The sequence below is a fragment of the Mixophyes fleayi genome, chromosome 8, assembly GCF_038048845.1.
Source record: "Mixophyes fleayi isolate aMixFle1 chromosome 8, aMixFle1.hap1, whole genome shotgun sequence".
NCBI classification, from domain to species: domain Eukaryota; kingdom Metazoa; phylum Chordata; class Amphibia; order Anura; family Limnodynastidae; genus Mixophyes; species Mixophyes fleayi.
In genome coordinates this window covers 53390895-53535073 of record NC_134409.1, presented here as the reverse complement: position 1 = coordinate 53535073, position 144179 = coordinate 53390895, and the positions used below count along the sequence as shown (strand labels likewise).

At 41.2% G+C, this 144179-nt stretch overlaps 1 long non-coding RNA gene across 1 annotated transcript; it reads right to left on the bottom strand.

Moving 5' to 3' along the window:
* Positions 1–58596: 58596 nt before the first annotated feature.
* Positions 58597–134589, bottom strand: LOC142100075 (uncharacterized). The gene is made up of 5 exons (XR_012678686.1): positions 134561–134589; positions 101393–101476; positions 92528–92631; positions 79454–79526; positions 58597–59212 (listed from the first exon to the last, which is right to left on the bottom strand). It is a non-coding gene; the product is annotated as an uncharacterized LOC142100075 (long non-coding RNA).
* Between the last annotated feature and the right edge of the window lie 9590 nt (positions 134590–144179).

Sequence of the window (144179 nt, the reverse complement as noted above, 5' to 3'; positions counted from 1 at the left end):
GACGAGTTGAGGGGTCAAACTCATTTTCGTGAGGTAATTTTACCTCATGAACACACATGTGTACAGTTGCGGATCCAGGGGGGTGCGATCGGGGCAATCGCCCCCCCCCCCCTAGCAGGGGTTTGCTGCCGACGGCTGTGTGCAGGTCCGTTTGGCAGTGACAGTGTGCTGCCCGGCTGCTCTGATTGTGTCTTAAACACAATCAGAGCGGCCGGGCAGCACACTGTACCTGCCTGTCACTGCCGAGCGGACCTGCACATACTGTGCAGCCCCCGGCAGCCTCAGAAGTTGGAAAGGGGGCGGGGCCTAAATCGCCCCTCCCTAAAATCCCCCCGGGGAACAAACATTTTCTAGAATGCATGAGTATCATGCACGGGTTAACTTGTATAGATTTATTAGCCATGTGGTAATGCCAACTAAATGCATAGCAATGAGCCATTGGGGCCCTAGTATACTCCCCTCTCCTGACTCAATTATATACTCCTCATCTGTTCTTTCTTCCCTTCCGGTTCACTCCACCCCTCGCTCCCTTCCTCTAGTACTCTATTTACTGTTTTTACTGTCTCCTCTCTAGTGGCGCCATCCATGAATGAATGCAACATACTCTTTTTCTGTGTTTCACCTCCTCTCAGCTCATAGTACATGCTGTAATGGCGCAGCACCATTAAGGGAGCCAGAAGGAAATGAAAGAAGGAGTGTCAGGCCGCAGGCCTACTGAGGAGTATAATGGAGGAAACACTAACCGGTATTAGCGCTACTGAACTAGCAGGTGCGGAGTCTAACATACCCCTGGTGTTCGCCAGGGACCCCCGCAAGGAGGTTTGGACTTCGCTGCACAGGGTACGCAGGTTGCGGTCCTACTAGCCAGTTGCCAGTGTAGTGTAGAAGGGTCAGACGGTCCGGGTCGAGCCAATCAGGAATATACGGTACCAAGGAGAATGCGAAGGAATAGCCAGTCAAGCCGAGGTCGTAGTACAATATGGGTCACACAGATAACGGGATAGTCGCCAAGCCGGGTCACAAGGGAGAGCAGGAACATTAGAAGCTCACTCAGGGAGAACAAGAGCAGGGGAACCAGGAACACTAGTCAGGAAACCTGTTACTCTGGCACCCTAATGGTGCCAGAGCCAGGTTTAAATAGTGGCAGAGCAGCAGCTGATTGGGAGGCTCAGGAGGCGGCCCGCTGTGAAAAGGTAGCGCATGCGCCCAACGGCAGGAAAACAGGAAGCCGCAGCGCGTCTGTTGCTAGGCAACAGAGCACTCGGCGGAAGTCAGGCGTCCGTCCCAGACTGACAGGGGATCAGCGGGGACAGCGCCTGACAAGGAGAAGACAAAAAAATAATAATGCACCTCTGGAGTATGACTCCAGAATGAGTTACATTCTAGGGGAGCCAGTCGCCTTGATCACCCCATCCACTAGTGCTCATTTCCCACAGCTAGTGCCAGGAGTACATGCTCCAATTGCTTCTTCTCACGCTGCACCCCTGATAATAACCAATAGTTATGTTCATACACTATTCAGGCCAAGAAAATATGTAACACTTATCACTTACTTGCATTTGTTTGGCTATATTGAATGGTTGTATGTTAAGAGGGTATAAAAAATTTAACACCAAATGCCCCTTATTCCTCTCTTGGCTGATTGCGTTTCTGTGCCTGGACTACCCCTCATGTCTGCTTCATTAGTTCTCAGCCATATATGTTGAATGGGATCTCACCTGGGAACAGATGCTGGATGATGTTGCTCATACCTTTTAATTAATACGTTAAATATCAATGTTCACAAATTCATTCTGATTTACTTCTTCTCTTCTTGAACTGTTATTTCTAATAATACACCAGCTGTAAAACTGCCAAGATGTGTTTTTGTCTCTGAATGTTGAAAGTAAAGTACATAAAATCTTTAAAAGAACATCAAATGTGTGGAGATATTATTCTACATTGTTACAACCACCTTGGTATAGCTACTCATATCTGGCATCGACTAAACCCCCAAGACAGACTTGTGGGAACTCAGTCTTTAGTGACTGTGTATCAACATTGATTATATTTTTAACATCTTTCTATGTTTTTAACTATGACATTGTAACTGACGTTTGTTTTGAGCACAGACGTTTTTGGGTTGTTATTATATATTGTCTCAAAAATTGTGCTAGAATAGACCTTATTTGCATTGATGGATGATGGACAGGAATTAATCTTTGTATTATAACATACAGTACTGGATGAGCATGTCCTATTGCTTAGACGGTTGCATAATGAGATTCTGTAGCTCTGCCTCTGATCTCCTATTGAGATCTAATTGCTCTGATTCTCACCCATCTTCCCTGTCTCTTGAGTGTAATATAGGAAGCTCCTTCTTGTGAATCCCGTGACAGGTTTGCCAGGGACACCTTTTGCTGGTAAAATCTCACAGGAAATGCTAAATTCCCACTTAAGAACTATGCTTCCAAAAATATGAATTTTAGAAGATTTAAAATTACCTTGATATATTTGCACAATTTACAACTGGGAAATATGATGAAAGTGAAGGACATTTGTGGCCAACTCTATGAAAATAATTACTTGTTGAAAACATTAAGAAGGTACTTGGATCAAACATGTTCACACAAGAAAGTATTAGAGCTTATTTTGTCTGGAATTGTTAATGAATGAATGAATCTCCATGTGAAATGACTATCATTTATATACTATAATTTATTTATGTATGCCTACATACTATTTTTTGTTACTGCCCAAGAAAATCAATACACCTGTACTTTTGAGATATTGTGAATCTCATTGAAAATGCACATGTAATGTAAAATGCAATGGTCGAAAGAACCATTCATTAATTTCAACCTTACTTATTTTCTCCTCAAATGCTGCTTAGCTTAGCCACATTTATATCTTAAATTATCCATAAGTGCAAGAGGCATCATTACTTTTTATTACATGTGTCACTTTCTGTGCTTCAATGTTTTTATTACATTAGTGAAATGCGCTTAAAAATGCACAGCCCCTAAAAGTGCACCTAGTATGTGCAAAAGCATTCTATTTAAAGTATAGGACAACTCCCAATTACTGATTCCTTTTGAGTATCACAAACCATGACAGCAGTAACCCTAACTGGGGCACAGAAGTCCAGAACGACATATGACATAAATAAATCTCTAAATAAGAGGCTTCAAAGATGCTTTAATTTTTTTACTTTTGGCTGTTAGTCTGGAGAAAGGGAAGCAATTGAGTGTTATGGGGTTGATGCAGAGTTGGCCACAAAATGGGAATAACTTTCTCTTTAAAAAAAAAGAAGCATTGATAATTATCATATTTTTGACCATATGCAAAGCCATAGACCTCTTGAGATTAGTCTGCCTCTGCATCAGTAGCCTAAGCGCCTGGTTTATGATAAGACATCATCGTCAGCGAATATTTGCACCTGTCCTCTAGCAGGTGCAAAAGATACACATTCTAAAAGACATATTTGTCTATTTCGCCAGGTCTGCATGAGCCAAATTTGCATAAACACTCCTGCCTTCCCTTTCCAACCCGTCCTATATCTCCAGGCACCGGCAGGCATAAATGTTAGAACCGCGCAGGTCTGAATGGGCGCATATGTCTGTGCCAACATTGCTTATCTGCTGCCTGCCATGCCATGCTGACCTGTCTCACTAACTGCCTCACTACCTGCCTGTGTGTGTATATTGTATATATATATATATATATATATATATATATATATATATATATAGTGAAAAAAGCAAGGTAGGCGCTTAGTGACATGTGATAACAGCCTAATAAATTCAAAACCCAATGTGTAGAAAAGTAAACACCATCAAAGTGTAAAAAATAGTTATAACATACAGCATACTTGCCAACTCTTCCGGAATGTCCGGGAGACTCCCGCATTTTGCGAGAGTCTCCCGGACTCCAGGGCGAGTGTGGAAATCTCCCAAATTCTGCCCACTTCACTAGGAAGTGCCCCACTTCCTAGTGAAGTGGGCAGAATTAGATCCCAAACACAGCGATTCCCGGTGAATCGCGGCATTTAGCCCCCCCCCACTGTCAAATGACGCGATTTGCATCATTACGTCGCGGGGGCGGGCCAAAATGGCGCAATTTCGGCGCCCCGCCCCCCACACGCCCACCTGCTACAGAGAGTCTCCCGGACACCAACTTAAAAAAGTTGGTAAGTATGACATACAGTCTTATACAGCAGACAGCTTCTTAGTTTTTAGCACTTATTTGCAAGTGCCCAAATAGATCTAAAAAATAAAAATAGAAGCACAACACAGTATTTCACAAATAAACCATTCTTCAAAAGAACAAGTGTAATGTCCTCATACCAAAGGTAAAATAATATGCAGCTTATCTGTTGTAGTCACTCCAAAGGTAGATAATACGATAAGAGTCCTCTTGTGTATATTCCTTATACCATCAGATAATTAGAACTGGAAACTCAGAAAGAGAGTATTATAGTGTAGTAAGTCTATAATAACTAGTATCAGACCGCTACAAATAGGATAAAATATCCAAATTAACTCATAATCTCCACAGTAAAAAGATTTAATAATAAAAATGTGCCCGTAAAATAAAACAGAAACAATGAGGCTTATCTGTTCAACTCATGGATAGAAAAATAAGGATTCCAAAGTTCCACCTGGCCAGGGTAGCTCAAGAAAACCAAGGGAGAGAACAGGGAGCCTCCTCCACCTCGACGCGTTTCGCCGTTAGACTTTATCAAGAGGTCAGCAATGGTGTTTATATATATATATATATATATATATATATATATATATATATATATATGTATATGTGTATATATAAATATATATATATATATATATGTGTATATATATATATATATATATATATATATATAGTGTAACAAAGGGAGGCATTTTTCTGACAAGAGGCAGAGAAAGTATACAAACAGAATAAAACATTGGCACAGTTATGCACCTAGGTTGAGATTAAACCAGGTAAAAACGTATGTATAGTTTAAAGTTTGTTAACTTACATGATTTCCTCTCAGCAAACATACAGGGTGTGTCTGGGCAAACAGAGCCACTGATGGGTGTTTTCTTTTAAAGAGAAAGGGGGTGTGTCACCTGTCCATCAAGCTAAGGCTGGGGGAGAAGTAACATGTATAAAAGCTTGTTTGTGCCATTTGTTCAGGGAGATCAACGCTGGGTAAGCTGGCTGGTCTTGAGAGAGCTGAGCTATGTCTAGCTAGCGTTTAGGGTCTCCAAGTATTGCTGTGAAATCTGTACGGTGTCAAAACATTTACCATCCTGACAATAAAACTACATAAAAAGGAAGAAGTTGTTCGCGTGTGCTTCAGCAGTAGCGGGCTCTTGCCACAATATATATATGTATATATATACATATATATATATATATATATATATGTGTGTATATATATTGTAACAAAACCGCTCCTTTCTCATGGCACTTTTGTCACCTTCATTTGCAAGAACACCCAGCAGATATCAGCAACACGAAATCTTCTTGTTTTAAATCAAATATATTTATTGTTTGCATCACAATAAATGGCAATACTTCTGTCAGGATGACACCAGCAAGCAAAACCCTTTGCTTGCACCTCCTGGTGACCTTAATGCTTACTAGACACAGACCAGCTCACTACTGACTGGCCAACTAGTTCAGCATCAGTCACCTCTAACAAGAGCACAACTCAAAACAAGTCTCCTCCCACAGGCTTGGGTGACTGACAGGCGACCCTCCCACCTTGTCTTTAAAGGTGCTCTGTAACACCTATTCAGTACAGCCACCCTATCAGCTCTGCTGCTAGCTGTGTATACAAACACGTTAAAGCATGTAATTAAATCACATTTTACATTTACTTTATCACACGTCTCAGACCTGTACATAACTGAACCTAAGCACAGTGCTATACTTGTATATAACTTGGTTTGCAACCTTTTACCTGCAGACTGTTAGCTCCATAGCTAATTCCACTCTGAGAGGCCTGTGGCAAACCACTCCCATTGCCACTATATATATATATATATATATATATATATATATATATATATATATATATATATGTGTATATATATATATATATATATATATATATATGTATATATATATATATATATATATATATATGCATGTGTATGTATATACAAGTATATATAATGTGTCCTGCCTGTAGTACCACTGTTCTAACAAAAAGACCCCTGACCTGGCTTGTCTTTGACTCTGTACCTGCTTGCAGCCCTCCAGTGTTTCAGTTTTATCCTGCTGCAGTGTATTACCACCAGAGCCGGATTTAGACCTCAAGGGGCTCTGGGCAAGATAATGGTTTGTAACCCCCTTCGTGAAACAATCCATGGCTCTACTTGTTGTTTTTTCTCAAGCATAGATTATATTAACTTAAAACACCTAGTAGAAAAGATATAGAGATAATTAAATGTTAATATTAGGAGTTTTTTCCAGTAATCTTTTATAATGATTGCTTTTCATTACTCACGTTTGCTGATGAAACAAAAGGTTATTTCACTCCCTGCTGGTTGCTATTCTTGGTCCAGCTCTGCTCAGTCTACCTTTTTCGTATGATGTAACTTCATTCCCTGCATTCCCAGTCCAAGCACACTGAGCCTCTCACAGCTCCACCCCCTACTAAAAATGTATTTTGGCAAATTAGTTGGAGAAGTAAAGAAGAGAAAAAAATGTCCCCACCTTCATCACGCTGTGCCCTACTTTTATCACTTTTATCACTTTTGGTCATCCTTCACACTGTTACCTCCTTAGTACACTGTGCCCTCCATATTTTTGCTCCCCTTGTTTATTGCCCTTTACACTGTGGGCTCTATATTTTTGTTCTCCTTTCTCTTATTTCCCTCACCCTATGTGCCCTCCATGCTTTAGTTTCTCATTTCTCTCACACTATGTGCCCTCCATGCTTTAGTTTCTCATTTCTCTCACACTATGTGCCCTCCATGCTTTAGTTTTTAATTTCTCTCACCCTATGTGCTCTCCATGCTTTAGTTTTTAATTTCTCTCACCCTATGTGCTCTCCATGCTTTTTCCACATTTCTCTCATTCCTCCATGCGCTCAATGCTTTTTCCACATTTTCCTCACCCTTGTATGTGCCCTTAATTCTTTTTCCACATTTTCCTCACCCTTGTATGTGCCCTCAATTCTTTTTCCACATTTTTCTCATTCCTCCATGCTTTTTCCACACTTCTCATTCCTCCATTCTTTGTCCTCATTTCCCTCACCCTAGTATGTGCATTGTGCCCTCCTTGCTTTTTCAGCATATCTCACATTTGCCTCCGTTATTTTACTTACCTTTCTAGTGCCTTTTTCTCTTCTGTTCTGTTCTTTTCTTCCTGTCTTGCTTTATTCTATGTTACACTGCCGCTGCTCCTCAGCGAACCCTCTCGGATGTGATGACATCACGCCGAGAGGAGACTGTCGGGAGCCGCTGTCAGGTGTCCTTTTTTTTTTTTTTGTTTTTATATCGCGGCCGCAATTTTCATCACCATGCTGGTGGACAGAGGGGAATGGCTGCCCCGCTCGCCATCGAGTCTGGGGGGACTCTCTGGGGACCGCTAGGCCCTAGGCAGTTGCCCAGGTTGCCTAATGGTAAATCCGAACCTGATTACCACCAATACCTGCTTTCTGCTCTCCTGTGTTACAGATGCAGATTGTTACTAGGGTCTTCGCTACTTTGTGGTAAAGTCCTGAAGATCATTGCATCCTGTGTCTGTTACCTTTAGTGCCTTGCTCCACAGATTGTTGCACTTTGTGTGTCATCTCTACTACTTCCTGGTAAAGTCCTGCAGACCATTGCATTCTGCATCTGTTGTTTACTGAGTTCTCTTGCTATTTCTGCCATACCCTACCATACTGCATCCTGAAACCTGTGTAACCGGTGTTTAATAAAAATTACTTCATTCACTATGCTCTCCCTGTGGTCTTATATTGGGAATTCTGACAGACTGGAGTTTATGAGTTTGTCTATGCTCATGCTTGGAATGATTACTGCTGCTACAAATCAAGTAAACTTGCCAATTTATTTTCTTTTAAGAACACTGATGTCTTTCTAACTACTATTACCAGAAGTGTGGAGAGGGTGGGCGGGGGGACTGTTGTAAAGTACAGGGGCCTGGGCCTTACTGGGTGGCCTGGACCTCCACTGGTAACAGATAAGAGTGCATTTTAGAAAAAAAATCCTTCTTTTTTTTTAAATTATATTTTTTTTCTCCCTCTGGTGTTAGGGTTGGGGGGAGTGTTGGTGTGATGGGTTTGGGGGGGGGGGGTGGAGCTGCTAGCGAGTCTAAGAGCATCCCTGCTCACTCTGCAGGAAGTTTCCACCCTGGATGTTAGCAGCACTAGCACAGCATAAGTAAGTACAGCCAGTGGTTTGTGAGTGTCATAATGTGTCCTTGGATGGAGTCATGATGTGTCTGGGTGAGTGTGATTATGTATCTGGGGGAGTGTGATTATGTATCTGGGGGTGTCTGATTAGGAGAGGACTGGGAAATATCAGCCCGGGGGGCAAGACTCAACTAAGCAGCATATGTTAAAGGAAAAAAATTGCATGTGGCCCAGTGACCCAGCACAAGGTAGCCCATTATGGGACTGTCCTGGGGGCCAAATGCCCCCCCGTTCCCCAGTCCAGCCTACCCCTGTATCTGATGTGTCTAGAGGTGTGTGATAATGTGGCAAGGAAGTGTAATGATGTAATGATGTCCTTTGGGTGTGAAATGCTTGGCAGGTGGTATGATGTGGCTAGGGGGTGGCTGGGGGTGGCATGATAAATGTCCCAACATTCCAGAATACAGATTGTGGAAGCTGAAATAACAGTAAAGAGCAACACAGTTTTAATACATAATACATCATGTTCAAAGAGGTGCAGCCACGCCCCATATTGGCCACACCAATAACACTACGTGGTCATGCCCCCTTCACCGACAGGCCACTTCTGTGTGGTAGTATAGAACCCTTGCTGTAGCAGGGCCCCAAATTTCTCTTGGCAGCACTGGCTATTACTATTGGAATATTGTGGCTGCTACTCTGGCTTACATACTGGTCCACAGATTAGAGTTTATCCCAGAGTCCTTTGGGAACTATGTTTGAAAGTTGCTGTGCTACTTATTATCAGAAAGCTTCAACCTTTTCATTATTCTTGAAGATTATTTTGCAGACTATCTGGATGCAACATTGCCATTGATACAGACCAACTTTAATCTTTCAATCAGGTCTTCATTTATTTTGCACTTACTACATTTTGTGCTATCCTAAGACTGGTTATGGGACATCAAGAGGTTACCAACCATCGGGGTCTAATCTTGGTAAACAAGAAATTTAGCACAAAATAATCCGGCCGTACAATTTGAATCCCGCTGGGTAATCTGCATTCCCTAAAGATTGACCTCTGGTACAAGTTATTCAAACCTTGCAAGCTCAAACGTCTGTTATGCATGTTTTGAAGACGGGGTCTAATCTTAGAGAACAAGTAATTTACAACATTTTTACACTGAGTACCCATGTAATTAGAGTCATTTATGGTGATGAAACTGCTATATGGTACGCCGCAAAACAGGGAATATTCCCACTAAATGCGCCTACTCAGACCATTGGATCTTATTTAAATAATCTCTTCCACCAAATTAAATATTATTTTATGCTTGTGTGTACATAAGTAGGTGGCACTCTGCAGTACCTATAAAAACTGGTGCATTAGAGCAAAAATAGGTGCATGACATCATTTTTATCAATGACCTTTACTGACTGCCATCTGAGAACTGTAGTGCTGTAGCACTATACCAAGATGCTGGTGTGATACCTACAGATAAATAAATACCCCTTGAAGGTACAACCTATCACATATGGTTTATACAAAAATGAATATAAATGGATCTCTGCTTAAAATATATTTATTGTCTGTTAACAATAACATAAGTCATGGGGGTATATTTGCTAAACTGTGAGTTTAAAAATGTGGAGATGTTGCCTATAGCATTCTAGCTGTCATTTTGTAGAATATACTAAATAAATGATAACTAGAATCTGATTGGTTGCTATAGACAACATCTCCACTTTTTCCAACTCGCAGTTTAGTAAATATACCCAATAATGTTTTTTGTTTTTTTTATCTTGCCAAATGCTTTCAGTTTAATCCAGTTTAATTGAAATGTCCAAAAGTATTTGTAATTCCAAAGTCCGGCTTGTAAATGTCCCAAATAAATTTGTATTCCAAAGTCCATGCTTGGAACCATGCCGCGTGTCCCCCATCTGGTTTGCCTACTGCTGGTTATGTGAAAATCGGGGGTACCCCAAGCAAATTGTTTTCATGATTTTCATGTAACCAGCAGTAGGCTGGCAGCTCTAGGGTTAATAGTGGCTGGGCGGGGGGACCCCACACTTTTTTTAAAAACTTTTAACTATTTTTACTAGAGATGGGCGGGCTCGGTTCCCCGAGAACCGAACCCACCCGAACTTAGGCTATCCGAGTACCGAGCCGAGCAGGCTCGGTACTCTCCTGCCCGCTAGGAATCCAAATCGAGGCCGAACGTCATCGTGAGGTCATCGGATCTCGGGGCTCGGTTCTCGCGATACTTGCAAATTATAAATACCTGCCTCCACAGCAATCCATCGCCATTTGACAGAGGGAGAGAGCAGGGTGTAGTCACACGCTGATTAGAGCAGGGACAGACAATACAATTCTGATTCCAATTCTGCTAACAATCGATAGAGAAGAGAGGAGGATAAGAGGATTTGCATTAATATTTCTGGCTGTCAAAAGTAGTATCTGTCAGTAGATTGAAAAAATAATTTGTAGCACTCCAAAGTGCTTTTGGGGTGTCCCCCATTCTTTTGCATTAATATTTCTGACTGTCAAAAGTAGTATCTGTCTGCAGATTGAAAAAATAATTTGTAGCACTCCAAAGTGCTTTTGGGGTGTCCCCCATTCGTTTGCATTACTATTTCTGGCTGTCAAATGTAGTATCTGTCTGCAGATTGAAAAAATAATTTGTAGCACAACAAAGTGCTTTTGGGGTGTCCCCCATTCTTTTGCATTAATATTTCTGGCTGTCAAAAGTCCTGATTGTCAGCAATATTCCAAATAATTTTTAGCACTCCCAAGTGCTTTTGGGGTGTCCCCCAATCTTTTGCATTAATATTTCTGGCTGTCAAAAGTCATATTTGTCAGCATTATCTCAAACAATTTGTAGCATTACAAGTGCGTTGGTCTCATAATGGATTCTAATCAGTCCACATATGAGCAGGATCAGCAACCAGGTTCTGTCACCAGTCCTGATGGTAGTGTTCCCAGTATGTCATCTCGAAAAGGCGATGTCAAACTACACAGTCTTTTGAAATCAGTCAAAAAACACACACCCCAAAAAAAATTACCGTATTGAAGCGCAAAAGAGGTGTAACTGAGGAAAAGTTAAGTGCCTATGAAAGAAACAATTCAAACATGCCATTCTACACACGCAGTGGCAAAGAGATAATGAGGCCTTCACCTTTGTCTATTAGTGACAGATCCAAAAATGTTACCGAGCCTAGAAGTGGTGCACAACTACTCTTACGCTTCAAAGCCAAGCTGCAAGATAACAGTAAGGCATTAGAGGATAATGTTTGCTCTGAATCACAAATGACACCAATCCCTGTGGAGAGTCCATCCAACAGTGGGATGTCTAATCGTGAGCATTCTGTTAGTGTACCCATAAGAGGGACCATTTCAGCAGTTCTGCTGATGTGTGCCTGAACAGCCCGAGTGTAGCCGGTGATATACAAATTGAGGATGCCAATTTGGAATTAGAAGAGGATGAGGGGGAGATTTGTGTAGGCGACGAGGGCGCTAATGAGGATGTTGATGATTATGATGCAGACAGATACCAAATTGCCTTTCTCAATTTCTATTTATATTCTAGATTATATAACGGCTGAATAGTTTTCTATTTTACTCCTAGCGGAGAAGGGATCTGATACAGACAGATTCCAAACTGCCTTTGTCCATTTCTTTGTATATTCGAATTTCTAGTTCTACAATCTATGCAGGCTGCTTTTGTTCTATTTTACTACAAGTGGATGGGGGGGGGCTGATGCAGACAGAAACCAAACTACCTTTGTCCATTTCTTTGTATATTCGAATTTCTAGTTCTACAGTCTATGCAGGCTGCTTTTTTTCTATTTTACTACAAGTGGATGGGGGGGGGGGAGCTGATGTAGACAGATACCAAACTGCCTTTGTCCATTTCTTTGTGTATTCAAATTTCTAGTTCTACAGTCTATGCAGGCTGCTTTTGTTCTATTTTACTACAAGTGGATGGGGGGGGGTGCTGATGCAGACAGAAACCAAACTGCCTTTGTCCATTTCATTAGATCTTTAACTAGAAGTGTAGGGTGTAATATACACCCAAAGACGATGGCTGTATTGCCAATAGGCTAAGATGGAGAGGAAGACAATCAGGTTCGTGTGCAGAATTATGGGCGGCCTGCCAGGAATTAAACTGTTTTCTTCCAAATTTATTAGCTTTAGAATTACCTTACTTATCCAAGAAACAGGTGGAGCACTAAATTTGGTTACTTTATGCCCAAAAAAAGTGATTTTCCAACAAAATAGCAAAACAAAACCAAACAAAACCAAAACCAAAACACGCAATGGCGGTTTCGCAAAACCAAAACCAAAACATGAAGGTAATCCAGATCCAAAACCAAAAACAAAACCAAAACACGGGGTCAGTGAGCATCTCTAATTTTTACACATTTGACAGCTGCTGGGACCTCCGGTTGTATAGTCTGACAGTGTAAAAGTGATGTGTTTACTAAACACACTGCTAGGATGCAGGGTGTTGTATGTAGCAATTTTTAAAGCAAACTCAGGAGAGTTTGCTTAACCGCAGCTTCATACATTTGAGACTTTTACAGCTAGAGTAGCAAACAGTCTGGACTTTGATCTCTATTGATATTGGAAATAGCAATTTTGACAGAAGCACAACTCTGGCGATTTTACATGAAATCTCAGCTTCATACATCAGCGAGTTTCAACTCTCCTGAGCAGATCGCTGAATTTGCAAAATCGCACCTTGATACATTTACCCCTAACTCTCACTAGAGCAGAGGCAATAATGACTCTCATGCAGCATGCACGAGGAACAGAGGAGAGAGCGACAACAGTAACTTTTTTTGTACTTATTTATTTTTATGTATGCTTGGCTTCTACACATGTTTTGTTAACCCTTATCCAGTGCTGCAACTTTTTGTAGTAGAAATAATGGGGGTGATGATGATAATGATAATGGAAAATATTCCATGGTCAGGAATAGGTCTTAGTAAAAATATTAAGAACACTATGGAAGTCATGCAGGGCACTGAAATAAGTATGAAAGTGAATGCAGGACATAATGCTTTATAGAATTAAGCTGGAGTCAGACAGAACTGAGAGCTAAATAGGTAAGCAACAGAGTACACAACTGACCACTAGATTTTTCTTCATGTAGACCAGAGATACTAAAAATCAGATGATACAGTAAAGATGAGATAGAGTACATTGTCGAAGTCAGCATATTGGATAAAATCATTTCAATTAAAATCGAGCAAACTTTGTTGTCTTTGTTTGAAAAGATGCGTACGGTACGGCGTGGAAGGGCGTACACAGCTGCAACACGTGGCAACAACAGTATTTAGTCTTTTACATACATTCGCACAAACACGCACACTTGTAAAATAGTACACATTAATGGTAGTTGCAACACATAGTCATTTATGTAGAAATATAGTAGTATTTATATGTAATATTATAAGTTATATGCATATCAGTAAAACATATGGTACACGTTGAAGGAATCATATCATGTGTGGTATCATACTAATCCCCTTCACATTTGCGACTGACCGGTTCACTCTGCGAAGAGATAGCAAAGTGCATATGCAAGTTATTGATGTTAAGGAATTATGGACTATTATGATTAGAAATCCTGGCAGGAAGATCAGAGCTCATCCCCTGGAGAGATGACCCCCTCCTTTGTGGATTCCTGAGCTTAAACAAGCCTATGATCTGCAACCCCCTGGACCCTCCTGATGCCTGGACCAATAGAAGCAAGCCATACCTTTGCATTGTTTTACTGTATCTCTGTTTGCATATAAGTAGCAGCTCCTCATCCAGAGCTCAGTCACCTAGACCACAGACTTCAGGACTGAATGACTGTTCACTGGATTCAGAGCGCCTGCGATAAGTAACGGCTGTACTTACTATTATTTTGCTAAGATATATATACTGCTACTTTTTGAGAATAAATCTTTGTGCATTGGAAACACAAATCGAGATTTGACAATCGTTATCGGATAGAGGCAAAATGCTCATAACAATTTGGGGGCTCGCAACGGAGGTTTCGTCACCGGATGATACGCAAGACCAACGGATTTTGGTTCCGCAACAAAGGGTGGAGACGCGTCATATACGGGTAAGAACGCAATGTGTTCAAAACCTAAATTTTACTCTGTGTTGTGAAACCGAATGTCCGTTTTGCATAATCTGAAGGTGCGCTAACAAGAATCTAGGGACAAAAGAGAAAACTGTTTCTTTTTCTGTCATATTGCGTTTTGATATATTGTATTGCATAGCGTATGTGTACTTCCTGCTTTGCTTATGTGAACTTCCGGTAGATTTTCCACGTGGTTAAACAATCGTTTTGATAGTTATACATGCATAATATAAATCACTTGTGAAAGTCTCTGAAACGTTATTACTATTGTTGGGAATATTGTTGATTTTCTGCGCAGAAAAACTAAGGTGTATGTGTTTGTTGATTGTATGATTTTGAAGTGAAAGTTGATTTACTGTTGAAAAGACAGGGATATCGGTTGCCGTCTGACGAGGCGGGCTGGACAACCGAGGTTAAGTATACAAGGCAGGTATACTGGCAGCAAAAGCCCTGTTTGAAAAGAGAACATTTAAAAAGCTTTTGGAACTTTCTCACCAAGAGTAATCGCAAAGTTTAGTGATAGTATCGCTAAGCGGTGCGATCGGACCGCATGGTTTATTGTGCAACCGTGTGACTTGGGTTGAACGGTCGGAGGAATTACGCTGGTACAAACGGGTAAACTCCGGAAATACCAGTTCAGTAATACTCAACAGATTTTTGTGGAGAGCCAGGATATCTAGGAGCTGATATTTCTGTTGTCCATAGTGATATTTCTGTGTTAGGAGGTGTGTGGGCGTAGCCTGTGAAACCGTCCACAGATAAAAATCTCTAGTAGGTTCTGTTTAAAAGGAGAACAGGTAAAAAGTATTTTTGCGTAGCGTTGAAAAATAGGTTGTTTTCACAATGGGTGCAAAGCAAACGCTAGAGATGGTTGATGTTGTGTTGCCTAAGGAAGGGCCGCTGGGGTCAGCGACGTACCTTATGTTTAAGAAATATGGTGCATACGCTACGGCGTATTGCGACACGTGGGTCAAGATGACCAAGGAGTGTGTTAGGCCTTTCCCAACAATAGGAAGTTTTAATTCAGAGGTACTAAATAACATATAAGATAAAGTGTGGTTGATTAAGTCAACAAAAGTGAGAAATAGACATAATGACTGTTTAAAATTGTGGCAAATGGAAGACAACACGTGGCAGAGCAGCGAGTGCACAGCGGAAGTAGGGGTGGCGAAAAGCGCGCGCACAACGGAAGTAGCTGTTGTGAAACGTGGAGAACTCAGCGCAAGCCTGCCCCCGCCACCCTATGTGGCGGGGGGAGTAAGTAGAGCCGTTGTTAAAAATGAAAAAAAGGAAATTGCTAAGTTATATCCTGTTTTAAGTCAGTTTAAAGCAAGTGTTTCTGAAGAAGAGGATGAATCCACGGTAATTTTAGCCATTGCCCATGCTGTTAATATGTTAGAGGTTCAGCGTAAGTATGGAAAGGGGGCAATGGCTGAGATAGGTGAGAGTAGTGTGACCACTAGGAGGGATAACATTCAAAATACTGACACAGCAAATCCTGTAGATACTTCTGAAGACAGTGAACCAGTGGGTACGTATCCAGTCCGCACAATATCAGTTCCCAATGGGAATGCGGACAAGGATGGTGTAGTTCCTTTAAAAAATGTTACAATGCATTGTCCCTGGACTAGATCAGAATTACGTTCCATTATGACCGAATTCCCAGATCCTAGAAAGGAGTTGGCTAAGTGTCAGAAATTTGTTAAAGACTTAGGAAATGCACACGAACCAACTAATAAGGATTGGCGTGTAGTGTTAAGGGGGCGTTTCTTCCTCCCAATACTGACATACAAAAATTTATTAAAGATTGTTTGTTGGATGAAGATGACACCTTGACGGATGAGATTAACCAAGAGAATATAGAACAAATTGTCAAACATTTAGCCATCTATTTTCCAGTAGTGGTAAATTGGAGTAAAATTTTCACCATTAAGCAAAAGGATAGTAAAACGGCAGCGGACTATTTCTCTAGGGCTCTAGCATCGATGACACACTTTACCGGAGTAACTAACATAAGAGAGGATCCACATCACAGGGAAGTAGCTGTAGGGCTGTTAATGGATGGTCTTAGGGAGAATTTAAAAACCAGAGTACAAACCTCATTACCTAATTGGAGAGGTATCACAGTAGACTCTCTTTGGGAGTCTGCTGTGGAACATGACAAAAATATCTTTAGAAAGAAAGAAGAGAAAGGTGATGGGTTGATGACGGTGAGTATTCAGGCTTTAGAGGGAATACGCACACAACCACAAACATACCAAGCATACAACACAAGTAAGAAGGTAATGGTATGTTTTTGCTGTCATAAAGAGGGACACATAAGGAGATTCTGTCCAGAAGCAAGGAAAGAAACATCAAGAGGGGAATCATATAGGTATCCTCCACGGAGAAACACACATAGGCAAGAGAACACACAGCTACCTGCGCATGTTATAGCAGCAAATATTGCGTGGGAAAATGATAGTCAGCGCTAGGGGTCAGGTCATACCTGTAGTCTACAGCCAGTGAGGTTAACTGAGAGTCAGAGAGAAGAACCAACAATATTAGTTGACATAGCTGGTAAGAAACAAACTTTTCTCATAGATACAGGGGCGGCCAGATCTGTGATAACCTCTCCTTTTAATCTACAGATGACCAGTAAGACTATTCCAGCTATGGGGGTAACGGGAAGAGTGTTACATTATCCTATAACTAAACCCACAGAAGTTACTATCGGGCCCCTGCATACTAAACATTTGTTTCTTTTAGCTGCAGCGGCTCCTACTAACTTGCTAGGGAGAGACTTGTTATGTAAAATGGGATGTGTCATATACTGTACTTCAGATGGTGTGTTCTTCGATATACCAGAGAAAGTCGCACATGAGGTACAGGATATATTGGACAAGCTTCAAAGGTTAATGTTACACTCTACTGTTATAGAACAAAGTCCATCTCAAGTAAAGGGGATGTTGCTGGAAATACCGGGTTCACTATGGACCAGAGATGGACAGGACACTGGACTGATGGCAAACGTAGCCCCTGTCATGGTAAATCTAAAAAGTGGTAGGATAGCTCCAAAAATCCCACAGTCTCCATTAAAACTGGAGGTGGAATTAGGGGTATATCCTGGTATTGAAAGGCTGTTACAACAAGGGATTTTAATTCGTACATCGAGCACAGCAAATAGTCCCATTTTCACTGTGAAGAAGAGTGGGGGGAGGGGCTATAGATTAGTCCAGGACTTAAGGGGAATTAATAAAGTTGTTGAGAGCCAATTCCCCGTAGTGCCGAATCCAGCTGTCATCCTCATGCAGATTTCACCGTCTGCTAGTCATTTTACTGTCATTAACCTATGTTCTGATTTCTTCTCAGTCCCTCTTCACCCTGACTGTCAATACCTATTTGCATTCTCCTACAGGGGATTGCAATACACATGGACCAGACTGCTCCAGGGGTTCATTGACAGCCCCAGTTTTTCTCCCAAGCCTTACATGACTGTTTGCAATTCTTTCAACCCCGCAATGGGTCTGTTCTAATTCAATATGTGGACGATTTGTTGCTGTGCTCTGATTCTTTTATGTCATATTTACATGATACTAAATTGTTGTTGCTTCATCTCTCACAAACAGGGCACAAGGTGGCAAAGGATAAATTACAGCCATGTCAGACTAAGGTCAAATACTTAGGACACTGCCTCACCAAGGGGCTAAGACACCTGACAACCGACAGGATTGAGGCCATACAACACATGACTCTGCCGCAGAGCCAGAAGCAGATTCGTACTTTCCTGGAGATGTGTGGATACTGTAGATCCTGGATCCCAGGTTTTTCTATTCTGGCATTACCATTGCAGGAGCTAGTCTCTTTCTCAAAACCAGAACATGTTGTACACACAGAAGAGTCAGAGCAAGCGTTCTTTAATCTTAAAGATAGTCTGACAAGAGCACCTGCATTGGGAATACCTGATTATGAAAAGCCTTTTGAGCTATACTGTACGGAAGCTGATGGTTGTGCAGCAGGTGTCCTCACACAGAAACATGGTGACGCTAGCAGACCGGTAGCATACTACAGTGCACAATTGGACACTGTGGCAAGATCACTCCCAACATGTATCAGAAGTGTAGCAGCAACTGCTCTTCTGGTAAGTAAAAGCGAGGACGTAGTATTAGGACATAATTCAACTGTCTATACACCCCATGCTGTATCAGCTTTGTTAAATTCAGCCCAAACCAGACATGTTTCTTCAGCTAGATTCACAAAGTGGGAACTAGCCCTGATGGCACCCTCAAACATCACCATCAAATGATGTAGCACCTTAAATCCAGCTACATACCTTCCATATGTGTCTCTAGAGACACAAAGGGTGGGAGGTGAAGAGACCCTGGTTTATGATGAGTTAGGCAAGAGTACTGACACGCATGATTGTATGGAACACCTGAACCAGACCTTTACTGCAAGGCCCGACATACGTGATACCCCCTTAGAAAATGTAGATTTTACGTTTTATACAGACGGGAGTTGTCATAGACAGACAGAGACGGGAGAGCTATGTACTGGTTACGCTGTGGTAGACGATCAGGATGTGGTAGAAGCTGAACCCCTTGGCCCACCTCACTCAGCCCAAGTGGCGGAACTAGTAGCATTAAGGAGAGCGTGTGAGTTGGCAGAGGGTAAATCAGCCAATATATATACTGACTCTAGGTACGCCTTCGGGGTAGTGCACGATTTTGGGGCCCTTTGGCGTCTTAGAAACTTTACAACAGCAGCAGATACGCCAGTGGCACACTCACAACACATAAAAGGACTTCTGACAGCGATACAATTACCCAGAATGGTAGCCGTCATAAAGTGCAAAGCACATACCTTTGAAGAAGACCCAGTGTCATTGGGCAACAACAGGGCAGACAAAGCTGCTAAATGGGCAGCAGGGCAAGCTATGACTGTATTGACCAAGACTATAATGGTTTTTCAGACATTAGACATGCAGAAATTAATTGAAATGCAAGATTTGTGTTCCCTGCAGGAAAAGGCGGTCTGGAAGGCGAAGGGATGTGGTCAAGAGTCCTCAGGACTCTGGAGGGATGGACAAGGTAAGCCTGTAGCTCCCCAAACATACTAATTAAGCCTGGCTGAAGCAGCACACGGTCTGACTCACCTGGGTAAGTATGTGCAAACTGGTGAGAACATACTGGTGTGCTCCTGGATTTTCCTCTCAGGCTGGTAAGAAAGCAATGTCATGTCTTACTTGTTTGAGGAAAAATGTTGGAAAAACTATTCCAACTGAGCCATCCCACATCCCTCCTACAGACGGACCTTTTCAGGTAATACAAATTGACTATATCCAATTACCACCGTGCAGGAATCTAAAGTATGTGTTAGTATGTATTGATGTGTTTTCCGGTTGGGTAGAAGCATATCCAGCAGCCACTAATACTGCTGTGTTCACTGCAAATAAAATTGTACAAGAACTTGTGTGTAGGTTCTGTATCCCTAGAATCATTGAAAGTGATAGGGGTACCCACTTTGCTGGTGATATCTTCCAGAATATGTGTAAGCTCATGGGAATCAGTAGCAGACTTCACACCCCTTACCGAACACAAGCCAGTGGTAAGGTGGAAAGAGTAAATGGTACTATAAAGAACAAGCTTGGTAAAATAATGTCTGAAACTGGGTTGGCATGGCCTGAAGCTTTGCAACTAGTCCTCCATAGCATTTGAACCACTCCTAGACCTCCTGTTAATCTGTCCCCTTTGAGATACTGTTCGGACGACAACCTCATTTGATCGTGAGTCCGCAAGACGACTTAAAGTGTAATAATGAAGTGACTAATAAAGTGAATAATGTGCAATATCTTATAAAAATGAGCAGACAGCTGAAACAACAACAACGAAAACTCAAAATGCTGTCACCTGGTATGCCAGAAACTAATTGTCATGATGTTGAACCTGGGGACTATGTTATGATCCGCAATTTCTTACGTTCAGGTTGTTTAACAGACCGTGGGGAAGGCCCGTACCAAGTGCTGCTGACCAGTACTACATCACTGAAGGTTGCAGAGAGAGACACTTGGGTCCATTCCACCCAATGCAGGAGAGTCAATAACCCGGAGAAAGTGTCATATAAAACTGAGACCGACGACACAGATATGTCACTCGTAAATCTGTTCCGGGAGACCTAAGGCCTGCAGTCAAGACACCTGAGCCAGAGACGTTGCATCAGAACTATCTTTCCAGCTATGGAGTGGCAGTTTTTGTTTTTCTTTTGTTCCAGGATTTTCCTTGTTTTTACTTTTTCTAGGACATTCTATTTTTGTGAAGGAGGATGGAGGACAGAGGAAGGTTCTGGCAGTGATACGGATGAAATGGAAATCGAGGAAAAGTTATTAGAATACCCAGAGCAGTCCATTATTAAGCTTGGTCCAGGGGTTATGAAAAGGTCTGCTAGCTCGGGAACTCAGAGACAGTGTGAGGGGCTATTGTCTGATGAGTATTGTATCTGCAAGTTCTGTGACTCCCTAGTTGAAGAGAGATGCATCCAGCGATGTCAGTCCACCGGTAATCTGAATGTGGACGGGCATCCTTTGGAGGATTATCACTCCCTGGTGGGTAAGGTGCTAAACCAAACCGAGTGCTGGGTGTGCTCTCACGTGCCGCAGGATAACATAGGACTAGTGCCATTCCCATTAAACATCTCCGAAGTACTCGAATTGAGGGGTGGGAGGCCCATAGAGGGGAGGTACAATAACACTAGGTCCCCTAGTCTAACGCTTCGACAATACTCTGTAGACAGATCTTTGCTGTGTCTAAATATCTCTCATGCAAAGCGTCTAGAGAATTGGGAAGCTGACCTATCAGATCAGACAATGGCTCGCCATGCTTATTTTGGAGGGAGACTGAGGCCACCAATAAGCAGGAATGTTGATGGAAGTCACAAATTAGGGCGTGTAACCAAACATAAGAGAGTATCCATTGGAAAAGTCTCTATAGATAATTGTAAAAATGTCATTCATGCTGACACGTGTCTTGAGCAAATGGAGACACTAGGCATGGGTAGTTTTATTGAAACTCTGTGTGATATAATTAATGAACATACTGTTCCTTATGTTCTCCTTGATGATGTGTACTTTGTTTGTGAGAGGAAAGCTTATTCCTGGGTGACTCCGAATTCCAAGGGCTTGTGTTTCTTAGCTAAACTGGTTCCTGAAGTCATGACTATTACTCATGAAGAAATGGTTGGCATTCACAAGACTACATCACCACCATACATACACACACAGTATGAACACCGTGACAAGAGAAATTTGATTCCTGGTGAGGAACCCATAGCTACAAAATTGATTAGTGAAACCGCGGGTTTCCAAGTTATGGTTGCTCTAGATCTCACCAGGACCGCTCGGGGAACGTTAAACTTTAAATATATCCAAGACCTAGCTAAATTAATAGACAATATCACCAAGATGTATGATGACACTTTCAGGTAGAAAGGGAGCTACAAGCGTGCAAGAAGGAGTTGGTGCAACATAGACTGGTACTAAATTATCTCACCTCTATTACTGGTGGGTACTGTGTGACACTGGCCACCCAGTTCGGTGTAAAATGTTGCACGTACATCACCAATAATACAGATGACCCTAAGGAGGTTATAGACCGGAAGATGGATGAAATTCTGCAACTGAAATGGGAATTTCGAAGGAACCATAATTCTTCATTATATGAGGTCAGTGAAAAGGTGGCAGGTTGGTTCTCATGGTTGAACCCTGTGAAATGGTTCTCTGGTCTGGGGGAGTGGGTACAGGAAATGGTTGCTAGTGTAGGTAAGCTCCTTCTCCTTATACTGGGTGTCATCTTAGCAACTGGTTTATGTGTCAAATGTGTTCCTACTGTGTTGAAGTGTGGGAAACAGTCTTCTAGGAGAAACACTGAGAACGAGACAGAAAGGGTGGTGCAAGACACAGAGATCATGGTATGTGAAGAAGTGTTATATAACCCTGAACTTGAAACGATGATTAGGTGATAGTTTATTATACTATCAAAGGGTGGAGCTGCCGAAGTCAGCATATTGGATAAAGTCATTTCAATTAAAATCGAGAAAACTTGGTTGTCTTTGTTTGAAAAGATGCGTACAGTACGCTACGGCGTGAAAGGGCACGCTACGGTGTGGAAGGGCGTACACAGCTGCAACACGTGGCAACAACAGTATTTAGTCTTTTACATACATTTGCACAAACGCGCACACATGTAAAATAGTACACATTAATGGTAGTGGCAACACATAGTCATTTATGTTGAAATATAGTAGTATTTATATGTAATATTATAAGTTATATGCATATCAGTAAAACATATGGTACACGTTGAAGGAATCATATCATGTGTGGTATCATACTAATCCCCTTCACATTTGCGACTGTCCGGTTCACTCTGCGAATGGATTGCAAAGTGCATACGCAAGTTATTGATGTTAAGGAATTATGGACTATTATGATTAGAAATCTTGGCGGGAAGATCAGAGCTCATCCCCTGGAGAGATGACCCCCTCCTTTGGATTCCTGAGCTTAAACTAGCCTATGATCTGCAACCCCCTGGACCCTCCTGATGCCTGGACCAATAGAAGCAAGCCACACCTTTGCATTGTTTTAATGTATCTCTGTTTGCATATAAGCAGCAGCTCCTCATCCAGAGCTCAGTCACCTAGACCACAGACTTCAGGACTGAATGACTGTTCACTGGATCCAGAGCGCCTGCGATAAGTAACGGCTGTACTTACTATTATTTTGCTAAGATATATATACTGCTACTTTTTGAGAATAAATCTTTGTGTGTTGGAAACACAAATCGAGATTCGACAATCGTTATTGAATAGCGACAAAACGCTCATAACAACATGCAGAGGGATAAGGCAAAGGGCATGGTGTATGGTGTTTAGAATGCAGCTTGGTGACACCAGATGAAAATTAAGTGACTGTGGATGTGAACCAATTTTATGTATGCACCTCCTTTGTTAATCATTTCTGTACTGTTCTGTTTTTAATTTTATGTGCGATTATATTCAATATGATTAGCAATTATAAATCTCTGTCGCTGCAGAGGATTGTGGTGCCTTACAAATAAATGATGATGATCATGCTGACACCACAATTGCAGGCTAATTAGTCTGATTATGAATAATGGATTTGCATGTTACTGTATGTCAGTATACAAGAATTTCCCCCTTACATGGCTATAAATTATCAACTGCTCATTCAAAATGTGTACTACTAGTGATTTTAGTAGAAAGCACAGTATACATCTGTGTATTTGCATATTTCATAAACATGCCATCGATTAGTATTTTTCAAAAGCTGGATGCAGATATAGGTGTAGGAAAATTATGTACATAAGAAAATAGACTGTACCATTGATAATCTTGTCTTTAATAAAATTTGAAATAAAACCATACTACAAAAGAGGTTGTTTTTGAAAGCCAATATAATTAAAAGAAACACTTTGAAGGCAATTCAAAGAGGTTTTCTGATTAAAATTGCAAAGCATAAAGGGGCACATTTATCATTATTCACATAAAGTGAAAAGTAGTTTTCAATCCTTATCGCAATGATAAGGATTGAACTACTTCTCACATTTATGTACAGCCGTGCACAGAAACAGCAGTTCCGAAAAACTGCTGTTTCAGTGATAAAAAAAAACATACTTACCCCCCTCTTCGGAAGCGCTGTCTTCGGGTCTTCTCTTCACTCTGCAAGTGCGCATGTCCAGTTCCAAGAACTGGACATGCGCACACAGATCCCCTCTCTGTCTCTGCAACGATAGTTGCAGAGAGAGCACTGAGTGACAGGGAGGGATCATGTGATCCCTCCACACATGCGCTGTACAGCTCTGCTCTCCGGAGCAGAGCTGACAGCATTAGATTTCCTCAATGCGGATGATGTACGCCAGCTTCAGCTGGCGTACATTAACATGACAAGTTCCCGAAAAAAAAGTTTTTTCGAGACTTGTTAGATTGCGGCCAGGAGCAGTCACCATTCTGTTGAATGGTGACTGCTCCCAAAAACGAAGAGGAGTGCAAAGCAGCAGATATCCATGATATCTGCTGCGATGCCCCCTTAATAAATTTGCGGAGGACACTGTGGGACCTTAATTACCCGTTAAAAGCACTATTGTGCTTTATTAAATATGCCCCAAAGTCTGTTACTTCCAGGAGAGCAGAGGATCAATACATTGCACTAATAAAGATGACTATAGATGGTGATTTTCCATAGGTCCAGAAACTGGATGGAATTGAATTCTGAGAGAGCACACCAGCACATGTCAGGAGAAAGACTTACCTGTCAGAAAATACAAGGACTAGCAGAAGTAATGTAGATATTGGTTAGTATGAAATTGGTATTGAAAGAATTAAAACTAAATAATTTGTTATAAGCCTTGTGTGTTTATATTAGAGATGGTCACTGACCCCCGTGTTTTGGTTTTGGATTCGGTTTTGGATCTGGATTACCGTCGTGTTTTGGTTTTGGTTTTGGTTTTGCAAAACCGCCATTGCGTGTTTTGGTTTTGGTTTTGGTTTTGTTTGGTTTTGTTTTGCTATTTTTTTGGAAAATCCATGTTTTTGGGCCTAAATTAACCCAATTTAGTGCTCCAACTGTTTTAGAGACAAGTAATCTAATTGTTAAAGGTAATAAATCATCCAAAAAAACAGTTTAATTCTTCGTTGGTAGGCCTATTCTACACACAAAACAGATTGTCTTCCTCTCCATCTATGCATATTGGCAATGCAGCCATCGTCTTTGAATGTATATTACACCCTACACTTATAGTTAAATATGTAAAGAAATGGAAAAAGCCAGTTTGGTTTCTGTCTCTCAAGGCCCCCCTCCACTTGTATAAAATACCAAAAAATTCAGCCATTATAGACTGTACAATATTAATTGACATGGAGAAAGCCAGTTTGGTTTCTGTCTCTCTAGGCCCCCCTCCACTTGTATAAAATACTAAAAAATTCAGCCATTATAGACTGTATAATATTAATTGACATGGAGAAAGACAGTTTGGGGTCACTCTGTCTCTCTAGGCCCCCCTCCACTTGTATAAAATACCAAAAAATTCAGCCATTATAGACTGTACAATATTAATTGACATGGAAAAAGCCAGTTTGGTTTCTGTCTCTCTAGGCCCCCCTCCACGTGTATAAAATACCCAAAAATTCAGCCATTATAGACTGTACAATATTATGAAAAATGGACAAAGCCAGTTTAGGGTCACTCTGTCTATGACACCCTACCCTTAAGGATAAATTGCCCTAACAGCAGCCTTTCAAGATGGTATGTGATATGGAAATGCCACAAGTCCCTTTCCTCTTTGGGGGTAGATTGCACCCTACACTTACATAGAAAGTTTTAAAAAGATGTTATCGGCATCATCTTCAGCTTAATCCTCACCCTCATCAGTGTGTACGTCATCATCACAGACTATCAATTCATCGCCGCTTGAATCGGCCATTAGAGAACAGTCAGTGCTTGGATGTCTTGGATGGTGAAGGCCTTCCTCGTGGAAGAAGTAGTTCATTTTTATAAACATCATTTTCTCCACATTTTTGGGAAGTAACCTTCTACGGCGATCACTGACTAAGTTCCCTGCTGGGCTGAACACTCGTTCAGAGTACACACTGGAGGGTGGGCAGCTTAGGTATTGCAAAGCAAGTTTGTACATGGGTTTCCAAATGGCCTGCTTTTCTTCCCAGTAAGGAAAGGGACTGTCTGACATTTCCATATCAACTACCTCTTGAAAGTAATCCTCCACCATCCTTTGCATGTTTATACTCATATTGGATGGAGTTATGGGCAAAGTGACACATTTTTTTGAAAAATCCTTCAAACCAGCCCAGATGTTAAATTGTTCTGGTCTGCCCCCTGTGTCTTCCCTGCTTCTTTTTTGGAAATTTAATTTTTTACGAGCAACAGCTTGAGAAAGTGAAGGAGGACACGTCGTCAAGCCGAGGCCCAGTTCAGCGGCCAACTTGCTGAGCAATAGCTCCTTGCAAAAGTTCACATCTCGCTCATTTACAAGTAAAGACTCAATGTAGGTTTTAAACCTTGGATCAAGCACAGTGGCCAAAACGCACTAATCCGAGTTCAAGATCTTAATAACTCGAGGATCATTGTGAAGCGAATTAAGTACTTGATCGACAAGGCCAACATACTTTGCTGAATTGCTTGCTTTCAGCTCCTCCTTCATTTTCTCAAGCTGCTTTTCCAATAGTCTAATTAAAGGAATGACTTGGCTCAAACTAGCAGAGTCTGCACTGACCTCACATGTCACAACTTCAAATGGTTTCAGCACCTTGCACAGCACTAAGAGGATTCCCCACTGTGCAAGAGTGAAATACATCCCCCCTCCTTTCCCAATGTCATGACTTGTGCAATATGCTTGGATGGCTTTGCGCTGTTCCTCCATCCTCTGAAGCATGTACAGGGTGGAATTCCACCGAGTTACCACCTCTTGCTTAAGTTGGTGGCAGGGCAAGTTAAACTGCTCTTGGAGCTGCTGTAATCTCCTACATGCTGTGGCTGAATGCCTGAAATGGCCTGAAATTTTACGGGCCACCGAAAGCATCTCCTGCACCTCAAGGTTATTTCGTAGGAAGCTCTGCACCACCAAGTTGATGGTGTGAGCAAAACAGGGAATATTTTGGAAATCACCCAGCTGTAATGCTCGCACTATATTGTTGGCGTTATCTGAAATGACATACCCTGGGGAGAGTCCGAGTGGTATAAGCCATGCATCAATCACATCTCTCAGTTTGCGTAACAAATTGTCAGCCGTATGCCTGTTAGTGAAGCCGGTGATACAAAGAGTGGCCTGCCTGTGACAAATGTTACGTAGTGGTGTACATGCTGCTGCTGTTCCTGCTGGTGAAGGTGAATGACCAACCCAGTGGGCTGTCACAGTCATATAGTCTTTGGTTTGGCCACTTCCACTTGTCCACATATCTGTTGTTAAGTGAACAGTGGGCAGAATGGCATTTTTCAGCGCAATCTCTACATTTTTACACACTTTTTGGTATAGTTGTGGAATAGCCTTACGGGAGAAATGGTGTCGCGATGGAATTCTGTAACGCGGACACAAAACCTCAATTAACTGTGAAAAACCAGCTGCGTTTATTGTGGAGATTGGACGCAGATCTAACACTAACATTGCAGCCATGGCGTCTGTGATTCGCTTGGCGACTGGGTGACTGCTGTCATATTTGCTTCCCCTCGCAAATGATTGTTTCACAGTTAATTGCTGAAATGTAGGACTGCTCATTTTATTAACCTGCCTCTGGGATGACGATTCACCCCCAGCAGCAGCAACAGCAGCAGCAGGACTAACGCTTTCTTCAGAGGAATCAATAATAGTGCCGGAGTCATCCAGCCTTAAGTGGGATGCCGGGCTAACTCCGAGCGCTACTGAGGATATTGATGAGGATGGTGTGGTGGGTGTATTTTGTAGCCATCGGTATGTCGGTGAGCGGAGGGTCTTAGCTGATGAGGGAGTGCTTGTATTCTTTTGGGAAGAACTTTTAGCTTTTCCCAACACTTTGCCATGAACTCTCGTTAAATGGCGTAACATAGACGAGGTTCCAAGATGGTTAAGGTCCCTCCCTCGACTGACTGTGGCTTCACTTACACTACAAATGGCTATACAATTGTTGTCTGGATTTGGGTAGAAATAATTCCACACATAAGAAGTGGATTTTTTTGTTTTATGCCCAGGCATGACAATGGCCTTTTTCTTGTCACGTGCCAGAACTGCTGCCACTGGTGCAGGACTTACACAAACAACCTCATCCTCATCAACATCCTCATTAGCGCCCTCGTCGCCTACACAAATCTCCCCCTCATCCTCTTCTAATTCCAAAGTGGCATCCTCAATTTGGGTATCACCGGCTACACTCGGGCTATTAAGGCACACATCAGCAGAATGCTCACGATTAGACATCCCACTGTTGGATGGACTCTCCACAGGGATTGTTGTCATTTGTGAATCAGAGCAAATATTCTCCTGTAATGCCTCACTGTTATCTTGCAGCTCGGCTTTGACGCGTAACAGTAGTTGTGCACCAATTGTAGGCTGGGTAACTTTTTGGGATCTGCCACTAATAGCCAAAGGTGAAGGCCTCATTCTCTCTTTGCCACTGCGTGTGTAGAATGGCATGCTTGCAATTTTTTTTTTATCGTCACTTAACTTTTGCTCAGTTACACTTCTTTTTCGCTTCAATACAGTAAATTTTTTTTTGGTTTTTGTTTTTTGCACTAATTTGAAAACACTCTGTTGTTTGACATCGCCTTGGCCAGATGACGTACTGGGAACACTAACATCAGGACTGGTGACAGAACCTGGTTGCTCATTCAGATCATATGTGGACTGCTTTGAATCCATTCTGAGCGCAAACCACTGGGGAGTGCTAAAAATTATTTAGTAGATACTGCTGACAGTTATGACTTTTGACAGCCAGAAATATTAATGCACAATTAGGGAGGACACCCCAAAAGCACTGAGGAGTGCTAAAAATTATTTAGTAGATACTGCTGACAGATATGACTTTTGACAGCCAGAAATATTAATGCACAATTAGGGAGGACACCCCAAAAGCACTGAGGAGTGCTAAAAATTATTTAGTAGATACTGCTGACAGATATGACTTTTGACAGCCAGAAATATTAATGCACAATTAGGGAGGACACCCCAAAAGCACTGAGGAGTGCTAAAAATTATTTAGTAGATACTGCTGACAGATATGACTTTTGACAGCCAGAAATATTAATGCACAATTATGGAGGACACCCCAAAAGCACTGAGGAGTGCTAAAAATTATTTAGTAGATACTGCTGACAGATATGACTTTTGACAGCCAGAAATATTAATGCACAATTAGGGAGGACACCCCAAAAGCACTGAGGTGTGCTAAAAATTATTTAGTAGATACTGCTGACAGAAATGACTTTTGACAGCCAGAAATATTAATGCACAATTAGGGAGGACACCCCAAAAGCACTGAGGAGTGCTAAAAATTATTTAGTAGATACTGCTGACAGATATGACTTTTGACAGCCAGAAATATTAATGCACAATTAGGGAGGACACCCCAAAAGCACTGAGGAGTGCTAAAAATTATTTAGTAGATACTGCTGACAGATATGACTTTTGACAGCCAGAAATATTTATGCACAATTATGGGGGACACCCCAAAAGCGCTGGGGAGTGCCAAATATGAAGACAAAATAATAAACCTCTATCCTCCTCTCTGCACTAGCGATTTTGGTTAGAGCAATTGCAAGAACAATATTGTATTCTCTGTCCCTGCTCTAATTAGCCTATGACTACACCCTGCTCTCTCCCTCTGTCAAATGGCGATGGATTGCTGTGGAGGCGTGTATTTATAAAGTTGAAGTATCGCGAGAACCGAGCCCCGAGATCCGACGACGTCACAATGACGTTCGGCCTCGATTTGGATTCGGAATGGGCGGGAGAGTACCGAGCTGCTCAGCTCGGTACTCGGATACCCAAAGTTCGGGTGGGTTCGGTTCTCGGAGAACCGGACCCGCCCATCTCTAGTTTATATGGAATTGTGTGTTTCCTATTTTTTATTTATGTGCATAGCGTACCTATCCCTGTAAATATGTGTGAAGAGCTCTGTTTGTGCATTTATTGTTGTGTTTCCATTTAAGTATAATGTTAGTGTTCTACTGTTAAATGTTAATTTATGTTTGGCACATTACCAGGGCCTGATTAAGGGTCACAGCCGCCCTAGGCTACTACACTGGTTGCCGCCCACCACCCCCGCCACCAATGTGTGTGTAAATAAAAAAATTATATATATATATATATATATATATATATATATATATATACTATATATATATATATATATATATATATATATATATATATATAGATAGATAGATAGATAGATAGATAGATAGATATATGTAAATAAAGTTGTAAAACATTAATTAATACTTAATACATAAAACACACTTCATTATGCACTCCCTCTCTTACCTGATCTTGCAGCGTAGACTACCTGGTGTTCTCTTTTGCTTGTTCTTGGAGCCTTGTCCATTGGCTGACTTCTGGAAACTTGGAGTCCTGTATTTAAAATTGCAAAAATTGTATTATAGTGCAAAATTTTAACAAACCCTGAATGATGCAAAACAACCCCCTAGTGCAGACAGACAATAAAATATATGAAAATGATTTACACTCCTATAGTAACATCTACCAGCCCTGTCTATCTAGTATTTAGTATTCTAGTGACCGCTGAAGCCACAGTCAGCATCCACATCACTGCCACACAATACAGAGATCCTGCCCCCTACAAGCTATTTCATCACCTCCCCCACCAGCCAATTCACCCCCCCTGTCATTTTTTATCAGCGCCAGACAGTTTATGACCCCCCTATCCAATTCATTAACCCCCCTGTAGCCAGTTCATTACCTCCCCATTGCTTTATCCTTAATCCCCCCTATCCAATTCATTAACCCCCCCTCTAGCCAGTTCATTAGCTCCCTATTTTCACTTCATTAATCCCCCCCTCTAACCATTTCATTACCCCCCCCCCCATCCAATTCATATGTCCCCCCTAACCAATTCCTAATCTGGACTCTAGCCAGTTCATTAATCCCCATTTTCACTTCATTATTCCCCCCTCTAGCCATTTCATTAATCCCCATTTTCACTCCATTAATCCCCCCTCTAGCCATTTAATTAATCCCCATTTTCACTCCATTAATCCCCCCTATCCAATCCATACTAGCAGGGCCGGACTGGCCATCTGGCACTTCTGGCAAATGCCAGAAGGGCCAATGGCTAGATGGGCCGGCCGACACTTCTTGGATTCCTGCATCTCTGGTGCGCGACGGACGAGGGCTCCTCTGCTCCCTCCCCCTTATCTTGTGCACTGTGCCCTGCAATGTGGACACAGTTTTTACAGTTTTTATTTTTTTTCTGACTAGGGAGGGAATCGCGGGAAAGGGAGGGTGCCGTGATTTTCGCGGGAGGGGGGGTGCCGTGATTTTCGCGGGAGGGGGGTGCCGTGATTTTCGCACGGGCGTCGCATGGGTGCGGTGATTGCCGCGGGGGGTATGCAGATTTTCGCACAGGGGTCGCCTCGATTCTCGCAGGGGGGGGAGGGTTTTCACCAGTGTGGGAGAGCCAGGGGGGAGCGGGTGCTGGAAGAGGGTGAGAACCATGAAGGAAGGGGGTGCTGGAAGAGGGTGAGAGCCAAGGGGGAAAGGAAGAGGGTGAGAACCATGGAGGAAGGGGGTATTGGAAGAGGGTGAGAGCCAGGGGGGAAGGAAGAGGGTGAGAACCATGGAGGAAGGGGGTGCTGGAAGAGGGTGAGAGCCAGGGGGAAAGGAAGAGGGTGAGAACCATGGAGGAAGGGGGTGCTGGAAGAGGGTGAGAGCCAGGGGGGAAAGGAAGAGGGTGAGAACCATGGAGGAAGGGGGTGTTGGAAGAGGGTGAGAGCCGGGGGGAAGGAAGAGGGTGAGAACCATAGTGGAAGGGGGTGCTGGAAGAGGGTGAGAGCCAGCGGGGAAGGAAGAGGGTGAGAACCATGGAAGAAGGGGGTGCTGGAAGAGGGTGAGAGCCAGGGAGGAAGGAAGAGGGTGATAACCAGGGAGGAAGAGGGTGCTGGAAGAGGGTGAGAGCCAGGGGGGAAGGGGGTGCTGGAAGAGGGGTGAGAGAGCCAGGGGGAAGGGGGTGCTGGAATAGGGGTGAGAGAGCCAGGGGGGAAGGGGGTGCAGGAAGAGGGGTGATAGCCAGGGGGGAAGGGGGTGCAGGGAGTAAAGTGAGAGGGACTAAGGAGAAGATGGTGCAGGGGCATAGGTAAAAGAAAGTATAAAGGGAGAGACATCTTAAGAATGGGAATGTCAGACAAGCAGCCATCATAAAACACAAGTAGTAATGAAGAATGGGAATGCACAGAGGGGACAAGTGTTAAAAGAAAATAAAAAAATCAAGCCTTCATACTCCATTCACTTATATTTTCCATACCTCCACTTCTAAATTTCCACTTTGACCACTGCCCTCGGTCCCTGCTCCCGACTGGCTGTGTGAGCTGACAGCTGCAGATCCCTCATTGCCCAGCGCGCCCAGTAGGAATACAGAACACAGGAGGCCATAATCAGGTAAGTTCATATATTTTCTCATGTGCAATGTGTTTTTAACCATCCTTTGTTGAACTGGGGGCACTACTGTGTATCCAATGATGTTTAAAACACTATGCAATGCTCATTATTGCGCTGTAATTTTCTTGCATATTTATCTGTACAGAGACTTTTAATTAAGAGGAAAAAACACTGCTTGTCATAAATTTTATCTGTGATTGTGTCAATGTATTTATTTTTGTTTGCATTGTAAATGGTGTATTAAGCTGCTCCTGGGACTCACACTCTAGTTTATGATATGCTGTACCAATTTTTATTCGTGAATGAGTTTTTTGTCTGGGCACTACTGTATGGCATAATGTTATTTGGAGGTACTACTGTATGGCATAATGTTATTTGGGGGCACTATTGTGGCATAATACTGTATGGTATTTGATTTGTGGGCACTACTGCATGGCCAAATATGAATTGAAGGTAATATTATGTGGCATAATATGACCTGGGGGCACTCCGGTGTAGCATAATATGAACTGGGGGCACTATGGTGTGACATAATATGAACTTCTGCCAAAGGCAAGTCTTTTATTGTTGAATATGATGGGGGCCCAAAGAAGTTGCTGTACCGGGTCCCAAAATTCCTCTTGTCAGCCCTGCCTGTGAGTCAAGGGGGTAGATGTCTCCAGGTAAATAATCTAAATGTTCCCTATCTAATCAAGCTGATTGATCACATCCAATTATCTCTCACCCACCTCCTCTATCCCCCTTAATTAATATACTGTGTTATTTAAAATGAATAGAAAGGACGCATAACCAGTTACTGTAGTATAAAAAAATATTTTTCTCTGACATTTTTCTGTAGATGGAAATACTTTTAATGCGGCCGCGTGGGTTCAAATGATCATTCAATAGTTATGTTTTTTCTGATATATTTGTTAGAGTTTTACTTCATGTGGAATGATTCATAAAAATTCTGCCATTACTATTTAATTTAGGGAAAAGGATACCTGTTACCTATATGTGTGTAAGTACTCTGTTGTTGCTATTTTGTGGGAGATTTGAAAAAAGCAAAACATTGGTTTCCTACAGTTGCGCCTGTATAATTGGTGGTATTGCTGTAGTATGGGGTGGCGTGGTGGTGGCAATGTTGTAGTGTGTTTGGGGCTTAGTATTGCTAATAAGTATGATAGGGTATTGCTGTAATGTGAGGATGATGTCGGTTGCTGTAATGTGGGGGGTGATGCTTGTTGCTGGAATGTGGGGGAGATGCTGGTTGCTGTAATGTGGGGGGGGGGGGAGGTGATGCCGGTTGCTGTAATGTGGGGGTGATGCTGGTTGCTGTAATGTGGGGGGGGGGGGTGATGCCAGTTGCTGTAATGAGGGGGTGATGCTGGTTGCTGTAATGTGGAGGGGGGGTGGGGGGGGGTGATGCCGGTTGCTGTAATGTGGGGGTGATGCTGGTTGCTGGAATGGGGGTGATGCTGGATACTGTAATGTGGGGGAAGATGTTGATTGCTGTAATGTGGGGGTGATGCGGGTTGCTGTAATGTGGGTGGGTATCGATGTAGTAGGAGTGTGTATGGGGGGTTATTTATTGCTGTAATTTGGGTACTAATAATGTATTGTCATGGTATTTATTGATGTAATATGAGTGCTAACAATGTAACATTGAGGGTCATTAGGAGAAATAAATACCCCCCCCCACACACACACACTCATACTACATCATGTTGTACTGCACCAGCAACCCACACTGCGCCAGCATTAGTGTGCAACAATATAGTGCATGGAGCCCACAACACGTGGGCCTGTGTGCTTTAAATGCCAGGGCTGATTTTTAGTCCCAGTCCGACCCTGCATACTAGCCAGATCATTCATCCCCCCATATCCAATTTATAAGCTCCCCCCATTAGCCAGTTCATTAATCCCCCCAAGTCATCATCTCCCCCCCCCCCATATTTAACAAGCTGCACTTACCTTGCTATCTTCTGTTTCTCCTCTGTCCAGATGCCGGCGCTTCTGTCATCATCACACGCAGCTAACAGCATCCAACGCTGTTAGCTGTACTGTCACTGCGGGCGCGCTCTGTGTGATTAGTGTGGTCACTGTTAGCTGTGTGATTGCTTACAGGAACATGCAGTACCGCCCCCTTGAGGCCAGGGGCATCCCCATTAGAGGAGAAAGAAGCCGATCACCGGCACTTAAAAAAAAACAAAAAAAACCCAGCTTGTTATTGTACTGCGCTGCGCCCCCCAGGACTCAGCGCCCCAGGCTGCAGCCTGATCAGCCTAGTGGTTGATCAGGCCATGCACATTGCATACACAAACACAACAGACACCGCCATACTAAATAGTTTTGCCCGTACTGTAAATCATACTTGCCTATTTTTAAATTCTCTCCTCTAGGAGATCCTGGAGGAGAAGTCATGTGACCACTGCAGGAGGGGGGCATAGTGACGCCATTACGTGACCATGGCCCTGACCCCTGCTATGACATTCTAAAATTCACGCAATCACATCACTAAGCCCCGCCTCCTAAAAAATCTGGGATAATGCCTACTCTTCCAGGAGTCAGAGAGAATGCCCCAAAATTTGTGAGGCTCACGGAAATTCCGGGAGAGAATGCAAGTATGCTGTAAATATGAGACAACATGATGTCACTTATCATCATCATCATCATTTATTTATTTATATAGTGCCACTAATTCCGCAGCGCTGTAAAGAGAACTCACTCACATCAGTCTCTGCCCCATTGGGGCTTCCAGTCTAAATTTCCTAACACAAACACAGACTAGGGTCAATTTGTTAGCAGCCAATTAACCTACCAGTATGTTTTTGGAGTGTGGGAGGAAACCGGAGCACCCGGAGGAAATCCTACAAACTCCTCACAGATAAGGCCATGGTTGGGAATCGAACTCATGACCCAGTGCACTTATGAACTGGAAAAGTGCAAAACTCCAGCGCAAATGCAATTTTGTGCTGCTATATGCCTTCTTTTACCCCGAGTTTCACTGGAAGGTGCGTGGATTTGCTGGCAAATATGGTGGCATCTGCGGAGCTGCAAAAGTTTGCACAGGCAGATGGGAAGAATTGGACGCATTGAAGACGTTTTTTCCTGAGTACATATTGGTGCATTAGTATGTCCACTTTTACACCCACGTACAATAATGAGATTTTTGTTTTGCAGGACTAGATTATTTTAGGGAGAGAAAAGGGTGCATTTAACATTTTATCTTTGCAGAGGGCAAAAGGCCTTTGTCTTCCTGCAAAAGGCTTTGATTTTCCTGGAACCTCTGACACTACAGAGACCTTTAATGGGACTTAATTCCTAAGTCCATTTTGATAATGTAATTAAAAAGCATTAAACATACAAAAGTTTCCTGATGTTCCCTCACTCTCATTTAAGCCATACATAAAGCAAAACAGAACAATATTTTAGAATAAACACTGAAAAATAAGATGGTGGTCCTAGGTGTAAAAGGCTGGACTTTGAAATGATGTCAAACTCTTTCCACCATGCACAATTTTATCTTTATTCATAAAGCTAAGCACAGATTGATTTTCCGGGAGAAGTTTGTAGAAGCGCGAGCTGGGTGCGCACCTTGAAATGTGCAAGGCGGACAAGTAAGACCCACGTGTACACATAAAGACAAATTGCACATCTGCACTTTTTCAGTTCCTTAATGAGACTTACTCTTTTATCAGTTCTGGATAAAGATCAAGAAGACATTTTTTCTCATGTTTATAGCGTAAGAAATATTTAATATGTTATTTTGTTTGTCAGTAAACTTTGTATTGTTGATTGATATGAATATTGATAAATGCAAAGAAAAAGTTTCACCTAATATCTGATCATCCACAAAATCATTTTTTTCTTTTATGTAAAATTGTGTTTCTCTTTTAGGGCCTGATTCATTAAGGATCTTAAATGGAGAGGTATCTTATTTCAGTCTCCTGGACAAAACCATGTTACACTGCAAGGGGTGCAAATGAGTGTTCTATTTTGCACATAAGTTAAATACTGACTGTTTTTTCATGTAGCACACAAATACTCAATAGCTTATTTGTACACTGAAATTTAAAGTTGATATTTGTGTGTTACATAAAAAAACAGTCAGTATTTAACTTATGTGCAAAACAGAAAACTAGTTTGCAGCCCTTGCATTGTAACATGGTTTTGTCCAGGAAACTAAAATGTCCTCTAGATTTCTTAAACTCAATCTTGCTAAAACTGAACTCATTGTCTTTCCTCCCTCTCGTACCTCCTTCCCCTCTGACCTCTCCATCACTGTTGACAACTCATCTATCTCCCCTGTTCCCCAACTCCGCTGCCTAGGTGTCATCCTCGACTCCTCTCTCTCCTTTGCCCCTCACATTCACTCTCTTGCCAAATCCTGCCGTTTCCAGCTTCGCAACATTGCCCGCATTCGGCCCTTCCTCTCCCAGGATGCCACCAAATCTCTCGTCCACTCTCTGATTATCTCCCGCTTGGACTACTGCAACCTTCTCCTTATCGGCCTCCCCCTCTCTCATCTTGCTCCCCTTAGATCTGTACTTATCGCCGCTGCTAGGCTTATTTTCCTCTCTCGCCGTTCCACCTCTGTATCCCCACTCTACCAAGCCCTTCACTGGCTCCCCTTCCCCTACAGAATCCTTTTCAAGCTCCTCACTCTGACTTACAAGGCCCTCGCCAACTCCACTGCTCCCTACATCTCTAACCTTATCTCTATTCACACTCCCTCCCGCTCACTGCGATCGTCCAACGATCGTCGCCTCTCTTCCCCTCTGAATACCTCTTCTCACGCACGTATCCAAGACTTCTCCCGCGCCACTCCCCTCCATTGGAACAAGCTCCCCCGCTCCATCAGAACTTCCCCTAATCTGTCCTCTTTCAAACGAACATTAAAAACCCACCTTTTCCTTAAAGCCTTCCAGTCTCATGCCTAAACTCCCACCGGTCGGCTACTTCTCTTTCTCATCCCTTCTTCCCTTCTCCCCCTTCCTCCCGTCTCTCCGTCTCATCCATGTGTCTGTCTGTCTTCCCCTCCCTTTAGATTGTTTGCTCCTTTGAGCAGGGCTCTCCTACCTTCTGTTTCCATCACTTTTAACTGCGCTCTCCAGCTACTCAGCTCACCTCCTCTCAGTCCCTCTGCCCTCTGTCTCCTCTCGCTTCTCTCCGCTCCCCTCAGTGACTCTCAACCTGTCATCCGTGCCCACCCTCTTGGGCCATAGTTACCTGCCTGTACTCACTTTTCCCCTCCCTCTCTTTCATGCTGTGCCTGAGTCCCCAGAGTTATAGTGCTTACTGTTACTTGTACTGTGCTGTTTCACCTTGTACTGTGCCATTGTTTGTCCTTGTACGGCGCTACGGATACTTTGTGCCGCCCTATAAATAAAAATTAATAATAATAATAATAATAATAATAAGATACCTTTTCATTTAAGATCCTTAATGAATCAGGCTCTTAATTATTAACATTTATCAGGGAAGCAAATTTGTGCCTTTTCTGGAAGTTAAATTCATCCAGTTATTGTGCTTTACTTATGACTATTAGAGTTGTTTTCATTATACACTTATTATCATTTACAAAGGGTCCTCGCATTTTACAGTGAATTCCCATTGGGATAAGATCTTTAATCTACCTGTGCATATGTTAAAGTATGTACCTGTGTGGCGAGTGCCGTATCTCTGCATTATACATAAAGATATGTTTGAAACATACAAATATATAACATCAATACCAAATACAAAATAGTAGCTACATTCTTTGCGTACTTTTGGGAATTGGAGTGTGGATTATTTGAATGTGTAATATTAGCTACATGATCAGTGTGAAAAATAACACTAGTGATGCGTATAGCACAATAATGGTATCATCTATCCGGACCCACAGAGGTCTGTGGGGATTTTAAAGAATGATGAGAAAGGTGAGATGCATGTGAACCTTTTATATCAGTTTCATATATAACATCTGGAAGGGAGCTAGGTCTGTCACAGGTACACGTGTCTCATACAACATACTCCTACGGTGCCTGGGGCATTTTCCTATACATTATAATCAGGTGTAAAAACCTGCAATACAGTGGCAGTTAAAACAGTGTTTATGTTTTGGGGTCTTGCTCCTATGAAGACATAAAAAAATGTACCAAAATATAATAAATGCAAATCCCTTCTGGCACTTGATAGGCTGTGAGTCAAAATAAATCACTAGTTGCAGGGGTCTGCAATCCTCTAAAAATTGTCTATAGGAAAAAAAGATAAAATTGCAACAGTGTGCTTTGAACCGCAATAACAGAGCAGTGGACTGCAGATATTCTATAACTATTTATTAGTACCACAAATTCATGTGTAAAAACAATGCACTAATCATGCAGAGTAAATTCAGATGAGATACAACTCAGAGAGGCATATTCAATTAGGGTTCCGGTTCACGGGATCGCGCCGGAACGGGCCGCAAACTTAATCCACGTTACCGCAATAACGTGGATTTTATGTTCGCAGCCCATAGGGTTGCGTACGAAAATCTGCGTTATTGCGGTACCGTAATACCGGCAATAATGCACACTTTTTGCGGTAACGCGCGTTACCGCGAACCGGAACCCTAATTGAATATGCCCCAGAGTTAGAATGAGCCTAAAATAACCGTTTATATAGTATGATCTAGTGCTGACACAGACCGTCAACCTATCCCCCTGCATTTGACACAATATTAAATTCAGTAGATCTACAATGTTATATTTAAATAAAACAAATTTAACAGTCGGTGTCAATCTTATATCTTTCTTATTCAAAACACTGCAGTGATATAGCACAATCCTAAAACAGCACAATAAAGATCTTTCTGCATCTGGATACGAAAATACATTGATACTCTGCACTCACCATGTACATACTGGGGTGGAAGAGGGTTATGCCAACATTGTATAGGCAAAAAAGCATTGATGCTCTGCACTCACCAAATACACAACATCAAACAGAGACAGGGAATGTTAGCTCCACATAATGCAATATATCTTAAGCTGATCAGCTCACGCCAAAGTCTTTCCCTTCTGGGAACATGCTATTTAACAGTTCTCCTCTAACCCCCTCACTTATAAAATAATTTTTCATCTCGCTTTATCTACTTTACTTTTGTATATTTAAATTTCTCTTTTATATCGCACTATTCTTTATAGTTGATATAAATATTTATTTATATATATATATATATATATATATATATATATATATATATATATATATACACATATATATATATGTATATATATGTATATATGTATATATATATATATATATATATATATATATGAATATGTATATATATGTATATATATATATATATATATATATGTATGTATATGTATAAATATCTATATGTGTATATATATATATATATATATATATATATATATATGTATATATATATATATTAGAGATGCTCAGGCTCGGTTCCTTGGGAACGGAATACACCCGAACTAAGGGGATCCGAGTACCGAGCCGAGTCGGCTCGGTACTTTAACGCTTTTTCGGATTCCAAAATGAGGCAAAACGTCATCGTGATGCTATCGGATCTCAGACCTCGCAAATTTAGGAATCTATAAATACTGCCCTCCAGGGCGATCTAGCACCATTCAGAGAGGGATACAGAAGGGGTAGGATAGAGTGTAGAACAGTTGGGCAGGCAAACATACAGAAGTGAAAGAGGAGGGTGGTAGCAGTGTTCAACGTTTTTCTGAATTTGCACTAAAAAGTGTAGGGTGTTATATACACCCAAAGACAAGAGCTGCATTGCTAATTGTCATTGCTGAAATGCAAATATACAAGTCCTTGCAGGCTTTTTTTCTGAATTTGCAGGCAAATTAAGAAGTGTTATATAGGTAACAGACGAAGAGGAGTGCTCCATTGCTAAGAGTCATTATTGAAATACAAATAGGAGGGCTAGCAGGCTTGTCTTCTGAATTTGCAGGCAAATTCTACTGCGTTATATAGGTAACAGGCAAAGAGGAGTGCTCCATTGGTAAGAGTCATTGCTGAAATACAAATAGAAGGGCTGTCTGGCTTGATCTAAATCTGCAGTTACATTTTACTGTACCATAGCTCACTCAGAAACAAGAGAGGTGGCAGGGTTCAGTGCTGAAACAGAAATTGTAATAATAGGGCTGTCAGTGTTCTTCAAAGTCTCCAGTGTCATTGTATTGTTGCATAGCTCATACAGAAACAGCAGGGGTGACATTGTTGTCACTCTCCAGTCTCAGTCATGATGATACTAGTCCCACTACCTCATGTGCTAAAGCCTATGTTCAAGTGCATAGTGGTTTTAAGTCAGGGAAATAAAAATGTAAATAAAAATCTTGTACCTTTTTAAAGAAAAAAAAGCTCTCTAAAAAAGCTGAAAGTTTACTGTAGAAAAACATAAAATTGCCAAGATACCATTCTACTCAAAATATTACCAGGCATACCAGCATAAAGTAGCTCCCTTCTCTTAGCTAGATTTCAGCACCTGCAATCTACACTGTCATCATATTCACCCTCATCATTGTGTACATCTTCCTCAAACAATACGAATTCATCCTCGCTGGAATCCACCATCAAAGAAGTCTCTGTACTTTGATGTAATTGCCGATAATGGCGTTCCTCATGGAATTTGTAGTTCATTTTATGGCAGAGCTGTCACGATTTTTGGGCAATTCTTTTAGTGCAGAGCAAATGTCAATGTGTTGTGCTGACTCATCTGTATCTCCACTGGGTGTCTTGGGAAAGCTAATTTTTTTCCCGAGAAGGAGTTTCCAGAGAAACTGAAGGAGGAGCTTCATTACAAGATGTTGATAGCTCTTGGATCCTGGCGAAGTGAATTAAGTCCTAGATCTACAATTAAAATATAGTTAGCGGATTTGCTTAGTTTTATTTGATCCTTCAATTTCTCTATCTGCTTCTCAAAAAGTATAATTAAGGCAATCACTTGACTCAAGCTAACCGTGCCTGCATTCTCTTCACAGGTGACTATTTTGCTGGATTAAAGTACATTCCCCTCAAATTCTAGTCTTCTTGCAGCTGCTGCATTCTCCTACATGCTGTTACAGAATCCCGAAAATGACCAAAAATTTCTCGGGACACAGACAGCATGTCCTTGTCATTTTTTAAAAGTTCTGTAACACCAAGTTGATTGTGTGAGCAAAACAGGAAATGTGATGGAATTCCCCCCACTGTAATGCTCTAACAATATTGGTGTCGTTATCAGAAATCACATATCCTCAGGAGAGTCCAAGCAGGATTAGCCATGTTGCAATGACATCCCTTACTCTTTGTAACAGATTGTCAGCTGTATGCCTCTTAGTGAAGCCGCTGATAAACAGAGTAGCCTACTTCTGAAAAATGTGATGTTCTTGGGTACAACTGCTGCTGTTCCTGCTGGTGAAGGCAAATCACCAACCCAGTGGGCTGTCACAGTCATATAATCTTTAGTTTGCCCAGATTCGCTTGTCCACAAATCTGTGGTTAAGTGTTCAGTTGGTAGAATGGCATTTTGTAGCCCAAGTATTACGTTTTTATGAACTTTCTGGTAGAGGTAAGGAATAGCTTTTCTAGTAAAATGGTGTTGTGATGGAATTTGGTAATAGGGACAGAAGACCTCAAGTAACTGTCTAAAACCAGCTGCATTAATAGTGGACATTGGACGCAGATCTAATACTTGCATAGTCCCCATGGTGTCTGTGATCCGATTTGCGACTAGGTGACAGCTTTCTTACTTTCTTTCTCTAGCAAAGGATTGTTTAACAGTCAATTGTTCTGGGTTGTAGATCCACCCCCAGCAGCAGCAGCAGCGGGACTAACGCTCAATAATTCTTCAGAGGAATCATGGTTAGTGGAGGAGTCATCTAGCCTTAGCAACTTGGATGCAGGACTAACTCCAATCACTTGTGAAGATATTGATGATAAAGGTTCTGGTGGTGTAGATTGCAGGTGCTGGGATCTAGATGAGAGAAGGGAGGTAGATGATGCTAGACTGCTGTTGTTATTGTTTTAGCATAAGTTTCTCATTTTCCCAACAGCTTTCCATGAACTCGCCTCAAATGCCGTAACATGGATGAGAATCCTAGATGATTAAGGTCCCTGCCTCTACTGAGTGTGGCTTCACAAACACTACAAATGGCTAGACAACTGCTGTCAGGATTTGTGTAAAAATAATTCCACACATAAGAGGATGATTTTTGGTCTTATGTCCAAGAATGACAATGGCCTTTTTCTTATCACTAGCAAGAACTGCTGCAATCTTTGTTTGAAAGTGTATCAAAATAATATTATACCTGTGAGGTGGTCAAAATTGACTGCAAATGACTTGAAATTAGTTTTACTGAGGTCAATAATATTATAGGATCAAAAAAGAGCAAAATTATGTGAATTTAGCATATTTTAGCAATTTGTCTAAAAAACAAACAGATCCAAAACCAAAACCCACTAGGGTGTTGTTGCCAAAACCAGAACCATATATGTATATATGTATATATATATATGTATAAGTGAGGGGGTTAGAGAAGAATTGTTAGATCGCAAGTTAACACAGAACAGTAGTTAAAGAAACAGATACAGTGATAGGAACATACTTATCATTAAAGCCCCAATCCCAGTGATGAGATTTTTTTTTATCAATGCTCATCACGGCGATACATGATCACTATTAAAAAACAAATATCACTAGCAGCGTATCCAGAAACACGGACCCCAGATATATTATTATTATTATTATTATTATTATTATTATAATTATTAATAATCTTCAAAGCTCCCAACATAGCTTACACATTGGGGATAGAGCAGAAGGTACAGAGACAGGAGCGAAGAGGGTCCTGCTTGTAAGAACTTACATCCTAAAGGGAGGGGAAACAGACAGGAGGCACAATGGAGAGATAGAGGGGATCAATTGCAAGAGAAGCGAGTGGCGGGACAGGGGAGGACAGGTGATATAGTCAGGCATGGATAGCAGGTTAGGTGGATGGCTGGTAGGCTAATAGTAAGCTGTAAGGCTAATAGCACGCTCATAGTAAGGGTTATGTTACTGCTTCACAGGGTCAGCTTCTGTAGGTATGCAAGTATATGAGCCAATTGCAAACTCAGGTGTGTGCTGTGGAAGATTTGGCTTCAGTTCCATGATTAACATTTTTTTTTTTAAATAATAGAGAAAAAAATCATTTAAAATATTACTGAATTTCTTTATTTTTTAATAAAAGGCTGTATTCAGAGAATAAAGCATTTTTCAAGGATTTTGGTCTGTTAATAGATGTATTGCGGCAGTACATGTGCAGTTGCGGTATTTGTTAAACAGTCATCCAATTGCAAGGGCCAGTGATAGCCCTTTGTATGGGTGAAAAGAAAAAAAGCCCTATCACAGGCCAATTCCTCCTTTTTTGCAGGCAACAAAACTTTTTGCCATTTGCTAAATCTGCCCCTTAGTAAAGTAACAAAGTAAGAGATTGGTTAAAATAAAGGAAGTGCAGATAAAAAGAATAGTGATGTCACTCCTTCCAATTTAAAAGCAGTTTATTAAAAAAAACATACAGAGGGAAGTAATGATAACTTAAGTGAAGGTTAGTACAAAAGTGAAATACAAGTGGAAAAGGGAATAACACAATAAGTTGCAGTGGCCCCAGTGAACCACCATGTCCACAGAAGGATCGAGTGTTGTTTGAGAAGACAAGGCCACTCACTCGCATCCCTTTTGAGTCAAGGCAGCCAGTATCCTGAAGACTACACACTGAGAGGCCCAAGATCAATTTGGTATTTATAAAGTACAGATAAGAATCACCACTTAATAAACCCTTGATCACACTCATAGTAAAAGTGCACAAGACCCTTAAGTCCTGGCCAAGTGAAATACATAAAAGCTCTCTGATAAAACACTTGCAATACAAAGGAAATTGATACAACCATAGATCAAATGTATTCCGAGCTATCTAGTGGATCTGGCTTATTTTCTTCCCTAAGGATAAAGGACTCTCATGCAATTAGGAAAATAAGAGAAAACTCTAATTGTTACAGAAGAATGGGATTGACTGGTAAGAACCTTTTGAACTATGATTGAACATTGTGGGCGTTATTCAAGTCGGAACCTAACTTGCATACAAGTTGCAGTTTAGAAAAAGAGCGAGGAACTTGAGCACAGTTCCAACCGTATTTGTATCCAAGCAGATCTCAAGATGCATTTCGAATTGAATGAGGTTGTAAGTACGCTCTCTGCCTAAACGTTACTTGCCATTTGTAGATAGACATAACACAGTGCTGGATACTCACAAGCTTCTAGGCAATATAAGGCCACATCAGAACGCATACAAATAAAATTATATTAAAAAATAAATGAACAACTCTAAACAGTATAATCATTAATACAAAAATAACTGGTTTTAAAAAAGATGTTTTATGTACATGCCATGCATTTTTATGGCCAATCTTACTTGCACACACTGTGCTAGCTAGTGGCACGCATACATGTATTTCTCCAAACAAAGGATATGGCATGCGATTCATCACTATCAGTCGGCACTTCAATCTGCACTGTAGCTGGTACAAATAATATGGTTGATTAAGCCTAAATCCTAACATTTGAAAACAAAAACTGACAAAGTAAACCCCACTGCTGATCCACCAAAGTCAATCTAACAATTTTCCAAGTCATGCCACCAATCCATACCATTCACTCATTTTGTTAAAACTACTCTGATAGACCATGCTTCACACTCTTGCTCCAATAGATTATTTTCAGGTTGCAAAATCCTACCAAATATTTTGCTATTGAAAGTTATGTAACTGGAAAAGTGGTTATAATTTATATCAAATGTGTGAACCTTATCAGTTAATCTGAGACTGACATCATATTTGAACTTATTTGTCTCTAGAAGTATCTTTCTAAAGAGGACTTCAGATAACTTTGCCTTAATCAAACAATATCTACCTCATATTATTGTAACACCCCTTGAGACTAGGCACTAGAGTAGGACATGACCATTAGGGGGTTATGAGTAGTATTGTGGAGAGAAAGTGAGAGGAACTTATTGTGTGAACTTCAAAGGAGGAAGATGAGTAATGAAGATTTGTGAATTCTGTTTATGATGTCCCATCTTTCAATTGTTTCAAAATAACCCAAGGCCTGTTGTTCACTATTAAACCACTACACTGATAATGTAATATGCCACTGGATCCAAGAGGGGACAGAGAAAGACAGTTTGCACTGCGCAACTCACCCACCTGTTACCTCCAGGGAATGGAACCCACACTGGTGTGGTTGCTTATTTCAATGTCACCTACTACTTTGAGACACACTGTGAGAAAAATGCTTCACTTCTGAGAACAGGGGAATACAATCTACTGCTAGGGTAGAAAAGGGGAAGGACAATATGTTGAAACAAGTGTTTCTGTATTTTTCTTCACTTCCTCATTCATTTTTTTGGGCAGTCCCAAATGGTAAAGGCAATATGGTGGCACATGTTGCAATTTGGTGCCCTCCCCCTACTCAAAAAAATCCTCAGAAGATTACGTTACCACCAACTCCAGGCTAATGTAAGCTAATGTTACCAAGAGCCCTTATAGTGGTCAAAGTGGAAATTTAGAAGTGGTGGTACGGAAATTGTATGTGGCATCTAGGTGAATAGAATTTGATAGCTAGGAGAAGTGTGGTATACCATCGTATAACAGCCCACTTTGCCCACTGTATCTATCATCTATCTATCTATCTATCTATCTATCTATCTATCTATCTATCTATCTATCTATCTATCTATCTATCTATCTATCTATCTATCTATCTCTCTATCTATCTATCTATCTATCTATCTATCTATCTATCTATCTATCTATCTATATATATATATATATAGAGAGAGAGAGAGAGAGAAAGGGCAATGGCTAACTGTCATATAACATGATTAAAAAAATATCAGTAAGCAAAGAAATCCTTAGAACTCATGAAATTAAATGGAACAGAAAAGAAAAATGAAACACAACTATTATCACTTGTACAAAGCCAATGCTAAATCTGCTTTATAGGAGATGAATGAATGTTACTTTCTGTGATAGCGACATCAAAGCTGTCCATTTCAATTAAAGGAACGGAGATTGCTTTTAATCAAATCTGCTGATCATCACTGTCTTTAGAATTAATTTACTTATTGGAATTCTCTTGAATTTTATTGTCTGCTTACAGAGAATTGTAGTATATATAATAGCCTAGACCAACAGTATATTGGCTTAAATCAGGGGTTCTTAAAATTTGTGTTATGCCTTAAAAGACGGGAACAACTCTACACTCTACCGTCATTTCAGCTGTAGTAGAACTAAATCCCCCTTGATAGTCGGTGCGTTTGTTGCATATAAAATAAATAGTTTAAAAAAAGGCACAAGTGGGATAGTAGTGTATGTAACATATGCCTGGCGTAAATCAGGCAAGATAATCTACTGTTGCCATTTGGCATGCATCTTATGATAATTGCCACTTTGTATTTTGTCACAATTACAGCTTTTTAAATGAATGTAAATTGTGGCTTCATTTTAGGGTACAATTGCAGCCAATTCTACATCAGTCCCATAATTTGCTAACCATTTTACTGTATATTAAGCATTTATGTTTTTAATGTGGAGTTTCAGTTTAGGGTATGGTAAGATAAAATTTGATCGAAAATCCTAAACTAAGAGCTGTTTTTTAATTAGTTTGCTCTGCTTCATCAACACAATTTAATTGCGTGGTTACCTCATTTTAGGCAGCTAAATGCAAAAAGGAAGCATAGTGAAAAAAATCCTATTAATAAAAAGCAAAATGGAAGTAGGAGTCATTCACTTAGTCTCATATACTAAACACAGCCTGATATGCACTGTAACTAGAAAACCCTTTGAAAAACAGAAGCGATATGTTGCCTTGATGAGAGCTGCCTGTGAGCTGGTGCAATGACCTGCTTTTTCATTTATATCTATGGCTACAGTATGTAATCTGTTTGCATTGAACCTAGGTGAAAAATGGTCAGTAAAATGCTTAACGGTTGATATTTAATCATGCTATGAGTCCCTGAAAGCAGAACTAAAACCTTATAATTAAATAAAAGACACAGACACCAGAGTTTGCAAAATATGTGGTCAAGTATATTAACATGAGATAACATATGGTGGAGGGGAAAGCATAAGCAGCTCAGTTTGAACCAATTCCCATCATATCACTTAAACGATCGATATAAATCAACTGGGAAACATTTTCCTCCCAATGGCGCACCCTTATAACAACTGGGTATCCATAAACTCCAAGGACTAGATTTACTAAACTGCGGGTTTCAAAAAGTGGAGATGTTGCCTAAAGCAACCAATCAGATTCTAGCTGTCATTTTGTAGAAGATACTAAATAAATGACAGCTAGAATCTGATTGTTTGCTATAGGCAACATCTCCACTTTTTCAAACCCGCAGTTTAGGAAATATACCCCCAAGCCTTAGAGGACTCGCATCCTCTCTGGGCTGTTGGAATTAAACCAACAAGACTACCCGAGGGGTGCTCCGTGTAACCCAAACCAGAGCCTGGCACTTCAAAGGGATGAGGACAGCTAGATCACGTAACTGTGTGCCCAGCAGGTATTGGCTTCTGGCTGCTACTGTTTTCCAGTCACACCAGGTGCTGTAAGGGACCAAGGCCTACCTTCATACTGACCTAACAAAACCTCTGCAAACTCATATAAACGTGTTCAAAAAAATGCCTAGACCGTCCTCCATCAAGTGCACTTCATCGGTTCTATAAAGATGTGGAAAGCAAAACTTTATCCACATATGCTCCATCAGTATACCACCATATTTACAGCAGAAACCGGAAAACAACTGAATTCACCTTTCTCCGCATCTTTTCCACGACTCTACTGTAAGAAAAATTCCACCAAATCCGCCTACGAATAAAATCATACTAGCAGATAACAAGATGAGGCCACCTGAAAATCACAGCAGCCAAATCTGCTTTAATCCTCAAAATCAGACCAGTACTGGGATCAGTTCACTGGCAATCCCCACACCTCAGACAAAAAAAGGAATGGTTCACCAGGAAAGAATATTATGGAAGTATTGATGAAATCATCCTCTCCTCAAACGACAAAGTTAGTACAGCTGGCTGGAGTTCATTGCCTCTGTTCTGTATAAGTCCATACAATTCTCTTCATCTTAAATTGTTTATTACATGTGTATAGGTTTAATTATGTAGGACCCCAAGATTAGACTGCTGCAGTCTCTGTTCCAGAGCTATCCCTACCAAAACTCATCCCTTCCTCCATCCTTCCATATATCTTACCCCCACTTGTGTATGTCCATCCTTGTAGCCTGTCTGTCTTGGCGCTACTTAGTCCATGGGTGCAGAGTCTAACAAGGCAGATGTTTTTCACCAGGGACCCCTGCAAGAAGGTGTGGACTTTGCGGCCCATGCCCTGCAGGACGTGGTCCTCTGAGTGAGTGTCAGGAAAAAGTGATGATCCAATAGAGATTGAAGAAGGCCTGATCTAGATTTATAATAATTACTTTTTTGCAGCATAAAAATGTAGGCCCAAGAAATCCTTTCTTTACTTGTGTCTTTATCTCGGCCTAGGCAAAATTTGCTATTTCACATCTGTCTGCTTACATGGACCCAGTGCGTTTTTTGTCATAGAACTCACCCTAACTGAGTTCTGACACCTTTCTGAGATGGATTTTCCAAGTTTTAAAAGTAACTTTTGATGTGTGGTCCACGTGACTTGAATCGCCCTGTCGAGTGTAACAGGTCGGCGGAAAAATCATTAAAACAGTGCATGCAGGCTGCTTGTGTGTCGAGTTCGACGCATGCATGCTTCGTCTGCGCTGGTTGTGATGGCACTGCTCGGCTTGTGGTGCTGCTCAGCTTGTGATTTGTCATGTGGTCGTGCGCTGAGCTCTTACTATGGGCGGCGACGGTTATGTTTCATTACACAACTGACCTGTGTGGGAGTGTGTACAGTGATTGACTACATGATGTGAGTTCCGGAACCTTTTTTCTTACAAAAATAGCACCTAAAAAGTTTTACCCTTAAGTAGGGATGTGCACCGGCGACTTTTGAGGTCTCGTGTTTTGTGTTTTGGATCCGGATTTTCTTGATGTTTTGGGTTCGGATTTGTTTTGCAAAACACCTGCCGAAACGTTTTCGTTCGGATTTAAGGTTTTGGATTCAGATTTTTTTTGAAAAAAAACTAAAAAGTGTAAAAATCAAGTTTTGGGCTTATTTTCACTCCTACGCTATTATTAACCTCAATAACATTCAATAACGATAATTTCCACTAATTTAAAGGCTATTCTGAACACCTAACACCTCACAATAATTTTTTTTTTTAGTACAAAACGTTGCAACGAGGTATCTTTCTGGACTGCGTAGAGGAGTGTTCCCCACAATACAATTAAAAACCCATCAACTGGTCTGAATTACACCCAAAAATAGTATCTGGACTGCGTAGAGGACTGGCCACTGGCCACCACAATATAATGTATAGAAAATCTTCAACAGGTCTAAATTACACCCAAAACTAGTATCTGGACTGCGTAGAGGACTGGCCACCACAATATAATATATAGAAAACTTTCAACAGGTCTGCATTACACCCAAAAATAGTATCTGGATTGCGTAGAGGACTGGCCACTGGTCACCACAATATAATATATAGAAAACCTTCAACAGGTCTGAATTACACCCAAAAATAGTATCTGGACTGCGTAGAGGACTGGCCACTGGCCACCACAATATAATATATAGAAAATCTTCAACAGGTCTGAATTACACCCAAAACTAGTATCTGGACTGCGTAGAGGACTGGCCACCACAATATAATAGATAGAAAACATTCAACAGGTCTGCATTACACCCAAAAATAGTATCTGGATTGCGTAGAGGACTGGCCACTGGTCACCACAATATAATATATAGAAAACCTTCAACAGGTCTGAATTACACCCAAAAATAGTATCTGGACTGCGTAGAGGACTGGCCACTGGCCACCACAATATAATATATAGAAAATCTTCAACAGGTCTGAATTACACCCAAAACTAGTATCTGGACTGCGTAGAGGACTGGCCACCACAATATAATATATAGAAAACATTCAACAGGTCTGCATTACACCCAAAAATAGTATCTGGATTGCGTAGAGGACTGGCCACTGGTCACCACAATATAATATATAGAAAACCTTCAACAGGTCTGAATTACACCCAAAAATAGTATCTGGACTGCGTAGAGTAGTGGGCACTGGGCACCACAATAAAAAATATATAGAAAACCTTCAACAGGTCTGAATTACACCCAAAAATAGTATCTGGACTGCGTAGAGTAGTGGGCACTGGGCACCACAATAAAAAATATATAGAAAACCTTCAACAGGTCTGAATAACACCCAAAAATAGTATCTGGACTGCGTAGAGGACTGGCCACTGGCCACCACAATATAATATATAGAAAACCTTCAACAGGTCTGCATTACACCCAAAAATAGTATCTGGACTGCGTAGAGGACTGGCCACTGGCCACCACAATATAATATATAGAAAACCTTCAACAGGTCAGAATTACACTCAAAAAAAGTATCTGGACTGCGTAGAGTAGTGGGCACTGGCCACCACAATATAATATATAGAAAACCTTCAACAGGTCTGCATTACACCCAAAAATAGTATCTGGACTGCGTAGAGGACTGGCCACTGGCCACCACAATATAATATATAGAAAACCTTCAACAGGTCAGAATTACACCCAAAAATAGTATCTGGACTGCGTAGAGTAGTGGGCACTGGGCACCACAATAAAATATATAGAAAACCTTCAACAGGTCTGAATTACACCCAAAAATAGTATCTGGACTGCGTAAAGTAGTGGGCACTGGGCACCACTATAAAAAAATATATAGAAAACCTTCAACAGGTCTGAATTACACCCAAAAATAGTATCTGGACTGCGTAAAGAACTGGCCACTGGCCACCACAATATAATATATAGAAAACCTTCAACAGGTCAGAATTACACCCAAAAATAGTATCTGGACTGCATAGAGTAGTGGGCACTGGGCACCATAATAAAATATATAGAAAACCTTCAACAGGTCTGAATTAAACCCAAAAGTAGTATCTGGACTGCGTAGAGTAGTGGGCACTGGGCACTGCTATAAAAAATATATAGAAAACCTTCAACAGGTCTGAATTACACCCAAAAGTAGTATCTGGACTGCGTAGAGTAGTGGGCACTGGGCACCACAATAAAATATATAAAAAACCTTCAACAGGTCTGCATTACACTGCACATACGGCTGCTCCTCCATCCTCTCCATCATATACATGTTGGAGTTTCAGCGTGTGAAAACCTCTTGTTTTTGATAATGTCAGTGCATTTTGAATATTTTTCAATTTGCCCCACAACACTGAATGTACTTTATCTATGATACGCATCTATCTATCTTGACTGCGTAGTGTGGTGTGCCCGGAACACAATTTTTTACAGCGCCAACAATATAATTAAAAAATTGGGCATCAACTGTCACCGTTGTTTAATATCTGATACACCTAAATATGGACTGCACAGTGGAGTGGCCCCGGTAGTAAATTTGGTGCCGGGGCCACAATACCTCCTCCAACTTCCAAGTGTAGTGTTTATAAAGACAGACAGCGTCGAAGTGTTATTAGTTGACTTTCTTAACCCTAAAATTGTCCCTGTTGCAAATATTCGTGCAATGGACAGTTACTTTTTCATTGAAAGACTCAAGCTTTCAAGTGTAGTGTTTATAAAATATAAACAACAATACAGTAGTTTTAGAGCACGTCAATACCTCTTGTTTTAAATTATGACAGGGCATTTTACTTTTGGTTTAATTTCTTGAATTTGTTTAAATTTGGTTTTACTTTTTGAACATGGCAAACGACTGTTGATTGGTCATATAATGCAAAAAAAAAAAGTTCCAAGATGGAATTGTCCTTGGGCCCTCACACCCACCCTTATGTTGTTGAAATAGGACATGCACACTTTAACAAACCAATCATTTCAGCTACAGGGCCTACCAAACAACTTTGGCTGAAATGATTGGTTTGTTTGGGCCCCCACACCAAAAAAACAATTCATCTCTCCCTGTACAGACTAAACAGGCTCTACTGAGGCAAGATGTCGTCCTCATCCTCAACCTCTGATTCCTCTCCCCCTACAGTGTGTACTTCCTCCTCATCACACATTATCAATTCGTCCCCGCTGGACTCCACAACCACAGGTCCCTCTGTACTATCTGGAGGGCAGTGCTGTACTTCATTGAGGAATTGATTATTCATTTTTATAAACATCATTTTTTCAACGTTATGAGGAAGCAACCTCCTTCACCGCTCACTGACCAGGTTTCCCGCTGCACTAAAAACTCTTTCCGAGTACACACTGGAGGGGGGACAACTCAGGTAAAATAGAGCCAGTTTGTACAGGGGCTTCCAAACTACCTTTTTTTCCTGCCAGTAACAATATGGACTGTCTGACATGTCTACTTGGATGGTGTCAGCAAAGTAATCATCCACAATTTTTTCTATTGTGACAGCATCCAATGCAGCGAGAGTAGACATGTCTGCAATGGTTGGCAGGTCCTTCAGTCCGGACCAGATGTTATCAGCATCCCCGCCAGCGCCTCTTTTGGGAAAATTGAGCTTTTTCCTCGCAGCCATAGATGTGGAAGAAAATGAGGGTGGAGCTGTTGGCATGTCACGGTCCTCTTCAGAGGACAATCTCCTGACCAGCAGGTCTTTGAACCGCTGTAGACTTGTGTCCGCCGGAAACAGAGACACAACATACGCTTTAAACCGAGGATCGAGCACGGTGGCCAGAATGTATTCCTCTCACTTTAAAAGAGTGACCACCCTCTGATCCTGGCAAAGCGTACGAAGGGCTACATCCACAAGAGCTACATGCTTGGTGTAATCGCAATGGCTTACCAGCTCCTCCCTCACTTTCTCCAGCTGCTTCTGCAACAGCCTGATCAGGGGAATGACCTGACTCAAGCTGGCAGTGTCGGAAATGACTTCTCGTGTGGCAAGTTCAAATGGCTGCAGAACCTTCCACAACACGGAAATCAGTCTCCACTGCGCTTGACTGAGGCGCATCCCCACTCCTTTGCCTATGTCGTAGGTGGCTGTGTAGGCCTGAATGGCCTTTTGCTGCTCCTCCATCCTCTGCAGCATATAGAGGGTGGAGTTCCAGCGTGTCACAACCTCTTGTTTGAGGTGATGGCAGGGCAGGTTCATGCTTTTTTGATGTGCCTCTAGTCTGCGGTAGGCACTGGCTGAATGCCGAAAGTGTCTAGCAATTTTGCGGGCCACCGCAAGCATCTCCTGCACACCCCTATCACTCTTGAGGTAATGCTGCACCACCAAATTAATGGTGTGGGCAAAACATGGGACGTGCTGGAAATTGCCCATATTTAATGCCCGCACAATGTTACTGGCATTGTCTGACACCACAAATCCCCATGAGAGTCTAATTGGGGTAAGCCACTGGGAGATAATTTCCCTCAGTTTCTCTAATATGTTGTCAGCATTGTGCCTCTTATTAAAGCCTGTAATACACAATGTTGCCTGCCTTTGCACGAGCAGCCATTTTGAAGATGCTGCTACTGATGCAGCTGTTGCTGTTGCTGCGGAAGGGGATGCATCTACCCAGTGGGCTGTCACAGTCATATAGTCCTTCGTTTGCCCAGAACCACTTGTCCACATGTCCGTGGTTAAGTGGACAGTGGGTACAACCGCATTTTTTAGAGCACTGAGGACACTTGATCGTACTTCTCTGTACATTTTTGGTATCGCCTGCCTAGTGAAGTGGAATCTCGACGGGATTTGGTACCGGGGACACAATACCTCCATCAACCCTCTAAATCCCACTCCACTGATGGCGGACACCGGGCGCACGTCTAACACCAACATTGCAGTTACAGCCGCAGTTATACGCTTTGCAATAGGGTGACTACTATCGTATTTGGTGGTCATGGCAAACGACTGTTGGACGGTCAATTGTTTTGTGAAAGACTTAGTGGTCTTACGACTTCCCCTCTGGGAAGATGACCGACTAACAGCAGCAACAGCAGCAGTGGCAGTAGTAGGCGTACCGCTGCAGGATTCCTCGGAAGAATCCCGTATTGAGGAGGACTCAGTCTGGCTGCTGACTTGGGCTGCAGGACTGAATCTGATGGAGATTGTGGAGGAAGTTAACGAGGAGGGTGTTGCTGGTGTGTATCCAACTGGACCACGGGATTTAGGTGTCCCTGTACCGATGAGGGTTCTAGCCCCAGTTCCTGAACTAACCACTGAACTATGAAGGTTATTCAGGTGACGTATAAGGGAGGATGTTCCTAGGTGGGCAAGATCCTTACCCCTGCTTATTTGAGCTTTACATAAGCTACATATGGCCATACATTGGTTGTCTGGATTTGGATAAAAATAACTCCAGACCGCAGAGGTGCATTTTTTGGTCTTCTGACCAGGCATGACGATGGGCTTTTTCATCCCATGGACATCAGCTGTTTCCCCCCCTGGTGCCTCATTTACAATAACCACATCACCATCCTCATCATCAAGTTCCTCCACAGCGCCAGCTACATCATCAATAGGCTCCTCCCAAGCCACCTCTTCCCGTACAATGATGGGAAGGTCAGGCTTGACAACCACCAACATCCTCGGACTCGCCTTGAGGATTTGTGATAATTTCTCTTTAGAAGGCAGAGTTGTTTGCTGTTTTTGTTGCTGACAGCATAACTCTCTTCAATTTTTTGGAGGGGGGGGAGGAGGAGGAGGGATAAGATCCGTGGGTGAAGCTGAACCACTAGTCATGAACACGGGCCAGGGCCTAATCCGTTCCTTGCCACTCCCTGTCGTAAATGGCATATTGGCAACTTTACGTTTCTCCTCAGATGATTTTAAGTTTCTCTTTTTGCTACTTTTTCTTAACTTGGGCTTTTTGGATTTTACATGCCCGGTACTACGAGATTGGGCATCGGGCTTGGAAGACGACGTTGATGGCATTTCATCGTCTATGTCATGACTAGTGGCAGCAGCTTCAGCATTAGGAGGAAGTGGGTCTTGATCTTTCCCTACTTTATCCTCCAAATTTTTGGTCTCCATTATATGTAGCACAAGATACTGCAGAATGTGTGAACTTGGTAATATTGCAGTACCAATGGACTTATACTGCTGGATTGGTTTTGCAAATTTGGTTATAATTTTTTTTTTTTTTTAATTTTTTATTTTTATTTTTTTTATTATTTTTTTTTCTTTTTTAAAAACTTGGGAATAATGGGGAAATAACTATGCCCTTAGAAGCACAGAGCACAGGACACAGCACCACTGGACTGAACAGGACACAGCACAGGACCCAGCAGCACTACGGAACTCAGCAGGACAGAGCACAGGACACAGCACCACTGGACTGATACTGCAGAATGTGTGAACTTTGTAATATTGCAGTACCACTGGACTTTTACTGCTGAATGTGTGAACTTGGTAATATTGCAGTACCAATGGGCTTATACTGCAGGATTGGTTGTGCAAATTTTGTGGTAATTAAAAAAAAATTAAATTAGTTTTTGGTATTTTTTTAAATAACTTTTTTTTATTTTTTTAAACACAGGGGAATATTGGGGAAATAACTATGCCCTTAGAAGCACAGAGCACAGGACACAGCACCACTGGACTGAACAGGACACAGCACAGGACCCAGCAGCACCACTGACCTCAGAAGGACAGAGCACAGCACACAGCACCACTGGACTGATACTGCAGAACACAGCACAGCACAGCACAGCACAGAACTAAACAGCACAGCACAGAACTAAACAGCACAGCACGAGATCTACCAGGACAGAGGACCACCTAACACACCCTCCCTCTACCCTGATCAATGCCCGAGTGAAGATGGCGGCGACTAGCGGGGAATTTATAGGATCCGAGTATCGCGAGATCCGACAACGGGATTATGAGTCAGAGCCTCAGTTTCAGATTTGAATTTGGCGCCAATACCCGGATCTGTCTCGGATCCGACTCGGATCGGCAACGTTCGGGTGGGCTCGGATTTCAGAAATCCGAGTGCGCTCATCTCTAATTTGAATAAGGTTAGAACTAAGATCAAGTTCCATGCTCTTTCATGCATGCATCCGAACATTAGGACCTATGTTTGTATTTCAAGAAGTAAAGCTGTGTCCTTGTTAGTGAGTGTATGTTTGATTGAGAATGGATGTACTGTACTTTTGTTTTGTGTATACTTAAAAACACTCCCCTTTTATCAATTGTAAAATAGTTGAAGTCATACTTAAAAGTTTTTTCTCTTTTACTTCAGGAGATCCCGGAGGGGAGGGGAAGTGTGAGGATGGAGGTCCCGCCCCATGCTGTAATTAACTTCCATATAAATCATGTCGTGGAAGCTCCAATCCGGGCCACTTAACTAGGTAGTGGGCAGGATGCAGGAGAATGGCCTGCTCTCCTGCGAGACCTACCTGGAATTTGGGAGTCCCCTAGACTTTCCAGAGGGGCCCTTTGCAATTTTACTCAGCAATTTGTAGTAATGTTCCTGTTCCCAGTGCACAGGTACGGAACCTTCTTAACATAATTTTACAAAACACTATATCTGTACTAGAGACAGGCGGGAAGACAGACTGGGGTCCTAATTTCCGAAAGGCAGTGTAAATGCCTCCCTATCTGTGTTTTACTTTTATATCTTCTTATATAATTATGTTTATATAGGAAAAGAAGCACCGGCACAAAATGAATAGGAATATTACAAAACAAAATTAGAATTGGTGATATTCACCTCCATTCCTCTTTTTGTTAGGTATTGGTAGCTACGATATTGCATTGCTCAGAATGAAGTGCAGGTAGATTTAGAACCCTCCAATGCAGTAACACTGTAAGCAGAGAAGCAGGACTCATTAATAATGGAAAAGTTGTACAGGTTAAAGATCGAGCATTACATACAAAGTATATAGTATATCCCCCAGAGAAAATTTCAACGCAGGAGAGGTGAGGGGCATAGCTATGATACTGCATTGCATTAATACACCACCGATGGAGAAACAAGCATGTTTTTTGACACTTAATAAACATATAACAATTATAGAGGGGAGCATGTTTTTTACATTTCATATATATATATATATATATATATATATATATATATAGTGACACAGACACCCTTAGGTGATGCATTCACAAACAAACCAGGACACCTAACACTGACTAGACAGAATTTGTCCTGTCTTGGCATCGGGCATGTTGCATAGTAGCACAATACAGGTTTTTATACTTGAGACTCCTCCCACAGCCTTAGCTTGATGGACATGTGTCACACCTCTCTTGCCTTTAAAAGAGAGTTCTCTGCAGGTGTTCTATAATTGCTCTTCACTGCTGACAAGCATTTTCAACTTTGCTGTTAGCTGTCGAAAAGACACCTTAAAACAATTTTAAAAAAATGTACAGTAAGTTGAATCACACTTTAATCTTTCACTTTGTCACACAAGTCTTATACCTGTATACCTTAACCTAAGGGCAATGCTATACATGTGTGTAACCCTGTCTGCAGCCTTTACCTGCAGACTGTCAGCTGAATAGCTAATTCCTCTCTGTATAATTCCCACGACATGAAACTAGCAATGAAGTCTGTTTGTAGATATAATATTTTTCATGTGGTAAAAATGTCTGACCTATATTAATCGATCATAGCACACATCAAGAGTTGTATAGATACTGACACTTACAGTAGCTTTTTAGTGAATGATGTCTTATTTGAGATAGACACTGTAGTAATGTGTAGAAGTTTGTTATTGACCAGTTATCACTTTTGAACATTTTATAAAAATCATTGTTTTATCCTATGTTTTTTTATCACAACTCTGTGAGGATACCAGGTTTTTAGAACTGAAGTTCACTAGATTACCTTGCACTCTTAGGTTCAGGAATCAAATAGGAAGGAAGAGAATGAAAGATTCAATGTTATCTTTACTTTTTCTAGTGTAATACAACAGAGCTTAAGCCTGCACACTTTAAACAACGGGTCAACGAATCACTAGTGTCAATAGGTGTCCCAGCAAAGTTCTTCACCCACCTTAGTCATGCAACAGTTTAACAAGCAAAAGAGTCTGTCAACAGGAGGTTCAGCGAATCCTGGTATCCTGCTTTTCCCGATCGCTTGGCCAACTCTCCACCAGCCTGGTGGGGCTCCGGTTATCTGTCTCCCCACTTCTGTGGGCGCACCAATTTATCCAGTATCTGGTGAGTATATCCCGATGGAGTGAGCTGATGACAAGTCCACAAATGGAGTAGCAGCCTCTTCCCAAGATACAGGGCAGTGATGATAACCGGGTCTGCTGGTAGAGCACAGAAACTCAACAAAAGTCAGCCCTGCACCTTTCAGGAAATCAATCCTCAGAAAATCCACACAGACCACTTCCCTGGATTGGCTCCTTATATGCACGGTCAAATTCCCACAGTGTTTTTTCTTCCAGTGGGCAAATCCCTGGTTCTCTCCTTCATAAACATTGGTGGGTGCTGGACCAGGGGGTTAGAGTGGGAGTGGAGATGAGTCAGCCTTCCACAGTGACCCCTGCTGTGTCCCTGCTTCAAAGTCTGGGCCTGTCCTGTGAAAAACAATGGGAAAACCTTGGCTTTCCTCACCTACAGATCTTAGATATCACCTAGTCCCTCCTGAAATTAAAACTTTTCCAGATTTTGGTACCTGTCAGGGCTTCTAGCTGTCCCTCAATTCCCGTCCCTTCCCTCTTACTCCCCCATGTTCCACAATAAGCCTTCCCCCTATTCGCCGGGTAAAATTTAAGAACTCATCCTGCTGGGGTGACAGTCCATGTAACACTGCGAATGGGAGATGTTTTCTAGGCAGTATGGCCACAATTACTATTTGCATATAGATATTTAATACTGCAATTTAGGCAGCACACAATAATGGTATGCAGAACATACAGAGATATTGCTACAGCCACATTTCTTAAAAAATAGATATTATTACCTTTTCAGGTATTGCCAATGTCTAATGAATTTTTGCACATTGAAAATAACCATTACCACTGAAGAATCTCAACTGGCAACAGCAGGGAAATATACTTCTTCTTAAAGCTTCCCATATCCAATATCATTCCCCCTTCCCCAATTGTCAACACAATTTAGTCCACCCAGTAGCTCCCCCCCTACATATTTTAGCTTCTCAGTGCTAAATGCATCATATCCCCCTAGTATCCAACACTTTGTAGCCCGAACCAACCCCACCCCTTCCTGTCCCAAACATATTATAGCTCCATAGTCTGAAATGTATCATTGTCACCAAATACCTAACAAATGGGAGCCCACCCCATAAGTGAAATGGTTTGAGAAAGGAAATGGTCCTGTTTCATTCTCGATGTTATACAGCATGTGTAACATTGAGAGGGATAACAGTAGCAGTCATAAAAAGTAATTTTCTCCTGGTAGGGGAGAATGGTGGCTGGTGAGGTACAGCAGCATGGATGTATGGCAGAAAGGAGGAGCAATGTTTTGGTGGGTCCAGTGGTAGCATGGGGTGAGCGATAGCAGAGAGGGGGAGGAGTTATAGCAGATGGGGACACTAGCAGCATAAAGGAGGTGTGTGGCTCCATTTGCTAAGCTCAATACAGTGGAAAAGGAGTATCCTAGCAACTAAACAATCACATTTAAAATTCGATTTTAAATGTCAGATGTCACCAGGAAGGGGGAGAACATACAAATATAAGGGGTAGCACCACAATGTACCGTCTGGTGGGAGAACATATACATAAAAGGGAGAAGCACACCCCAATTTACAGCAGCCTGGGTGGGAGAACACATAGATATAATGGGGGGCTGGACCAAAATTTCAACTCTATTGCACCTATTATGCAAAGATGGACTCAGACACACACTCTCTCTCTCTCTCTCATACACACATTTTTCATACACACTGACACACACTAATACATTTCTCACACACACTGACACACACTAATATATTTCTCATACACACTGAAACACACTAATACATTTCTGATACACACTGACACACTAATACATTTCTCACACACACTGACACACTAATACATTTCTCATACACACTGACACACACTAATACATTTCTCATACACACTGACACACTAATACATTTCTCACACACACTGACACACACTAATATATTTCTCATATACACTGAAACACACTAATACATTTCTGATACACACTGACACACTAATATATTTCTCACACACACTGACACACTAATACATTTCTCACACACACTGACACACACTAATACATTTCTCATACACACTGAAACACACTAATACATTTCTCATACACACTGACACACTAATACATTTCTCATACACACTGACACACTAATACATTTCTCATACACACTGACACACTAATACATTTCTCATACACACTGAAACACACTAATACATTTTTCATACACACTGACACACTAATACATTTCTCATACACACTGACACACTAATACATTTCTCATACACACTGACACACTAATACATTTCTCATACACACTGACACACACTAATACATTTCTCATACACACTGACACACTAATACATTTCTCACACACACTGACACACTAATACATTTCTCACACACACTGACACATACTAATACATTTCTCATACACACTGACACACACTAATACATTTCTCATACACACTGAAACACACTAATACATTTCTCATACACACTGACACACACTAATATATTTCCCATACACAAGGACACTCACTAATACATTTTTCATACATACTAACACACAATAATACATTTATCATACACAAGGACACATACTAATACCAATTCCCCTCCAGTAGAATGTATATTCCACATAGGTATTGGATGTATCCTGCAGTGTCCTGTGTATTAGAGCAGAGCAGACCTACATTCTTCAGATCCACTCCTTTTTGAATTCCGGTGTGCGCAGACCCGAATTAAGTGCATTCTGAAACAGACACATATTGCGCTCATTATGCGTTCCTTGATGAATCAGGCCCACAATGTTTGCACCATTATCCATAATAAGGAATCCTTAGGAGAGTCTTAGCAGGGTGAGCCAATTTGATAAGATTTTCCAACAGATTGACATTTGTATGTTTCTCACTGAAGCCAGTGATACACTGCTATGCTGTAAGGATGATCATGAGGATGATAATTATGCAACAGACGTTACTGCTGCTGAAGCCAAAACATCTACCCAGTGGGTTGTCACTGTTATGTAGTCTTCTTGTTTGACCAGTACTGCTTGTCCACATATCTGTAGTTAAGTGGATAGTTGGTACAATGGCATTTGCTAGGGACTGAATGTATTTAACCTCAATGTACAGTTGAGCAATTATTGGTCGGGTGAAATGGAATCAAGGTGGAATTTTGTTGCGTGGATACATGACCTCAACTAATCTGTTTAAACTAGACATGTTCACTGACCCTCATATTCTGGATCTGGATTAACTTTGTGTTTTAGTTTTGCTTTTGGAAAAACCTCCCTTGCATGTTTTGGTTTTGGTTTTTTTAAAAAAATCTCTATTTTGTTTTGCTAAAATCACATAATTTTGCTCTTTTTTACCCTACATTATTATTAACCTCAATAACACTAATTTCAAGTCATTTGCAGTCAATTTTGACCATCTCACAGGTCACAATATTATTTTCATACATTTCGGACAAAGACTGAAACGACCTGGCTGGATGGTAAGCGACAGAGCAATGGCACAAACACACGGCAGTTCATAGCACATCTAGGAAACATTGCTACACAGCAGTGGCAGAAAAGAAAAGTGGTGCAAAATGGAATTGTCCTTGGGCCCTCCCTAAACACCCTTATGTAAGATATTGAAAAGGAAATGTACAGTTTAACAAATCAAGCACTCAAGCGACAAGCAGTGCCACTTTTGTGACTCAAGTGCTTGGTTTGTTTGGGTCCCCACAAAACAAGCTAACAATGGCTTAGCTGCCTTAAGCCTTACAGTGCTGTCAATGAACTCTACATTGTTAAACCATGTCTGATGGTGCTGCACCTTTAATCTCCTTCTCCTCTGTGGATACCTCCCTGTCATCCCTGAAGAACTGCCAAACCTATGTAGACACAGGAATGGATATTTCAACTGGAGTGGCAATAGATCTGCTTCAGACAGACTGTGGCATGAAACATGTGGGCAGCATATAATATGTCATGTTGGAATACGCATTGAACAGAGATTTAAACCAGTGTATAGACGCAGTTGAGGAGGTCATACTTAAGTTAAAACGTGACCCACCGGATGAAATCCCGGATTTAAGAGACCTTTTACATGAGAGATACTCTGCACTTCAGAATGATACAGAGGAGGCCCTGAGGCAGAATGATGCATTTTAAAGTTTAAAGAACAGCTAAGAGGCCTGATTAAACAAATGGGTGTGTCACTGCCCCTTGCAGACTAAGCTTTGGAAGATGATGATGAGGATATTGCTGCCGCCCTGAGCACATGGCCGGTACTGTGAAACTGAGAATGAATCATGAAATCAGTTATGGTTCATTTGATCGCTCCACCGTTCCTTGGATAACTGTGGTAATTCTACAGCTAATACATGGACAGAGTGAAGTGGGAGGTGATGTACAAGGAGCCCCTCTAAGTTGGTAAGGGATCCCAGATATTCCCAACATGCTGCGAGCCTTCTTTGTATGCAACTGCATCCACAGAACTCTTATTGAAAAGAACATTTGCTCTGCTGGGAAGTCCATGTCTCGCTTTTTCCTCCTGCCTCTCTGGAGGACCCTTGATTGAGACAAGTGGGACAGTTCTTTCCTTTACAACTGGACTACACCTTGGTTTTACCTGGATGTTGGACAGTTTGTGAGGGAGCACCATCTGAAGGGACTTAAACCAGACTTGTGGAAGCCTAAAACTGTACACAAGCTCATCAGAGCTAAAGACATTATGGGGTCTGTTCCAGGGTCCCTGCTGCAACAACAAAACATGTGTGGGAGAATGTGGCCTCTAAGTGGCTGACTAAAGACACAAAGACATTGTGTGGGTGGCTATCCAGGGGGTTCTGCCTCTCTGGACATTCATGCACTCCCGGAACCTGTGCCGATATATGTCCACTGCCCCTTCTGCATCACCAGAAGGGAAACAGTGCCTGCCCCACTGCACAGGCACTGTTGAATGCCTTAGAACATGAACTTAAGGACAGTGTGCCCAGAACTTGCCTTTCAGACCATTCTGTATTTTATGGATTATTTCCTGGAACTAACACCATTGTGGCAATCCAGGAGGCCTGACGCCTTATGAACTGCTTTAAGGACGCTATTTGGCTTGCCAGGAATCGTCTCATCTTGAAAATGGAGAAGATGAACATCCAGGACTGTTGCAAGCTGATCCCCAGCCTCCTAAGAGACTATAACGTCATTGACAGTCCTGAGGAAGAGGAAGATGATTCATTTTCTGTCTCCCTCTTCTCCTTCTCCCCCTATGTGTCTGTTTATTCAATAAAACCTTGGGCTTGTATCTCCTCCTCCCTTACCCCCCCCAACCCATTTCCCCATTACTGTTTGAAGTTTTGTTGAATGTCTTGCCTTAATTTATGCACCCTTCCCTATATTTGTGTCTGTCTCAATAAAACTTTGGTCTTCTGTCTACTGCTGTGAATCCATTTTGATAGCACACTACAATGTGTCTGCAGATTTACACCAAGACTGCCAGCCCTATTATTTGTATTTCAGCAATGACAATTAGCAATGGAGCTCTTCTCTTGGTGTGTTACCTATATAACACCGTACAATGTGACTGCAGATTTACACCAAGCCTGCCATCCCTATTATTTCTATTTCAGCAATGACAATTTAGCAATGAGGCAATGGAGCTCTAATGAATGTCAGTGGAGACTTTGAAGAGCACTGCTACCCCTCCTTTTTCTTTTCTACCTGTCCAACTGCACTAGAGACTGACAAGAACTGTGCTATTCCTTCTGTGTCCCTCTGTGAAATTGTGCTTGATCGCCGTGGAGGACGTTACTTATAGAATACAAAACTCATGAGATCCGAGTTTTAACCTAGTTAAAGCCTGATGCATTAATGGCGGACAATGGATGCACATCCAATACTAACATAGATGTCATATCATTAGTGATCCACCGTGCAACAGGATGCTGGATACTATTGCTGGCTACTACTACTACTATTCACTCTCTCTCACCCTCTCACCCAGTATAAAACACAATTCCAGCAGACTGTGATCAGCAAATAAATGGTAAAGATTTTTACAGCAAAATCACAGCTAGTCTAACCCACATTGCCTTTATCACACTTTCCCACCATCTACAATTCAGTTTATCAGCACACTATTCCAGCAATGCACCCCACATGCTATAAATTGGCAGCTGCAAATAGGAGGGAGGGCCATATATAGAAGAACATGATCCAAAACATGCAGGATCTGACATTTTACCGGAAATTACGTTTGATCTCATTTTCAGATCCAAATTTGCCAGGAGAAACCGAGTCATTGCTCACTTCGAATCATGGCCCAAAGTTCAGATCTAACACATTTCTCAGAATCCGAACCGCTCATCTCTAGTTTTGGCAAACTCTTATGTCTTTCTCTCTCTCAGCAATAGAGCTTTCTTGTGCTTCCTGTCATATAACCCCTTTTAATTGAGCTGAAACTGTCGTACCTTGTGTCTAAAGTTCAGCATGAATCTGTTTGGCACTTAATCGAGGTACTCTCCTCCATTCGAACAACCCAATACTGCAATCTTCAATCAAGTTTTCTCTTCCTAGGGAAGTTGACTACAGTGCCATGGGCCTTATACTTCCTGATAACATTACCTACAGGGGAAACAGAAACATCAAGATCTCTAAAGATTTATTTGTAGCCTTTAGATTGTAGATGTGTTGCTACAATCTTCTGTCTGACCTCCTAAGACAATTCTCTAGCTTTCTTTCATTTCGCAATGCTCATTACAGTACATACAGTGACAAAAAAAACAGGAGTCCTTTTATTAAGAAAGCTTGTTTAATGAGTGGGTTTTATATTGCAGGCACCTGCTATTCATCACGTAACTTCACTTTCAAAGTGAAGAAGAATCACCTGCCTGAAATTTAATTATTTGTAACTACTTTAAAAAGTGCATTTAATTTTGTCCGGCCCATTTAAGGATTTCCGTTTGGAAAAAACTACAACTTTTTTTGACTTTTTGTGCTTTATTCCACTGCAAACCAAAGAAATACATATGTGAATACTAAAATATTTTTTTTTTATTTCAACACTTTTCTGTAAGTAATTGTGCATTATTAGAAACAGCTGCGAGGGAGACAATATTTTTGCCCACAACTATACATATCCAATATTTAGGATGATACATTCTTCTGTCTAAAATTAAATTATTTTCTCTATTGTTGGTAATCACCTGCCATTAATCTTATGCATTCATACTTTATTTGTACGAGTGAAATCACAGAGATTGAGTTTTCTTTTCTCAGTTTGCCTCCTCCATTCAGGTACAATTAGAGCAACATGACACTTTGCAGGCTGCTAAAATGTTCCGATTTTAATTATCGCAAATTGTCTATTTATGGTCAGCAGTTTCTTCTCTTGCAAATAAAAAAGCTGATGCTGAGATTAGATTTTGTTTCCGTTTGAATATTTTTTTTATTGTTAAAGGGATAAAGTTTGAAATGGATTTGGACAATGATACTATGTTTGCTGTCATTTTGTGCTTGAATCAGTTTAAGTTTTCTACTCACAAATTCTAGCCCCTCAGTGGCAAAAATGTATCTTATCATGACTGTGTCAAATATGGAATTCCACATATGTATAGGCTGACCTGTACAACCAGGTGCAATTGCTGTTTGGGCTTGTTCCAATGTTATGTAGAAAAGTGTGGCTAAGAAATATAATTAGGGTTGTATGAAGACATAGAAATCCTCTTCGTCATAATTCAGACTAATTTTGTCTTAAAATTAGCTAATTTTGCATTATGCTTGTAAATTGTGATTCATGTTTCATTCACTCCGATTCACAAGATCCCAAATGTGATATGCCCGTCCTACTTCCTAACAAAAAGACAGTTGTTGTCAGCATTTATCTCATACTTGCCAACACTCCCGGAAAGTCCGGGAGACTCCTGCAATTCGGGTCAGTCTCCGGGCTCCCGGGCGAGCTGACATTTCTCCCGCATCCCAGGTTGACGCGATTCTCGGTGATTCACGCCATTTTGGAGGGCGTGAGGGGTCGGGGTGAGGCCAATCAAGTCATTTTGGCCCAGCCCCCGCGACGGGCTGGGCCAAAAATGCCTCGCCCTACCCCCTCCCACCCGCCAGTCACGCCCCCTCTCCCGGAAACTTTTTTCCGGGAGTTGGCAAGTATGATTTATCTTTAACATTGCATATTTGTATACAAAGAGGTACACTTGACAATGGGATGCAGACTTAAATGTTTTGATCAAAATATGAACTGATACCTCATGTGTTCATTTTCTAGATGCACACAAATATGCAGTGTTAAGGATAAGCGCTGACAACAACTTTTTGTTTTGTATACATATAGGGCATTTATATTGCCATGCAGCTGGTACCATGTATAATATGGGATTAACTGAGTGAAGTCTTATTTCCTCTCTACTTCCTAACAGTTATCTACAATCTCTGTGGAAGGAGCAGGCAACATAACACAGCAAGTGAAAGCTTAATATGCTTCAAAAGTTAAAATATAGGCTTTAATTAGTCAATCATACCTGGTCAGGTACCCTTCAGCGCATATTTCCATGAGATTGTTGCATGCTGAATCAATTACAACCATTGGACATGCAAGCCTTTGGCCACTTTTTTAACTAGGCTGCAGGAGACAACAGAGTAGGGTTCTCAGGGGAACTGCTGCAAGAATCAGTGTTGGTACTAAGACTAGACAAAGGCCACTGACATGGAAGAGCAGGAATTGGCAGCTTCGTACCTGATACGCTACTGGCTGGCACTCTTCCATGTCAGTGGTAAGCTGGGAGTGTGGTGCTGGCTATGATGTCATAGTCCAGTGCTACTATAAGAGGAGTAGAAGATGCCACCCTTCACTAGTCTGGGGGAGGGGGTGTACCAGTGGAATACTCGATGCTTAGGGCATCCTGGGCCCCTCTACCAACCCAGGCAGGGATCATAGTTAGTAGTAGCTTTGTTAGTCAAATAAAAATTAAAGCAAGTTAATTGTCCATTTCATATATATTAAATCAAGTATTTATAAAAATAAACATTACACACTGCTGAGCATTATATATGTCATGTATATAACATAGCAAACACATTCTATTAAAGAAATATAACCAGAAATACTAGAGATGAGCGTTTTGGATTTGGTGAAATCCAACAAGATCCGACATTGGGGATCCAAGTAAACTCGGAACACGGCTTGATTATTCTCCCAAAATTCGCATCTGAATACGAGGCTAAAAGTCATTTGCGGGGAAAAAATGTCAAAACTCTAACTACAGAACTCCCATAGCCCTCCCCCCGTTCTCAGCTGCCATTTTATTATAGACAGCGTGTCTTATAAAGTTAAACTACTAAATACAGCATAAGTCAGGGTGAAAGAGGGACAAAGAAAACAATAGAATAGTTGGATTATTGTAAAGCAGTTCTGTAGGGATCATTCATCTAGAATAGTTTGCTGAGAAAAAAGTGTGATTCTGCTTTTTTTGGACAGCAGAACCCTCCATAATTTCTAAACTTTTTCTCTATTTTTAAATGCTTGTTGTTAAGGGTCATTCAGTGACATCTCTATTACTTAGTATAAAAAGATTGTTTTCCTGTGAGCTGGTCCAGCAGCAAACAGTACCATTTCAAAAACTAGGCTATATTAATTTCTAAACTTTTTCCTCTTTTTAAATACTTGTTGTTAATGGTCAGTCAGTGACATCTTTAAGTGGAAAAAAAGGTTGTTTTGTTGTGAGTGGGGTTAGAAGCAGAACTACCCTAAAAAGGAAAGTTCTTACTTCTTTTCTTTGTCTATGAGCAGCACAACACACCAAAAAAATATTTTAAAAGATTGTGGAGCAGTGTCAGACTCATACGAAGATACATTTTAATACTATTCCTTCCTTTCCCTATCTCATTGTGTGTTTCCCTGGTGTGATTGCAGGCATCTACAAGTAGCTCCAATTTCTTGAAGTACATTACTCCTCTTGGAGTAATGTACTTTGTCCCGGCCAAGCCTTGGCAACGGCCGGGACAAACCGGAAGTGACGTCCCGGTCGTCCAGACGGCAGCCGGGATGCTGGGACAGAGAGTCGCGGCGGTGCCCGGAGCCGCGACTCCGGGTATCATCCCAGAATTGGCTCTGGGATGATACCCAAGGTTGCAGTAGAAAGGGGAGTGCTGGGATGAAGAATGGCATGCATTGTTGTAGGCAAATTCAGCCCATGGAAGAAGGTCCACCCAGTTGTCGTGGCTTTTAGATATATATATATAATCACAGGTATTGTTCTAGAGACTGATTTACCCTTTCAGTCTGTCCGTTTGACTGCGGATGGTAGGCAGATGATAGACTCACGTATATTCAAAGTAGATCTTAGTAAGGCGCTTCACTCGGGTATGCAGCCAGAGTCTCCACCAAAAACTACACAATTATACACAATAATACACAAAATGGTACATACACTGGCGCTTCCGTCTTTGAATCACAGAGAAGCTCTGAATCAGATAAATGTACCCCTCAATCTTCTCATCATATGCGGTACATGATATAAACAGAAAAAAAAGAACAAGCATGGCATAATAACGTTAAACACCAAATAAAGTCCACCACCACTATGGGGCATATGTTGATCCTCAAAAGGTAGTGATGGTGAAAACTTCCAATATAGCACCCGTGATCCTTCCTTCAATCTTTCTCCCCCATAGGGTATATGCTTACATTCAGGAAATTCAATATGCACCTGTAGGGTATTTCTCTGTTCCCTTAACAGTATTTCAGTATATCAGCTTCCTCACTCCTTTTCCAATGCATAGACATACAAAGAAAAAAAGGCAAGGCAACCGCGATGGTGCATTATCCCACAATATATTTATTTCTAATAAAAACAAATTTAAAACAGAGTCAAATATGTGTAGCCCCGTACCAGAATGTCCTTCATAAAAGCGCATGCATACAGTCAAACACTGCTGCAGCTCAGATCTAATGTAAACAGCACTGTCACCTGGGCACTCGGTATACGGGACACCAGCCAACGCGTTTCAACCCACGATCCTGGGTCTTTCTCAAGGCATGAGAAAGACCCAGGAAGCTGATATACTGAAATACTGTTAAGGGAACAGAGAAATACCCTACAGGCCGGGACAATAGGACATGGCTCTGAGACAGGAGTCTGTTATGAGACAAAACTACGAGATAGGACATCTGCCCTAAGGTTCTTCGAGCCAGGCCGGAAGGGGATAAAATGGAAACGGGAGAAGAAGAGGGACCACTGTGCTTGTCTGGAATTCAACCTTTTAGCTGATTCGATGTAAGACAGGTTCTTATGATCAGTGTAAATAGTGATAACATGTCTTCCTCCTTCCAGCCAGTGGCACCATTCTTCCAATGTCCACTTGATGGCCAGTAACTCTCGATTGCCCACGTCATAATGTTCTTCAGCGGAAGAAAATCTTCGGGACAAGTAAGCACAAGGATGAAGGCGATGGTCTTCCATGTCTTTTTGGGATAGCACGGCCCCTACTCCTACATCCGAATCATCGACTTCGATGATAAATGGAAGGTCTGGATTAGGATGTCTCAGAACAGGGGCAGACACGAATGCACGTTTCAAGGCTTCTAAGGCAGATACTGTGGCAGATGGCAAGATTTTCGGATCAGCTCCCTTGCGAGTCAGAGCCGTGATGGGGGCAACAAGAAAAGAAAAAAAACTGATAAGTTTCCTGCAATAATTCGCAAATCCCAGAAATCTTTGGATGGCCTTAAGATTCAAGGGTAGCACCCAGTCGAGGATAGCCTGTACTTTCATCGGATCCATAGCGAAGCCTTCAGGGGAAATAACATATCCCAGAAAAGTGACTTTGGAAACTTCGAATTCACACTTTTCTAATTTGGCGTACAGGTGATGATGACGGAGTTTCAGAAGTACTTGTCGTACATGTTCTCGATGTTGTTCTAATGAACAGGAGTAAATCAGTATGTCATCCAAATAGACCACGACAAAGGAACCCAAGAATTCTCAAAGGACATCATTAATCAAATCTTGGAAAACAGCTGGAGCGTTGCTGAGGCCAAAGGGCATGACGAGGTATTCATAGTGGCCCATTTGAGTATTAAAGGCCGTTTTCCATTCGTAACCACTCAGGATTCGTATCAGATTGTATGCTCCACGCAGATCTATTTTAGAATAAATTTTAGCTCCTTTAAGTTGGTCGAAGATGACTGAGATAAGTGGCAAGGGATAAGTATTTTTGATGGTTATTTTATTTAACCCCCTGTAATGAATACAAGGCCTCAGTCCGCCATCCTTTTTGGCCACAAAGAAGAAGCCTGCCCCGGTAGGTGATTTGGAAGGCCTAATAAAGCCTTTCTGTAGGTTCTCTTCTACATATAATTCCATGGCACCGGCCGGGAACAAACCAGAAGTGACATTCCGGTCGTCACAACAATGGCCGGGACGATGGGGCAGAGAGTCACGGCGGTGCCCGGAGCCGCCGCGGCTCGTGACACCACAGTAGCAAGACAAGGCTCAGACTATGACCACTTTGTTCTAGTAGAGGTCTTGCTACTGCCGGTAATGGTAGATGTAGTAGAATGCCCATTGCAAAATAGAGTGCTCAACACTGTCATGCATCTGCCTTATCTTCCCATTTACCACCTTGTTGCTCAGAGGGTAGGTCTGTCACTGTCACCTCCAAAACAGCCAAATCAGTGCCTGAAAATAACACAGAGACTGAAGAACTACTTGGGCACTCACAGAATCCTGAAGAGAGTCTAAGGGTATACATGAGTGCTATATGTGAGACTTAGGTTTCAGATTCTGACACTGTCATTATCAAGCAGCTTCCTTCCAAAACCAATTGGAAATATGAGAATGAGTAGTAGTACTAGTATTGATTCTGATTTACACTTAGAAATTCAGGAGGCTACTTTGAAATTTGCAAATGTGCAAGAGGATGAGGGAATAACTATCTATCTGAAAATGAAGGTGTTGTACTTAGGTGATATATTGAGGGGGATGATGATGATTGTGTTGAAGTAAAGCAGCCACCAATGTTACCACCAGCTCATGCCCATGATAAGTGCATTATCATGCCAACACAGAGGAGGAAAAAACACCTCTTCTGTTTAGAAATATTTTTATCCAAACCCAGACAACATTTGTCAAGGCTTCTATAGCCTTTGCCAGGCAAAAATAAGTAGAGGTCATTTAGTCACCTTCTCCCTGTTACGTCATTTACAATGAGATCATTCAAGCCTTGTTTCCAAACATGGCAAATTGTGTATAGTAGCAAGTAGCCCAGCATCTACTGCCAGTCAAATGGATTGACAGTTGCAATCCTCATTGATGTCAACACCTTCTTTATCAATCTCCTCATTATTAGAACATAGTCCAACTTCCTATTTTCAAATTCCATATGACTCTCTGAATGCAATCCATGATTCCCAGGAGACATCCTTGCACACTACAGCTGCTGCTGCTGGGGGTGTTACATCGACACAGAAAGGAAGCAAGTCGATTAAGCATAATTTTACACAATTGTCTGTAAAGCAAGCGTTTTCAAGAGGAAACAAGTATGACAATCAGCATCTGCTTGCACAGCAGATCACTTAAGCCATGACAGCTATGTTAGCATTGCATGTACATCCTATTTCCACAATCAATCTATCAGGTTTTAGGTGATTAATTGAGGTCATGTGTCCATGCTACCAAATTCCATCTCAATTTCATTTCTACCAAGCAGCATTTCCTTAGCTATATCATGAGATTGAGCAAAAAGTCATTTAGTCCCTAGAAAATGCCTGTGCACCATCTGTCCACTAAACTATGGATATGTGGATAAGTGGTACTGGTCAATTCACAGACTATATGACCGTGAAAGTCCACTGGATAGGTGTATCACCATCAGCAACAGAAGCTCTGGTATCTTCACCGTCCTCTTCCTCATCCTTTTCGAATAGTAGACCTAGCACTCAATGTCAACTCATTCAAGCTACTCTGTGTAAAGCTAGTTTCACAAAGACACATACTGGTGTCAATCTTTTGGAAAAACTCAGGAATGTCATAGCAAAATGGATCACTCCGCTTAGACTCACCTCAAAATTCCTCATTGCTGACAATGGAGCCAACATTATGGGGTAAATGTATCAAGGTGCGATTTTGCAAAATCAGCGATTTACCCCTATGTGTGCATTACAACTGGGTGAATTTCAACAGGTACCATGCTTTGCACACACATTAAATTTGGTGTTCTTAAAACATGAGAGGTCAGTGCAAGAAATGCCGTTTGTGGCCTGTACCACCAAGCAGGGCCTGATTAAGGGTTCTGGCCGCCCTAGGCTAATACGGCCGCATCGCCCCCCCCCCCCCCCCTCCTCCGAATATATAGGTGTATAGGAACACTCCTGAATATGAATGTTCAGGTGTATTCTCCAGCATTCAAATTTAGACAGATTGTGCCATTGTCTCTTACCTGTTCTTGCTCTTCTCTCTTGCAACTTTGTTATCCTCTCGCTGGCTTCTGGAAAGTTGGCGTCCTGTTTTGAAAATGCAAAAATGTATTATAATGCAAACCCTGAATGATTAGGCCCTTTAGTTAAAACAAAACACTCCATTATGGCCAGCTAAAAGTACCCCATTGGACAGGCATATATAAGCAATATCTGAATATTTGTTGTCAATCAAATACAAACCTCTACCAGCCCCATCTCACTAATATTTAGTATTCTAGCGATTGCTGAGACCACCCATGTGACCACTACAAAATCATGAGATTCTGCCCCCCAAAGCTGCTCTATTTTTTAAATACCCCCCACAGCCATTTTCCTTAACCCCTGCTGCAGCCATTTTCTTTACCTCCCACCCTGCATCCATCCCCCTTGCAGATATTTTCCTTACCTCCACTCTGTAGCTATCCCCCCCGTCACATCAAAACTCCCCCAGTCACATATATCAGCCCCCCTCCTCTGCCCTCCTTCATACATATCAACCTCTCTCCCTCCCTATAGATTTTCATGGCAGCCCCCCCTCCCACCCTATAGATTTGTATGACAGTCCCCCTCTCCCTCCCTATACATATGCATGACAGTCCCCCCTCTCCCTCCCTATAGATATGCAGGGTAGTCCCCCCCCTCCCTATAGATATGCAGGGTAGTTCCCCCACCCTCCCTATAGATATGCAGGGCAGTTCCCCCCCCTCCCTATAGATATGCAGGGCAGTCCCCCCCCCCTCCCTATAGATATGCAGGGCAGTTCCCCCCCTCCCCCTATAGATATGCAGGGCAGTTCCCCCCTTCACTTACCTGTAGTTGTGCCAGCGTCGCTCCTCTCCTCAGATCAGCAGATAGGAAGTGAAGACGTCCTGCTTCCTGTCTGCTGCACAGCAACAGGCAGCCTGGCGATTGGCTGTGTGTTGCTAACCACTGACCACCAATGCTTTTGATCGTTGAGCCCTCCACCCCCCGCAGCGACCCCCCGTGACGAACCCCGCGGCGACCCCCTTCCACCCCTCCCCCACCCCGAAAAAAAAATTAATGAAAAAAATAAATAAATACCCGCAGCGCCGCGCCCCCCAGGACCCAGCGCCCCAGGCTGCAGCCTGGTCAGCCTAGTGGTTGATCAGGCCCTGCCACCAAGTGCAGCAAGAGGTTGTAACAAGGTGGAATTCTACACTTTATATGCTTCAGCGACTGGAGGGACAGCAACAAGCCATCAAGACCTACACAGGAAACCATGAGTTAGGGAAAGACACATGTTACCTTACGCCAAAACATTGGATAACCCTTTACTGTTTTATGCAAGCTACTGAAACCATTTGAAATTGTAACAAATTAAGTGAATTCTGACACTGTCAAGTCCTACCCTTAATCAAACTACTGGAAATACAGCTGGAGAAGCTGAAGGAGAAAATTAAACTTATCAATTCTGCAAGAGTGTTTCAGTCTTGTAGATCAAGTTCTTTATTCAGTTCGCATCTTGAAATTGGATTACTACATTTTGGTAACCATGCTTGATCCAAGGTTTAATTCATATGTCTTTCTTCACAAATGGAACAAATCTTCACAGAGGCAAACAGCTCCTTGTGAGCAAGCTGTTGGCTCAAGTCGCACAGGACACGTTCCCTGTTTCAGCTTCTCCTACAAAAGCTACTGGCACAATAAACCTTCCCTTTTGTAAGAGAATAACTCACAAAACAATTAGGCGCTAACAGGTATATTTGTGTGCTTCACTAACTGCTGCTACAACATTGGCAGGTACTGTACCTGCTATAGCAATCAAAAATTGACAAATCCACATATAGATAAGTGCAGGTTAAAGTGAAAAATATCTTTCAGAATTTGTATGATTAGAAATAAGTTAAAACAAATAAAATCACATATATAATAATACATGCAAAAAATTTGCTAAATATGGCAAGCATATAGATAAAAAAATATATATTTCAAAAATGTATAAATTCATCCATCTTCATCCTACTCATAAATTGTTCATATTGTGTTTGTTCAAACAATAAAACATATATCAATTATTTTGGACAGATATATTTGTTCCAAACTTTATATTTTGAACAATCCAAACATCAGCCTCCTTTGTACATCCAAGATAAATTGGTGTTTTATTATGTAGTTAATGTTTCCACCATCAAGGACTATTCCCACAAACAGATTCAATCAATTAGGCAGCGAATAGAAGCCATAAACAAAGTTCTCTTTACTGTCTGCCTGCTCTCCGGGGGCAGTTTCATCAGAGGTTGTTTGTGGCCTGTAAAATATCTGGGCATTTTCGACATTCAGCAACCGCAAGTAGAACATTGCAGCGGCTGCATATGCCATACTATCAAGTGCAGAAAGAGGTTGTAACAAGGTGGAATTCCACACTTTATATGCTTCAGCGACTGGAGGAACAGCAACAAGCCATCAAGACCTACACAGGAAATCATGAGTTAGGGAGAGACACATGATGCCTTGGATAATCTTTAGTGTGTTATGCAAGCTACTGAAATCATTTGAAATTGTAACAAATGAAGCAGGCGCGGGCTGGCACAGTCCAGCCCAGGGGGCGCACAGGCGGCCGCATCGCCTGTCATGTGAGTGCCGGCCGCCTGTGCGCTGATGCAGCCGCATCGCTTGCTGTGTGATGCGGCCACAGGTAAAATAAAATAAAAACATGGATCCGGGGGGGGATCCCCCGGCCCAGCCTGCCCCTGAAATGAAGTGAGTTCTGACTCTGTCAGCCTGAGTCAAGTCATACCCCGAATCAAGCTAGTGAAATGCAGTTGGAGACGCTGAAGGAGAAAATGAAGCTTAGCGATTTTGCAAAGTGTGCCGGCATTGTAGATCAAGTTTTTTATTCACTTTGCCAGGACCCAAGGGTTTGCAGCATCTTGAAACTGGATCACTACATTTTGGCAACCATGTTTGATCCCAGGTTTAAGTCATATGTATTTCTTCCCAAATGACACAAATCTTCACAGATGCAAACAGCTTCTTGTGAGCAAGCTGTTGGCTCAAGTCGCATATGATATGTTCTCTGATTTAGCTTCTTATCCAAAAGCTACTGCCAGAAACAAAAACTTCCCTTTTCTAAGAGCCACACTGATGATGCATCAACATTGCAGCAACACACCATTGTGAAATATTAATATGACATCTGGTAAAGCTTAGAAGAAATGCCCAAATATATTAACACCTCTACCATCTCTCTATTGGATACACCTTCTTTTAGTAAAATGGTGAAGTGTTACTTTAATGATTAAGTACAACTCAGACAGTCCCTTTGAATACTGGGAGAGACAAAAGGAAATTTGGAGCCCCTTGTACAACCTAGCTATGGTGTACTTAAGCCACCCATTCTCCAGTGTGTACTTGGAAAGAGTGTTTAGAGCAGCCGGGAACGTTGTTAGTGATCGTCGGAGGAGACCACTTTCCAAAAATGTAGAAAAACTGGTAATCATCAAAATGAACTTTAAATTGTGTGAGTAATACTGTTCTTGCTGCCTATTACAAACAGAATCTTTATATTCCATTTGGGCCGAATTAATATTTTGTGATGATGATGATCATGACATCAGTGATGAGGATGATGATGAGGGTGATGATGACATTTGTTTAACGGTAGGTGGTATTCACCATATCCCTAGGAGAGAGTATGGGCTTTGCAGCACCTATTACCGCAGGTCGCGATTCCCAACAGTAGATATGGCAGAACAATCGATGGAGCCTAATGTGACAGGAACGCTATGATGATAGGACTAGCTCCAGGATAAATATGAAAGCTACTAGTAGTAGTTTAGCAGATTCATCAATGGAAAGTCAGAGTAACGGCATGGAACACTGGCACATCGGCAGTTCAGTAGAAACAATAACGGTGAAGAACTGAGCTGATCTGTAAGATGATAACTCAGAGCAATAGCAGGTGAGTCATTGATACAGCGGCAGTTTAGTAGAAACAATAACAATGAGGAACTTAGCTGATCCGTTAGATGGTAACTCAGAGCGACAGCAGATGAATTACTGGTATAGCGGAAGTTCAATGTAAACAATAATAATGAAGAACTTAGCTGATCCAATATATGGTAACTCAGAGCAACAGCAGATGAATTACTGGTACAGTGACAGTTCAATAGAAACAACAACGATGAAGAACTTAGCTGGTCCGTTATATGGTACCTCAGAGCAACAGCAGATGAATTACTGGTACAGCAGCAGTTCAGTAGAAATAACGTTGAGGAACTTAGCTGATCTGTTGAGATGGTAACTTAGAGCAGCAGGTGTAAGGAGTTCCTAACGAGGCTGGAGTTCCATAGAGAAGCGCTGAAGACGAGTCAACCAAGCCGAGCATAGAACACCGCTGCAAAGGACAAGTAATGTAGAAGTTCTAGTGGAGACACTGAAGAGATCCTACAGCCGACTTGGAAGAGAAATGCACGGCAGCTACAGGTAAGTACACAAAGGAAGTCCAATCCTGATGAGAGTGAGTAACTCGAAGAACAGGCATCAGATAGCATGGAACTGGTAGGTTTAAATAGCGCTCCAAAGTACCAGGGCCAATGAGAACGGATGGGAGGTCATAAGGGTGAGTGGTGGCTGACACATGCGCAGAACAAACCACCAGGTGGAGACTAATAGCAAAGCACTGAGTTCAGGATGCCATATTCACTGCTTATGAGATAGAGGGGCCGGCGTGTGGCACTGCCACTGTCCGTCTAATGAGCTCTGATATTGCCGCTGCTGACCCTCTCCAATGTATTGCTGCTGACCATCTCCAATGTATTGCTGCTGACCCTCTCTAATGTGTCACACATGCTGCCTAATGGTTACTTACTTGGTGTATATTATTTTTCCAAATAAAAATGTAATTGATGCAGACATCTTTAATGAGGATGATGATAAGGGTGATGATAGCATTGTCATTTGTCACCATTGATGAAGATGACCACTGTTATCCAAAGCTGTGTCTAGTCTTGTAAAGAACTGCACTGAAAAATTATTGAAATGAGGTAAATGGGTTTTTGCACTAGCTCAGAATTGGCATAGATTGAGTCTTATTTCATATGTTTATTGGACTCGCTTTGCCCTTTTCAACTGCACTTCAGCTGAGATATTTGGTGAAAACGTACTAATTTTAGCCAGTCAGATCAGTGCAGACTTTGGCTAAAATCTGTGAAAATATAGACAGTTATGAAGGGATCATTAAAATTAGACTGAAAATGACTGAAAATGAAAGTTTGTTATATAAATAGTAATATAGGAACAAAAATAACTCAAAATCACATAATTTTACCGGTTTTTCACAAAACCAAAAGCAAAACTTTTCATGATTTTGGGGCAAAACCGGTTGTAAAACCAAAACACAAAGACGTTTTATAACCAAAACCACATTCAAAACCAAAACACGGGGGTCAGCGCACATCTCTATTAAAACGCACACATTAAAATCCTTCATACAGTATATACACTATAGTCCTTCCATATATGTCATTTAAATTGTATCCATAATATGCTTCTACATTATATAGACATGGACAAAAGTGTTTTTTGGGGGTGTTTAGGAGAAGAGGGGAGATATAGGGTAGACATATTTAAAAAATGCATTTAAAAAAGAAAAAATTACAAGGCTTTCTAAACACACATACAAAATGTAGCCTAGAAGTAGTCTTGCTGGAACTTTTACTTCAATAGAAGCTGGAGAGCCAGAGGTTGCCTACGTTTGGTAAGAACTGACTACAGTCACACATACCTTTGCCACAAGATACATAAATCCACTATGCAAGCACTGGCTTTTTAAAGGTGTTAGTGGGATATAGTAAATTACATCTCTGTGTAGACAGGGAGTAGTTGTCAGGCACCGTCCCTAGGTGCTGGGGACAGTCGCCTGCCTCTCCTGGCCGCTTGCGTCCCATTTCCTAGCAATTCTTGGTGAATCTGGAGTGATTTGCTAATAGGTCTGTAATTCGGCTAACTTGACTTGCCCATCTCTAATTATAATTAGGTCTATTAACAGAGAGGTTAGTATTATTGCTGCTGATCTGAAACTTCCAAGCACACCTCATGATGTAACTCCAAAATTTAGCAAATTGCTCATATATTGAGAATCCCTACACCACTTAGTTTGTGGCTTTTACAATAAACTAACACTGTATTTCAAGATAGTTCTGGATAAGGTACCTTGGCTTCTTGACATGAGTATTCAGGTCTGTTTCTATATTTTGCTGCTTGACAAAGTATCCATCTGTAGGTCCTGGGAATGATAGGAAAAGCTAAATTACGGAATTTCTAAAACATAGAGCTTCTTAGTTAATAACTGGCTCAAAGGGGGAAACCAAAAATTTACAAGGCCCTTAGAAGTCTCGCATGTGCGCAGTGGTGCACATTATTAGTTATTACGGTAGAGAAATCTATTTTCACTTTGAGAGATTTCAACTCAAACAACGTAACGGAGTGTCATTGCGCGAGGTTCCCACAAAAGTGTTTTGAGGTAAAAGTACACTGGTGGCCAGAAAGCATATAGTTTTATATGCTGATTCAACAGACTTGAAAATCTGACCCAAAACTATTGTGCAATATTGTTGCAGCCTCTTTCTCCATCTTTTAATACCTTCTGTCGAAACATCAGATTCCTGAGTTCTTCATTTGACAGCAAAGGGGTTAATAGCCACTGGATTATCTGAAGGTGCTGTGATTCAATATGTCACAACTCCACATGGAGTGCAGGCAAGCCAGCCTTCTGCATGTAAGCTGTGCATTGTAATGAAAGGATAATTGTACGGTAGTTTAATGCTAACTTAACTGAAATGGAGTCTGAATGGAATACACATTATTATTTTCATGCATCAACTGTTTATAAAATTATAGGCCTGAAGTAATGCAGAATAGAGCAGACTATATCTGCCTCTGACAGAACTCATACTGCCATGTAAAGGAAAGACTCCATCTGCCAGGACAATGTGCATTATAATCTGATTGTCTTTAGGCTGTACACAAAATAAAAGGGGGTATAGCAAGAAGAAAAATAGAACATTAGGAAATATTAGAGGAATATTTTAGAAGCAACAGGAAGGTACAAATTAGGTAATTGCAAATTTCCTGGATAGACATTAGCTTTTCACGTTACTGAATTAGGTTTTTTGCTAGTCATAGAAACTCAGAGTTGTGATGAACTTTAGAAGGTGCCTGAAAGTCAATGCAATATTCATTACCTCTCTCATTAGAGTGCTGTAGAAACAGCTAATTGAAGAGTAGGCACTCAGAAATGACAGGATATTAGTGTTTTCATTTGACTACCCTGTAAGGCTAATTAACGACCATTCAAAAGTGCAAATCCACAGTACAAACCAGGGCTGGCTGGCAGATTTTAGCCTGGCAAGCACACAGCACTGGTCAATAAGTAACATCCCATCCTTAAAAGATGGTTTTGGGTACAATTAATATATTTATCAATATAAAAAGAGTCTATTTTAGTGTTGCTTAATCAGTGGTACTTTATTATTATAAATTATAAATCTTAAATAATGAAAATAAATAATGCAACAAAAACATATATGGTACCAAGTCATTAAGGAAAGCAAGGCAAAAAAAAGGAGTAACTTTATACCTTGCAAAACCATGTTGCATTGGAGGGGGAGGTAAATTTAAAATGTGGGTACAGATTTATAGTTGGGGTAGGGCATGTCCTAGATCAACTTTGAATTTCAGTGTAAAAATAAAGTTATTGAGTATTTGCGTGCTACATGATAAAAAAAGCCAGTATTTTCTTTATGTGCAAAATACTAAACTAATTTGCACCCCCTGCATTGCAAAATGGTTTGTCCAGATCAAATGTACTCCTTTTTTTGCCTTGTTCTCCTTAATGACTCAGGCCCATATATGTATAAGTAACCTTTTTTCAAAAATGCGCACACTGCAAAATGTTATGTACACATACAAAATATTAAAACTTGGGTCATATTAATTAGAAATCAAACATATTAGCATTAGTAAAGAGACAGATACTGCAGCCAAATTAAATGTCTTAGAGTATTGAAGATTGCTCACACAGTTAACAAAGATCTCATCAGTGGTGAACTTTCACTGACAATTTCCAGCACATCTTGAAATTGAACTAGTTCCAAAAGGTCTCGCTCTACAGACATGATCATAAATGCTTCAAGCAGGTCTTGTCCCATTGTAACTCCTAGTCTTTTCTTTATGAGATTCAGTCTGTTGAATGCTCTTTCACATGCCACTTGTGTGAAAGACAGAGTCAGCAGGTACTCATATGCCACAGAAAGATGCTCATAAACGGCTGAATAAAGATTGTAGTGAATTAAGAAGTAATCTGTGACAGCAGGGGAAGTAATTTTTACACAATTTGCACTTTGTTTTGCCATCCTCTATATCAGCAGATACATCCGATTCATCCTCATCTTTACCACTTTCTAGAATTACCTCTAGCCATCTTGCTTCATCCAAGTGCCCTGTCAGCTTAGGAAAGAAGCTCGCAAAATTGAGTTCACTAATCGAAGACTGTTCATTAGCTTTAGCCAAATTCGAAATCCTTTTTAGAGTGCCCTCTTCAAAACATTTTAGATCATTTTGAATATTTAAAAAAAAAAAAACTAGGATTCAAATACTCGGTATCCAAGTGCTTATTTACAGAGAATCTCTCTGTAAGATTATAATGCTAAAATTTAGTCACAAATTGGTCTGTGCACTTCCACACAAAAATATTGCAGTTCATCAGTTCGACGTTCATCAACTGAGATCTCACCTGCCACTTGTTTCTTTTGTGACAACCCATCTCATTTGGTTCTCAGTTTCAATCTACAGGAAAGAGATTATTTCACTATTGGCTATAAATTCATTCATTTTTAATGCAAAATGTTTAGCCTTTTCTTTAATTCGATCAAAATCAATTTTCTTTAGCTGGTCAATGCCATCCTCAACCATATCAAAAATGGGAAGAAATACATTTACTGTTAAAATGGTCTTGAACTCGCACAACTTTTCATATCAAGTTGTAGCTTCAGAAGTGGCCCTTGAATCACAGTTTTCTAACTGCGAGATTGAGATTAAAATCTCAATAACATCAAAATACAGGGTCCGTGTCTCTCCAAATTACCAATTAAGGGCTCCTCCTTTGCCTACTATCATGTCTCACCAATTTTATGCAATCTTAAAAGCTTTTCTTGTCCTTGTCTTTTGTGAAGTTGTTCGGCCCATATGTTCATACGTTTGTGGGAATCCTCAACAAAAGATGCTATGAATTTAACAGACCAAAGAAATGTTTAGCTTCAAGGATTTCAAATCAACTAGAAATGCATAGATCGAAGATGTGGCTATAACACCAATTGTAAAGCACTTCAAAATAAGCCATGAATAGTTCATTGAATCCTCGGCCAAATGCATAGTAACCGGGAGAACAGAAATGAGTCGTTCTTGGATTCTCTCTTTTTTAACATATGTATTGACAACTGTTGCTTGATATACAATTCCTGCATCTTTTTTGGAATCAATTTGGATGCTAAATCTCTTTGCATCAATTTCAGAAACAATTATTTGCTTAATGCGATTATCAATTGCCATAACCGATTTATTTACGGTCTTGTATGATAAAAAAGTCACTAGACTTCCACAATCAATTGTTCCTGCTTTTCCTCTTTCTTGCAAACATTTTTTTTTTCACTCTCTTGAATACATTTTTCAAGGTGGTTTTTTAATGGACATCATAATGGGATAACAGTAAGATCATTTATAAAAAAAATCCCATGTTTACTCTCACTGTTATTAAGATTGTAGATGATTCATTAATTCCATGGGCACAAAATTGTTGATCAATATAATTTGTTGCCCAATAAATTTTACCACATCAAATATGCGTTTCATGACTATTTTAAAGTATCTCTTTCGTCTTGAAACTTGATCCCTGTTTATTAATGTATCCATGCTTCTGTTGTTCTTTACAATAATGTATGCATTAGCAGCATCACAATGACATTTTGAGGATTCACGCTTACTTACAGCTTGAAAGCAGTGTCTGATATTTGCACAGCCACTAACAAATGGTAACACAGCATCTGAAAAAGCGAAGCATATGCTGCAGGAAAATGCTTTGATTTTTCGTTCTTTTGCCTGAAATGTCAAGAGCGCCTAACATGGACTCTATTCTGTTTTCTCTGATAGTAGAAATCTGCCTCTGTAAATGGAATGTTGTCACAATCCATGGTAGTTGGTTGATAGGAATCTGTTCAACAAATACAATTTTTTTGTGCAATAGAGCTTAATGGAGAGGGCACATATGACAGGCTAGTAGATTTTACAATCACATCCAAGTCACAGCTCTGTTCTACTGTGATACCCTCTAGCTAAGGAGGGCTCCTAGGTTCAGCCTGTAGTTGAAGGCTTAGCTGAGAGCTGTTTTCAGGAGAGACCTCCAAATCACTGACACAGGCTTCTGAATCCACTTCTTTCTCATATAACACTGCTAGAGGGTTTGTATTAACACCTGTGCCAGCCAAAACCTCTTCGGTATACCTTTTATGGGATACATCGCTAGTCTGAAATAAACTTTGTGTCAGGGGAGCCCCAGAACTTTAAGTCATATAGCTTTAAAGCTGCACTGCCCCCAAGACCATTAAAGATCAACCACCTCCCCAGAGCCTTGAAGGCTGCTTAGTGCAGAACACATTTCCCAGAGCTAGTGAGTTTTTCCTGTAGGAAAACTGGATCTGTGTGATGGAAGGGGTGAGAGGAGGAGAACCAATGATAAGCTTCAATCACGAACATTGCGGCTTTTGATCTGTAGACTCTGTCCCTCTCATTTACTCCACCTTCCCCACCCATCTGCAGCCATTTTAAAGCTGTGTACAAAAAGTTCATCACTTAAGGTGTTAGTGCAGCTTTAAATATTCATCATGGAGAAACAAAAGGAAGGTCAACAAAATGTATAAATTTATGAATATGCATTTGAAACTAGAAAAATTAACACATGTTCGTTCCAGAAAAACCATGTACTGTTACAATGTAAAATGTTTTCATGCAAACGATTGTGTGCTATATATTCACTCAAACACCATCACCTTTTATTAATCAATACTTTGCATAATGCAAAATATTTTAAATACTTGTCATCTTATCATCTTGTACCATCAAGGCCCTGATTCATTAGGCTACGTATCTGCTGATTTTGAGTGTATGGTATGCAGGGCCGGTGCTAGGGTCCATGGTGCCCTAGGCAAAATCGGCGCCCTATCCCCCCCCCCCCCCCGCAAAAATCGGCGCCCTCCTCCCCCCTCACCCCGTCTTTTCTTACCTTGTCTCACCACCACCGCCTCTCCGCTCCGTCTCCTCCCCTCCACTCACTGACACTAGTAAGTGGAGGGGAGGAGACGGAGCAGAGAGGCGGCGGTGGTGAGCAATAGCCTCTTCCCCCCCTCCCCGTGCATCTGAATGCTGTGCGGCGGCCGTGACAGGTATCGTCAGTGGTCGCCGCACGGTTTTAAAATTAATTTCCAGTTCTGTGGCGCCCTCCAGGCGCCCTCCAGAGCCCGGTGCTCTAGGCAAGTGCCTAACCTTGCCTAATGGGAGCGCCGGGCCTTGATGGTATGCAAAATCACCCTGCACATGTTCAGAACAGGCAGATACAGCCGGTTAAACATTCATTTTCCGTGTGGCAGAAATCCTGCCGGTTCTATAAAGTGTTAAATATTGATTTTCTTAAAAAAGCATGCCTCCCACCTAATGCTATTAACCCTAGCACTGCCAGGCTAGTGCTGGTTTCCACAAAATCGGAAAGAAAAACATGTGGTCCCCCTGATTTCACAGAAACCAGCACTTGGCCAACCAGCCTGGGTTGTTGGCACTATGGCAGGGGGACACATGGCATGGGTTGCCCATGCCACAAGGACAGACCAACCCCAGGCTATTCAGCACAGTGCTGAATTCCCTAGGGAGTGTGATCCCCCAAAATCTTGTATGTGCCCCCAAGGAATACCCAGCCCCTTGCTGAAAGCACAAGGGCTCTTCCTACACCCCTGGGGCAGTGGGTGTATGGTAATAAAGCGGAGTAAAATTAAGAAAAAGTGTTAAGCACCATTTTAGATTGTTGAACTACAAGTCCCAGCCAGCTTGGACTGCCATTATCAGTCTGGGCATGCAGGTGTTTGTAGAACTACAAGCACCAGCATACCCATGGCTGCCAGGGCATGCTGGCACTTGGAGAACTACAAGTGCCACCATACCCTGACACCCATTGCTCAATGAGCCATGTAGTGCCACAAAGAAAAATTTAAATGAAACACACTACCCTTATTATTACTAGAGATGGTCACTGACCCTCGTGTTTTGGTTTTGTATTCGGTTTTGGATCTGGATTACCGTCGTGTTTTGGTTTTGCAAAACCGCCATTGCGTGTTTTGGTTTTGGTTTTGTTTTGCTATTTTGTTGGAAAATCAATGTTTTTGGGCCTAAAATAACCAAATTTAGTGCTCCACCTGTTTCTTGGATAAGTAATGTAATTGTAAAGCTAATAAATGATCAAAAAAACAGTTTAATTCCTGGTCGGTAGGCCTTCATTAATTCTACACACAAAACAGTTTGTCTTCCTCTCCATCTATGCCTATTGGCAATGCAGCCATCGTCTTTGGATGTATATTACACCCTACACTTATAGTTAAATATGTAAAGAAATGGACAAAGGCAGTTTGATTTCTGTCTCTATAGGCCCCCCTCCACTTGTCAAAAATACCAAAAAATTAAGCCGTTATAGACCGTACAATATTAATTTAAATGGAGAAAGCCAGTTTGGTTTCTGTCTCTATAGGCCCCCCTCCACTTGTCGAAAATACCAAAAAATTCAGCCGTTATAGACTGTACAATATTAATTGAAATGGAGAAAGCCATTTTGGGGTCACTGTGTGTATGACACCCTACCCTTAAGGATAAATTGCCCAAACAGCAGCCTTTCAAGACGGTACGTGATATGGAAATGCCCCAAGTCCCTTTCCTCTTTGGGGGTAGATTGCACGTTAGACTTAAATAGAAAGTTTTAAAAAGATGTTATCGTCATCATCTGGATCTTCATCCTCACCCTCATCAGTGTGTACATCATCATCACAGACTATCAATTCATCGCCGCTTGAATCGGCCATTAGAGAACAGTCAGTGCTTGGATGTCTTTGATGGTGAAGGCCTTCCTCGTGGAAGATGTAGTTCATTTTTATAAACATCATTTTCTCCACATTTTTTGGAAGAAACCTTTGACGGCGATCACTGACTAAGTTCCCGGCTGTACTGAATACTCGTTCCGAGTACACACTGGAGGGTGGGCAGCTTAGGCATTGCAAAGCAAGTTTGTACATGGGTTTCCAAATGGCCTGCTTTTCTTCCCAGAAAGGAAAGGGACTGTCTGACATTTACATATCAGTTACCTCTTGAAAATAATCCTCTACCTTTGCATGTTTATACTCGTATTGGATGGAGTTATGGGCAAGGTGACACATTTTTTTGAAAAATCCTTCAAACCAGCCCAGATGTTAAATTGTTCTGGTCTGCCCCCTGCGTCTTCCCTGCTTCTTTTTGGGAAATTTATTTTTTTACGAGCAGCAGCAGCTTGAGAAAGTGAAGGAGGACACGTCATCAAGCCGAGGCCCAGTTCAGCGGCCAACTTGCTGAGCAATAGCTCCTTGCAAAAGTTCACATCTCGCTCATTTACAAGTAAAGACTCAATGTAGGTCTTAAACCTTGGATCAAGCACAGTGGCCAAAACGTACTGATCCGAGTTCAAGATCTTAATAATTCGAGGATCATTGTGAAGCGAATGAAGTACTTGATCGACAAGGCCAACATACTTTGCTGAATTGCTTGCTTTCAGCTCCTCCTTCAGTTTCTCAAGCTGCTTTTCCAATAGTCTACTTAAAGGAATGACTTGGCTCAAACTAGCAGAGTCTGCACTCACTTCACACATCACAACTTCAAATGGTTTCAGCCCCTTGCACAGCACTGAAAGAATTCCCCACTGTGCAAGAGTGAAATACATCCCCCCTCCTTTCCCAATGTCATGACTTGTGCAATATGCTTGGATGGCTTTGCGCTGTTCCTCCATCCTCTGAAGCATGTACAGGGTGGAATTCCACCTAGTTACCACCTCTTGCTTAAGTTGGTGGCAAGGCAAGTTAAACTGCTCTTGGAGCTGCTGCAATCTCCTACATGCTGTGGCTGAATGCCTGAAATGGCCTGAAATTTTACGGGCCACCGAAAGCATCTCCTGCACCTCACGGTTATTTCGTTGGAAGCTCTGCACTACCAAGTTGATGGTGTCAGCAAAACAGGGAATGTGTTGGAACCCAGCTGTAATGCTTGCACTATATTGTTGGCGTTATCAGAAATGACATATCCGGGGGAGAATCCAAGTGGTATAAGCCATGTATCAATCACATCTCTTAGTTTGCGTAACAAATTGTCAGCTGTATGCCTGTTAGTGAAGCCGGTGATACAAAGAGTGGCCTGTCTGTGACAAATGTTACATAGTGGTGTAAATGATGCTGCTGTTCCTGCTGGTGAAGGTGAATGACCAACCCAGTGGCCTGTCACAGTCATATAGTCTTTGATTTGGCCACTTCCACTTGTCCACATATCTGTGGTTAAGTGGACAGTGGGAGAATGGCCTTTTTTATCCCAATCTCTACATTTTTACACACTTTTTGGTATAGTTGTGGAATTGCTTTACAGGAGAAATGGTGTCGTGATGGAATTCTGTAACGCGGACACAAAACCCCAATTAACTGTGAAAAACCAGCTGCGTTAATTGTGGAGATTGGACGCAGATCTAACACTAACATTGCAGCCATGGCGTCTGTGATTCACTTGGCGACTGGGTGACTGTTGTCATATTTGCTTCCCCTAGCAAATGATTGTTTCACAGTTAATAGCTGAAATGTAGGACTGCTCATTTTCTTGACCTGCCTCTGGGCTGACGATTCACCCCCAGCAGCAGCAACAGCAGCAGCAGTGGGACTAATGCTTTCTTCAGAGGAATCAATAATAGTGCAGGAGTCATCCAGCCTTAATAAGTGTGATGCCAGGCTAACTCCGAGCGCTACTGAGGATATTGATGAGGATGGTGTGGTGGGTGTATTTTGTAGCTGTCGTGATGTCGGTGACCGGAGGGTCCTAGCTGATGAGGGAGTGCTTGTAATTTTTTTGGAAGAACTTTCAGCTTTTCCCAACACTTTGCCATGAACTCTCGTTAAATGGCGTAACATAGACGAGGTTCCAAGATGGTTAAGGTCCCTCCCTCGACTGACTGTGGCTTGACATACACTACAAATTGCTATACAATTGTTGTCTGGATTTGGGTAGAAATAATTCCACACATGAGAAGTGGATTTTTTTGTTTTATACCCAGGCATGACAATGGCCATTTTCTTGTCACGTGCCAGAACTGCTGCCACTGGTGCAGGACTTACACAAACAACCTCATCCACAACAACATCCTCATTAACGCCCTCATCGCCTACACAAATCTCCCCCTCATCCTCTTCTAATTCCAAAGTGGCATCCTCAATTTGTATATCAACGGCTACACTCGGGCTGTTAAGGCACACATCAGCAGAACTGCTGAAATGTCCCTTCTTTATGGGTACACTAACAGAATGCTCACGATTAGACATCCCACTGTTGGATGGACTCTCCACAGGGATTGGTGTCATTTGTGAATCAGAGCAAACATTATCCTCTAATGCCTTATTGTTATCTTGCAGCTCGGCTTTGACGCGTAACAGTAGTTGTGCACCAATTGTAGGCTCTGTAACTTTTTTGGATCTGCCACTAATAGAGAAAGGTGAAGGCCTCATTCTCTCTTTGCCACTGCGTGTGTAGAATGGCATGTTGGCAATTTTTTTTTTATCGGCACTTAACTTTTCCTCAGTTACACTTCTTTTTCGCTTCAACACAGTAAAAAAAATTTTGCTGTGTGTTTTTTGGACTATTTTGAAACATTGTGTAGTTTGACATCGCCTTGCCCAGCTGACGTACTGGGAACACTACCGTCAGGACTGGTGACAGAACCTGGTTGCTCATTCTGCTCATATGTGGACTGCTTTGAATCCATTCTGAGCCCAAAGCACTTGTAGTGCTACAAATTGTTTTAGATACTGCTGACAAATATGACTTTTGACAGCCAGAAATATGTATGCACAATTATGGGGGACACCCCAAAGGCACTTGGGAGTGCTAAAAATTATTTGGTAAATACTGCTTACAAATATGACTTTTGACAGCCCGAAATATTTATGCACAATTATGGGGGACACCCCAAAAGCACTTGGGAGTGCTAAAAATTATTTTTTAAATCTGCTGACAGATAATACTTTGGACAGCCAGAAATATTTATGCACAATTATGGGAGACACCCCAAAAGCACTGGGGAGTGCTAAAAATTATTTGGTAATTCTGCTGACAGATAATACTTTGGACAGCCAGAAATATTTATGCACAATTATGGGGGACACCCCAAAAGCACTGGGGAGTGCTAAAAATAATTTTTTAAATCTGCTGACATATAATACTTTGGACAGCCAGAAATATGTATGCCCAATTATGGGGGACACCCCAAAAGCACTTGGGAGTGCTAAAAATTATTTGGTAGATACTGCTTACAAATATGACTTTTGACAGCCTGAAATATTTATGCACAATTATGGGGACACCCCAAAAGCACTTGGGAGTGCTAAAAATTATTTTTTAAATCTGCTGACAGATAATACTTTGGACAGCCAGAAATATGTATGCACAATTATGGGAGACACCCCAAAAGCACTGGGGAGTGCTAAAAATTATTTGGTAATTCTGCTGACAGATAATACTTTGGACAGCCAGAAATATTTATGCACAATTATGGGGGACACTCCAAAAGCACTGGGGAGTGCTAAAAATTATTTTTTAAATCTGCTGACATATAATACTTTGGACAGCCAGAAATATGTATGCACAATTATGGGGGACACCCCAAAAGCACTTGGGAGTGCTAAAAATTATTTGGTAAATCTGCTGACAGATAATACTTTGGACAGCCAGAAAAATTTATGCACAATTATGGAGGACACCCCAAAAGCACTGGGGAGTGCTAAAAATTATTTGGTAAATCTGCTGACAGATAGTAATTTTGACAGCCAGAAAAATTTAGGCAAAATAATGGGGGACACCCAAAAAGCACTTTGAGTGTCAAATAGTGAAAAAAAAAAAAGACTCCTCTATCCTCCTCTCTTCTCTATCGATTGTTGTTAGCACAGTTGGAATCAGAATATTGTATTGTCTGTTCCTGCTCTAATCAGCCTGTGACTACACCCTGCTCTCTCCCTCTGTCAAATGGCGATGGATTGCTGTGGAAGCGTGTATTTATAATCTTCAAGTATCGCGATAACTGAGCCCCGAGATCCGACGATGTCACAATGACGTTCGGCCTCGATTTGGATTCCGAGCGGGCGGGAGGGTACCTACTCGGCTCGGTACTCGGATAGCCAAAGTTCGGGTGGGTTCGGTTCTCGGGAAACCGAGCCCGCCCATCTCTAATTATAACCAAATTACTTTAATAAAAATAATAAAACCCCATATACTTACCATCTGATGTCTGCTTCTGTAAGGGAGCCAACATTGTAAGCTTTTACTCCATTAGGCTTGAAAAAAACATACCAAAAACCATATCATTCCAAAGGTCCCGTTGCTGTCCAGAAAACAAACACTCCAGGTCCTAGAGTAGTACAACCAATAAAAAAATATTACAAATGTGCTTGAAAAAAAATACTCTTTTCTTCAGTCAAAATCACCCTATTATATTCCAGCAGTATCTGGCTTGGCAACATAAAAACCCTTAATACCGACTGCACTATGGTCTTCTATAGAAGACCATCGACAGACACAATATTCTAGATGAGGCCATACTAATGACCTATACAGTGACATTACTACCTCTTTCTTTCTGCTACTGATTCCTCTTCCTATGCAACCAAGCATCTAACTTGCTTTGTTACATTGCTTTGTTACATTGCTTACCTGTCTTTAGGTTACCTGAAATAGTGACTCCTAGATCTCTTTCTTCCTCAGTAGTTTCCATTATAGTCCATTATTACTATAGTTAGATGTCGGGTTTTTGATACCAAAGTGCCTGTTTTTGCACTTTGTGGCATTAAATTATAGTATCCAGGCTCTTTCCCATTCCTCTAGTTTACCTAGATCATCAATCAATTGTTTTACCCCTCCTGGTGTGTTTACACTGTTGCATATCTTTGTGTCATCTGCAAAAAAGCATAGTTTCCCTTCAATACCATTTGCAATGTCACCAATAAAGATATTAAAAAGCACTGGTCCTTTCCCTCCTGTGAATGCAATAAATTTACTACTACTATCTGTTTCCTATCCTGCAACCAAGATCGTCTCCATTCAGACATCTTCGTTTTCTAGTTTATTTAACAGTCTGCAATGTAGGACAGTGTCAAAAGTCTTACTAAAATCTAGATAAGATACATGTATGCCCCTTCCCTGATCTACTACTATAGTCACACAGTCAAAAAACTCAATAAGACAGTATTATCACTAGCTCTAACCCTGTCCCTATCTCTAGACCTGTTCCTAACCCTGTCCTTGTCCCTGTCCCTATCCCTTTTCCTTTCACTGTCCCTAACCCTAGACCTGTCTCTATCCCTATCCCTAGACATGTCCCTATCCCTGTCCAATCAGAGCACCGTTTGTGATGTTGCCATGGAGTCTCCGGGCAGACCCGTGTTCAGTATGAATGCAGTCTACCCGGGATTTTGGCTCCGGGGGAGCCTCTGCCCCCTCTATCCCCCGGCAATTTCCCGGGTTCATATACTTGGGCGGCAGTATGAAAGCGGTATTAGTAAGTCTTAGTGGAAAGCCACCAAATACTCCTGCACCCTGCTAAAATGTTGTATTGAGACTGCCAAATTGGGCACAGGTGCAGGTTGAGGTGAAGTTGATGTGGAAGTTGTTGGCCTGGGTGTGGGTGCAGGCTACACAGACTCCTCATCTTCAGTTTCTGTTTCCACGGACTATAAGGCATTGACCTCCTCTTATTGTAAATCTGTTGCCATCCCAATGTGCTCCAATGCACCATGTCACGTTCCTTGGAAAATGGTGAAAATACATTAATAACCATTATCAGGACTAAAGCAGTCACAGCTGATTAGCGTTACATTACATTTTTGAATAGCATTTGTTTCACCCCCATTATAATAAAGGTGGATTTACCTTGGTAGAGGTCATCCTCCTCCTGGGTTGCGACAGCTGGCCCTGCTGCTAGCACAGGTGTTGATGCTGGCGCTGGTTTTGGTGGCGCTTGCTTTGTCCGGAGGCTGTGTGGACAAAAAATGTAAATGTTTGTTATTATTTTTTTTGTGCTAAAAACATTTAAAAAATAAATAAAAAATAAAGTGTTCAGACTTCTGTTTGCAATGTGCAGAAAATGCAGACTTTTTCAATCTGCAGGATAATTGATTTAAAATAAAATATAAACATTTGCACCATCATACATTACTCACCAGCCTTAGGTTGTGACACAGGTCTGTCTGTGTGCCTCACGCTAATTCCCTCTAGGGGCTCTATAGGAAGGAGCTGCTTAAATTCCTACTCATAAGTTGCAAAGGACATGACAAGAGCAGGACCACCTCCAGTCCCTGCAGCCGCTCACCTCTCCTCAGCCATCTTCTCCTTGACTCTGCGCTTGATGTCACTGATGCGCTTGTGGCAGTTATTTACAGTGCGTTTAATGGGGCCTACCACATCATCGGCATCACACAATGCTGTCCACACCTGCTTTTTTTGGGCAAAACTGGTTTTGGCAGCTAGACTGTCCAATAGGCACTCATATACAGGAACTGAGTTGTGAATTAGTGTGCATTTCTACGCAAAACTAAAACGGACATTGCGGCCAGACTTGGTTTTGCCCACAGTAGGGTCTGCCTCTTCCTCCTGCTGCTCCTCACCTCCTAGCTCCTCTCTCTCCTCCTTCCCACTCTATCTAGCCTCCTCATCTCTCTTTCCTCTTACCATCCTCACAGACAAAGTACACAGAGGGAAAGACAAACAAAATACTTACAAAGAACACACAGCGGAAATACAAAATAATACCCCATTCATACTGCACCAAAATCCCTGTTTTTTTGCCGGGGTGAGCTCAAACGACCCGGGTCTTGGTGCAGTATGAATGGTACAAGTCAAAAATCCCGGGTCTAAAAACCAGGGTCTTCAACCCAGGATTTATCGAGGGGTAATTCCCGGATCGGACTCGGGTTGCCTGCACTATAAATGGTGCAACCCAGGTTTTTCAACCTGGGTTGCACAGAAAACAAGCTGATTGGCTGTCTGCCTGTCTCTGGAGGATGATGTCATCGGTGGGAGCCCGTGGAAGATTCAAGAAGGAGTTTAGGAGAAATGGTGGATGGTGGAGTGCAGATCAAGCTGAAGCAGAATCGGAGTTTGTTGGAGAAAATTGCTTTTATTTCACTGAAAAAGTGTGTATTAACAGCAATTATGACACACTGGATGGAGGAAGAGGTGCGTGAGCTGCTGAATGTCAGAGGGGAGGAAGAAATTCGAAGGCAAGTGACTGGGACTGTGAAGGATGCCACAGTGTACTACAACATCGCCAAAATACTCACATAACGTGGCATAAAGAGGACACAGCAACAAGTCCTGAACAAATTGAAGTCCCTGAGGAAGCAGTACACTAAAGTCCATGACCACAACAGGCGCAAAAGTGGCGCTGCAAGAATGGACTGGCCCTTTTATGACCAGTGCAATATGGTCTTTGGACATTCTCCTCTGACAAATCCAATTGCGCTGTCATCTTCTAGCAATGTGGATGCGGCTATACCAACACCACCAGAGAGCACACAGACAAGCGAGGCCGCAATGGTAATAATAGAAGATTCTATAGAAGACACCCAAGAACTGGAGTGCTCTGCCACAACAGATGACACCAACATTTCTTTGGAGGAACTGAACGATTCACAGCCATTCCCTGCTGCGCAAGTCGTTACAGATACTTCGCAAGAAACGCAGCCAGAACCAGTGCCGGTGTCAAAGTCTACGCCAGATCCCAGTTTACGCTCCAACAGTAAGTATCTTTAATAATCTCACATAATAACCAACTATATATACATACCAATATATCTACATAATTGTCAAAAAAAATTAACTGTATAAACATAACTGCCAAAAACAGAGAACTATTTCAATAGAAATGCAAGCCAAATACCAATAAATATATCTACATAACTTTAAAAAAAAAAAAAGTTTGAACATAACTGGCAAAAAAAGAGAAGTATATCAACATAAATGCAAACCAAATACCAATATATCTACATAACTTAAAAAAGAGAACTATATCAACAAAAAGCCCAAAAGACAAATATAATACACTCCAAAGTATTAAAACATTAACACGCGTATGTTGCAGTGCAAAACTACTGGGCAAGAGGGAGGAGGCATCAAGCACATATCAGCTTACAACACTGCTTTTTTGTTCTGCCACATTATATATTCTAATGTATGTTTTACTGTGTTTTTTTCTACGTACAGTTTACAACGTTCCTAAAAAACGCAAAAGGCCCAACAAAATGGAGGATGCAACTAAAACAATGACAACTGTCATGATGGATCAACTGCGGGAGATGGACATCACCATGAGGGAACACGAGAATACACAACTGCAGTGTTTCATGGACAATGAGTGTGATCTCCAGGACTCTTTCCTCATGCAAATCATGAACATGCAGGAACGCGTGTTACGCGAAAATCGTGACTGTATGATGGGATTCATGGACAGACTCCTCTCACGGGTGCAGGCACCTCCTCCAAGTCCTTACTATTATGACGGACATTATCCTATGTACCAGCGGGGGCAACCCATGTTAGGCAACAATAACCCTCCAAACCCGGTACAGAATACACAACATGCTCAACCTATGGGTAACTCCAACATAGAATACCCACCAGGTAACCAAACCACTCCACAACCAGAAATGCTACAATATCGGCAATTGTAATAATCATGTTTTAGGGACAAATGTTTAACAGTTAATTGTTATCATGTATGTTACGTGTGATCTGGAATCACGCCGTTAGCTTCACATATTACGTGAAAAGCAAATTTGCACTTATTGTTTGGGCACATTTGTGTCTTCTGTTTACTACTTCTGTATATATATATTTTTTTTTTCTACATGCAAGTAAGCACTTTTGTATTGTGTCATTTTATATTTTTGTGAAGAGACATATGAGGAAATATGTACCAAACAAAATACAATATGTGAAATAAACATTTTTTTTTACTTTTACATTTGTGTGGTACATTCAAACAATTGAGGTCAAATTGGCAGTGAGGGTGGTCCTAATAAGTTCAGCAGAGGTATTTGTGCGCTCTCCTTCAAAAGTACTGGAGTCCACTGACAACACTGGCATTTCAGATTCCTGCACATTCCACTCAGGTAGAAATTGCTCTTTTTCTAAAAACCCACGCTTCAGGAATCCTGCAATTGTATCATCCAGGTGCTGACCTTGTGGTAAGGAGATGAAGCGATGATACAGGGCTTCCAGCAATGCCATGGTGACTTCATGCACTAGAGTGCACACGGTGGATATCCCCACTCCAAACAAGCAGGAGATTGTCCGGTATTCTCCAGGGGTAGCATACCACCACAACATAATAGAAAGGCACCTACATGGTGGAATAGGTTTCCCAAAGTTAGTGGCCTTCATTTGCTGCATAAAACAGCAAAAACACACTAGTAAACATGAACTCTGGGCTACACAAAAGTGAGTCGTCGGCCATGATGAAAAGTAATGTGGTAAACAATCACCACCCACTTTTGCATCATCTTTATGCGTCAAAAAAACAGTCACCTTTAATGACATCACCATTTTTCAGCCAATGAAAACTGCTCTGGTGATGACTCCCACAAATTGCCAGGGCACAGACGTGTGCAGTAGGAATGGGGTCAACCCGGGAAATTCCCGGGTCCGAGGTGCAGTATGAATGGTGTTTCTGAGCTGGGACGCTCCGAGCCCCGGCAAAAACCCGGCTTGAAAAACCCGGGATATTGCTGGGGCGGCAGTATGAAAGCGGTATTTCAAACAAACCAAGGACAGGGGAAATACGGTAAGCAGGACAAAAACACTCAACAAAAAATAAATCTTAAACAACAGACAGACAAGAAGACAAACAAGGGCAGATAAATAAAATCACAAACAACAAAATATAATTTCCTCACTCCTTTACACATCAATAACACTCTCCCTGACTTACCAGTCCTCTCTCTCTAACTCCTGAAATCCCTATCAACTCAAATAAATAGTGCCTTGCTCTTTACAATGCTAGTGAGGTCAAAATATTGCGTGTTTGCCCTTAAAACTTGCAACCAATCAGAAATAAGTATTGCCTATTAAATGGCAGTTTTCAGCTAAACACGGCTGAGTTTGATAAATAGGGGATAGTTTAAAGTCGACGTAAATTGCAAAAGACGAATAGCGATTTTAGATATCAGACTGAAAATCGCTACTTAATACATATGGCGACTTGGGGGATCAAATCGTTGTTTATAAAATCGCTGAAAAAATCAGAGCTTGATACATCTACCCCTCACTTTCTCTCTCACACACACACACACACACACACACACACATACACACACACACACACACACACACACACACACACACACACACACACACACACACACACACACATATATACACTTTCTATGAGCCTGATCCTGATTCTGAGTGTGTATTTATGTACAATGTACATTGTACAATGAACCTGATTAACTACAGGAAACTCCATAATGCTTTTCCCTGCAACACAATCTCATTATTCCCATGCATACCTGACAAGGAGGCTCTGTAAAGTACTCAATGACAGTTACTTGAATTCTCTGCAGTACCATAGTGAGGTAGGACTGGAAGGCATGTAGCCACCTCCACCCTCTACCAACATCTTCCGACGCTGTTTGGAACAGACTGAGTGCAACTGCAGAGGTTCCTGTCTGCACTAAGATAGCTAAAACAGCAATAGAGTCCCTTGCAGAAAGGAAAAGCCTTTGGTGAGGAATTCATATCTGCTGCAAGTGCCTCTGACAGCGTTGCGTATTGGTGGTTCTGCTCTATCCATGCAACTCAAGCTGACAATCAGACAGCATGATACAATTGTGGGAGCAGTACAAAATAACAATCAAAATAAGTTTCCACCATTTTTTAGCAACAGATAGTCTCATGTTTCCGCACTCTTCTGTTTGCTGTGTCTGTTATTAAAGGTAGTCTTTTGGTGAATGGGATCTGAACACACTGCTATACAAGTGCATAAAATGTGAATTACTCACCCTGAACAATTCCAGGTTATGGATCATGAGTCTGAGCAGTAACGTGTTTTGACGTGTGCATTCTTGGTTTCTGACGCTGGATGCATCAGATGTGCCAGGTAAAGATGTTGAAACTCTTGGATCCAGTTTCAAATTTGATTGAAACTTATTACATTAAATTAAATTGTTTGCTTTAACCCCTAAATTAAAGCTTTTAACTCAAATTGGAAGTTTGTGTTAACAGCCAGTCAAAAGACGCTAAAATACACTATAAGATGTTGCCTTTTTGCATTCTTGAGCCTCCGTGGATATATTTTATAGTTTTTTGTTTTAGAAATTATTTAATTTTAATAGCAAACAGTACTGAGTTTGAAGTTCAAATTATCTGTGTGTATGAAATAGTGTTAAAAATGCTCTTCAATGTAGCTATTTAAGTTCAAACAAGCATGCGCATGTTGAAATTAGCTAATTTTTTTTTGAGTTTATCTAAAGTTCAAGAATTTATTCAATCTTTAAATTGTAGAAGTAATTTGATGAACTAGTTCTTTAGCAATTTCTTAAAAAAACTGGGGCATCTCTGCTACCAGGGACATGTTAAATAAGCGCATTTACAGTTGCTGCTTTGTACAATTTGCCTTTCCCCATATTTTTTAAATGTATTTTAGTAATGGACTATTGCTCAATTTAAGCAGCAGACAATTCTTTAGTTTTCGGAGTAAATAAACTTATGTTGTAGACCCTTGGAGGGGTAGGTCCGGTTATATATCAAGTAGCTGTCCGACATGATATTTGTGTTATCAAAGGGTCCATCAGCAGAATGCTTCCAGCTGTGCCAAACTCCTGCTCAAACTCTTTGTTTCAACCCAAGTAACTTTACTGTTTCCAGGGTTGGCACACTACCAGGGCCGTCTTTCCCATTGGGCACAATGGGCAGGTGCCCGGGGGCCCTGCAGCCCAGGGGGACCCGTCGGAGGCAGCACAAAAAAAAAAACCTGGAAAAAAAAAAAAGAAGAAAATACTTACCTTGCGGTCAGCTGGCGATCCGACTCCCTCCCTGGTCTCCTCCTCCGTACGGCGCTAGCAGTGCATGTCAGGCGTGACGTCAACACGCCCGCCCGACATCCATTGCAGAGTTTTTTTTCCAGGTTTTTCTTTTTTTGTGCTGCCTCCGACAGGCCCCCCTGGGCTGCAGGGCCAATATATATAATCACTTTTTTTTTTTTAATATATATATGTATATATATATGGGCCCTGGTGCACTGCTTTGCCTGGGGGCCCAAAATGTTGTTAAGAGGGCCCTGCACACTACTGCCATTACCTGCTTCTGGCAGTCACTGTTACAGAGTTTGAAGCAGGCAGCTAATACATGTCAGGTTCACAGAGGCAATGGTTTCACCTCCACATTTTTGTGTGTGTGTGTGTGTGTGTGTGTGTGTGTGTGTGTGTGTTTGTGTGTGTGTGTGTGTGTGGCAGGTGGAGGGTTTGTGATAAAGAGCCATTTTTTTCTTGGAAACTTTTCCTTTTCTTGCCCTATAAAAGACTGAAGACTATCCCTCATTTTAACTTGTTATATGATTTCTACACAGTTGCCAATAAATAATAATTTATGTTCAACGTAATTTCTAAACACGTCACCTTAAATGAATATCCACATTCTGTGTGCCTTGAATGCAAATTCTTGACCACCACCCACAACATCATCTTCTGTCTTTTATCTTCATCAATTATTAGTCCTTATCTCACAACATCAATACTTACCTAACCAGCACCATCACCATCACCATCATCATTTGCCTGATCACCATGGTTTGAACATTGATTTGGCGAGAGTGACAGCTTGTTGCAATGATCACCCTAATTATCCTGCTGCCTACAACTTAATAACTGATCTAGCAAAAAAAATAAAAATGGGCAAAAGGTTGCAAATGCTAAAATCATCTTTCTATTGTGATAACAGTATTTCTTGCTCAATTTGCTTTGTTAAACTGTGCACAGATGTTCCCTGGCAAACTGTTATATATTCAATGTCTTAGTAAATGTGAAAGAATTTCTGTACAATGAGCTTAAGTACATGCGTATTCTTGTACTCTAGACTCAACCACTGAGCAGAGAAAATTACATATTGAGATTGTGTCACCTATGCAGTGGTCAGCCGTTGTAGGCAATACAGTTAGGCATGTTACAAGATATTCTGGGAGAGTTCAACAGGCAGCATATGCAAAGCAAAGGAAGAAACTCAAGTGAATTTTTGCAGGTACTGGAAACGTGTCTCATTGTAAAATAATGTAGAATCTTGGCTAGCAATGGAGGTGTAAATTATACTGTTTTAGGCATGTAAGCTTTACCTGTATTAGGACTACATTTGCATAACACTTACTTAAAATGTTTTGCCCATTTTTGCTAGCAATAAGTGATATTTTAGTGCTTTTACAGATTGTGATATTTGCAATTCACAAGGGTGAAAACCTCTAAAATAGTAGCGATTATTATCTTAAGTATTGTCAAGAACTGTGTATAGGCTTTATTGCTTTGTTACATTAGAAACATTTGTACATGTTGCTGTATTTACCTAGTGTGTATAGGGAGATAGGATCTAAAGCAGTCAGAGGACATCAAAATGCATCTATAGACAGACGACAGCAAATTATCATACAAAGGCTCAAATTATAGCTCAACTAAAATAGTTTTGATGTTTTATTGGCTAAATTCAATTTACAGCACAACACTATTGAATTTTCTGTGCTGGGGAATGGAATCTGAGTGCCATGACCTATGGTGGAAGCCGATTACCAGGATCCAGAGTGAAATGTGATTGCTGTGTTGGAGTCAGAATTTTTTTTTCTTACTTGAACCAATTTGATACATCATACGGAGCAGTTCCTGCTTTACACTTTTCTGTAAGGCTAAAATAACCTTCTGCAGCCATAATATACAGTAACTCTCAGCATGTATGGGAGAGCTTGTGATATTATATCTTCTATATGCGGTCAGTGGAAGGAACAACTGAGTAATCAGAGTGAAGAGCTGAGATGTGGTCTAATAGGGCAGAGCTGCTTTTACTGATCACTTTAACAGGGAAAGATATGGATAATTTTCAGTTTATTTGTCACTGTTTACTTCCATGATACCAGATCAACCAGCATACATGCCAATAGTCCTGAATTCAGGCACTCAAAAGGGTATGACTGTTTTGAAAATAGGTGGGACCTTAGGGACATTGACATAGTATGAGTAAAGCGGGATGTACTGTGAGCGGATTGGGACATGGTTAAGCATTTCTTGAATTTAAACAATATGCAGTCATGGGTGAAGTATAGATCATTTTATGCATGCTGGGTGTATACTGTACTTACATAGTTACATGTTTTCACAGTGAATGAGATTAAAAAATACACAATTTTTGCATAGTTCAAACTAATAACATGCTTTCAAGAGCATCCAAACTTAATAAAACATGCACTTGTGTGAATATGTCATGCGTATGTTTATTTTTGATTGCAGGAAAAAATATATTTTCCATGCTTGATAAACTAAGCAATTTATTTTCCCATGGTTCATTCTACAGCTTCTTCAGAACATCAGGAGGCCCCATTGTCCTCACATCATGCTATTGAAGATGAGTAGGTAACAGATGAGTTTATCTTAAAAAAAAAATGTATTAATATTATTATACTTACATTGTTTCCTCCTGCCCAAAAAAGATGTATACCACGAAATACAAGTAAAATAAATCATGTCCAAAACTTTTAATACTTACACATATTTAGGCAGGAACAAGAGCAGCCTGCTGTAGAAGTATCAATGTCTGCTGAAATACCCTCTCATCCAGACATGGCATCAGCTATAAGAGAATTTCAGCAGATACACTTACAATTTTTGATTACATATGCGCAATGTAAGCCAATACATGAGCAAAGGTTTGAAGTCCATAGAGTTCTCACAACACAAGAATTCAAATGTTCTCTGCTACATAGACCTCAAATATATACAAATAGCCTACAAATAGTTTGATAGGTTTGGTTAGACAGCTTAGCTAAATTTTTGTAGCCTCAACAAGCCGCATTGAAAGGGCCATAATAAGAGGAATTCAACAAAAAGTACTACAGAAAGTAGCCAGCCCAACACTTCGGCTACATCTGCACCTACCACTCCAACCAAGTGCAGGGTGCAGTCCGTGGGGGGGAGGGGGGCAGACATCCAGGGTCAAGTTAAACCCCAGAAGACCATCAAATGGTTAAAGGGAAAATATATATTACAATAATTAAAGCGTCTCATTCTGTTTCTATGCAAGTTAAATTACACTGTTGTGCTTAAGATTTTTTTCAAACTTAAAAAATGTCTATTAAATGTATTTTACCGAAATTACATTAGTTGATGGTTCTTGCTCCTGAACCAAGGTGTAATAAATACATTTGGGCTTATGTACAACATAAACATTCTGATAGACCATATATGTTGCGCATTGATAATATGTCAATATTATATAATCATAAGATGCTTCTATGTATGGTCATTGGAAGCTAATTTTGGTTTTAAGCTACACATACCAGAGTAAGGGAGACTCAGTTATACAAAACAGTGTAAACCTCACTAATGGGGAATGGTGTAAAATAAATTAAAACAACCTATATATTCCATGTTTGTTTTAAATATTTGTTGTAATTACACATGATTATGCCAAGCTCTAAAATGCAAAAAAAGGTTTGTATGAGACTTTCTATGACCAATCTTTCCTTCTCTGTATTGTCCACATGAGCTTATGCTCAGAACTACTCTGCTTAATCACTGTTTTCCTAAATTGGTATGTATAAATTTAGATTAAAGGCCAAATAATGCATCAAAAAGAAAGAAACTGCTATTTCCAATACCTTGGCAGGGGCATATACTCGTTCACCAACTACCTTAATACAATATGTAATTATAATAGTTTTATTCTTCATAAGAAAAAATAAGATTATTTATTACATTACAAATTGAAGTAAAACCATTTAAAAATATTGGCATTATATTAACAATATTACACATTCTTGGGGTCTTTTTCCAGCCATCATAGGTCTGCAAAAGCATGGCGATTTTAGCAATCTCGCCTGTCAAACCCACCTATCTTTTTCTGTCAATTATAGATGGCAGTTTTCTGGCAGTTTGCTAAACCACAGCTTAATACATTTAGCAATTAGCATGCATATAATGGGTAAAGTTGGGATAGCAATTTGTATAATGGCGCCTTAGAAAACGGTGAGTTTTCATATTGACCTCCCCCATCCAACTGGGATCACACTTGATCATGACCCCTGCTGTTACCTGATCACAATTGCCAGTCAAGAGGAAGAGAAAGCACAACCAGTGTTCTAGTGCCATAGTGATCCATATCTTTGTGTGATATGAATGCAGCATGGATTGGTCATGACTCTTCTGTGCCATATTCATACACACATATAGACCAGACAGACTTGAATTACTTCCCTAACTTGGTCACTGAAATTTAAGCTCTCTGATACCACCTTTTGCAATTAGGTCAGGAGCCACACCAAAGAACTACTGAATTGCGGAATTAAGGACATAGAGGTATTGTTCAAAATTGTAAAAAGACTTTAATTTTTTTATTTTTATTTTTATTTATGTATTGTATGTGTATAATTGAAGGTGGCATGGCATCTGTATTTGTGGAAGTGGTGCCTGTATAATTAACAAGTACCACATTTTTTTTATATAGGCATTCAATGATTAATATATAATAACCATCTATTTTTATATTGAAAAAGATACTTGGAGCACTGCCTTATATTTCTTTGGACTGTTATGCTAAGGACAAGGTTGATGGTCCCTGGCATGTACTATATTTTGCGCTTTTAGTGAGTGTAGAGATACAGCTTAACAATTGCAGTGTGTCCTGCACATCTCATGTAAGGAGGGAGAGCGAGAGACAGATTTTAGATATTTAGTAGTAAAGATTCAGGATTTCTAGCATTTCCCTGCCCATACACACTATAGTGAATACTTTTCAGCCTAGTTACACCATAGTGCAAATGATGACGTTTTCTCCTTAAGAGCATTTTTTAGCAATAGATTAATTTAAATGTATGCACAGAATTTTCTACATGTAAAAACATTAGTGCTGTAGTATGATTAATAATACTCAAGCCATTGATATGTTGCTGTCGCGATAATATGTTGGTGAAATTATCATTGTGGGCATCATTTTGATATACTCTCATTTAATTTTTTTCACTTAATTATATATTCTATATAACATAACTATATTGCTACTGATGTCCACTCATGCATACCTTCTGACATATACCTTTTACGGTATTGACAAAGTGAGCATATGACTTGTGCAGTATGATCGCTCTGTGACAGTCAACTTTATATTTTTTGCATTTTCTTTTCATTTTTTTTAAATAAAGAAAATAAAAACCTTCCAGTATACTTGTTTAAAAGAAACAGTTGCATTTTACTGAAAATGTTGGTAGAAATTGAATTAGCATACAAACAGGGAAGAGTGACAGTTTGACAATTTGGGTGACAAAACTTCTTTTTTTAGCTTTGCGATTGAAACATGTCTGGCTGTCTCCCAAATTTAATTTGGATCATGGACTGAAAAAAGGTTAAGAACTTTTGCTCTATTAGAGGAAAAAATGGAATTCAATATAAATCACTGATGCTGAAACAGAAAAAATTCTGGAACAAGCCAATAAAACAAAATAAATTGGGTAAAGTTCGTTCTACAAGGTGAGTATTCATAGGAACACAGGTAGGCAGTACTTGACTTTTCACTGTTTGACTTTGAGCTATGCATAGGTATGACTGACAAAGGTGTTGTGATGGTATTTACAAATGGCTGGCAAACCTATGCATGTTGTAGATATGGAAATATGTATGTCCAGAAAAGCAGGTGCAAGAGCTTTATTGTTGTAAAAACACTTAGCTGTTGTATTTTGTGGCAGCATTGGACAAAATAGGTGTCAAATTAACAATGAAATTGTCACAGAACAGCCCTAACAACAGAAGCAGCCAAGGCTGCCAGCAAGGGGGTACAGGGAGTACAGCAGTATGGGGCCCAACAGCAGAGAGGGGGCCCACCAACCCTGGGTGCAGACAAAATTTATTAAGGGAGGGGGCCTCCGCAGTTGATTAAGGGAGGTAGCAGGCACCACTTCTAAGCAGCAGCTGCTCCTGAAATATGAGAGAGGGTGTGGGGAGAGACCTCTGCGTGTAATTAAGGATGAGGTAGCGGGCCCCCTTGTAGGCAGCATGTCTGCCTCCAGTCCCAAGATGTCGCGGTCCCACAGCTGCCGCCATTTCTCTAGTCCCAGTTTCACGGAGACCTAGGGAGTGAATGGTGGTGAGAAGAAGAAAATGAACAGTGTCAAAAGCAGCAGAGAGGTTAAGGAGTACGAGAAGGGAGAAGTGACCATTGGACTCAGTCCAGAGTAAGTAATTTGTTACTTTAGTGAGGGCAGTTTCAGTAAAGTGAAGTAAATGAAAGCCAGAACAGAGAGTGTCAAGAATAGAGTGGGAAGAGGGAAATTGGGTCAGACAATTGAAGCCAAGTTGTTTGACAATTTTAGAAGCAAAGGGAAGCATCAAAATAGTTTGATAGTTGGAAAGAGAGAATGGGTCAAGAGAGGGGTTTTTGAAAATAAGGGATATGAGAGTGTGCTTGAAGGCCAAGGGGAAGATGCCAGTGGAAAGAGAGGCTAAAGAGGTGAGCAATGTGATGACAGGCTTTGGGAGAGAGTAAGTGGAGGAACTTGGAGGGGACAGGGTCAAGGGGATAGGTTGTGAAAGAAGCAGAGGAAAGAAGAGTGAGGATCTCAGGCACAGTTACAGGAGGGTAGGAGCAAAGGGTGGCAGAGTGAGTAATAGGACAGATGTGGGAAGAGAGTCTGGTGAGGACAGTTATCATTGTGGATAGAGTCATTTTTGTTTTTGAAGTAGGTGGCAAAGTCAAGAGCGGTGATGGATTGTAGGATCTGCCTCGCTTCCTCTGCAGCATCATCAGGATGCTGCTTCATCTCGGCAGATCCTGCCTCAGGGATTTATTGGACTTTATTGTGTTCATTGAATGTTCTCCTGCACTATCTCTTATCTAACAGATGTGCTGTTATTGTACTTGTTTCTTCCTGTTACTAGGAGTACCTTGCTGCACTAATTAATAACCAGCACCTGATTGTCTCTCTATTTATACCTGCTACTCCCAGTATACCTTGCTGGTCATTGTTGTTTCTTTGTCTTCCTTATGGTTTGTTCCCCCTGCTGCTTCTGTGCTCTTGGACTCCACATCCTGCTGCTACACAACTGCTTCGGATATCTCTCTATCTTCCATTCTACCTGTGTCTGCAGTATTCACTGTGCAAATTCAGCTATATTGGGTTTATATCATTTACCTGCACTTTCTGAGCAATAAACACATTTATTCTTCATCACATCCCATTGCAGTGATTTACTTTGAAGCGTGACATGGATAAGAGGGTAGGAGGTGGGGGAGGACACAGTAGAGAGTTAATGGTAGCAAAGAGGCATCTGGGTTTATTGAACAGGAAGGAGATAAGGGATGTGAAATAGGTTTGTTTGGCAAGAGAGAGTGCAAAATAGTAGTAGGTAAGTGGATGAAGTCAGTGATGGAGTGGGATTACCTCCATTGGCATTCAGAGGAGCGAGAGAGCACTTTTGGAGGAGATGAGTAAATGGGGAGTGCCAGGGTTGGGGTTTAGATTAGCAGAAGGTGAAATGGGGTGGCTGGGGCTGCACTATCAAGGGCAACAGAGAAAGTGGAGTGATAAAGTGAGACAGAAACTTAGGGGCATGAAGGGTTCAAGGGAGGATTCAAAGACAATTCTGTTGATGGGACACAGCATGCAAGCAACTTTGAGTGGGAGAGGGGGGCAAGGGATAATGAGAAGGTAAAGGAAAGGAGATTGTGGTCAGAGGGAGAGGGGAGACAGAATTGGAGACGTTGAAGATGTCACAGAGATGGGAGAACACTAGGTCCAGGGAGTGAGGATACGCCATAGAAGGAAGTGAGAGTTAAGAGTTTAGAGGCAGCGGCAGTAATAGGAGAGTCAGTAGGGATGTTAAAATCACAGATAATAATAGTGGAAATATCAGAAGAGAGAAAATGGGAATACCTGGTGGCAAAATTATCAAGAAATTGTGAGAAAGGGCCAGGGGGAAGATACATGACAGCAACATGAAAGTGGGGAGGGGAGAAGAGGCATATGGGGTTAACTTCACAGAAGGAGAGGAAAGGGTCAGGGGGGATAACACTGAATTTGAAGTCAGGAGTCAGTAGGACACCTACACTACCTCCTTAGCGGTCCCCAGGACAGGGAATATGGAAGTAAAGTCCTCAATGGGAAAGTACAGCAAGGGAAGTATCATAGGGAGAGATCTCCATTTCTCTTGGGCCAGGATACCAAAGAAATGGGAGAGGAAATGGTCATGCATGGGAGTGAGTTTATTGCAAACAGATCTTGCATTCCAGAGTGCGCAGGACAGTGGAAGATGTTTAAGAGGAAGGATGGGAATAAGGTTGGCGGGATTGGATGTTTGGGGGGTAGTATGTGGTGGAGTGGGAAGTGCCAGAGAATAAAAGGGATAGGCTTGAGCATATAGTATGAAGTAATGATGTGGGGAGCCATGTGGGAGAGTCGGTGGAAGTGATGAGGTTCAGGAGATGTAGCAATTGAGTTCTTGCAGAGTTATGAAATCGGAGAGCTGGCAAAAGACCAGTTCAAACTTTAAATTTCTCATACTTGTGAAGGCAGACAAAGTTTTGAGTAGCCTAGAAAATACAAAGATTGAAAGACTGAAGACTGAAACAGCTGTTGCAGGGGAGAACAAGTGGCTAAACAATTAGTACAGCAGGCTGATTAAAGAGAGGGGATGTTGGAGGGAAATAAACTAATAGATAAAAACAAACTTTCTTGTCATGAGAAGGAAATAAGAGAGTTCAAAACAGACTTTTTGAGATGTGAAGCTTGCATCCAGGGAGAGATGGAAACATCAAGAGACAAATATGGAGTTTCAGGTGAATGCCGAATGTTGTCCTCCTGTAGTCAGGGCTGCCAAGTGGAATTCATGGCCCCAGTTCAACAACTTCATGGGGCCCCCCCTTATAGTTTAGCATGGAAAACAAATTTCGACGCCGCACTGCAGCGGTGCAAAAGTGATTTTGGGTGTTTTTATACAACTGGGACGTGGTTATGCATCATTGGGGCTTAGCTAGCAGACGAGAAGCACTAGGCCACCCTCCTACAGAATAAAAAACTGCATTGTTGTGTACACCATTGGCAAAAGGGTGCAGTTCCTGCTCGCCGAAGTGTGACATATGTCCCAGAACTCCTAACTTTCAGTACATCTAGCACCAGTAGTATACAAAGAATGCAGTGTGTACATAAGGAGTTCACAGTCTTGGCCTGCCTCTTACATTGGGCAGAACAGTCACCAAAAATTGGGAATCACAACATTTCTCAGACTGTACTGCTCTTTCCTACCTGTTCTTATCACCTTCACCACCTGTGGCTGCAGGTTTCTTTAGCAGCAGTTTGTCTGGTTCCTGGGATGTTGGGGGACATATTCTGAAAAAAAATGGGTACATTTAGAAAATTCAAACCAGACCCGGCGTTAAATCAATAGCACCCATGATTAATACTTACGCCTTTCCTCAACCACAACATTAAAATAATAGTATTCCCATTTAATAAATAAACCTATTTCCCGACCTCCAAACAGCTCCAGCAGTAAATTAATAGTATCTACATTTCATAAATATACCTATTTCCCGCAACCATCACTGCCATTAAATAATTCATAGTCACCCCTACATCTTAAATGAATAGTCCCCACTATTAAATTGCCCCACCATCACCCCACAAACAAGATTACACCCATTAATTAGCCACCACATACCTTACACTACAGTGGCACAAGCCCCCTGTGCCATCACACACACACACACACACACACACTACCCCAATCCCCCTGTGCCATCACACACACACACACTACCACAAGCCCCCTGTGCCATCACACACACACACACACACACACACACACTACCACATGCCCCCTGTGCCATCATACACATATTACCACAAGCCTTCTGTGCCATCACACACACACATTACAGTGCCCCTTCATCATCACCACGCTGTGCCCCCTTATGATCACTGCACTCGGTTGACTTGGGCTGATTTGGGACATTCTTAGATTAGGCTCATGAATGCCTTAATTTGCACCCACATGCAAAAAATAGATTTTGTTGTACAGGACAATATCTTTTAAATGAGATCAAGGAGAGTGTAAATTTAAGGGGGCATTTCTTGCTATTGTGAAGTGGGGCAGCGTGGTTTCCACTAATGCCTCACAACACTGGGTCATGAGTTCAAATCCCAAACAGGGCCTTATCTGTGTTGAGTTTGTATGTTCTCCCTGTGTTTGCGCAGGTTTCCACTGTGTGCTCTGGTTTCCTCCCACACTCCCAAAAAAAACATACTAGTAGGTTAATTGGCTGCTGATAAAATTATTCCTAGCCTGTGTGTGTGTGTGTGTGTGTGTGTGTGTGTTAGGGAACTTAACTGTAAGGGGCAGGGACTGATGTGAATGACAAATATTATCTGAACAGCGCTGCGGAATTGGTGGCAGTATCTAAATAAATAAATAATGATGATGCACATTATTTTTCACCTTGCAAAAGGACTTAATTTCTCCAATACCTCTGATGTGGCTGATATTAGATATTGTGGTATACTTTCAACGGGGCACATTTTGCACCTTCTGGATGCACTTTTGTGGAAAAGCACATTACTGGGTCTACTTTTTTCAATGTAATAACAACTGTCAAACACAAAAAGTGATACATGTAATAAAGACAAACTTGGTGTCCGCTCCTGAATAATTTAAGACATAAATGAAGTTAAACTGAGCAGTGTTTTAAGAGAAAAATGTAAAAGATTAAATTGATGAAGGAGTGGTCATAAAGTGGTGGTAGGTTTGACTTTGAAGTACCATTTTCAAACTTTCCCCCATGTTAATTGCGGGTAGATCAGCAAAATTAAAAATCTAAGAACAGTTGATTTTCCTGGAAAATTATTCTATCTATCTATCTATCTATCTATCTATCTATCTATCTATCTATCTATCTCTCATCCATCCACCTATTAATGATCAAAAAGATTTTTCGGTATCCCTGCTATTATGAGGATGAGTTCAGCGGAGTTGATTAGAGGTGTCTGTGTCACCCTGCATTAGTGACATACTGAACACTGGTTGACAGGTCACATCCACTCTGCTGTTCTTTGCAGTAATTCCAGCTGAGTGTGTGACTCTCTCCCTCTGACAGCTCATATATTTTACATCACTCACCTCTCATGGCTCATTTCTGCTCCCAGACCTAAATCTAGCACTCTATTTTTTTAACTCCTTGCCTGCAAGGAGCTAAACATAATGCATTCATTTAACGTCAGGATAAACCTTAGTATGGTGAAAGAATGAAACACACACACTGAGATGACATTTCTCTTCAACATTCTCACTGTTCTCCAACCAGAGCTTTTTTTTTCACTCTTAAAAAAAAGATAAAAGTTAGAAGCGAGTATCCCTGTTTCTCAAAAGGAACTGACGTGTGGGGTTCTATTCTCTGTAAAAAGAAAAAAAAAAGAGAAACTAAGTCTAAACAATGAGAGCACATGGTGTCCAAGATCTTTTCAATGATGATCTGTTCATTGAATAGTAAAAAAGGTTTCCTACTGAGCTAGGTTGTCTGATCTTCACAAGGACTACTCATGCTATGAACATATTACTAATATTAATAGATTGTTGTGGGAAATGTTTTATGTCATATACATTTATGTATGAATACCCCCCACTGCTGTAAAGATATGGCAAAGCACTGAATAACTTTATTACCATTTAAAGGCACAAATGTTTGACCGATTAAGAAACTTAAGAAACTTGTGATATACTTTTTTATCTACAGTATGTTTAGTTGTACAAGTAAGGTAAAGAACCATAAACCGACTATCTGTATTTTTTTCTTTTGCAGTCCCAGAGTTATCTTAGAAATTATATGTATTCCGGAATTAAGGTTCTGTTATTAATCCTGGACTTTAAATGAAATGGGTTCCATAAAACAAAGAAAATATAGCTGGTTAATTTTTTTTAGATATTATTGTTATTATTATTATTATTATTATTATTATTATTATCCTTAAGGAAATGCTTAGTAAAGTGGTGATGTCAGAACTAATATGGTTTGCAGGAGATTACTGGTATATCAGTATAAGTCTAATGTAACTTGTGTATTCTTCTATGATTGTTATTTTAGTGTAACAGTTCAACAGATCTATTTGGTCTTCCTATGTGGAATATACTTGTATTTTTTCATCTCTGTATAGCCATCTACCTACCCACTTATTCTATGTATTTAACTGTCATATTTTAAGGTCCTTTGAAGGAAGGGCTGGTGTGAAATGCAGCTCATGTAAGACATTGACAAATGTGACCAGCAAATGCTAACCAGTTAAGTGGACAGGAGATGGATGGCGCCATCAGGCTCGCTGGGCGTCCCCTGTAAGGTGCTAATTGGTTCTGTGGAACTGGTTTTAGTCAATAAATTCACAGGAGAGATTTTGAGTTTGTGTGTGTTTCTCTGTAGATGGATTGTCTTAATGTGACTGACACCTCTCTCACCAGAAAGACCACCCAGGCTGGTATTGTACTGTGCAGAAAATTAAGCTAAGTGAATGTTTAATATGTACCTACAATGCAAATCATTGTATGTGATGTGCAACCTGAGCAGCAAAATGTAAAAAGGAAAAATCAAATTACTATTTTTTTTTTTGCATTGTCTCTGTAATGCTTCTGGTGAATAATGCAAATGTGGTATTTAAATAGAATATTGTATTTTCAGTAATTTGTAAAATGTTCTTAATTTCTATATCCTAAGATCTTACAGTTTAAATGATTGGTGACCTTTCCCGCTATCTGTACTACTTTATCTCCTTCTTGTTTATCAATCCAATCCTTTATGTCACTATAAGTTTATTGGGAATTTTATTTGCAGATACATTTCTTACCACCCATCAGTCACTTTTTCAAAAAGTTGAAAGGGCATATATTGAGGTGCGCAAAAAATAAATATCAAAGCTTGCATGTTACTAATCTAAATAAAGCGCCTCAAATCAATGAAGTGTTTATTTCGAAGTCCAATATCTAGAAGTTTTCCATGGGTACCTAAAATGGAAAGAGTCTGAATAAAGGGGGAGGAAGCAGGGGCTTAACTAGAACTTTAAGGGCTCATTGCAACATTCTGAGGAGCCTAAGGATTCCAGAGATGGGATACCCTGCCTTGCCCTCTCTTTACTTAAATTAATAGCCAGCCACCTCATATTGCTCCGGTGCTGGGCGTTCTTACACTTACTGCTCAAAGAGGAAGGGGACACCAGAGGTCCTTTCAACTCAGAGTGGAGATTAATTATGGAGCTCCAGCATACCTGCTCATGTGCACAGCATTCTGGGACTTTAAATCCCTGTCTGTGTAAGTGGTCACTCACAGGGAGCTCGGTATTCTCCTTGTTGACTGAATACACCACAGAGGAAAGCAGGGCACCAGAACTTCATGGGTGACAGGTAACTGAGCTGATTGGCCCTATAGCAGCAGCTAATCCCTACTTTCCCAGTTACCTATATATCTATGTTGTAATCAAATACTCACAATCTAACAATTCCATAGAAACATACATTTTGTAATTCTAAATGTAGTGTCATAAAATGTGTTTTTTTTTAAATGACCTATATTAAAATGTATTTATATAAAAAAAGAAGCACATATTATCATTTAACACGTTCCACTACTCTCAACTTTACTTCTTTTAATGTTCTTTTACATTGTCATTCTTCATTTTAGTTCTGCAACATTATAAATATGTTACTAAACAGACTTATCTGATATTCAGGACTTTGCAGGCTCAGTGAGTCCTATATTGGTATTGTGTTCTGTGCACATGCTTCCTTCTTCCATTGCTGAGCTGTGACCAAGCATGAGATGTGATGACAATCAGTTAAAGAAAAAATAACAGGGTCTTTACTCTCTGAAATGAGCAGATAACACATTGCACTTTGCTCTTTTCTCTTCAGACTTTAAGTCTCCACACTGAAGGCCCTCATCTCTTGAGTAAAATCTGCCATAAATATTTTATTTTGTTATTACAAAAAATACCTGACTGTTCTCTTAGTAATAGAGATAATGCACCTAGCGTTAGTGAATTCCCTGGGTTCTGTGATGTGTTTATGCTCTGGAGAGACAGACTTTTTCTTATTGAGTCATAAACCGTGATGGCTAATCCCAGAGATTAGTCAGATATTATATGTAGTAAGCACAGTTTTGGTTCTGAATTATCCATAACTTAACTATTTTCTTATACTTATCCTCTACCACGCATAATGTATTTGGGGTGCATTTGATGGTAATAGGATATGCGCATTAGTTATACAGAAAGAGAATATAGGTATCATTAACCATACAAGGATATTATAAAAATATAGATAATTAAATAATGCCTCAGGATAATACCAGTGCCTCATCCAGGGTAGAAGCCAGAAGGTGATCAGTTTGCTGATGTGTCTAGACACTACTTGATCATTGCTAGAAATATTAGCTAGTTAAGTGGAAGCAGTAGGTAAGTAAACAAATTTTATGGGTGGTACAGGGTTCTAAAATGGGTGGAGTGGGGCAAATAATTTTATATGGAGAATCCATTTCATTGTCTCTATTTTACAATATATTTTTTTGCATTATAAAATGTCATTCTGTGAGTAATGGTCGAAGTGGGGGTGTATATGGGGGTATGCCATACATCCACTTCTACTGCTTTCATAATAAAACTATCAAATTCCATTCATTGACATTCCAATTACATATTGCATACCACCAATTTTAAATTTCAATAACACCACTTCTAAATGTCCACTTGGACCACTGCCTGCAACATTAAAACATGGAATGTGGACAGTGCTGATAAACAGTTATACCTATTCACATAAATATGACGTTAAAATGAAAAATGTTGAATGTAATGATGAAAATATAATGAAAGGTTCTAATTACCTGAATTTGTGAAGGAGTACTTTAATTGAACAATGTGAGCAGTAACAAATTAATAAGACTATGTAGCTTTTGGCAGTGCTTAAGACATAGGTTCCCTCTCAACATTCCTTTCTATAGCTGGTTTCCCACCATATGTTTATTGGAATACAAAGCCATTTGCTCAGCTCAAGCTCACATTGTCTTTTGGTCATACTTGCACCACAGAGTTTAAATAGTGAAAGTCTGTGCCTACAGTATGTATTGTCCTTGTGCCTGGGATGCCTCCCAAAATCCCCTTATCATAATCTAACTTTTATTGTGAGGAATTTTAGGCAGGAAAATAAAGTATTGTACACAGATTTTATGAAGCATTATGCAAATTAAAAGCGTGTATTTTTAAGAGTCAGAAGAGATGACTAGCACATATAGAGCCTCATTTAGAGTCGAACGCAAAAGCCGTTTCTGGTGCATCGTTCATCTTCACACTGATGCGCACGCTCAGTAAGTACCTGTTCCGTCTGCTTTTCAGACGCAGTGTACACTTGCGACAGCTTGCGTCTCTGTAGGGAAAGGGCGGAAGGTGGTGTTATGTAGGCGTGAACGTGTATAATAAAGATACTATGGGCTTCTACCCGCAAATAAAACCCTAGATGGAGTCAGACGCAAACGGAACACACGTGAAAAAAGAGAGAAAAAGTGCGTCAAGAATGAGGTGGCACAAGTAGTTAGCTAGCTGCGGGAACTGGCTGCAACTCGGTAGGGTATTACAAGTGGGTTGTGTCCCACTCGTAATACCCTACTGAGCTGTGGGCAGTTCCCGCAGGTGCTCCTGAGTTTGCATTGTAGACATACATTGCGCACGACTCTAAATGAGGTCCATACTGAGCAATGAGATATTTTCAAAAACAATGTTGTTTTGACTTGTGAAGTGGAAAGATAAGATAAATTATAGCAACTGGTGGCATGGAGAGATATTTGGATTTTTTAAGATGCTGGAAGACATGTTACTTTAAATTCATGTCAATATATCTTTCCATTTCAAAATTAAAATTTTCTCACTTTACTCAGCAGTTCTGATGTAAGTGAAACCACACTGACTAATTATTTTTGTCGCACCAGATTTTTTTTTAATTAACTGGATTAATTAATATTACACAATTTGAGTAAAACAAATGATCCATGAATTCTGAAACCGTAACACAGTGTCAGATCCCTCTAGCAGGGAAATGGTTAAGAAATAACAGCATTTAATGAACAAGGTTCATACAGTTGCACTGTGGTGCCAATTTTCCTATTTTAGCTAGAACCTGGTAATGATTCTGTTGACATTACAGCAAATTATCCCATGTTATTCATTGGGGCAACTCACTGCGGAGCGGAAAGGTGACATTTCTATCTGAAAATGTCATTTCTATGTGCCCTACGTCATCTTGTCTCGGTCTGTAGAAACATAGCTCGACCATACTCTGGGGAGGTGGGAAGGGGGACACAGTTTTATTTCTGTGTAGTGTGAACTTGCATTACAAATGTAACCTTGCTCTGTTTAGTCCCAAGTGCAGTTGAGAAAAGAGAGGTGATAAAAAAAACTTAGTGCTCTGGAAGTCTGTTGCTTTGGAATCCTGGGACAAGGTAGGCAAAACAAAAGTCACACTCTCACACCAGCAGTGTCCTCGCACTTCTCTTCACACCTCATAATTGTTTATTTCTGCTTCTTGGAAGAAAATCCTGTGAGTTGTGTCTGTGACTAAGCACAGGCATATCTTAAGGAGACAGGAGGAATCTGGCATGAGAAAAAAACTATTACAGTTACATAGCAGGAAAATTGATAAAGACACAAGTTCATCAAGCTCACAAACATGTTGAACAACAATAGTGGGTTTGGGAAGCTTTGTTTAAATGACAAATAAGGCCTTTGGAGTTTAGTATCTATCATAGGAAAGAGGTGAAAACAAAGCTTAATATTTTTGACTGATTAATGAATTACACTTTGTTGTTTCTGCTTTGTAGTGCATAACAGCACTATAGACGTGTGTGATAGGACATGTGTTTGTGTGTAGTGATGTGTGCATTGTACAGTGGACAGGGCATTGGCTTAGTAGTGCATATGTATTTATTTGCAATGTGGGTGGATGATGTGTTTATGAAGAACTATCTATATTGGTGTATTGGGGTGAGAGGTGAATGTTTGTGTGAATAAATCAGGGAAATAAATACATCTGCTTTTTTAGGAAGGTCATTGTCACACATGCTGATAAAACAAACATTGAGTCATCCGATTCCATGATTTCACTCTCCAAGGTGCTGAAGAGCATTAAAAACACAAGCTGAGAGTACACATTTTGTGGTGGAACTTTCAACAGCAGCTTATTTTCTGAAAGTGAAAAGTTCCAGAAACATGTATATATCTTACATGTTATTTTGTTTCCTTTATGTTGTGCTCTTTTCTACATATACCAATATGCTTTGTGACATCATAATCTGATTTACATCTGGCCTTGTGAGGCCAGGAAGGAGGGAGGGTGGAAGCTCCTTATTGACTGACAAGATAATGTATCCCGCAATTCATGTGACATGACTACACTCACATAAGTGTTCTGGAGAAGACTAGATTTGAATGCTAAGGAGACAACTTGCAGTGATTAAGTCATGCATAATTAGACATTTAATCCACAGTTATGTTTAATAAGCATAAAATGGTCACATTCATAGTTAAAATATTGAGGCAACTTGAAAAGGTTCTTGTTTTTACACACCTGGGGCCTCATTCGTCAAGGCATGTATCTGCTTATTTTGAGCGTATTGTATGCAAAATCAATATGCCCAGAACCGGGAGATATGTTCCTTGAACGCAGCTCTCTCTGCTGCGTTCATAAATGTAAAGGACACAAACTACAGCCTACAAATTAGGGAGTGAATCGGGCGGAAAAAGGGTCATTTTGCCATAGTCAATGTACAGTAGGGGAGTGACAAACTCAAGCGCACTAAGCCACATCCGAATCAAGCTATGAGCATCTCAAAGTTACTTCTTTTTCTGCCGTATGTCTTGCTCCAGCTAAAGGACTAATCTAAGTGCTGATCAGTAGTGAAGACAGTTTTGTATGCATGTTATAATGTGTTTGCAATCATGTACAACTATAAAAATGTAGTTTATGCTCAGTAGACATTAACAACATTCTATTAAATGTGTGTTGCGGAAATTTATAAACGCGGGTTGCGCTCACAATGCGTGCCTTGATCAATCAGGCCCCTAGTGATTTGCGTTAAAATAAACAACTAAAAATGTTATGGGCTCAAGGGTGGTGAAAGGTTCACTGTAAAATAACCCCCTTAACCCCCCCATCTCCTCCGCTTGTTCTCCCTTCTCTCCTCCCGGCCCCCCTCTTCTCTCCCCCATGCTTCAACTGGCTGCCCTTGTGCCTGTTCTGTTTATCCTCCATTAGGATGTACGCTCACATGAGCAGGGCCCTCTTCCCTCCTTTCTCCATACCTGTTCTTCTACTCCGTCTTTACTGCATTAGCCTGGCTGGAGTTTTTGAAGTATTGGTATTTTTTGCTTATTGTTCTGTACTGTTTCACCCTGTATAGTCTACTGTTTGTACAGTGTACGGCGCAGCGAAACATAAAGTCAGAGAGAAGAATTGAAGAATTGTTGGTGCAAATTATACACAAGACAGTATCTAGAGCTATGAAGTAGAATGTTGTTTTTTTTCTATTCATTATTTTAATTTAAATTACAAACAAACAAAAAAACACAACAGTATACATTCTAAAAACTACCCACTATCTAAAACTGCACACATCTAGAGCTAAAGCTGGGTACACACTACACTGTTTTCATCCAATAATCGGCTCAAACAGCCGACATACGACCGCTCGTTCAAAAGTCGGGTCAGTGTGTGCAGTGACACAATGGTCGAAAGTCTGCCCAAATGGACGATTATCGCCTCATTTGGTTGGTCGTACCGTTTAATATTTTCGGTCCAATCTCGTTTCCGCTGTGCATTGTGTATAAACATCCGACCGATCCACAACAGTGAGTACGAAATTACAGTCATTGCTCATGACAACATGACGGTAAAAAGTCGCTAAAGGGACGTCCGCTCTTCCCTTTATTGTCCTAAACAAGGCTAGTGTGTATGCAGTCCATAGACTGAGCGATCGCACCATCGGTCGCATGTAAAATCGCTTGGCATAAAAAGTTGGTTGAAATTTCTGTGGTGTGTACCCAGCTTTAGAAAGAAAGAATATGTGATGCAATTTGACATCATCCGTAATCTAAGAGTCAGGAAGGAGATCAGCAAACAGGATTTAACACTACAAGCAATTGAACAATTGGAAGTCAGATGAAATCAAAACCCTCATTGATAGGAAATAGAAAAGGTAAAACTAAATGTGTTAGGTGAGGCTCCCAAATTGAGTCTGCAGAGCATGTCTCAGATGCAAATAACTATGAAACAACTGATGTGGGAGGGGAAAGTCCTGCTGCAGCTGTGCAAATGACTTCAAAGTTTTGTTATAATACAGTTGGCAAAGGGAAGTAACACCTACATCTCACCAGGCAGGAAAACATCCGAGCTTACATAATACTACAAGAGCAGAGATATTCATATAGGTATGTCAGGATCAGTAACCATACTGTCACCGCTCAGACCCGCTGTTCAGATAGGTGCTTACTTACCTCTCTCTCCCCGACGGCTATCCTACAGACGAACCCCGCGGCCTCCAATGCAGCCTCTATCTTGCCGGGTTCTGCGCATGCACGGACCCGGCGCTTTCATTCATTCAGATTCCGGAAACCAATCAGGTGTAGATCCACTATAAAAGGCATCTCCTGCATTAGATAAGTCCCAGAACTTTAGATCTCTCCTCCTGGTTAGACGTGTCCCAGTCCTGGCTCCTGTTTCTTTTGTTACCTTGTTGTTTAGTCTCCAGTGGCCTTTTTACTTGTTCAGTTACTAGTTCAACAAGACCTCCTCAACAGTCACTGCTGCAGAACATCTTATCCGTAGTGTTCTTGATTCATTGGCGCTTCCCAGCTCCACAGGACTTCAATAGCAATCTCTGCTGCAGAACATCCCCTCCTGCTCTTCAGTGCCTCTGTATACTAGGCTCTCCTTCAAGTCTTGCCATTACCCTCTGAGAGAACCGTGACCTGAGGTTAGTGAGCGGCTAAGTCCATACTCCTTTGCGGGAGTCCCTGCTGAAAACCTCTCTCTCTCTGTTAGATTCTGTACCTTAAGGAGGTTGGGGCTAAAACTGGGCAATCCCTTCGGGCCTTCCTAGACATCCGAATTGTGACACATACATTCCAAAGTCACCTGCATCATATTCCAGCTCAGTGCCGTCTGCTGTAGCAATGGCGCAGTGGCCCTGGAAACCCTGGTACCTAACAAAACCTGAAGTAGAGTACATGAGCACAATGCCTAGTATCCAGAAATCCTGTGGAAGACCACTCCTGGGGACTCCCTAATCCACTTCTACAAATAAGCCAACTGCATAGCAATGTAGTAGGTCTTTATATTTGGAGTCAGACCAGAGAGAAGAAATTATTATTTATTTTGGTAAAGAGTCATTCAGCACCCCTTCCCCTACAGAATCCTTTTCAAGCTTCTCACCCTCACATTTAAGGCCCTAACCAACTTCACTGCTCCCTACATCTTCAACCTCATCACTATTCACATTCCATCTTGCCCACTGTGACTGGCCAACGATCTTTGCCTCTCCTCTCCTCTGATTACCTCTTTTCTCTCACGTATTCAAGACTTCACCCGTGCTGCCTAGCTTCATTGGAATAATCTCCCTGGTTCTATCAGAACAGCACCCAATCTGTGTAGCTTCAAACAGGTATTAAAAATACATATTTTCTTAAAAGCCTATCTGTCATCCATTTAACTACCCAACTGTCGGCTACCTCTCCCTCTCATCTCTTCTTTCCCTTTCTCCTTCTCGCTCTGTGTGACCCTTTCCCTATTTCATCTTTTGTGTCTTCGGTATGTCTATCCTTCCCTTTAGATTGTAATCTCCTTTGAGCAGGGCCCTCTCTCCTTCTGTTTCCACCACTTTTAACTTTGATCTTCAGCTACTCTGCCCACGTCCTTCTTGGGCCTTCTGCCCAATGACTCCACTCTTGCTTTTCTCTACACCTTTTCAGTTGCTCTTAACCTGTTAGCTAGGCCCTAGGGACGTAAATGGGCAAAAGTATAAGGGAACAAGCATTCACCTGGGCCCTGAGAAACACATAGCAATCATAGGGGTCATTCTGAACTTGTTCCAGCAGAAAACACAAGTGTTTTCTAACTAACACTGACAAACCACAAGAGTTGAGGGAATGATAGCCACATCCCACCAAGGGCTTTTTCATGAGTTTATATCAGGCATGCTATGTCAGGGTTGTATATAACCTGGGCCAGGACCAAAGACCTTTTAATTTTATCATTTAAGTCCCTTACATTCCAGAAAAGCAGATGAAGTCCTTCAGAATCCCCCTATCCGAAGCCATCATAAAAGGCATAAAAATGGGTCTTACGGATATAACCAGATGCCCCACCCCACCTATATAGGGAAGTATAGAGATTGGGAACATAGAGACACAGTAAAAACAGTGACCAATACTGACCCCAACAGGAACCATGAGCAAGCAGACATATACATAGAGTAATACAGTTGTAAGACAACACCGTGCAAAAACTTATTGCAAGCCACCAACCTCCCCTTCTCTAACCGCAAATTATAAATATACCAATCAGCAACCTAGAAAAATCCCAAACATTGATCTTCCTATAACCTGAACAACCCCAACGAAAAAATAACAGAGGGCTACCTACCACAAACATGTTGCAACTCTCCAGAAATATATCATCTACCCATTGCATATTTGCCAAAAATCAACATACAATATATCATATCCTATAAAATAGAGCATGAAAACAAATAGTATAACAACACAATAACATGAGAATTGCTATCTCACCTGGGCTCCAGCCTGGGATCGGCCATCCAGTCACTACCCAAAGCCATGTAGGGACAGCATTGCATAAGTAAGTTGTAAGTTCCTGAGCCTCCACTTTATGTTAGTGATTTGGACCTGGCTCCTCTGGGCCTCAATAACAAAGCCGGGGAAACTGAAACTGTATGGTTTTCATACTTGAGGGGCCCCTGTGCTTTTGCCAACCGAAGAACAGTGTTATGGTCCCTATAATGGAGCAGTTTCGCAATGCATGTACGAGCAGGTGCTCCTGGTTGAGGAGGCTGAGATGGAAGGCGGTGGGCACTTTCAAAACAAAGTGTGGGGTAAAAGCATCTTTCACAAATGCCGTATAAGCCAAATGTCCGAAAAAGAATCAGGGTTGGAACCTGCCGCTCTCTCAGGCAGCCCCACAAACCTGAGATTGTTCCATCGGAGCCTTCACTCCATACCAGACAACTTTTGTCTGCACATATTGATTTGTGTCGCCAAATCTGCAATCTCATCTTTCATAGGGCGGTCACATTATCCTTTGAAGAGATATGATGTTTGGCCTTATGGTCTGTAACCCCCTTCTCAGATAGCGAGTAGAACCTGTTGGATGGAATGGAATTCATGGCCGAGGTAGATGTTTCAGCTGATGCTGTCAAAATTTTCTAGCTTTGCAGTCGCTGAGGTTTGTAATTTTACCAGCTCCAAAGAGAACGTTATACACACAGACACAGGGCCGTTTTTCCCATAGGGCACAAAGGGCAGGTGCCCGGGGGCCCTGCAGCAAAGGGGGGCCCGTCGGAGGAAGCAAAAAAAAAAAACCTGGAAAAAGAAAAGAAGAAAATACTTACCGTGCTGTCAGCTGGCGATCTGGCTCCCTCCCTGGTCTCCTCCTCCGTCGCGCTCGCAGTGCATGTCGGGCGTGACGTCATCATGCCCGCCCGAAAGTGCATGTCGGGTGGGCATGATGACGTCACGCCCGACATGCACTGCGAGCGCGACGGAGGAGGAGACCAGGGAGGGAGCCAGATCGCCAGCTGACAGCACGGTAAGTATTTTCTTCTTTTCTTTTTCCAGGTTTTTTTTTGGCTTCCTCCGACGGGCCCATATATATATATATATATATATAATCATTTTTAATTTTTTTTTGTATCTATAGGGGCCCCGGTGCACTGCTGTGCCCGGGGGCCCAAGATGGTCTTAAGAGGGCCCTGCACAGACAGCAGGAAGTTAGCCAGACAGTTCTCAGTTCAATCCAGATTGAAAAAGGAACAGGGCACACCCGGAGGAGCTCACTGGCAAAGGAGAGATTCAATGCAGATGGGTGATTGATACTGAGAAAGATGCATTATCCCTCAGCCTCAACAGTTGGCAGCACCTGGACAAGTCCAGAACATATAAGCCCCAACTAATATTAGAAAGAGTCAGACAGTTGTTCCGCTCACCTGGCGCCAACAGCCTATCCCCAGGTAATTAAGCGCACCACCTTCATTGAAGGAAACCTCCCATTGCCTCACTAGCAGGACCTGTCTGGCAGTGATAGGTAAGAATGGCAGCACTAGACTCCAGGCTTTAAATAATCAATGGTAACCAGCAGCATAGTGGCAAGTGGACCCCAGGTGGGTGATGATCCTCAAACAGTATATTGGCGGCCATGCAGTCAGTATGGCACCACTCCAGGACGGTATAAGAAGTCTCACAGGTGAATTTGACCAGTTTCAGTGGTCAGCAATGTGTTGATACCGGATTTTTAAACAGGATTTTGGCCGAAGAGTAGGAGCTTTGCTACCCACTCCATGCTTGGTCAAGCCATGCCCCACTAAGGGGTCATTGTTTGAGGCAATTAATGACCTATTGATCAATATGAGCGAGAAGTTAAAATTAGCAATGGTGGTAGTCACAGAGAACAGGATGTATTGAACAGTAACAGTAAATATATTTTTTGGTGAATAATATTAAGCGGTTTTAAGAACCCTTATCATAAAGTCTAAGTAGTGATAGATACAGAACATTGTATGAACCAGCAGTGATAATAGTTATAACTAATGCAAGATGCTGTCAATTAAGAGCTAGACAGTAAGGATTTAATCACACCTATACTAAATGCAATAACATATGATATATTGCAAATTATTAATACATGAATACAGAGTTCTTAAAAAATGCACTTTCAATCACAGACTGTGTGGCAACATGTTAATGAAACATGAATGGTCATGGTCTCCACAAGACCTCTGAAGGTGTTTTGTGGTATCTGGCACCTAGATATTAGCAGGAGATCTTTCCTGTAAGTCCTGTAAGATGGGAGGTGGGGACTAAATGGCTCTGGCTTATTTTTCCAGCACATTCCACAAACACTCAAGTGCTAACGTTCCTATTGTAGGCACTTTCAGTAGTGGAACGGGGTCAGCATGTGCACGCTGACCGGTCTGCGGCTATGCAGCCCAATACACAGCAAGCTGTAATGCACTCTGTTTTCTGACACCTTTCTATCATAGCCAGCATTAAGTTTTTCAGCAAATTAATGCTGACTCCCCACACCAATCATGAGCCTTTGGTACCCATAACCCTGTCACAGGTTCACTGGTTGTCCTTCCTTGGACCACTTTTGGTAGATTCTAACCATTGTATGCCAGAAACACAACACAACCCCTGTTATTTTGGAGATGCTCTAACCTAGTCGTCTAGCCATCACAACTTGTCCCTTGTCAAAGTTTCTCAGATCCTAAGGCTTGCCCATTTTTTCTATTAGCAATATATTAACTGTTCACTTACTGCCTAATATATCCCACCCCTTGACAGTTGCCATTGTAACAGGATAATTAATGTTTATCACTTCACTTGGCAGTGGTTTTAATGTTGTGCTGTCTAGTCTGTGATATCAATCTTCTAAATAGATGGAGTGTTCTGTTCAGAGAAAGAAAGAAAGCAGCAATGTTCAGACCCAGATCCAAGACTATCATCCACAAGTTCCAGGAAATTTTACCCATCCAGGAAAGTTTGACCCAAGTCAAACATCAACAGTGCCTGGGTAGCCTTGGTCAGAATTTTAAGCCTGATTGGTATAGCAATGGTAGACACGTTGTGGTCAAATGGAATACGAAGAGAACATGGTAATCTTAGTCTGAAGGCTACTGGATTGATGATCTCGGAGATGGAAAAAAGTCCAATGAACCAGGGAGCAAATTTCTTGCCTGGAACTCTTAAACAAATGTTTTGTGTAGATAGCCATACCTTGTCACCGATGGTAAAATTAAGGCCAGCTCTTCTCCTTTTATCGTAGGCCTATTTAGAGCGAGTGATGGCTTTTCTGAGACTTAATTTGGTTTGTTCCCAGATGTGGGAGAAGTTGCGAAATAATAAGTCCACTGCTGGGACTTCAGAAGAAAAAATTTGGTAAAAGGGTATTCGGGAACTGGTATTGATAGTAAATGACCATAAGTCCTCCTCCTAGGGGTTTTGTGTTGGAACATATGGAACAAGAAGACACAAACCTCCCTTACATCCTCCCATAGGGAAGGCCACCAGTAGTTGCGAGGCCCAAGTCTTGCGAATGCCAGCATGACCTCAGAAGAGGGAACGAGGAGCCCATCGTAGGAGTTTAATGCGAAGAGGTGCAGCAATGAAGATCTTGTCCGGAGGACAGCTTTTCTTGATATATCTTGCTGCCAAAATTCGACTGGGGTCCAGAATAAATTTATTATCCTCTAAGGGTTCCGAGTCATCTGCCTTGATATTTTTAGATCCAGAACGGAAGGAGATGTTGAAGTCAAATCAGGAGAAGAATAAGGACCATCTTACTTGCTGAGGATTTAGTCAGCGAGCAGTATGTAAATATAGCAAGTTCTTGTGATCAGTGTAGATGGTGATGGGAACTGGTCTCCTTCTAGGAGATGCCTCCATTTAAAAAGAGCCAATTTGATGGCCAGGAGCTCCTTGTCACCGATACCGTAGTTCCTTTCAGCAAGTAGAAGGCGACAGGAAAAGAATCCATACTTTGGCATTCGCCGACTTACGGGTCAAGGCGGTGATGGGTGCCACCAGAGTAGAGTATCTTTTAATGATATCTTTTAACTGGCGGTAATAATTGGAGAATCCTAGGAACCGTTGTGTAGCTTTAAGGCCAGAGGGCTGAAGCCAATCTAGTATGGCCTTTAACTTGGTGGGATCCATTTGCAATCCAGTGCCAGAAATGATATAACCTAAGAAAGGAACTTGTCTCTGTTCAAAGGTACATTTTTCTAATTTATAATATAGATGATTCTTTCTAATACGAGACAGAACCTCCAAGACATGTTTACAATGTGATACTAAGTCTTGGGAGAAGATGAGGATATCATCTAAGTAGATGGCCACAAATTGGTACAACAGGTCTTGAAATTCATGAAATCTTGAAAAAAAAGCCGGGGCATTGCACAACCCAAAGGGCATGACCAAGTATTCAAAGTGACTGTCCTGGGTGTTCAAGATTGTCTTCCCTTATCTCCTTGCTTAATGTGCACCAGGTTGTAGGGTCCTCTGAAGTCCAGTTTAGAAAATATGTTAGCCCCCTTAATACGGTCACATAATTCTGAGATTAGTGGTAATGGGTACCGATTCTTTACGGTGATGGCATTTAGACCTCGATAGTCAATACAAGGGCGGAGGCCCCGTCTTTCTTTTTTACAAAAAGAAAAAAGGAGAAGAGGACTTTCGGATGAAGCCTTTTCCTAGATTATCTTGGACATAGTTCTCTATGGCTTTGGATTTGGGAACGGAAAGTGGATACACTTGGCCTCGGGGCACTGGCTTGCTGGGAATGAGGTCTATGCTACAGTCCCAAATTCTTTGTGGAGGGAGTTTCGTTGCCTCCTGTTCACAAAAGATATCAGCAAAGATTTGGTAGGGTTCAGGAAGAAGTGCCAAGGGTAATCTCTTGTGGCATTTGGGATCCTTCTTGGGAACCAACTTTGAAAGGCAATGAGTAAAACAATGTTGTCCCCAAGATAAGATATGGCCGGACTGCCAGTCCAGGTTAGAGGAATGGAGACGAAGCCACGGAAGTCCAAGGATAACTGGATTGGTAGATTTGTGGATTACGAAGAAAGAGATACTCTCCTGATGGAGTGCTCCAATCTGAAGAAGAAGAGGAGTGGTACGTACAAAGATGGATCCTTCAGGAATTTCCCCCCCACAGATGGCTAAAAGGGAGATAGGTTGTTCTAAGGCTTGCGTGGGAATGGAAAATTGCTTTACCAAGGCAGCAGAAATGAAATTCCCAGCAGCTCTGGTACGGACTGAGAAAAGGAATATCGTCCTGACTGTAAAGAAATAGGAATGGTGACACAATCATTACTATAAGGGACTGAGGGAGACTGAGTAAGGAGGCCCAATGACACAGCTCCCGAACACGTTAGACCCTGTCGTTTCCCAGACGTTTGGGACAAGAATTCAGAAGATGGCCGCTCTCTCCACAATATAAACACAACTAGTTTCGGAATCTCCTCTTCCCTCTTCGATCGACAGGCGGGTCCTCCCCAATTGCATCGGTTCCTCAGGAGGAAGAACAGGTGTCTGGAAGTTAAGGGCTAAACAGATCATACTGCTTCGAGATTGTTCCCTGTCAGAATTACACTCCTTGAAACATAAATCAATCTTAACGCAGAGAGAGATGAGATCGTCCAGAGATGTAGGGAGTTCTAGGGATACCAGCTCGTCTTTAATCCGATCTAAAAGAGTCTGCCAGAATGTAGCCACAAGAGCCCTGTCGTCCCAGTGCAGTTCAGAGGCCATAGTTCTGAAGTGAACTGCATACTGACCCACAGACTGTTTGCCTTTGCGAAGACGCAATAAAGTGGTAGCTGCGTTGGAGACCCTTCCTGGTTCATCAAAAATCTTCTTGAAGGTGGACAAGAAGGTGGAGAAATTATGCAGGATGGGATCATTCCTCTTCCATAATGAGGACGCCCATGCTAAGGCTTGACCAGACTGCAGAGATATCACATAGGCCACCTTTCTCTTCTCAGAAGGAAAATTCCCGGGCAGTAGCTCAAATTGAATGGAGCATTGGTTCAGGAATCCTCTGCAAAATTTAGGGTCTCAATCAAATTTAGGCGGATTAGGTATCCGTAATTGAGAGGTAGAAGCTGCTGCTGCAGAAGGGGATCCGGAGCTGCAGCCACTGGTGCAGGAGGTCCGGTAGCCACCAAGGTGTTCTGAACAATGTCCATCCGGGTAGATGAACTCTGAAGGAATTTTAGAAGTTGCTCTTCATTGGCCTCTTGTTTGACCATTCTTCCCACTAAATGCTCCAGTAGTTCTTTAGCCACTGGATCCATGGTCAGAGCAAACTGTAACGGATTTAAGTGGATCCTGGACTATTCTTGCTTAGCGCTGGCTTTCCTGAGGTTCGGAGTCTAATGAACTCCCCGGTGTTCACCAAAAACCGCCACAAGGTGGGATGGGCTTAGCTGCCAAGAGACACAGGTCGCGGTCCTCAGGCTCGCCTCAAGAAGTAGTGTAGCGGCAGGTGCAGCGGGAGGATGCAGCAAGAAGGTAATAGAGGCATCAGACAATCCGGGTCAGGAGCACAGGCAATGAAAGTCGTCAGAAAGCCGGGTCGGTACCCAGATATGGCAGATATGCGAGTAGAGAGAGGAACGTCAAACAAACCGGGTCAGAAGCACAGGCAATCAGAGTAGCCAGCAAGCCGGGTCGGTACACAGATAAAGGAGATCCAGAAAGGTCTGCAAGCCGGGTCGGTACACGGGAGGTCAAATACACTAGGAGCAGGCACTAGGAGGAACAGGGAACAGGAGCCAGGAACAGGTGAGTTGCTCTGACACTCACCAAGTGTCAAAGCTATATTTTTATAGTGAGCCCTGTTTGAATTCCCCGCCCTAGGTTTTAGCGGTCATGTGACTGCCGAACCCAGAAGTGCGGCTTCCGGGTCCGACGGAGCAGCGGGGGAATGCGGAGGGGTAAGTATTCGTTACACCTGCATTTTATTTAATTTAAGATGCTCCAAATAGACAGCTTAGCTGAGTCTCACCCCCAGGCTTAAATTTGGCAGCCAGCCCTGCCATGTAACTCTGGGTTTCTGAGCATCAGACAAAGTCACAACTGACACAGTTTGTGAGAGCCTAACAATAAACAGTTGGTGAGCTGTACAGGATCCTAATGTTGATTTACAGGGAGTGGGTTGCAATCTGCCAAAGTGGTAAAGGGTGGAATACTATGTCACAGCCAGTGTGCTATTCCGCAGTCAGAATCTTTCTCCAGCTGGTTCAGCTTCCACCGAGAAGAGTTAGCTAAAGAGGCATAAACAGAAGTGAAGGGCATCCGATTAGCAAACTCTCAGCATTTGTTATTTGTAAACTCTTGAGCATTGCTGGTGGACCATAGTTGAGAAATCTACTTTGAAGATGTACTCCTGGTTAATGGCATGCATTGAGATAGATTAAAAAAGTAAACTAATGTGATGGATTTCATATAGGAAAATAATGTACCATCCAGTATCTAATTATTGTAGATTAGTGTACATGTGCTGTGAAAATGTTGTAAATTAAACTAAGGAAGCACATAAAATGTAAAATATAATCAAACTGTATAAAGGTTCTTGCTTAAAGTTTTCTACACAATGGTGGTAATATAATTTAATTAGACTTCACTGCCAGAGGGACTGTAAAACACTTGCAATGCTTAGCTTTCCCAAGAAGTTATAAAAGGAGGTGCAAAGAATCAGTTTTAGAAACATGACGAAGAAACACTTTTAGAACGGCACAAGATATTCTTTTCCAGTGTTTTCTGTATGAGCCTGGAGATATTCATATTTGTGTACTATAGGTGGTTCGCTAGCTCCACCTTCTTGTAACACACCATATGCTAATCTATCAAGGCTACTCATCAACCTGAAGTATTACTTATAGTGTGTACTGTACTCATACTGTGCTCATCAACCACACAGTGTTTTTCCTTGTGTTATTGTCATAGACATACAAAACACAATTAAATGACAGTGAAGACTAACATTTAAAATGTTTATATATAAAACATAAATATAAAATGTCTTGTTCATTCTTGTCCTGCCTTTTGTGTGAAAATATCTTTGAAGCTTCATCTACTTTTTTAATGGTTCATTTTTTGTTACCTAGGACATTACAAGCAAATCATACAAGCTCCAGCAACTCCACTAAAGAGTATTCTTTTAAATGTTTGCTTCCTCTATAGAAAAGAACAGACATAAAAGTAAAAACATATCAGCTATGTCACCTTAAATATGTATATATGTTCACATATACTCTAAAATGGCTTTATCATGTATATAATTGGTATATAAACCACTTAACTTAATTAACTTATTTTGTTGTCAGTGTGTTAATGACAAATTGGTCAATGTGATTGGTTCAATCAATATGAAACACACATCGTATCAGGAGACATTTCTGTCTGAAAGAGTCACACAAAGGATTTAATTTCAGGTAAATGGCCATATCTTTCCTAACTTTAATCTGTCACCACACATAAGAATAATTGTGTCAGTCAGAGCAAGTTTTTGTGCTAGGCCAAGTTGTAGCATAAAATGGAAAGAAAATTCAGAAAATATTGATCTTTACTTAGAGATGAGTGAAAATTGCAAAACCACTAAGGTAAATATTTGCCTCATTTTTCACTTAGCCACAAAGTTGTACATACTTTGCAAGCACAATTTGGCCTCATGTCTTCCCAGTCCTGCTCCAATCACACCACATAGCAGAATGCATTGAGCTGTTCGCTCTATGCACAGGCACGATATTCACGATGTGTGTAACCTCTTTCCTTCATAGGTGGCTTCAGTGTAATACTTTAATGAAACATGGTTAGGCAAGTCACAGTAAGTTGGTACAGTTATGGTAGCTAGACCATATCTTGTTAAAGTACATACTTTATTCATATCTTCTGCACAAATGTACACAGCATGCTGCAATAAAATACATCAATGTGCTGTTGTTATTCCTCAGGAGTTGAATTGGGAAAATCACTCTCTTTCCCTTCATGGGTACTGTTCTCTGTAGCAGCATTATCTCTCATGCTATCTCTATTTAGCCATTTATACTTGAAAGTGCTAGTCCCCAGTCTCTACTTAGGTATTTGTCCCCAGTCCTCTCACTTGTCACCAGTCCCATGTTTTTACTCAATAGGCTAGTGGATCCCAAACTTTTTCAGTTCAAGGCACCCTTAGGGTTTCCATAATTTTTTCAAGGCACCCCTTAGCCAAAATAATTACCAAGTAGTCACTCGCCTTGATTACCACCGGCCCTGGCCAAGCCACCCCTGTGAGATCGCCGAGGCACCCCAAGGAGCATAGGTGCACAGTTTGGGAACCACTGGGTTAGAGTCTCTGAGGCTATACTTTACTATTTTCAGTTTTTCTCCATCTTTCCCCTGAGGTCATCCCAGTCTCTTTCCACAAATTTTATGCTTTGACCTCTTCTCACTCTCTCTCCTCCTCTTAGGATGATACTACTTTTTTTTAATCATTTGTATTGAGGTTGTATATGCAAAACAACATAATACAAGCAGTCCAACATACAACAATCAGGCAAGGTTACATGAGACAGATCCATTAGAAAAGAAAAATGTCCAATACATAGAGTGTACATATTTATATATTATACAATCGCATAATGAGACAATGTGTTGATAGCAATCAAGCAATGTAACAATAGGACCCAAAAAATAGAAATATAGAGGTGATGGTGATCAAATATTGCAGCATTGTAGAAATGTGGTAAGAAAAAAAGAAAGGTGGGGACGGGTCGTCCCAGCCTAATTAGTGAGGAGAGGGGAGTGTTATTCGAGGATCTCTAGTGCATATCCTCAACTCATACAAGATGTATGGTGTAAGCTTTTCCAGAGTTGTGTTCTAAGATTGAGGGGAAGAATGTCTATCAAGCTCTCCCAAGTGGCAAAAAAATTATCCAACTTGGACTTCATTTGTACTACTTTAAACTCATGATTGGTATGTCCCACTTTAGTGCCTAGCCTAAAAAGAAGCTACAATGTGAAATTTCTAAATACAGCAGAAGTGAAAGATGATATCACTGGAACTTTGCAACTCTTTGAAGCAACCTGCTTCACTGCGAAGATCGATTAAAAAAAATAATAATAAAAAAATAAATAAAAAAAATATATATATATATATATATATACAAGTTAACCCGTGCATGATACTCATGCATTCTAGTCAAATCAAGCTACTTAAGGTGTTAAAAAGGTTCTTGTCATGCATTTGGGCCATAGCCCAGGCCTCCTCAGGGGAAGAGCGTTACTTCCCGATGTAAGCGCCCTTTTTTAACGTGGTTTTGTCCACATGTCACCATCTCATCATTCTTCTCCATCACCTCATCCTTCATTTTCATCGCCACATCTATGCAGATGTCTATCCAGACACAGGGATCTCTCTCAGCGGTCCTGAGTATCACACTCCTCTCACTCTGTCACCCCCGGCAACCACCAACCACTCCCCACTGTCACCCCCGGCAACCACCAACCACTCCCAACTGTCACTTCTCCTTCAAGAAATATATATATATTTTTTTAAATCTTTATAAACACTTTTAACAATTAACAAATTAAATTAACAAATTAAAAACATCTTAGTATACCAAATTTCAGCCCTTTCTGAATTTTTTTTCCCACATACACTAAGAATTTAGTAGGTCAGTGTATAACTCCGCCCAGCAGGTGGCACTGCAGCTTGGTTTTATTTTTTCCACACACACACACACAGACAGACTAACACACGCCACTAAGCATTTATATATTTTATATATATATATATATATATATATATATGTACAACTAACATTCAACTAAATCTTGTCTTAGTAAAGCTTTGGTTGGCACCAATATCTTGATTCATTCCAAATATGGCATTTAGCACATTGTTTTGTTGTCTTTCTTATATACACGGTTTTCATTGCAGTGGGATCTTTTGGTGAACACTCAGCGTCATGTCCAAGTATGTGTAGCTATTGTACTTGGAAGCTTAATGCATAATATATTCAGAGTAATCCCAGGACATGTGGGTGTCGTTGAGAAATGGTTGTGCATATTCATAGCAAACTCACAAAACAGTAAGGAAACATACATACATTTGTCGGAATGCATTATTTTCCCCTGCTGTAAAAGCGCATCAACAATTTCTACATTTGGCATCAAATCTCCTGTTCTGCGGAAGTAGCCAAATCTTTTGGGACATGTTCAGGCCAATCTGTTTGTTGTTTTCTCATTGTGTTCGTACAAACTAAATTAGACAAATTGTTAGAAATCAGCATTCCCTTGTGCTGTATAAATCAGGCAGTTAATACACTCAAAAAGCTTAACCCTTTTTTCTGCCACGCAGCTTCACAACCTACTGCAGTGTATTCTATATGTCCCACTAAAACACAAGAGGGTAATTCTCACCAATAATTTCAGACTGTGAAAGCTGATCCCATCCAATATCTCCTTCATTTCTAGTTATTGCAATATCTTTAATGACTGTAGGTTACAGTACTTTTTGTGATATTTTAAATATATGTATTTGTAGTTTGCAGTGGTGGGCAACAGGCAGCTCTTGGGCCACCATACGTATGGCCCCAATTGTATGCTCCTGATCTGCTTAATTCACTGCATTGTTATAAATGGAAGCACACTGCAGGGACATAATGCAGCACAACCAATCAGAGGAAGAAGAGTTGTGCTGGTAAGTGTGGGGAGGTATGAGTGGCACACAAAAGTCCCATACTTGAATCTCTACTCAACTACTCACTGAACTGTCTCCTCAGCTCTTTGCTGAAACTTTGTCTGGCAGACTCCTTTCTCCTGGGATGGACCTCTTTTCTGTCTCCAACTGGCTGTCTAATTTTTCCAGAATTCCTGCAGGACACACAGCGCCTTTCTGAGCTGCAGATTCGCGTGTGCACACACACCTTTTTAATCATGTACGGTATATGCAGACATATAGTGGAGCAAAGTTATTTTGGGGTAAACAGAAGCTTTCTACATTGCATTCTACTAAGATAAAACAATTTACTTAACATTACATGGTGACCAGGTATCATGTCTATTATGGCTTACTAGAGATGTGCGCTCACCCCCGTATTTTGGTTTTGGATGTGGGTTTAGTTCTAAAAACGTCTTTGTGTTGTGATTTTGATACAGATTTTGCCCCAAAAGCATGAAAGGTTTTGGTTTTGGATTTTGAATTTAAATTACAAATTGTGTCATTTTGAGCTGTTTTTGTTCCTATATTACTATTTATAGCATTACCAGTCATTTAAAGTCTATTTTCTAATGATCTCTTCACAGCTTGTCCAAATTTTCACCAATTTTGGACAAAATATTACTGCTAACCCTCTCCAATGTGCCACTCATACTGCCTAACAGTTACCTACTTGATGATCTTCTTTTTTTAAATTAAAATGTAATGGACGTAGACATCTTTGATGAGGGTGATAACATTGTCATTTGTCAATATTGAGGAATATGACCAGTGACCGCTGTTATCCAAATGGCTATTATTCATTTGTTAACATCCCTATCTCAGTTCACAACCAAAATGTTGGCTTTTGTATCTGCCCAAACAAATCAAGCACTTCAGCCACAGAAGTGCCAGTCCCTGTCGCTGAAGTACTTGGGTTGTTAAACTATGTGCATGTCCTTTTCAACATAAGGGTGGGTGGGCCCTTGGTGGGAGGGCCCATTTTGACTTGCATCATTTAACATTATGCCCTCTCATCGTCTTTTAAATGCCTACTAAAGCCGTTGTCTGTAGTTGAGGTATTTTGTCCACTCTCGTCTTAATGAAGAATTTTATAAAACTGCCATCAATGCATTTCATTTCTCAGATTCAATTCAAAAAATAATTATCCAGTCCATAAAGTTCTCTAACTCCATCACATAGCATTAATCGTCAGCCATCATATCTGCATCTACAAGTGTATTCTTTGCTAGTGCCAAAATTCTGTACTCTGAATTTCTCAGAAAGTGGACTTTCAATTGTTTTTGGTAATCAAATCTGCATCAATGTCAGTTATACACCCTTACTTGTGTGGGAAGGTCAACTCTTGCCTTATCTGAACTGTCTGTTTTTCATATTTCTTTCAGTTCACTAATATAACATATATATTACACCTGTCAATGCTCATTTTACTGCCAATCACAATAGAGTGTTTGTGGGGTAACTTTGTGCTGCTGATTCTGAATGTGACATAGGATTTGCTAGATTAGCTCTAATTTTTATGTAATTGGTACCCCACTGAAAAACATAAAAATGCCAAAAACTTTAAGAAAGGCAGAGCCTACTTACAAATCATGTTGAAATTGTCTCAAATCATCCAAAAGTAAACATATGAAATTCCTAATGCCATTTGCAGTATAATATCAGATAAACATATTAAGCTAATTCAGATAATTGCAATTAATGCATAGTAAAATGCTGTTTGTACGATTTTCTTTTTTGTGGGTTATCAGGACAATCACTGTGGAGGCTCCAGCCAGGGCTGCCAAGAGGAATTCAGGGCCCCGGTACAACAAATTCATGGGGCCCCCCTTATAGTCGAGCATGCAAAAAAAATTTGCGCCGCAATTTTTTTTTAGGGTGTGTGGTCATGCATTTGGGGGCGTGGTAAATGCGCCATTGGGGCGTGGCTAACATCAAAATCACTAGGCTCTCAATTCGCCGGATCATCTCATATGTCCAAGCACTCCTGACTTTCAGGACATATAGCACCACAGTGTAGTATAGAAACAATGCAGTGTTTACACAGAGAGTTCAGTCTTGGCCTGCACCTTACATTGGGCACAACATTCACCAAAAATTGGTATTGTCCCTACTAGAATCACAACATTTCACACACTGTGCTGTTCTCTCCTACCCTTTCTTCTCACTTTCTCCACCTGTGGCTTTCTCCACCTGTGGCTGCTGGTTTCTTTAGTTACGGCTTGTCCAAATCCTGGAATGTTGAAGGAACTATTTGGGGAAAAAAATGGCTACATTTAGAAAATTACAGCCAGGCCTGGCGTTAAATCAATAGCACCCACGATTAATAATTAGGCCTTCCTCCAGTCCCAACATTAAAATAATAATAATTCACATTTAATAAATAAACCTATTCCCTTCCTGCAAACAGCAATACCTATTTCCCGCAATCATCACTGCCATTAAATAACTCATAGTCACATTTAATAGACCTCATTCTCCCTAAACTCACCCCATATTCAATAGCCCCCAAACCACCCCATCTTAAATTAATAGTCCCCACTATTAAATTGCCTCACCATCACCCTACAAACAAAATAGCGCCCATTAATTAGCCACCACCTACCTCACACACACTACATTGCAACAAGCTCCCTGTGCCATCACACACACAATACTGTGCCCCTTCATCACAACTAAACTGTGCCCCCTTATGCTCACACTGCGCCCTCAATGCTGCTTTCCCCCCTTCTTTTTCACTCTGTGCCTCTCCCATTTTTTTTTTTAATTAGTGCTTCCCTCCCCCTTTTTTTAATTAGTGCTTCTCTCCCCTTTTTTTAAATTAGTGCTTCTCTCCCCTTTTTTTTTTAATTAGTGCTTTTCTCCCCTTTTTTTTTTAATTAGTGCTTCTCTCCCCTTTTATTAATTGGTGCTTCTCTCCCCTTTTTTTAAATTAGTGCTTCTCTCCCCTTTTTTTTTTAATTAGTGCTTCTCTCCCCTTTTTTAAATTAGTGCTTCTCTCCCCTTTTTTTTCTTTAATTAGTGCTTCTCTCCCCTTTTTTTAATTAGTGCTTCTCTCCCCCTTTTTTTTTGCTCTCAGCCTCTCCCCCCTGTTTTTTTACTTCCTCTTCCCTCTTCTTTATATGTCCCTTTCTGTTTCCCTCCCCTTGCCTCTCTGTTTCTTTACTTACCTTACTCACCAACGATGGACCCCCCCCCCCCCCCCCCCCATGGGAAAAAATAAATAAAAAAATAAAATAAAAAAAACACCAAAGAGAATTTTTTTTAAAAAAATTAAAAATTAAAAATTAGCACGCAAGGCCCAGGTAAAATGTACCCGCCCCCCCCCCCCTCTTGGTGGCCCTGGCTCCAGCAATGTGTCTGCCCAATCTGCCTTGATACCTTTCCTACATCACCTTAATATCTTGCTGAAACCTCTCCCCTTGTTCCTCACTAAAATCACCAAGATTATCTTGAAATCTGTGTAAGTGACTATGGAGAAAGTGTACCATTATGCTCATATTAGAACCCACATTTTTAAAGTTTGTGAGCATGTTTTCCACCATTCCTTCATAATTATCTGCTTTTTGGTAACCCAAGAAGTTCTTAACAACTGAGACATAACTGTCCATAAGCTTCAAAACCATTCATGAATTTTGTAAAATTAGAATCATTGATCAGTTTACAAATTGAGGGCTATCAAAGATTTCAACTTTAGTTTTTCCATACTTAGTTCAGAGAACGTTCTACAAATACATTTGAAGCAATCACCATCTTTGTCCAAGACCTTAACAAATTGTTTCATTAGTCCCAGCTTGATATGGAATGATGGGAAATTGTTTTTCCCTGTCAACTGATTGACTTTATTCTTACTTGAAACATTCTGTATATGCAAATCACTTCAACTAATCCGTATACAAATTTGCTTATTTACACTAATTACATGTATACAAATATATTACATGGATGAGAATCTCCAACTGGATATTAGTATGTAGATACATGGTAACTAGATGAGGATATACATGGTAACTGGCATATAAATCATAATCTCCTTCTGCATTACAGCAAACATCTACCGTAGTCACAGCATAAAGAACTACTTAAGCAAAACAAGGTATTTGAAATCTCAGCTTTTGGCTAATTATGAATATTCTTCCCATCGCAAAATGTATAGTACTAGTCTTTGAAGTTTTTAGAATGAGTGCAGGCCACCTTTGTCTATCATCATCAACATTTATTTATATAGCGACAGCAAATTACGCAGTACTTTTGGGTATCAACTTGTCTAAATATCTACTGATGCCTCTGTCCATCTAATGACATCTGATTGTTACTGCCTCTTCACTCTCTATGTGTTTACATTTTTTTATCTCTTGCACCTACTCTAAATATTTTTTTTGTTTTATTTATCTAGTGGGCTTGCTTCAATTAGTCCATGGTAGATGACATTTTTTTTGCAGTCGCTGTAACGTTCTAGATGCGGTCTCTGAATGTCAAAAAGTACCAGAAAAAACTTCATACACAAATACTTTTTTGCCACTTAATACAGATGTCACTGTTCCACACAAAATTACTTTCACTAGAAAAATTCTAAATTTTAAAATAAATAAATCTAATTGTTTTTTTGGGTTCTGCTTCTAAAAGTCATACAGCAAAAGCACTTTGTTTTTATACACTAAATATATTAGTAAGTTCAGAATGATATCCTACTCAGTCTATATACTAGTACTATATATATGCATTAATAACAACCAGTATCCACTACTTGGTCTAAACTCTTTGACAGATTGAAATTAAAACCAATTGATCAGCAAACTTTTCTAGCTGAATGATCCTTACAGAACTGCTTTACTATAGTCACAACTATTCTATAGTTTTCTATGTCTCTTTTTCACCCTGAACGCTATTTTTAGAGCCGAGCACAGCAGTTAACAGACTGTCAGACCCTCGGATATTACTTTAGGCTCTTAAAAGTACAGTAACCACTAAATGGTATTTACGCTACTGAGCTAGGAGGCGCGGAATCTAACGTACCCCTGGGGCTCCTGCAAGGAGGTTTGGGCTTAAGTGCAAGGTGTACACAGGTCACATTCCTCCAAGGCTGCCAGTGTAGTGATAGAGAGAAGTCAGGATGGTCCGAGTCAAGCCAATTAGGAGGAGACTGTACCGAAGGGAGATTCACAGAGAGGTCAGACAGGCCGAGGTCACCATGATAAAATGAGAATAGCACAATCCAGAAGAATGGTCAGAATGTCAATGTCACAACAGGAGGTAATAATGGGCACAATCCAGAAGAATAGTCAAAGGAAGCCGGGTCAAACCAAGGTAGCAAGAACATACAATATAATGCTGGAGACAGGAGACCTAATACTTTGGCACCCTAATGGTGCCAGAGCAGAGTTTAAATAGACGCAGAAGGACTCTGCTATGAAAAAGCAAAAGGTGCTTCTACGAAGTATTAGTTTATGTATGTTCACACTTATGCAACCAGAGTATTGTTGGCTTTTAATTTTCACTTTTTCTTATCTTGAACTTTTTTTTTACTTGAAATTTGTTGGTTGCATGATCACATTAAGGGTCTGATTCATTAAGAAATAGAAATGCAGATACTTGCCATATGTTACATTAAATTGCACTGCGAATTCCCAGAACATCTGATTTGAGCTTTGAGTATCTCTAAGGTATGTGATTTTCAGTTGTATGACTTGCACCAGCTGCAGGGCACGTGTCAATACCGAGTGCTAATGATGGCGGCCATGTATGCATGCTATAACATGTGTTTGCAATAAATAGCAACCGTAAAAATGAATAACAAGTAACAATAATTAAATACTTTTTTTTTATTCTGTGTGTTCTCCTGGAACTTTATGTAGTATATGTACAATACACATATGTATTGTACGTATCCTGCAGTATATTGTACAGAGCATACCTAAAGCCGAAAGATGTTTCTTCAGATCTGCTCGTAGATGAATGCGGACGTATGAAGGCCTGATGTATGTGCATTTTTAGAAAACGTATGTTACATTCATTTTGCGTTCTTTAATGAATCAGGCCCTAAATGTGGAAACAGGTCTGACATAATTTATCTTGCGTTCAGGCTTTAAATCACAAACATCTGTAATTTAAATAAGGATGTGTAGACTTTTTATATCTACTGTATATATATTTTCTTTCATTTACAAAGTTGCAAATATTTGGGACCACATTGCAAAGTGCTGAATTGACCTTATTTATGTGCTATTGTTGTGTGGGAGAAAAAGCAAAAAAAAGTTCAGTTTGCTAAGATGGATGCAATTGAGGAGGTGTAAATAGTGGGGTGGATCAGGATATCATTGCTAAATGCCTATTGCATCCTCACTTACACTTATGTGCAAAAGTTACATTTTGTATTGTAGAATGACATATTTAATATAGCTTTGAGGGGTGTAATTTTTGCATTTAGGGGACTATACAATCTGCAAGCATAATTGTGCATATGATCGTGCAAAGCACTTGGACAGTGACAATTTTTGAAAGAATATAATGGGTGTGCACCTATGTATGTAAGGCAGTCAAACAGGCACATTTACATAATATTGAATGCACTGCACATATTATGCAGTGAGACCCTCTGTATGTGTGGAATTTACATTTGCCGTAAGGGACAATACAATGAATATATTTGTTCTATACAGGGGCGGATCTAGAAAAATGCTGTACCCGGGGCGAGATAGGGGGGGGGGCGATTTAGGCCCCGCCCCTTTCTAACATCTGAGGCTGCTGACGGCTGCACACTATGTGCAGGTCCGTCCAGCCGTGACAGGCAGGGACAGTGTGCTGCCAGGCTGCTCTGATTGTGTTTTAAACACAGTCAGAGCAACTTTAAGAGGCAGCTGTCCGGGAGGGGGTCCGTTGAGGGGGCGTGGCCTCGAGTGGTGCACCGTTAGGCCCCACCCCCTGTCAATCGTAGCCCATTTTAGCCAATCACAGCAGGGGGCGGGGCCACAAATGTTGCGTTTAGCCCTGCCCCCGCCATTTTCAACAGCAGCGACTTCGGGATCTGGGATTTTTGCCTGCTCTCTCTGGAGTCCGGGAGAACTCCCAAAAATTCGGGAGTCTCCCGGACATTCCGGGAGAGTAGGCAACTATGATTCTCACCAGCCAGGAAGACAGATTCATTGACACAGACGGGGTGTATGGGAAAAACTTTCTTCTTGCAATGTCATAACCAAGGAGAAGATCGTTACAGCACAGTTTTAGTTTAATTTTAAAAGCTATTGTGGAATAGTCATTTTAATTTGCTAAGCATCAGCCACAGAGTATGAACAAGAAAGGAGATTGTGAACATAAGTTCCCATTCATTAGGATAATCCAAAATCCAAACCTTTATACAAGCGATGTACCATTTACACTTACTTTTTTCTGTTCTGTATATTAGCATTTTTATTCTTGCTTTCCATATAAGAACTTAAAATTTGAATTGCTCCTTGTATAAAGATGTATAGCATACAACATGACAGAGAATTTTTTCTCCTGTCCTTAGCTGTCACTCTAATTATGTTTTTAAATATGCATATGTCAATTCATTCAAAGAAGTACACTTTTAAATGAACAGCATACTATTGAGAATGCCTATTTTTCTGTAAATGGTTCAAAAGTACTAATACTCGTGATTACTTGACCAACTATTTATGCGAAGGGATACACTAGTTGTGGTCTTAGATTGGCTATAACACAATATCATTTAGTCTAATTGACTGATAATTAGCCTACTTATCCGGGGTTGGAAGTGCATCGCCCACCCCTATCAGGAGTGCATGCAGGGGGGGTTTCTGGTTCTCCAGAAATCCCTCCCCTTCGCGAACGAACGGTACTGTACAGCAGCCGCGGCACTGTCAAAGAAGCGTCCGCGGCGGTGCTGTATTGTAGTACAATACAGCACTGCTACGGACGCTTCTTTGAGAGCGCTGTACAATTCAGAATCGCTGAAATGGAGCTGCTGCACATGCGCGCCCACATGCGCAGCAGCTCTCTCTCTTTCTCTATTTTTTTTTTGAAGTGGGGGGAAACCCCCCCTTAAAAATCCTGCGTTTGCCCCTGCCTATAGTAAAATTTTGGTAGGGTCCTGGTGATGTCGCTGTAGCTTCTTGGACGGCCCTGTCAGCACAGCATGGGACACTCAGAAGACGACTTTGATCTGCTCTTTTCAGAGCAGAGCGGTAGCTTTGGGGGGAGGTGATGTGGGGGCCACTGCCATTTCCAGGCCCCCCTCACCACTGTTCTTAGCTGCACAGAAAATAATTTGTAGGAATGCACATGACTAAACATTTTAGGACTTCAGTGCAAATGTTACAAACTCACTCAAATAGTATTTATATTATCATATAGCTGGGTAGTATTGTACATCCCAAGATAGGATATAGTAACAGAGAGAGAGGTATACAATGGTACATAACATCAGATAGCAGTCCAGTGGAATGACACAGCAGTAGGCGTTCCTAGTAATATCTAGTCCTGTGAGAGCAATTCATATGAGGCATGGTAAATGATGGTGCTTTGATATTAAATATTATATGTAGTTGTGAGTTACTACATTTTCTTAGAAGAAACAAGTAAAAGCTATGGTAGAAGATACTCTGATGACTAAACTTGGGCTCTTCGTTTATTGCTGTATGGTAATGGGAAATTGCCATTATGATTACTATGCATTCTACAGGAGAACTTCCTCTGCTATATTATTATGAGTCTTGTTCTGCTTTTGATAGCACAAGATTACACAGCTCACAGAGAACTCTAGAAATTCAAGTCTGTCCTTGGTAATATCATTTTCTTGTTGACTTAAGGCGCCTGTGTTATTTCCTCTCAGCCAATGGATTTACATCTCACACACAGTGTGCGAGAGAGACGGTAAATTTCATATCACTCCATCTAATCTACATTTACTATTCATAGAGATTTCACCTGGTTTACTGTGGGTAATTGGATGCTCTTGCAGCTAAATTAATTCTCTGATTCCCCTTATAACTTGCATTATCACAGCCTCATAATTAAAATCAACAAGTACTAAAGTATCTGACTTGCTGAAAAAAGGTTTAAATATATCAGACAACATTTTGCCTCGTCCCTGATGTTGTGTACAATGTATCAATACTTTTACAGTTATCCTAAATCTTTCTCTCTCACATGGTCTATGAATGAACACACACACAGAAAAATCATGTATGCATGCAGAGAACAAAAGATGTATGAGTGTGTTTTAGAGTTACTACAATTATATATATATATATATATATATATATAGAGAGAGAGAGAGAGAGAGAGAGAGAGTGCTCGGTATATCCTATATTATAGATGGTACCAGCTGCATGACAATAACCCTATGCTTGGTATAACCCATTTTATATATGGTACCGGCTGTGTGCAGGGCCGGATTTACCGCTAGGCAACCTAGGCACCTGACTAGGGCCTAGCGGCTCTTGGGGGGCACAGCTGGGGGGGACAGGAGCAATTTAAAAAAAACCCAACAGTTTCGGCCCCTCCCCCGACTCGCGGCACCCTCCCCCTCGCGACTCGTTCGGGGATGTGCCGTGAGTCGGGGGAGGGGGGGTCGGGTGCCGCGAATCGGGTCCTGGCAGCCTCTTCTCCTCTCAGTGTCTCAGTGATAGAGAGAGGAGGAGAGGCTGCCGGGACCCGACGAGCGATCACGTGACTCTTTTTTTTTTTTTTAATCTGTTTGGACTGACCAAGGAGGAGCAGCGCCCCGGAGAAGAAAGGCAATAGAAAGGTAAGTAAAACAACGGAGGGACAGAGGTGGTGATGGTGAAGGGGCACAGAAGTGGTGATGGTGATGGGCACAGAGGTGGTGATGGGCACAGAGGTGGTGATGGTGAAGGGCACAGAGGTGGTGATGGGCACAGAAGTGGTGATGGTGAAGGGCACAGAGGTGGTGATGGTGAAGGAGGACAGAATTGGTGATGGTGATTGGCACAGAGGTGGTAATGGGCACAGAGGTGGTGATGGGCACAGAGGTGGTGATGGTGAAGGGCGCAGAGGTGGTGATGGTAAAGGGCACAGAATTGGTGATAGTGATTGGCACAGAGGTGGTGATGGTGAAGGGCACAGAGGTGGTGATGGTGAAGGGGCACAGAATTGGTGATGGTGATTGGCACAGAGGTGGTAATGGGCACAGAGGTGGTGATGGGCACAGAGGTGGTGTTGGTGAAGGGCACAGAGGTGGTGATGGTGAAGAGGCACAGAGGTGGTGATGGTGATTGGCACAGAAGTGGTGATGGTGAAGGACACATAGGTGGTGATGGTGAAGGGCACAGAGGTGGTGATGGCCACAGAGGTGGTGATGGTGATTGGCACAGAGGTGGTGATGGTGATTGGCACAGAGGTGGTGATGGGCACATGTGATATTGTGAAGGGGCAAAAGTGACAATGAAGGGGCACAGTGTGATGATAGAGGGACAAAAGTGACAAGAGCACATACTTGGATTTGTGCGTATTATTTTTGCAAACAACTTAAGTAAGTATTTCTGCCCTGACTTCAATATTTATTAAGTTGTTTTGACCCAACTACTTAAAAAAACGGGACTGCTTCGTAATTATTTAGGGGTGCCTTTTTCTGCAGCAGGGTGGCCTTGCTGTTTTCACATGTTAGGTACGCCCCCAAAGATGCAAGCCACGCCCTCACCTCCTTTGGCGGCGTGCTGCGCGGCGGCACATGCTTTCATATCTACGTAACTATAGGGGTATATGGTAGGCATGCGGCGGCACATGCTTTCACTTCTACGTAACTATAGGGGTATATGGTAGGCTGCAAAAATATAGCGCTATGGATTGTTTCAGGGAGGGGGCCCAAAAACAGTATCCTGCCTAGGGCCCTATGAGGTCTAAATCCAGCTCTGGCTGTGTGGCAATATAAATGGCCATATATGTATACAAAACAAAAAGACAGCTGCTGTCAGCGCTTATCCTCAACACTGAATATCTGTGTGTATCTAGCAAAATGGAAACAGGAGGTATTAGTTCATATTTTGATCAAAACATTTAAGCTAGAGTTAAACTGCTATATATGGCAGGTGATTGCAACTGATTTTAATTGCATTTTAATGGTGTTTAAAGCATATAGGTCAGTGTAGGACCTACATATAATGAGGTGCCCTTGACGTTGGGATGCATAAAAATGGTGTAAGGATATTTTTACCTTTGTTTCCTACGTTTAATTTTTTTTAAACATTTTATATGTATAATCCCTTAAAGAAGACTATTACTTTTACTACAAACAGCATGTATGTATCAGTTTTATGAAAGTTAATGTTAAAGCATGTTTTCAAATGGGCAGAGTCCAGACAGCCGCTGCACAGGAGTGATCTAATGGCCAGGAACCATAGCACATCAGTGACAGCCTGTTCCTGTGCAGATGGCGAGCTATTGCAAGCACCAGACGGAATACACCAGGAACCTTAGTTTGCAATGTCACAGTGCATCAGGTCGTACATTTATGGTGCTCCAAGGAGTTAATATATTTGCTTTTTGGTGTAGAAATCTTGTCCAACAGTTTGTACTGACCAGTTAAACGTTTTCCAATTATAATATTTCTATATATTAATATTGTGTCCAGGAGAATATATTTTCTATATAAATGTCATATGAACAAACCAAATATAATCACATACAAAAATTCCAGCAGGCAACAAACCCTTATCTTTACCCTATAAAAATACATGAAAGGATAGGAACATATGCCCTGTAAATATTAGCATCCATCAAGTGATTGCATGCAGAAGAACATCCATACACCCAAT